Below are 144,179 nucleotides of genomic sequence, written 5' to 3' on the forward strand. Positions count from 1 at the left end.
CAGATTTTAAATCACACGTGAACTGAAAGCTGCCAGCTTTGTAAAGCTTTGCCAGAGGCCCTGCAGAGCTTATAGTGAGCAAAGGTATATGAAAGGTTGCACAGCTCCTTTTAAAAACACATCTGCAATGTATTACCAAGATGTCATATTATGAAACATCAAATTCATTAAGAGCAATCCCACTGTAAAACATGACACAGCCATGGTCAGTACATAGGCAATGTTTTCAGCTTCTCATTTACAAAGCTGTTTTCTCAGTCTTGCCTCACAGACCGTCCTCTCCTTCGCAGTGCTTCCAATGGCAAGTTAACAACACAAACCACATAATTAAAATGGAAATCAATTTATTCAGCACTTGCATGTGGTAGGACATGGAATCCATTTTGGAAGTCTCATTGAGTTCATACAACTTTGCCAAATATTCCCAAGTAAATTAAAAGGCCTTCATCAAAGGTTGTCTATGAATCTGGCACTGATGATTTGTGGCAATGGCGAAACTTGAATGTGCCCCAGGTACAAACTTGGAGACTGCAATTGTCTCCAGCAAATCCATGACACAGGCTTTTTAATACCTATCCCGTACTATTTAGAAGCTACCTTTACGGGATGGATTCCTTTCTGATTTTTGTTTCCCTGAATGGGCCATTGAAGTGCTGACTGCTAACACAGTCACACAAGATTTGTATGCAGAAACAATGTGTGGAATAAGAGCCACGCAGCGGGACCCACATGAAGTGGTTCTTTTTTAAAAACTGTTGGTTGCTGTCATATAATCTGTGTATATGGGGAGGTAGAAAAGTTCTATTCTGCTTTGTAGGAAAGCTTCAGCAGTTGCTGATCATTGTTTGAAATGTCAGGTTGTTTCTGTCTCAGATTCTTCACTGTTTATCTTTTTTCTCCTTCTTCCTAGCTCCCCTACAAACTGCTACCCCTCACATATTGTTGTTTGCAATCAGTATGTATTTAGAACAGATGACTATGAGGACTATTTGGTCTACCCCTTGCTGCTATTATTTTTTTGAAAGACAATGGCAATATATTTAGTATGACTATAGCAGCTCTGAGAGGGCAGGAAGTAAATGGACTGGCAAATGCACACTGAAGTGAACAAGTCAGTACTACAAGCTCAGTCATAATTTTAGTGCAGTATTTTTATTTTCTATCATAAAGAGCAAATTCTGTGTCATTGTGCCAGTGCAAAACTGATGCAGCACTGACAAAGTTGACCTCGAGACTCTCTTCTACTTTGGAGGATTTTGCTTTTGGGAAACATCACAGAAGACCCATAACTACACTGCCTACCAAAAGTAAGTTGTAGTGGCACTGTGACCTCTCGAGAGATGGGCACCATTTTGGCCACAGCTATATACCTATATAATGATATCTGAGACCTCTTTCTGAGTAGCTATAGCTTATTGAAATCTGGTAGGGATAGCTATATTTTATTTTATATTTTTCTTCCCAGTGTTCATTACATAATATTTACTAACAAGGAACTAGAGTTTCCCTTGTACTCTCCCCCTCTCTCAACTTGTTAGGATCCCACTGATGTTTTTCAAAGGTTTCTAAGGACTTGTATATGTGCATGCTCTGCAGATTTTGTTACTTCTCTAGGATATGAACAAATGTATGAAATAAGACCCAATGCAGAGTCTTGAATAATTTTAGTATTCTCTGATTTTGATGGAAATTGGTCATTTTTCAATCTTTATTTTTTCAGGGTCTGTTAGAGAAGATTTGGGCTCTGTTAATTTTGTACAGTAGCCAAAAAGTTTAAGATAGTCACAGAGAGTTATACAGAAAATTACTTAAAGCCAGATTCCATAAATGTTAAAACCTTTTAGACACCTCTAATAATATTAAAAAAAATAATATAGGTCAAAATATATGCCATCATTAAAGGCATTTTATAGAAACGAAGATCTTACAAGTATTGAATACTCACGTCCACAGTGTTTCCAATTCCATCTTGGAAATTATCCCATATTTTCTAATGCTGCTTTTATCACATCACACAGTTACTATTAGAAAGAAGCTAACTTCTGCTGATAGAAAAAAGTTACCTCCATAAAAAAATCAGAGTCAACTTTGGCTCTGGAGATCACTGAAACAGACTGTAGAAAGTTTTAAGTAATACTATCAACAGTGAGGAAATAATTCATAATAGCTGAAAATAGAGGACAAAAGCCGAATTCCCTATTTATTTCAAAAGGAGGGTTTTCCATGCAGGAAAGTTGTCTTCAGAAGTCAGCCATTACTAAGGAATCTCTGCACTGCAGGAAACTAACACAAGCAGGGTGACACTAGCCATTTACTTTGTATTCAGATGACCAGTTTAGGAGGATTATAGAAAGGCATATGAGAAAGACAGCAGGAGCAGGTCAAGTTACACACCAGCTCTTCATGTACTTTGGGCCTAGCAAGTTCCACGCTGGAGAAGAGAGGAGGTGACAGGGATCATGCCTGGAATACAGATTTGGACCAGCCTGAGCCCAGGCTTGTTCACTGACTTGTTTGCTGAACAATGGCAAACTGAAACTTCTGCATTTCACAAGCTCTTTTTCTAGAAAAATCAGAGCTCCCTTTGCTATCAGTGTGAACTCAGGCAGCTTAGAAAGTTATTCCCTACTATCCCTTAGCATTAATTACCACTTCCCAGCTGAGCCTGAGCTGGACTGATCTTCCTTTGCTGCCCTGGAAAGTAGCAGCTGTTAACTCCATCTCCCAGCTGAGACCAATATCTCTCCATGTGGCCACCTGGAGACAAGGAGAGGAAGACTAATCTCAGGATTTGTCTTTACTCTTAGCTGAGAAGATGCAATTAAGGGTACTTTTCTCAAAGTAGAGCAGAGGCTCACCATGTGAGTTCTCTCTTCAGTGCTTAGCTTGCAATAGCTAACAGCCTAGAGCTTTTCTCCCCCTTAAAACCAAAGGAAAGAGCTGAACTTTTCTTCACTTTTATCCAGGAAGAGGTGCTGTTAGTTTTCTGCTTACTCTAGTGAGAGCAACAGCATGATTTCTGTGCTCTGCTCTGCTTCGCCAGTGCCTGAACTGAAATAGTTGAGCATAACAGTAGTAAGCTGCTCAGGTATGAAGTTGCCTCTAAGCATATACGTATTAGTTCCTTCCACATTTTGCCCCAAACAGTAGCTAAAAAAAAAAAAAAGTTAATCTGAGTTCAGGAACTAGTCTGAGCAATGACTACCAGTACTGCTGCAAAAGACAAATCTAGTGCTTGCTTTTATACTGATGAGATGCGTGCCTAAGTATACTCTAATTTGGATGAAGTAGCACGTGACCCAATCCCAAGGCCCTATTTATCATACGGATGTGGGCAGAGAAACAATTTTAGGATTATTTGGGATGAAGTCTGTTAAACGCTTTGCTGTTTCTTCAATTATTTTTTACTTCTTGGTTGCTTTTCTGTACATTCAGTACATAGTAAGGCAGTGTGTGGTGGTGTGCAACTTTTCAGAGGGTTAACATACTGTCACTTTTGGGGTAAATTACTGAATTTGCATATCATTGGTAAATGAGTAAAGTGTATTGCTCAAGCTGAATTTCTGCTTGATCTCTGAAGGCAGTCCAACTCCTAGCAGCAGCTGAACTTTTCTTCCCGACAGAAGCTAGACAACATGGTCACTGATGAAAAATGATGAAAAGACCCAACGGCTGCCTGAACTCAATAAATCCTGAAACATATTGGCAGTCACCAATCAGGTGTGAATCTGCAAGCTCTAGCTCACTGAATGCAAAACTCATAGAGATGCAGATGTCCTCACCTCTCACAAGTGAAACATCTTCTCTGGAGCTCAGGAGAAGCTTCAAAACCAGCAAGAGCTGGAATCCCCTTCCTGCCACAGGCAATGGCTTCTAGCTTCCACTTTGTTCTAGCTCAGCAGGAGCTGGGATAAAAGCAAAATACTTCCAATCAGGCTAAGTGAACGAGTTTCAGCTCCTGCTGAGCTGAGTACCTTATAAACACGATTTTTTCCCTACCATCCAAGTAACATTAGATTTCTGCAGTATGCTGTCAACTTAAGCAAACTCTTGCTGAAATCAAAAGAGATCTTTTGAACTGCTTCAGAAGTCAGTGTATCGGGTCATACACCTGGGTTAAATCAGATTGTGCTTTAAAAAAATCCTAGAAGACAAAGATTTTTTTTTCTTTCTTTCTTTTCCATCTAAGGGTATCACCTTATAAGAGAAAGTGACAAGACTGGAAGTTACAAACCTCAAAAGCACCTTCAACTAGGTAAAAAATTCATACAAAAAGGAGTTGTCTTTCTAATGTTCCATCTGATGTCCTTAAAAAAATTCAAAGTTGAAGGATTGTTCTACATTCAATACAGTTTAAATCAAGACTAAAGGGCATCAGTTAGGCTAGTGTGACATGAGAATAAGACAATAAACCATTCAATACATAATAGAACAGAGAACTTATTTTGTGCCATATAAAATGATTTTGTTTCTGTTCTTTCTAGCAGTCAATATTTTAACTCTACCTCTTACTCTTTATCATACAATTTAATTGCTTTTCTGGAAATGGTTTCCAGGGTATTTTTTTGTTTGTTTGTTTTAATTTCTGCATTCATTAACTGGCTGTGAATGTTGTTTTTGGCTTGCTGCCTCTTTCCTGCCTTAGGGAGTATTTCTTGGTGGCTAACAGTAGGTGCTGAATCCTGAAGTGTCGATTCAGAGCAATGGAGACAGGTGGGCCGTCAGCAGGAGTAGTAAAGTGATATGCCACCGTAAATATGAAACCATGACAGCCCACAAAAACAATGTATTTTTCCTTTCAAACTTCAGGCATGACAGCTCCTAAACTCTAAAAGCCAGATTCACATAGAAAAAAAAAACCACTACAGTTTAGAAATCAATTTCTTATTTTAAGAATTTTTCCTCTGTTGCAATATGTTGGTATATATGTAGGAACAGTTTAAAAGCAAGAGAACATGGTAAGTCTCAACACATGGGTATTCAAATGGTTGCATTTGGAGAACAGCTTTTCCCCTCCTCTCCCCTTCCCCCCCTTGGAGACAATTGCAAATGAGGTAATGTTTCTCCTTGAGTAAACAGACAAAAGATTTAACATATTGTAGGTGATATCCTAGATAAGAAGAAAAACCAAACACATTATTTGTGGTGGTGGTAGTAGTAGTACTAATATTATACTATCATTTGGGCTTGTCAGTTTTGAAGTCTGGAATTATTCTAAATGAGCTCTCTCTTCTCCGCCCCCCCCCCCCCTTTCTCCTAATACTCACATTAACATGCATACATTACCTGATTATCGCCAATGCTGAAGGAGAGAAAAAAGAAATATCTCCAGCCTGCTGGAGAAGAGAGTTTTGTTTTCTTTTTTCTTTAATGGAATAATTAAAGCCATCTTCAATATTTCTGATATCTTCAATATCAAACTGACTGCACATTTTAAATAATAGAACATGTCTATATTTGGGACCATATGATTTTAATGAATGAATGGAATTTTTTTGGCTTGCGAAATGTTAATAAACCATTGGAATGCTGGTGAGAGGAAGATGGAGGGCTCGCAATAGGTTCTGTTACTAAAAGCAGGAAAAGGTTGTTTCACCCACGAAAATGCACTCCCTTACTTGAAGTATTCTGGTTTGCTTTTAAGGCAATAGAGTGACAGCTTTTGCTGTTCACCAAGTGCCCCTCTTTTACGTTCAAAGTGCACAATGGAAAAGAAAAAGACTTGTACTTTAACATTTTTATAGAGCTCCTAATGTCCTAGTCTTGGCTGGCATATATAAGTGATTACAAGCTACCCTTAAATGAAGCAACAGCAAACAGGTAGCACTGTCTAAACAGGCAGCACCGTTCACAGGTGAAAAAGAGAAGCAATAAGAGAATCTGAGCCACATGCATGAAAGACCATGGGTGAGATATTTGCCTTTTCTCAACCTTTTTTTGCTTTGAGCTTGTTACAGAGGTTTCTATTTCTTGGAAACGCTGGAAAGAAACAGTACACTGTCTTTTTTTTCACAGAAAGAAATAGGAAACTCTCTCTGAAAAAGGCTGTTCTGTCAAGTGAAATTAAGAGCATGGGATGTATCAGTAGTTTTATTTCATAAACACGATATGAAAAACTTCATCAAAAAGAGTAGTAAAATGTGACACTAAAAATCTATTACCTTTGAATATTTATGGCAGCTTGTATCTGCAGATCTTTGTCAGTTATGATGCTGCCTTCCCAAATAGTAAATCAGGAAGTTCTTCTTCCATATCTTATCTCCTTGAACCTATTTATCACATGAAGTCAAAATTCACTGTTAGAATGCAACAATAATTCTCACAACGAACCATTACATATCAAGGTAGTTTCATTACTTAACAGGACCCAAAGTAAGAAAAAGATAATTTATAACAGTGACACCTCCCTTGTAAATTCAGAGTGATGCACATAAAAATAAGTAGATATTCAGTATAGCATGTTAGAATGCTTTCGGTTCAGTGCGAATAGAATGCTAAGGAGAGATTGTACTTTATTAATTGAAGCCTGACTTCTGCTAACCATGTTCCTTTTTTTTTAATTTCCCTTGCATTTTTCTTGTTTTTAATTAATACTTATTCCCCAATTTAAATATTTTAAGAAAGGCAAAAAACTGATTCTTGTGCCTAGTGCCTGAAATGTTAAAACTTTGGGATATGTAAATACAAGAGCTTAACTGTTTCCTGCTCTGGTTGATACTGAGCTCAGCATCATTGCATATGAGCACTTAGTTCCATGATAAAATATTTCATCCATTTTTAGAAAATAACTGTAAATGCAAGAAGAGCTATTATAAAAAAATGCTGTGTTCTCCTAAACCACTATTCCATCCCATTCCAGAGGTGGCATTTCAATGGTGGGTTAAGTGATTCTGAAATACTGATTGAGTAGATACAGTTCTTACACCTTTAGAGTACTTCGTGAGTTAATACATATAAATATAAGCTCATCTGCTGCTAACAGTCTCAGAGAAAATGCTGTTATGCATAACTTTTCTAGTAGAATACATACACTTTCAATTTTTATGTTTCTTAGACAATTTTGCTGTATGAAGGATAGAGAAAATTCACAATAGTAATCAATTAATATCCAAAGTGCAGCAGAATATCTCGTGTATTGAGTCTTGATCAGAAAGCATAAGCTTCAAATTTAGCAAATCTTTCATTAAAGGTAGTCAGACATCTTAGTACAAACAATAAAACCAGTCTCGTTAGCAGATGACCAATGCCATAGCGAAGTCAAGGGGAATTTTGTCATGTAAGATTTACGCAAATGTTAAATTGGTCTGTATGCTACAAATATGGCTCTACTTCTTATTTGCATATTCTTGTATTTTGAATGCATTGATTATTGTGGCAAGTTTTTAAACTATAAGCTATTTATAAACTGATTACAATTGATTATTTGCATTTTTTTTCCTTTAGCTAAAAGGTATGATCTTATAAAAAATGCAAAATAGATTTGTTTGGCTTCTGAAAACTATTAGCTGCCTTTTAAAATTCACATTATTGAAAACCTTTTTTAATCTCACATCAAAGCTACTTTAAATAAACTTTATTGGGATACATGCAAAGTTTATGCCAATTTACCTGTACTGCTTTCTTCTGAAATAAATGTGTAAAAGACATAGTCATGAACACATTTTTCCTTTGCATTTATTAGAGCTGCTATATATCTCAAACTAGTTCCAAGATAATCACTTCTCTGCATTGCAAAAATGCCTAAGAATTTAGTGGGGTGGGACAGGAAAAAGGTTTTTACGAAAGGATTTCATATGGTGGCTAAAAGAATTAAGATCGATAGTTAGTGATTCTGATTAGCCATACTAATTTGTACAACACTTTGAAAGATCCGAATGTAAATATATGCTGTAAGGCTCTAAAGAACAAAAGTTATTGGGTGTGCACACATGGAGAGATCGCTTCTGCTAAAACTCGGCTATGCTTTGTGTTCCAGAAAGAACTGGATGAATCTATTAGCTCTCTGTAAACAATTCACAAATATCAACATGAAATAAGAAAAAACATTCTTTTTATACTTTATTATTGCAAATATAACTTGCTTGTAACAGACCATTTTATATTCATAGAAATATAACAATTAGATTCCTATAACCAGCAACTATAATTTAACGTAGGAAAATTTCAGCATATGAAAGTTTTTTTGACATTATTTTAAGATCCATCCAAAATTATAATATGACTTTTTTAAACATGGAAATCTAACAGTAGCCCAAGACCACCAGACAGCAAATGAATGGTGAAAACATCTTAAGTAGCACAAATACGCTTCTATGTTATTCAAAAACAAAATAATACATATATAAATGTATCTGTTTTCCTTAATATACAATAGTGTGATTCTTTATTGATTGTGAGTATTATTAGAACACTGAGGAGGTGTGTGAGATGGAAATGCATGAGAAGAGCAGACAGATTTGAAATCTAATAGACAATTAAAATTTGAAATATTTAAGCTGCATTCCGTACTAACCATATGGCAAACTGAGTTTATTGAGTCAGGAGCATATTTGTAGGCTGAGGGAAGTTAATGTTATAACACATATAAACTTGTATAACAAATTATGCATTTAAACGTATTTATACAAATACATGTATTTATATGCATATGTTTTATAAAAATGTATTCTAACAAATATATATGTATACTTATCAGAACCAAAAGTGGAGCTGGAAAATGTATATCCATACATAAAAGTTCAGGTTTCCCCTATTTCTCCCACAGCAAACAGAACAAGTAGCAAAATTATATGATTTTTTTCCCCACAAAAGGACTTCTTTAAAAAAACAAAACCAAAACCACAAAGGCACCTCCGTTTAATGAATGCTCACCCAGATTTTTTTGCCTGTCAGCAGTCTGCCTGGAGGGCTTTTTGTCCCTGTAACCAAAAGATTTACAAGAGCCAAAAGCCTCTGACATGGTGGTAAGGTGGATTGGAAACTGCTGCCTGCATAGTAATAAAAAGATGAAAGCTGACATTGTCCTTTTCTGCAATGAAAAAATATTTGTTTATTTTGATTTTAAAATCTTCTGGAGGAAATTTTGGGTTTGTAAGGTAGGCCATTTTCCATCTGAAAGATAGAAAGTATCTGTCCAATTCTATTATGTAAATCTCTGGTAAGTAAGCATATTTTGACTGTTTCAGAGAATTACTGACCTATGGAACTATTTGTAAAAAAGGCAATAAAATTAGGCCTGAAGTTAGTTACAAATATTCAGAGAATCCTCCTAGGTTTTTTTGGTCCTCAGATTCCCAAATGCTGGTAATTCTATACCCAGACACTTAAGCAGTCAAAAGGACTACTCTAAAAAGAAAACTTTTCTTTTCTTAACATATTATTATGAAACTATGCAAAGAATAGCCTAGGAATATGATCATTCACCTTACATGACAAAGAACGTGAAAAATCTTTCATGTTCTCTAGTGGGAAAACTTTCCTTCTAAAAGGAAATTTCTATACTGGAAATTGTCTCTTGAATCTGTAATTTTTTTCTAAGTATCTTCTATTTTGTTTTTTGTGGGGGTTTTGTTCTGTTTTCTTTGGGGTTTCTTTTAGGGAGAGAACTGAGTGCTCCCAAATAGAAAATCTAGTGTTATATTAACAATCTAATGTATCGTCTGAAATAATTTGGTTTACTTGTGTGACCATACCATTCCGTGGCTGCAGGTGGCTAGCTGGAAAAAAAAACAATGCATCGTGTGTGCTCCGTGTAGACTCAAGATACATCTTGGGAGGTCTTTGTGTCTTGCCATGAAATCCAGCCTGTAAAAATGACTGAAGCATGAGATCCTAGGGTTCCCTGGAGGTCAGATAATGGCATTTCTGAATGTTCATAGTTTGGCTGAAAATTAATAGTTTTCATCAAGAAAATGTTTAGTGCTTTCATTTCCTGCCAGAAACTTACATATTCTTCAGGACAGCAGGAAACAAATGGACAAGATTTGTTTTATTTAAAAGATAAAAAGAATGAGATGCTGTAATTTTATGTCATTCAAGTGTTACTGTCCCCTGAAGAAATCTTTTGCTACCTGCCTAATGAATCTCTCTGTGTACTTTATACCAAATATATGGCAAAGCATTGTACCTAAGAACTTCACACGAAAGAAAACAGAAGGGTGTTCACAGGGTTTAATAGAGGGTGAAGCAGAAGAAGGGTGAAACAGTTGTTCTACAGAGCTGAAACAGAGCAATTTCTATTGCTGCATTGCCGGAGCTTCGTAAAGGCCAATGTTTGGAAAGGAGATTTTGTGGTAGGCACTCTACAAACACACATTCCTTTCCCAAAGAGCTTACAGTCAAACTAGAAAACAATTTGCCATGACCTTAATGAGGAGTACCTGCTGCCAAACACAGCAGTCATTTCTGAAATTTTGACAATTGATGGCAAGGTGTTGGTCCCTGAAATGAAAAGAGATAGAAATGAACTAGGCTTCATTTAAAAAACAAGTACTATTAAGTTACACAACATTAAACATAAGACACATGCTCTGTGCTAAATGCAAATCCCTGTTTGTTTCAGATAATAAAGACAAATATAACTGCTGGAGAGGGTGTCCTGCAACTAGCACCCATAAGAAAACGTGATGAACTGTAAATTTAACAAGACCTTTGGGATTTTATTTATTTATTTATTTATTTTACTGAATGCAATGTCCTTAAATAGGTGTTGCAAAACAGTTTTTGACTTGGAGAGACACCTGAAACAATTTATGACTTGTCTTTTTTTAACCGTTACAGGAAAAAACATTGCCATCTTTTTTCAGGCACCCTGGATGCCCTGCAGGTTGACAGTAGTGTTACTGTTCTTTCACTCTCCATTTTTACAACACTAAGGAAAACATCTGGGTTAAAATTATGACATGGTATTTCCAAGTTTTCTCAGTATTTTGATTTATTATCTCATTTACTAAAAAGAAATGAGTGTTCCCATTATTTTACTGGATTTTTTCAGCCTTTCATCTTAGATTCATTCAACTGTTCTTTCCTTCAATTTGTTACATGTGGCTGGAGATAAACCTTCATCAATACCTACTCTCTCATCTGGGTACAAAAATTTTCTCTCTTTGCAAAGTTAGTATTGCTGTAGAAGTCAGTCCTACAAGATTCTGGTCACTACATTTCTCATTGGGAGAACCTATATTGAATTTTTAGCATGGGCCTTATTAAAACTTGATTTGTGTAGACATCACCACAAATTGCACTCATCAGAAAACCTAAGCCTAGACATATCACAGAAGCACAGGCTGGCTGAGGTATTCAGGGTCCTCTGGAGGTCATGAGATCCAACCCCACTGCTCAGGCAAGGCCACCTGGACACAGCTGCCCAGGCCTGTGTCCAGACAGCTTTTGAATATCTCCTCCCCAGGTGCAGGACTTTTCAATTCTCCTTTTTGAACTTCAGGAGGTTCCTGTCTGCCTTATTCTCCCACAGACAGCACCTCAGAGTGCTGCTTTTTGCTCAAGCAAGCCGTAATCATGGCAGCTCTACAGACTGGACTCCTCTTATTATTCACAGGTTGTGAAAAGAATGTGGTCAAATTTACCCTACCCTGAAATAATTCCGCAAGGAGCCAGGGGCTTTTGAAAAGAAGGCAGAGAGCTCCACGGGACTACATACTGATACCTATTGTGATTCTGAGTACATGGGAATGAAAAGCCCATGAAATCAATTATTCTTCAGGTCTGTCAAGTTTTATCTCCCTATATAACCAATGTAAAGAAAAAAACTTAAATACTGCAATAAATATTGTGACTATAATACCTTCACATCTATGACATCTCAGTATAGAAGCTAGTATAGGTATATGGCTTGACAACATTTCAGTGTTCCCAGCATAAGCCAATATACAAAATTACATTATTGTTAATTTTTCATCTTTACTCAGTCCTGTGTTTTTGCTGGAGAAAATTACAAATTCCTGCTGGTTTATGACCCTATGAAAGCTGGAAATTTTTTTCTTCTTGTTTTTCTTGAGGGCTTTTTGTTGGTTGTTGTGGGTTTTTTTAATAGATAGGAATTTATTAGAAGTCTACTTTAACCTGTTTTACATATAAGTCCCCTAATGACCACTGGATGCTTGACATATAAGAAGATCTTAGAAGAATGTTTCTGAAAATTTTCTAAAGTTATTTGTTTCATTGTAAATGAAAATTAACTTCAGAGTTTTTAATTAATTTGATTAGTTCATTAATATTTTTATATGTCCAAATTAATATATTTTAATGTCCACTAAGAAATTATATCTGAAACTTAGTATAATACTGGAGACAAACTCCTGTGGCCCTTTCCCGGTTTTGGGCATAGACTTTAATGAGGGGTTTAGAAAGTAAATTTTGCATATAAACTGTTAAGATATGGTCCAAGGGTCTTAAAATTCCTTTGCTGGGCTGAAAATTTCCTGCTATGAGGGTGGAATCTATTAAGTAAAAATATTCTTTCTCACTAAGAGCACTTAGAAGTTCCAGGGAAATGCATTACATACCACTCCATGCAGTTAAATAGTACACATATACATACATCCCCAAAAGCACAGAGTTACAGAAGACTTTGTTGAAATATGTTAAAATAAAATAAAAAACCACCCCAAAATATCAAAGTATCTATTGTGCAGCCTGAAGTAGACTCCCTTGAGTGCAAAGATGATGATGATCTCATCTTTAATTACATAACTACATGTAATGTTGTTCCTCTTTTTACCCATTTTTAAAAACAGTTGCAAAACTGTTATTTAATTCCTTTATCTGACTCTCAAACCAGCCGAATAGCTGTTGTTGGAGAAGACCCTTAATAATGCAGCCTGAGACAGAATCAGATGTTGTTCCAATCAGTAAACACTTCATAAAGTTACAAACCACTGAAGCCATAATAAATATTGGACATCTTTTGGTAACAACGTAGGACAGGATTTTGACATCTGGTCCTTTCTGTGGAACTGTGTGTGATGTCCTGACCTTAGACTGCCCTCCTTCCTGGTGCAGTCAGGTAAAGAGCAGAGGTAAGAGGATGTGTCCGTGCTTTGGCCCAGCTACTCTGCTAAGAAACACAGCTGGTGCAGAGCAGTGGTGTAATTTGCTGGGGATATGGGCAAAAAGAGACTCACAGGAGGAATCTGCTCCTGGAATGCTGTAGCTTATGTGTGTTACTTCATTTTCTGAGCTGTGCCTAAAAGTACAAATTGGTACACTGAGTATAGCACAGCTGAAGAAAATGTTTGCCAAGAGGTCTGAAGTGATGGACAGTTCTATTGCATATATCAGAACTGTCTTGAGATCCAGCGACAAAAATTTGAATTCAGCTCTTGGGGGATGGAACTGTATATTTTAAAATTTAATTTGCACATCCTAGAAATATGTAGGGCCTATATATTACTGTGTTTGATCTTAGAAAATCTGTTTCTTTTGTGACAGAAGCATACTGCTGCACTCAGTCATACTTGAACCTGAAGATCTAGGACAGCTTTAACAGAAAAAAGCAAAAGAGAAACATGACACGGGGTCAGTTTTGACAGCTTAAAAACGTGGTATCTGAAAAACCAATGGGATCATATGATTTCTCAGAACATACAATGGATTATAGGAGAATAGAGCCTGCAGGCACTCTGTTTGGATATATGCCCAAGACAGAGAACAGCATATGCTCAAGCACAGGGACATCAGGGTAATGGAATATAAAATAGCTGTGTGCTTATCATGAGATGTGGGAAGGCAGCCAGGGGGCTGTAATCCCTAGAGGTATTTCTAGGGGCTGATGTTCAATACTAGATGTTTGGTAGTAGGTGATACTGGTGCTTGGTAGGAGGCACGCCCGTATGTCATTTTCATATGGAATGGAATACACAATACTAGCAACCAGAGGAGTGTCAGATCACCTTCAAGTACAAAGCACTTCTGTCACCAGTAAACAATGAGAAATGTTAAGGACTAATAAATCTTCATGAGGGACCAGCACAAAAAGACTTAGGACTGGAGATGGTGTAATTGTGATTCATTCAAGGAAATGCTTAGTGCCTAATGGCCCTCAAACATCTACATCCGCCCGTGCATTGCAGTTGTTGATGTTAGTTGTCTAGTTACATAGGATGGAAAAAGTATTTTTTAAGACATGCTGAGGGATCTTCCTTTTACTTTCTATTTTAATTTCTTCTTCTAGGTATAATTAGTAGCTCACCAGAAACATGAGAATGTCCATAAGGCAGAAATATTAAGGGATTTTCTTTTCATTTCTAAACTCTTAAGGAACAGTATTTTAGCTAAACAGCATATCTGATCTCTTCCTCTTGCACTCAAACACATTAAAAAAAAGCTAGGGTTGATAAAGCAATGCATTTGTATGCTCAAAAAGGATAGAATTACAAAAGGAGTTAGAAAACACCTACAGCAAAATCCAGAGCTGAAGTTCTGCATCTGGTACAAGGGTAAAGCTGTGTGTCTGAAAGAGGGTTTCTTGATGATCAGTAACCTGAAAAGGGAATAATCTTCAGGACTCGGCTACAAATTCTCATGTAAGGACTATTTCTTATATTTCTCTAAAACTAAATATCTGCATTATGGGAAAATGCCACCTCCCGTTTGAAGGTTGGAAAGAACAATTAGTTGCCTGTCTATGCTTCATTGCACTACTCCATGAACGTCCTGCAGATTTCACAGTTCAGAGAAGGAAGCAGTCAGGCATAGATTTGAAGATTTTAGCTATTCAAATGGGATGTGGACTTGGTCTTGAATCTAGGATTCTGAACCAAGTTTACAATATACTGTCAATGTACCTGCTGTCCACAAGCCACTGATTGTGCAAAGTGCTTAAAATCTCCCCAGTAGAGACTGAAACCTTCTTTTGGGGATGACAGCCCACACGTATGCTTTAAGTAATCCAAATTCAATTACTCAGTGGTGTGATACAAATTTACATTTCCAACCTCACCTAAAAAGATCTTCAGCTACAGGAACTACTGAGAAGCTCTGCAGGATGTACTCTTAACCCAATCTGTGAAAGTGCTTTACCTGTGTGGCATAATTAAAAAGACTTGTGTGTCTGCCTCTCAAGCCAAACAAAAGCTTGGAGTGCTTATCTGGAATTCTCTTCACAGTGGAGAAGTACTGGTCTCTGAGCTAGAGGGGTAAAAATATACATCAGTAACTGTCCTTGCTCTTTATATTTTCCTTTAATATTTCCTATAAAATATTGTGCTATACTTAACTAAAAATAAATGGTCTTTTTATTACTATCATAGATGAATATATTGTTTGCTATGTGCATTCAAGGTGTTCAGCAATACAGCAAGCTGAACAGATTCAGACTCATTTTGAGGTAACTTATGAAACTCAAGATGATGGAAGAGAAAAGGTAATATAAAAGTTATCAATTGTCAGAGTGAAAGGAATGGAATACACTAACAAAAAGAGAAGTTTTGCTTCCCCTGCCACACCGGACCCCTTTCCTGCTGCTTAGCAACGGATAAGATGCCACTTATTTTCAGACAGGAAACAGAAACAGCAAGAAAGCGGCACACAAAGCTGGTATCACTGCAAGTGTCCTGTACAGCCCATTGGTGCTCGGAGACTTGGCCTGTAATGAAGTCATTTGCATTCATATGCAGGCCTGGTTGTGTGGACATCAGTCCGGACTCTGGGAGCTGTTGTTTCACTGAGTCAAAAGAAATTTGCACATGAAAGCCACATCCGCATTACTTAACTCTGCAGCTCATTCAGGATTGCCGTCTTTTTAGACCAAAGCAAATCTAAACCTAGGATTAAATCTTCAGAGGATTTGTTTTATTTCTTGTAGATATCTGCTAGACTTGACAAGTGGTGAACATATTCTGCGCAAATATAATTTGAGGTGTTCCTTGCCCACTCCCCGTTTCTGAATCCTGTCTTCCTTAGTATAGAGCCACATAGCTGCAGAATTTATTCAAACCTCCCCAGCCAGCTTTTCTGCCAGTTGCCAATGTGAAGGCATTCATCCTTTCAATATATCCATGCCTTTCCAATTTAATTGCAAACTTTATTCTCATGTGTAACGAGAATGAAAGAACAGGCATGCCTGGTGTTAAATATTGATTGCATTAGATTGAAAAAGACTGCAAGTTGTATCACTATCGGATAGGTAATCCAAAATAAAAAGTTATAGTAGAAGTTAACACCGGACCATAACATACCTAAGGCTTATTATCCATATGGTCAATTCTTTGGCCATCAACATATATGTACAGAGCACCTTTTATGACTTCTCATTTACAAAAATACATTAGCAATTCTCAGCATATCCTGACACTGATAGAATAATTTGCACCTCCTTGGTTCTTGCCACCATTGTATTTCTGATGTAAATTTATTTTCTCTTTCTCTCAAGTAAGTAAGTAAATAAATAAATAAAGTAGAAGAAACGCCCTCACTGTTTTTAATGTCTGGGGAATGCATCATATTACTGAATTTAGTCACAAAGTCGTTGGCTTATTCACCTAACGGCTCCACTCCAGCACTGAGTGGAAATTCCTCTATAGTATCCTGTTAATGCACTTCAATCCTGACCTGAAAGAACCTTTATGGCTGACAGGATAGTTTAATTTTCACGCCCATTCAATCTTTGGCCTCTGTGCTAAGACTGCCAACAGGGGTGCAAATTAACACCAATTATTCTGATGTTTTATGTACTGGGCTGAGAGTAGCAACTCATTTTACACAGGCCATCACCCAGCTGTCAGATGTTAATGACTTTTGGTTACTTCTGACCTGTTTCAGATTCATCTGACTAGCTCAGATTTGAAAGGGTCTCTATTTCATTAATAAGAAACTGACCTGTACAACCCTCTTATCATTCCCTTTCACAAATTCAAGTGTGAATGTTTATTTACCCATTAATTAAAAACAAAGGGCCAAAGCCCAGCCTGTTGCAAACTCAGTGGATTTATGCCTGTATAGAATTTAGCCTATTCATGTCGGTTGCACTGGGCATGGACAGCAACAAAAGTCCCTCAGAGCTGATCAAATAAAGAAATATTTATGTATATGTATTCATAAATATTTAATTCTGAGCATTTGTCATTTAAGTAGTGTTAACAGCTGAATATTATACCAATATATCTGAGCACAGAGGAATAGTAAAGGCATTTGTTAACAAATAATGTATTTATTTCATGTTCACTGCAGAAATTATTTGTTTACTATATTATTTGCTAACACTACTCAATCAGCCCTATATTGTCTGTATATACCTTTCCTATAACTTAGAGCACGGGTGGCTTCAAGATGCTCTTTCCTTATAACTACTACTAGCAAGGATTATCTGTTTCCAGAATAGACTTTGAAGATGCTGATAGAAGTGCAATTTCAAAGGCCATAATTTCTGAGTTTTGCTTCCTTCAGTTATGCAACAGAGGCTGAATTTTGCAGTCTGCAAATTTATTCATCTGCTAAGGTTATGATACCTGTTGAGCATAGCGTCAAAGTATGGGAATGGCCACTGACAGTACAGAAGTGCTGGACAGCATTCTGCCATTTAAGATTCAAGGTAAGATGAGATGATGAATGAGGTTCCTAAAGCTACTGTACATTCAGTTGGAACTCCTTATCTTCAAAATATTCTACTGTTTTAGGATTTTAGCTAGTTAAGCAATGTGTGCTGTAATAATTATGACTTAGGACCTAGTTAAAGACAGTTAAGAGAAAACGTCCAAGCTCAGTGACTAGTTGTAATGAGCTTCTTTTTTTCAGAGAAGTCCAGAGAGACACGTGTGCTGGTTTTGGCTAAGGTAGAGTTAATTTTCTTTGTAGTACCTAGCATGGGGCTATGTTTTGGATTTGTGCTGGAAACAGTGTTGATAACACAGGGATGCTTCCATTATTGCTGAGCAGCGCTCACACAGAGCCAGGGGCTCTTCTGCTGCTCACCCCACCCCTCCAGCGAGGGGCTGGGGGGGCACAAGGAGCTGTGAGGGGGCACAGCTGGCCCCAACTGACCAGAGGAATATTCCATGATTTATGATGTCATATACTCAGCATATAAAGCTGGTGCAAGAAGAAGGAAAGGGGGATGTTCAGAATGATGGCGTTTGTCTTCCCAAGTAACCATTATGTGTGATGGAGCCCAGCTCTCCTGGGAATGGCTGAGCACCTGCCCGACGGTGGGAAGTGGTGAATGAATTCCTTGTTTTGCTTTGCTTGCACACGCAGCTTTTGCTTTCCCTGTTAAAATGCCTTTATCTTGACCCGCAAGTTGTCTCACTTTTCTGATTCTCTCCCCCATCCCACGTGGGCAGTGAGTGAGCGGCTGCGTGGGCCTTAGCTGATGGCTGGGGTTGAACCACTTTAACATGATGACAGTCTGAAAAGGAAATTCATCTGTTTGTCATGTCTGTGGTTGAGAAGATGAGAAATAGGAGCTTAAATTGAAAAGAAGGTTAAGTTAGACTTCAGAAACCCCTCTCAGGAGGCATTTTTAAAAACACATAAGAAAGGCTGTATCAGGAAGGATCCAAATATAGGTAGTTACCTGTCCTAAAACTTTGAGATTTAACTAGATAATCTATTGAGTTGTTCAAATTCCATTATTTTGTCAGCTGACTACAAGAAACAAGGTAAGATCACATTGCTTACAATATTACCTGTCTACAGAGAACGTTTTGCATCAGGTTAGGTAACATAGCTCTTTAAGCTCGTGTTCTAACTTAATCTTAGGCCTTAGCAAAGAAAACCCCATGGAACAAACAAGAATTGTCTCCAGATTTGAGGTCGTGCCTGTAGCTTTCAGGAACTTAGTGAACTGACTGTGTGTCAGTCTGTCACAAGTTGTCTATTGCCTCTTTCAAAACACCCCAGAAACTCACAGGGGTCGGTGTCTTAGGGGCATATGTTACTGCATAGATCTGGGCTGCGATGCCAAAACAGCACAGGGTAACTGCTCAGAGACCAATTTTGTCTTTAAGCAGGAAAGGTATTTATTTTGTGCAACGTTGGGGAGCTAGCCAATTCGCACCGGACAAACTAGCTCCCAAGTTTTCAGTGAACAGTTAGGTATTTTATACAGTTTTTGTGAGAGGTTACACAATATCTTTACATACATAATAATTTTATTTTGACACCCAATCTTTCCATTCACAATAGGTGGGATCTAGGTGGAGTAGACCTTTCAAATTTCTTTGTTCAAGGATTTCCTGACTTGATGGTCTCCTTATCTTTTCTAATTATTCAGAGTACATTCCTTTCTCAACACAAACAGAGCACTGTACCAAACTCATCCTGACTAATCTTTTTATTTTAAGACCTTGTTCTGTTTCAGCTGAAGGGACACCCACCGGGATGAAAATTTTTAAAACTTTTTGGCACTTCACTTTACATACATCTCTGGGGAGAAAGCCTTAGGGTGGTGATGATGGTCGCTAACCTTGGTTTATCATATTAAATCTCAAGAACTGACAGAGCTCTGTTCATATCCCACCTCACAGGGAAGACAGTACAAAACACTGAAGTGTGACACTAGAAATGGATTAATGTGCTTCAAATTCCATGTGGTAGATTTGCTTAGCACTAATGCAGTATCTGCATTAACTACAGGACATGCTTGAAAGCAATTAAATGTTTAAATGTTTTAACTTTTTCCCAGCTTAACTTAGGTTTTCTTAAATCAGGTATGGTAAGCAAAATAATTACCATTGGATTATTGAAACCTTATTTATTGGAGATTAACTATTCAATAGATGTCAACTACAGTTTCGTAAAACAAGGAATAATAATATTATAACAGGTTTTATATGTACAAAACCACTCTGCACTGGTTAAAAGCACTTATGGGTGCACAAGAAGAGAGCATACAATTTGGGAGTGCATGGAAATCAAGAAAGAAAAACTGAAATAAAAATTAACCATTTTCAGACATTAAACTGTGCTTTGTTCTTTCCACTCCTCCTTATTTTGTTCTACAGCTTTTTAAAGTTTTGAGGAAAGTATTATAAGAAAAACATGATTGATATCTTTAGTGGTGCTGTCAGGTGAGGCACTAGAATATATTTGTAGAATATGTGGTATCACTGGTAGTATTCTTGCCAACAACTCAACAGCTGTGACTCAAGCCTCCTGGCTTGCTTTCCAGCTATAGAATAAGAAGAGATAATAGAAGCCTTTTCTACTGTCTCCAGCTTTCCAGACTCTTCAAAGTCTAAGGTATGGGGCAGTCTTAAGTGGGTACAATGCAAAAATATATTATATTGTGACACAATGTAGTTGTTTACAGAAATGTAATTAATATTCAGCCTGATAGTTTTCACTGTCTTCTTCATAACCTCAAGTACCTTTTCATATGTGGGTGTAGTCATTTTTTATGCTGCTGTTCCTCACAAGTACAATAATGCACATCACAGCAAAAAATAACTCAGTACTCCTTGAAATACTTCTGAAGAAAATGGGAACACTAGTAATCATTACTTTTTTAGCACACAAAATCTCTAGTGTGTCAAAGGGCTGCTTATTTGATTTAGAAACATAGCACTGTGGGCATTGAATTTTTATATGGGTGGTCGTACACATATTGCAAACTCTTTTTAACATAAGAGATCCAGTTTACAAACAGTAATTGTTCGTATTGCAAGAGATCTAAGTCAAGGAGCTAAACTGTTTTCTTTTAGCTACTGTGTGTGGTTAGAATACAAGAAAGCTGTTGCCCAGGGAAGATGGGAAAACAAAGTACATAAACCAATAAACATTAAACAAGTTATCCAGCAAAATAGCAGAAAGTGGCTGTAAAAATTTAATTCCAGTTTTCTTATTTCTTCCCTTCAGCCACAACTATGGTTTGTCCCTTAATAAATTTACTCCTTTCTATCCTGAATCCATGTCAACCAAGAAATCCATTTTTATGATTTTGTACCTTTAATGATGCGTGCTTTTGCATGCTTTTTACAGCCAGATATAAATATCATCTGGATTTTTCCATTTAGAAAATTTGTTCTGAATCCTTAAGCATCCTGATTATTTTCTAAGCTTACAGAGTCTTGTTTGGATCTCTAAAGCCTGAAACATGGATGGAAATGTTCCTTCATTTGTTTTTTAGTTTTCAGCAATAAATCATGAGACAATTTGCTAGGTCTTTTCTTCCGATGTTTTTTTTTTTAGTGAAATAAAGTTTAGATCAAGGTTAACTGGCAAATTTCATGTAGCTGTATGATTATGAAGCTTTTGTCAAAGCTTTAGAAAGTAAATCATAGTCTGTACTTTCTCTAGAGACTGGGAAATACTTTTACAAGTTGGATAAAGTATGGCAGACAGCTGAGAGAGCTGGAGTTAAAGCATATCTGTTGGAGGGTAACAGGGTGCTCTACCAAAATGGGGACTGTTCAGCATTTAGAAACGTAAGGAAAGCAATCACACAGTGAACCATCACCTTTTCACAGGGTTAAAAGATATTGGAATAGACAGTGTTTAGGATAGTCAATAAACCAGTGAAAATTACCACCACCTACCAGAAAATGGTATTTTTTTCTTCTTCAGGCTTGCTATAATAAATACATGTGATGTACAAGAACCCACTGTATAGCAACAATTAGGAAATATTTACCCATCATAGCAACAACTGGAAAACTGTTAGAAGAGGGTTATATGAATGATTTGGAAAGAATTTGTAAGAGTAACACCCAGTAAATTTAATAGCCCGTCCAGAACTTGCCCATAGAAATTTCAGATTTTTCATTGAGATCTGACTCCATCCAGTGACCATGAAGAAATTATTTTCCCATTTGCAATTAGGTAAGAGATTGTCTGGTATGGAGATAATGATACTGATGCAGTACTCTATTTATTATTGTATTGCATCTGGCTGAGATGGAGTTAATTTTCCCCACAGCAGCTCTCATAATGCTGTGCTTGTATTAGTAGCTAGAAGGGTGGTGATAACACACCAGTGTTTTGGTTGCTGCTGGGCAGCGCTCGCACAGCATCCAGGCTGGCTCTCCGACATCCCCCCTGCTCCCCTGCCCCCCAAAGGCCAGTAGGCTGGGAGTGCGCAAGACCTTGGGAGGGGACATAGCCAGGACAGCTGACCCAAATGGACCAAAGGGGTGTTCCAAAGCATATGATGGCTGCTCAGTAATAAAAGCTAAGAGAAAGAAGGAAGAGGTGGGGGCATTTGTTGTTATGACATTTGTCTTCTGGAGCAACCACTACGTGTACTGAAGCCTGGCTTCCCAGAAGGTGGCTGGACATCGCCTGCTGATGGGAAGTAGAGAATAAATCTTTTCTTTTCCTTTGCTTCTACATGAGACCTTCGTTTTTGTTTTATTAAACTGTCTTTATCTTGACCCACGAGGAATTTTTTTTCCTTTTTCCATCTTATTCTCAGCCCCTTTTTCCTGCTGAAAAGAGAAGTGATAGAACGGCATGGTGGGCATCTGGCATCCAGCCAAGGTCAACTATTAAGCTAGAAAAAATAGATTATTTATATTACTTTGGATATTAGAGAAAATGAATTAAGGTATGTTCTGTAGTCCAGATTCCTAAGACTTTAACTATACTGAAGTCAAGAAATGTATCTTGCCAAAATAAAATATATCACAATCTTTTTTCTGTTTCTGATCTCTTTTTAAGCAATGACAATAAAATGATATCATTATGCATGTCAGCTGAGCTCTAGGTAGACTATTCAAGTTCTATTTCATTTCAGAAACCTTGTGTCTAAGATGTCAACATGAAAACTTGCTGCAAAGAAGACTGACACTGAAGAGACAGAAATCTGTTTTACTGCCTTTCAGTAAGAGAGAAGATTCTGTAGCTTTGTTAGTTTGTTTTGTTTGAATCTATTACTTCCTCACACTTTAGGAACACCTGACAAAATGGCAGGGGAAATTAAAACCGATAGGATAGACTCTGGCTCAGAAACTAGGAGCCTTGTGCTTGTTTTAATGTCCTTAGTTTAAGAATTCAAAGAGAAACATCTGAAAAGATGTTTCCCTTTTACACAACTGTGAAGTGTTTGACTGAGTGTATGAATATGCTGTAGCACAGTGTCCAAAAACTGAGTAATGGCACCACCTGGACACTTGAGGCTGCCTCATGTGTATGGCATTTCTTGCTTCCATTGGAAGGAACTCATTTCTCATAAGTACAGAAAGTACTGTTTCTAACTCAGGAAGGGAATGACGTTGCCTTGACCTATTCTCCAGCTGCCCAGAGAGTAGTTCACACACAGGTCTGAGACTGTTCTCTCAACCAAAAGGAAGCTTTGGATGAATTGCTCATTCATCATTCCAACATCATTAAATCAAGCTCTTCCTCTGTGTTGTTGCTTTGTTACTCCTCAGTGCTAGCAAAGAAGCCAAGCTTAGCTACGGCTAAGACAAACAAGATAACTTTGTATTCCAACCTGTTGTTCAGTTAGCTTTCAATACTGATCTGTCTTATGGTAAGATCCTGCGTGGAGGAAAGATGAATAGAGTATGTGTTATATTTTAAGGCTCATGTGTCTCCCTCGCAATGAAAGGGATCTGTACTACATTTTCCCCTTCTGCTCTGTATTATATAGTACATTTTTCTCATGCACAAGAACTCAGGACATAATCAATCCACATACTAAAAAAAAAGTACATAGAAAAAAGAGATGTTAAAAAAAACCCTAAACGCAACCACACAAAAAAGTGTGCTCTTCTATATTCTATGCAGAAAAGTGATCAACAGAACATCTATATGTATAGCAGCAGGTCTTGACATTCATGCCAGAGAGATGACTCGATCTTGTAATTTTTTTTTCAAATGTAAGCATGACTCAATTCATGAAGAAGAGGTTTTAGGAGCTGAGCTGAAGATCTCATGAACTGCATAATAAAAGTACAGTTTCATACACGTGCACATTTAAATGGAATTTAAATTAAATTAACTTAAAAATGAGGTTGCATACCTTTTTTTTTTTTTTTTTTTTTAATAATTTGTCAGTATTTACTGGTCTATCTGGCTCAAAAACATCTCAAACACTTCAATTGCTTATGTGGGCTTTGTTTTCCACTCCTGGCTAATGTCAAGACTCACTCAAACAAGAAAAAATATTTGTAACTTTTTCAAGATATAAAAAGTTTTCTTCAAGTACTGAAGTAAAGGTTGAAACAGTTTTCTTTGGAAATTATTGCTTTCTTCTTTATTCTCTTCTTTAAACCATTGCTTGCCTCAACTGCTGTGTCAATATGTTTCCTTTCTGTAAACTGACCTAATTTAATTTTCTGTTTTGATAGAAAAAACATACAGAAGTCCATCAACTCACCTCAGTCATTACTTAGATTAGCAGTGGAGGTTGAAGACTTCATCTGTAGCACTACAGCAGGTCTGAACTTATTTCCACTGTAACCAAGAAAATCATTGTGACTTTAATGATGCTGTGAAAATTGCTGTATTGCTTGAGAAAAAAAAAAATCCCAATAGAAAACTTTCTCCTTCTGTATAATATTAAAACTCTAGAATCTCCTATCTGCCTCCAAACTGAGACTTCTAAATTAATTTCTGGGTCATCCTAATGACAAAAACTTTGGTTTTTTAATAGTATTTGCTCTAAACATTGCTGTTGTTTGTGTTCTTTCTATTTAATAATACAAATCAAACTAGCTTTAGTCTTATGCTCTTAGACACTTATAAGCTAGGAATGAAACAGATATTTTTCCTGATACAGACAGAAGTTTTTCAACAGATACTGTAACAGAAGAAGGTTATTCCCTTTATAGGCATTTGACTACCTGTGACTCATGTGAATAGATTTCTAATGGTTCCTAGATTAGATTGGGAAGAAATTTTTCTGAATGTATAATTAGCTGGAATAGATGTTTCCACATTGGAGCATAGGTGACCTGCTGGAATCATCTTAGTTTTCCCTCATAGAAACAATTTTATGTCAGTGAAAGCTCTTTAGAGGTTCACAGCATCTCCCTCTTTGTGGTTTTGCCATCCTGGGACACAGTGGTTATACCTGTAAATCTGAATACTGTAGCTGCTGCTTTCAAAGCAAAGAAAGCTGATTGAAATACCTCTAATCTAATGTCTTAAATTAGATGATATAGCGGTCCTTTTTTAACTTAAAATCTATGAAACTTACAAACCTCTGAGTTTGCCCATCTCTTTTTCTTGTTCCTTTTTTTCTTTAAAAACATTAATTTATTTTTCTGACTTATCCTACTCACTTTTCATGGTCTGGATTTTCTTTACATCACCACAGCCCTCTTCCATATATCTCCATTCAATTTCTTGTCAAAATGATCCCTAAATGTTTTTCCTCTTCCCCTACAAATGTACGATCTTAGCACGTCCCTCCATTTCTTTTTGATTCTAATAGTTCCCTACAATCTTTTTATACCTGATTTACTTATCTTACACCCCCCAAAATAATCTTATTTTTCTTGTATCTTTGCATTCATCTCACATCTACAACTCCCAAACTAATTTTCAGTTACGTTTCAAAACCTGGTATTCCAATATTATTGTTATTTGTCTACCCAAATTATCTTTCCTCCTTTGTGCTGGTCAACTATAGTTTCAGCCATAATAACGTCAGAAATTAATCCTTTAGTCTTTAGCGTTTGAATGTTTTATGGTAGCCTTAAATTCTTTGTCTCTTCACAGTATTTTTTTTCCTTACCTTCTGTTCAACATCCCCAAACTTACGAAACCTCTGTTTCAAACTGTTATCCTCCTCTTTCTTCTCAGTTTCCTTTCTCTCATCCAGATCATCTAGTAAAAATTGTCTTTGGAGATTTGTGCATAAACAATTACTTCATCTATTTTCTGCCAGTTAATCCTCTAATTAAATCTTCCTTCACATCCTTTCTGTTCAGTTTATTACATCTGTCATCTACACAACTCTCTGTCTCCAACAGTTTTCCTACAAGCCATCCTTTGAGAATTTTGCTAACGGCTTTGAAGTCCTTGCCTCTGCCTCTTTCGGTGTATGCAGGGAGAAAGAAGTCCATTAGTATGGCAGGAACAAAAGTCAGGCTTAGAGAAGGGAAGTATTCTAATTCCTGCTCCTTCCCTTCCTGGGTATTGGCAGACTGGGATTGTTACAACAGTGTTGAGCAGGACAGAAGGGAAGCCACAGCTCAAAACAGTATCTCCCGGGGCTCATTAGGAGGATGCAAGATTTCTCCTCCAGCAAACTCAAGAGTTTAGCCAGACTTTGGGATTATGAAGCTTCCATCTCTCACAGAGGAATATGGTATGTAGTTTATGGAAGACTGTATCTTGCAGTTGTGAGAGGCAGAAGCTCTAAAAAGTGGACTGCTTCACTAAGTGTTTTTTTGTCATCATCTTGCAGAAATTCCAAAATAAGCCTTTTTTAGCCAGAAGGAAGGTACATCTAACTTTAAAAAAAAACAACAAAAACAAAACAACCAATACCCGCCCCCCCCCCCCCCCAAACCTAAAGAATACTATATTACCCTTTTATCCATTTCAAGCATTAAAGCTGAGCTTCTGGATTTATTTGTGTGTGGATATATTTATGTTTATTTTATTTTATCCATTTTTTTTAGTTGTTTGTGGGGAAACACATTTTTTGGATAAAATTTAGTTGAGATTACTAACCCAGACTGACCTCATCTCAGAAAAAAAGATTTTGGATGTTGTTGCGAGGTCCACATAATAACGAACAGATATTTAAGCAAGAAGCACAGAGTATGCTATTTTGACGGTGTTGCCTCTGGTTACAGTAATTGCAGTCAGCTGAAGTATGTCAGTTCATGCCCAACATGCATTCTCAGTGAGAATGTAGCAGTTTGCAAAATGGGAAAGCCTCTCAGTAAAAGGAAAGGCTCTCAAGGCTTTCAGCTGGCGATAGTGCATCACCACAGCATCTCCGTGTCAGGCTGATCACGTCACTGACAGCTAGGCTACATGTCAGAAACACTGCAGTCCTCGTGTGCTAGTAGAAGCTATTCCCTTCCACTTTTATTCTCTGACTCTTGCAGCCTTAACTGTTCAAATGGAGGCTAATTCTTTCAATCTGAAGCTGTAGAAGCATGCTACGGTTATTTATTAAACAGGGAATCAGTCCATGTTTTGACTACTGTAGGTGGAAAAATATTCTGTGCATGGATGAGTGCAACCCATTCATCAGTTAGCAGTCCCCTGAGTCTGCAGAGAGAATTGCACATCCACCTGGTGGCCCAGCTGCTGGAGTTCACATGTGAATCCTTGGGTTAGCTGACAGATGTGTAAAAACCCATGTAGGCAGAGAGACAACTCCGTGATAAAATTACTCCGCAGCAGAGGAGGCTTGTGTGAATTTTTAATTCTCGTGCACAGGTCCTGCTGTGCTTATGAGTGATTAGCTTCAGGCAGGGGTATGGAGGGCAGGCATGCCTGACATGGATCTCTCCCTGTCCACCTATTCTGGCACAGGGTTTGAGCAGGATGATGTTGGCCTCTCAGACAAGTACGTTAATCTACTTGTGTTATAATAAATGTATGTATTTGAGCCCACTGAGGAATCTGACTTTTCCTGTAGGCAGTTAGACTGGCACACTTTTGGAAACGCTTCCCCGCGCCCCAGCCGAACTGTGATGGTATGCAAGCCGTCTAGCTCATCTTTGCTGCCAGAAGCATCCAGGTTGTGAGTGAACACCCGTGCTCAGCTTTTCCTTCTATAAAAGTAATGAAACAAACTCTCAGCATAGCTTACTTGCCATAATGCTGAGTGGCTCAAAGCAGCTCAGGAACAACAGTTCAGACCACTAAACGCTGTCAGTGCCGTTTCTGTTAAACACGCCCTGCTGCAAGCAGCTGGCACTAAACATCATTATACCCCGACTGACAGTTTAACTAGAAAATGTAGCATAGAGCCACGTTACAAAGATAAACTCTTTCGTATAAAGGAAACCTTAATCATGAGAACAGAATCTGGCCTGTGAATGTGTTAATTTTTTCATACTAGTACTATAAGGCAATTGTCACATAAATTTTTACATTTGGTAATATAAACTATGATTTGTTTCAAAATAAAGAAATGTGAAAGCAATAGAGATAAGAGGCAATGTGTTCTAAATGGAAGACCCACAGACTTAGATTCATGCAGGGTTCTGCTACTGACATAGCCTATGACTTTATACAAGGCATTTCACTCAAATATCGAAATGTAAAGTATGGTTAAGGGTATTTTCCCTTCTCCTATAAATTAAAAGATCAATATGATAGTGAAGCGTTGTTATACATGCATGGTCTTTTTTGGTATCTATAGTAATAACTACATAAGCTCTATTCCACTTTGATATGTCAGTGAAAAATTGAAGGAAAATGTTTGGAAATCAAGGTTTAAGGAGGAAATGCAATTCCAGGAAAAGCAAGCAAGAAGTTTGTATCTAAGTCTAAATTAAGCCTAATATATAAGCTTCTAGTTTTGATAAAACAGGATTTATTAAGGGGAAGTTATGATAAATAAAGGGAATATACATATTCCTTACAGAACTTTTTTTATATTTTGAATAACATAGCCTCTACTCCAATGAGCAAAAATACACAATTATTTTCACTCATGCTTCATTAATCCACAAATATAGACACACGCAGAAATTCACAAACACAAATCTAGTCTTTCAAATAATTTCTTATGGCCTTAAGAAAATATTCTGTTCAGTCTAATTTTTTTTTGAAAGAACACTGAATAATCTTGCCAGTGGAAAATCAGACTTAGCTGCTCGCAAAGAAAACACTATAACCAATATCTTTGTCAAGTTCTCTCGGCTGCTGCTTCAGCTGTCAAAGTCAGTGGTGCACTGCAGCATTGAAGGTAATTTCCATTTAGTGGTAAAGCTGTTTTCCTCAATTTTTGGGCTTCTTTGTCTTTTGCCTTTGTCTTTCTGCTTGCCCCCTATCCGTCTAATACCACTCAGATGTCATTGACACACTTACATTTACCACACCCCAGTGATTTCTATCCACCTATATGACATGTCTATAGCACAAATGCTGATGATGCATTATATGTCCAGCACTTTTTGTCGCAGTGACATTCCTCAACAAAGTACTGCCTAGGGGCAGCTGCTGGTTCACAGCCACTCTCATACAGCAATTATTCAGTTCGATTACATGTTGATGACGAGCTATTAAAAAGCACTCACGCAGGACTTTTTATTTACCAACAATCATTACATTCTTTTTTTTCCTTCTGCCGTCTACAAATCTAATTGGAGACCAAAAAAGAAAAAAAATATCTGACAGGTTCTCAAAATGCTTGGATTAATTAAGGAATGTAAATATCTGTATTAGCCATAGCATTTCTGAAACAAATGCTCAGAGAAAGTGAGAGAAAGAGGGAAAGAAAGAAAATAATTGTATTTTAGAAGTTGTGTTTTCTAAATAGCATGCTCCTTGTGTTTTCAAATTAATTTAGAAATAGAAGAATGATAAAATGCATGCATAAATCTCAGGGGTTTAGGTCTTATATTGATGAATTAGCCAAATACCAAAGAATCTGAATAGGATTCTGGTGGGCAAGATAAAGCTAAAAAATCCAAACAAAGCACCTCAGTTACTTAACTGGTACCAGTCAGTATGTGGGAGACTCACGGAGAACCTCAAATAACCCGTCTATATAATATAGAGACAGCATTCAGAACTAGATGTCTTGATTTATTGCTGTATGAACTAGAAAAATGACAAATTCCTATTTCTTCAAGACTCCTGTGTCTTTAAAACAGGAGTGAGAAAAAGAGAAAGGAAAATGGTGCAGATCTATAAAATGATCTCTTATTTAAAGCTGTTTATATTAGAGAGATAACAGAAAGGGACGACCATAATACAGTCCATATCTTGGTTGTATGCCAAATATAAACTGTTAAAATGTGTGAAAAAGAGAAAAAAACCCACCAAAACAACCCAAAGCTAGTAAAGCCTGTAAGTGGTTCAGAATGTACAGCAGAGTAACTTTCTTAAAACTGCCAGACCTGGCAAAAAGATGTAAGACCCATAAGTCTATTACAGAGTTTCAGGTGTTTTATTTAACAACAACAAAAAACCCTAACAGTTTTATTTTAAGGGCTTAGTAGCTGTTCAATATATGGTCAGACATGGAACTAATGGAAAGAAATAGTTGTTCTTGAGTCAAGTAAATTGGTAAGACCTTAAAAGCAACTTCTTTATTACAGGTAACTTCAAGCTAGAATTTTCAATAACTAACTAGCCTTTTAAATCAATGAGCATATAATATTAGGACTGGAGATAAGTAAAGTTCTTCTGGACACAGCAAAATACTCTGCTTGTGTAACCTCTAATCCATTGGCTTGATCTAATTATGTGTCTTAGATAAGAACTGTAAGTCTAAGTCCTCTCTTTAGGTTAAAAGTTTCATGTCTTCTGTGTTGAGTAATACATGAGGTAAAATGCATCACTTTGTGCTGAGCTGATTCTTTTATGGTGGAATTCCATGGCTTATAAAAGTAAAAGGTGGAAAAACTATACCACACAGTCAATAGTCTTCATGGAACAGCAAAGTAAAGCACTAATAATTGCAGGAATGCCATTGGACTTAGTTGACATTTTCAGAAATCTGTCTATTATGTTAAAGCTACTTAGCTTGGTAAAGGTGGAAGCTGGTTCTTCTGTAATTGCAATTTTACGCATATAGATCTCCTTGCACAATATATAAGCGGGCAATGCAGAAAATTTGAAGATGAAGATCACACAAATAAGAAAAATATGTTAGACACTGCAAAGCTATTTCCAAGAGTCCTCTGTAGAATTATACTTGAGTCCCAAACCTACAAAACAAACAGATCCTGATAGTTACCACGTCTTCTATGGATATTTACAGAAGGCATTCATAAGATACCCAAGCAGCTTTCAGGTGAGCCATTTTGCTATCTAAAAGTCAGTAGCTGCTGCTTTGATACTTACTGTCTTTTTCGTAGCTTGATTACAAGATACTCTAGCTGTTCTGCCAAGTAGAAGAAAGGAAAACCATTACTGAAATGTCACTCTGACCGCATTCCAAGAATCAAAGACATTGCAAAGAATCCGACCTTGAAGTAAACCCAAAGATTTGTTCATTTCCTCCTCTTGAAAGAGCTGGAACCCTAACGAAGGTAATGAACTGCGCCTGGTATCATGCATCAGCAACATCCAGTAGCTTTGAGCTGAATATTGTCAGTGCAAATGAATTGACATAAAGGCTCTATCAGCCAATTCCATATTCTTTTTATATATATGACTGATATTAACAGACAACAGGGAGAAGGCAGCTGGACCACACAAAGTCATACAGTGTCACAGTTGGAATATATGGAAGGGAATTACTTGATGTATTTATAGAATTCAGCATAGAACCATAAGGACAGAGCACTTTGCCAACAGATTATAACTTCATGGTTTTTATAGATTCAGCTGTAGATATAATTTTATCCCACAGGAAAAATATGGATGAAAATGTATTTAAATCTAAAATTAATTAAAGAATTTAAACAAGACAGATATCTCTTCTAGTGTTCTAGAAACTGTGAAGAATTAAAATCAGAAAGTCTAAGTTTGGAATTATATTACTAAACTTGTTCTTTTACTTTACACTGGAGAAAGTTAGCAAAGGTTTTCTTAGCTATCTTTTGTTCACCTCCTCTGATTTACGATTTAATAATGCACATAGTCAGATTAATTAGAGCTTATAATTATTTTTTAAATTAATTCCTTAGTTTTATTTTTTAAGTGAAGGTTGCTTAAAAGTATGATTACATGTTTATTTAATAAACTTGTGTGCTTATTTGTTTCATATGACCATTTTCAGACTAGGGAATGCAAAAGATTCCTATTGATTTTGATTTATACGGTAGAGTGCACAGTACATAATGTCCAGTACTCTTCAGTTCTTTCCACCATCAACTGTGTATAGTGGCACTTAAATAAACTGTAATCTTCAATTTTCTAAGGTTTATGTGGGAAATAAACCCCAGCAAGGAATATGAGAGGAAATTAATTGAGTGTTGGTCCATAAAACTTAAATAAAATTAAAAAAACCCAACACATAAACATTTTGGATACTGCAATTATGCAAAAAAAAAGTTAAGACTGAGCTAAGTAATAACAAAATGCTAATTTCTGGTGCATGTCTTTTAGTTCAAGTTATTGTAAATTATAAAAAATGGCTTTGGAGTATCTTTTGGATGCTTTTGGAGGAGTATAAGGAGATAACTAAGTAGTTAAATAACCAACAGACCCTTTACAAACCCTGCACCTTCAATAAAACTTGGTATTAAAGTTTTGAAACAGAACTAGCAAAATACAAAATTTCTAAAAGCAAAAAAAAGAGCAGTTTACACTGTAGTTTGTACCTGCAACATTTCTATGTCTGAAATATATAGAACAGCAATGTAGAAATTTCTGTATATAGCTCCGCTGGGTAAAATGTTTCCTTAAAACTTAAATACATATCTTTAGCTCTATCTCATGCTAGATCAACAGTGAATATCAATCTTTAGGGTAATAAAAATCAAATGCAGCCCATCCTCAGGACCCTAGTCAGCTGTCTTGATGCCAGTAACTACAATTTACAGCAATAAACACTTCTTTTGCAAGTTTTGTGTGCAGCAACAATTTTTTTTTACATTTATTGCTTCTAATATATTAAAAAACCTACTCAGAAGCACAGAATTTGCATGCAGTGCGATATATCTAAAGTTTGATCCTTGTACTCTGCGTTTCAGCTTTCTTAAAAATGTACTTTTTGTGTGTGTTTGTATAAACTTCAGCATTTTGGAGAGGAGGAAGACTGTGAAATATCAAGACTCCAGTTGATAGTGTATGATACAGTTTGTTGGCTTGGACTTAAAACACAGGTTTAAATGTCTGACAAATGTGGAAGCAGGAAAATTAGAACTAGAAAGAATGTGGTTTTGTTAAGATTCTAAGGATGAGAGAGAGAGTGTTTCTTATGCCTAGAACATAGTTTAGGGGAACAGCTCATCTGGAAGGGAAGCTGTAAGCCTTTCTGGGTAAAAAGCAGGAAAATTATTTGTATTCCCACAGGATAACACTAAATCTAGAGAAGATGCTTAAGGCAGCTGAAGTACAGCTTTGTGTAAAGCTGCAAATGATCTGAGTGGTCTGTTAAAGACAGTGAAGAAAGAAATTGGGAAGAAATTTACAGCTCATCACAAGCAAATTGAATATTCGAAATTTGAGGAAAAGTTAAGGAGCAGCACCAGCAGTAGGAGGTTCAGCAGTGTGCCCTTGCAGATACTCTGCATTCAGCATCTGTGGTGCACAAATCCAGGCAGGAACTACCAAGCGATGTATAAAAGCAAGTGCAGCAACATTTGAGCAGAGGAGTTTAGAAGGGCAGGGAAAGGCAGCTCAGGGAAGGCTGATGACAGGAAAAAACCCCACCAACCAAACCCAAATACAGCCTCTTGAGTAAGAAGATTTGACTTGTCCAAAGCACTGTCTTTAAAGGAAAATATTTCAGGAAAGCCAAGTGTACTTACTGAGATCTTTTTCAGCTGTTAGCAAGATATGTAGAGATAGAGGCAGTGGCCTTAGGGTTGTTATGATCCCTGGTGCACCCAGCAGCCCACATCTGGCACCACCTGTGTTCTCACCTCTTCCCGCCTGCTCCCTGTAGAGAAGAGCTATATCAGCCTTGATGACCCTGAATGTAAACAGAACAGCCACAAAGAATGCCTAATTGTGACAGTTCAGAATTTGTGATTGAACGACTAATTCAGCTCCCCTTATGCTGGTCTGACTGCCTCAGGGAAACATTCAAACTCTTTGAATGGACCCCAGGAGAAACATTTACACCACCAGCTGACTCACTCAGCTGTTGATAGCTGTATAAAATGCAGGCCACCTTTCTGTCCCCTTTGTGGTGTGACAAAGTCAACTTCCTTGTTACAGCTGTGGTCAGTCACACTCTGCGTTACTCCCCGAGCTTCACAGCCACATCATCCTTGCCCACCTCCGCTGAGATTTCCTCCATTTTAGGGGTTTATTTGTCATTTGTCAGTCACACACTAGAGCAAACTGTAATACCCCTACAAGTGATAGTGAATAAAACAGTATTATGGCCATATCCCAGTCATCAATAAGACATCATCATCTGAATCTAGTCATTAGCAGAGAGCAGATATTTCTAGATATGTAAACTTTGATGGTCAGTTCTTGTGCCATCTGTTGTCATCACAAACTGCTGATGTTTTTATAGATCCTGACAGTGATGCCTACCAAATATGCTTCACACAGATGGATAAATGAGTCTGTAATTACTGAAGTCAAGTATGTATGTATTAGGACATCACATATAAATGCAAATGTTGCTGCTAATGAAGAGCACAGATTCAACATTAAAGCACCCTACTTATGTTTACATTCCTTAATGTTTCAATGTGACAATAAAGCAAAACTTTGTAACACAATTTATGTACAATAAATTTGCATAGACTTGTTAGCTCCTGACTTCCTTCATATAGTACTTCAGTACTCACATTTAACGTCTCAAACTCACAGTTGCAAAAAAAAAAATTTGAATGTTATACAACTTACCCAAATAAAGATAGTTAAGTGAAATGCAAGGAACTGGTTTTGTGTCTGCAACAGTTAACATGATTTCCAATACAATGCTCAGCATTTTAGTAGTTCTTCAAAAGTTACAATTCGTTCTGGCTAGCAACTTTAATAAGGTTTAATTGCTAGGACAACAGAGAATATTCAAGTTCAGGACACATAATGCCCAGCAGATTTACCTCCTTAAAGTGCAGATGGGGAAGCTAACTGTTCCACGTAAAATACTTGAGTTTTTCACAGTATTTCATGGTCTTTCACACTCTTGGCATGGGAACTGCAAAGGTAGCCTACCTTTAAAAGGCAGAGGCAATAGCTTAACAGGGAAAGTTTGTTGATGCTACTGAACAATTTCTGTAACCACAATTTCTGACACATGGAATATCTAAGGTGTAACTAAGTTAAGCATCAACCAGTGAAATAACTGAAGCGGCAGTTCTTGCATGAGCAAAGGTGAAGCATCTCTGTTCTGTCAGTTAGCAAAAAGAAAAGAACTTTGAAATAAAGCTTTGAGGTCTCCTTTAGTGGTTATAATTCCCAGAAACACTGAAACTATAGATATGGGATTCTGAGAGTTCTGATCCTGTTCTAAATACACTTCATAGAGGAGCTGAAAGACATAAGAACCAGACTTGCAGCTACACTCCCAACAAAGTCTTGCTAGTTCTTCACAAGACACTACCAGAAAAGGTTTATCAGGTTGATGAAGCCATTTCTCTGCTTGCTGACTGGGAAGATTTGAATTGTTGCAAAGCACAGAACCAAGTCATAGAAAACAAGAAAAGGTATTTCTTTGATTCATTGTTCCTTTCTGATAAGGCGTAATGTAAAGCATACAGGAGTACCTTCAGAATATGCTTCATCTGTCAAGAATTATGGAGACCTTGAGAGCTAAGGCACTTAGTTCACCTTTCTTTATGAAAGGCAGTTATAGCCTTAGGTGATTGATCAGAATATTTCTAGACTGAGCCATCAAGCATGAATGCATTTAGGTATTCATGTCCATTTCTTAATTAAGGGCTTAATTGGAAAAATACAGATTGCTGGTCTCTGAAAGCAGATTCCTAGGGTGGAATCCACAGTCTTCACATAATATTAGATCTCAGTGTTTGGGACGTGGTATGTACTTCAGAATAGTCTTAATCTAAATGGGTTTAAAAATCTGGCAGCTGGATTTGTCCAGTAAGAAATGGTACATTTCCCTTCCCAGGGCTTGTGTATCTCAGTAAGAAATAATTCTGTATTAATTTCTTTTTCTATATGCGATACCTTCTATGGTTCAGAAAGTCAAGATTCATAGCTCTCTGAGCCTAGAAATGAAGGTATTAGGAAAGGCATTGTACTTGTTTCTCCAAGGAAGATTAATCTGTTTAGCAGAGACCACAATCAAACTTGCAGTGCATACTCCTCTCCCACATTCAGCATTTCTGTTCCTAAGAGAGTCTGTGAAGAACCAGCTTGTATGTCTCTGCACCTGCCAACCCCTCCATTCTGAAGCAAGGCAAATACACCAGTTTTGTAGAGATTTGAATATTTTGATTCAGATCTACAATATTCTTTCAAGTAGAATAGTTACACTGTCAGAACTCATATGCATGTGTTTCTTTTATGGTGACTTCCACATTGATATTTTCTATCCAGATGTAAGAATATTTTTAACACTACATCTAGGATGGTGAAAAATAACTGAAGTAGTGTTGTTATGCTGATATTATTTTGGTACATAATCAAAGATTATATCAGGATTTTAAAAATAGTGTTTGGGTTCCTAAGTCAGGGGAGGTGCTTTTAAACCATTTTCTAATATATTTTTTTCTTCACAGTTTATGTAATTTTTCTCAAATCTATGCAATTCTGCTTCATCTTGGTTTTGTAGTCTTATTCCATGATTCTGCCCCTCTCCCCCCACCAAAAAAAAAAAGAAAAAAGAAAAAAAAAAAAAAGAAAGCAGCTGCTTGGGACTCAGTGCCTTGCAGTTGTCAATGACAGTAAATATGGCAAGTACTCTAGTGTCTGGCACCTGGTACATTTCTGGGTGATTCAGCCCAGCATACTCTAAGAGAACATTCGCTTCCATGATTGCTTCACTCTCAGCTTCTACAGCTGTGCCCTCATCATCTGCAGTTAGACACACTGAAATTCTTTCCCATCAAACCAATTTTTAGTCTTTTTATTAGTTCTACATTTTTATTCAGCTTGATGTTCCATGTATTTTAGGAAAACTGCACCAGAACCCTAACATTTACCCTCAACAGATGTCCATCAATATACACTGTGAAAACCTCTATATTAGAAACTACGGTTTTGCAGACTTTCAAGACAAGAATCAGGTTAATTCTTGTAGTATAATTACTCTGCACAGAAAGGACAGAGGTTTTCCATGCTTTCTTAAGCTATGCATCCTTGCTTCATACCCAGATTAGAAACTCAACTGTTAGGTAAAAGATTACTCTATTTTCTGTTCCTCAGTCATGAAAATATTGGATGAGTTTGATTGAAACTGACTTCATGGGTCAGGTTCTCTTTTATGAAAATTGAATTAACAGTACTTTAGAAAACAGTAACAGCAACATCCCTACATTTACTTCAATCTGCTTATGATGAACAGTTCATAATTTTATGTGTCATATGTAATAATAGAACTAATAAAAAGTTGTTTTGGGGACAAACTCTATAACTAGTCGTAAACAGAAATCAGGTCCAGTCTTATCAGACCTAATACTCAGGAACTCCATATTGTATTTTGTAATTTAGATCTATCTTGGTATTTATGGTTCAAATTAACCCTACCATTAAAATAGCCAGTTTAACCTAGCTCAACATCAAAGTGTTAATTTCCTTTTCCGAAAGCCAATTATTATTGAGTAGTTTAAAATAAGAATATAACTTTACAAGACTGAACTCCATATGACCTTACTGTAGACATATGGTCACAATAATAAAAAAAATTAAATATTAAAAAGGAAGTATTTTTAACATGCAGCTGTTTCTCTTCAGTCTTTTACATTCAGTACCTCCTCCTCCCCCCCCCTCGCCCCGATGTGCAGTATGTTAAATCTCATTAATAAACCATAAGTATAATGTTAACTTGGCATCCTTATCTCCCGTAGAAAGCTTGAAAATTAGGGGGAAAAAATGCTACAGACTAAAGCAAAAGCTTTTCAGCTGGTACAATATGAAAATATGCCAAGTTCTGTGGCAAGATCCCAATAGACAGATCTTTTGGGAATATTTTTGGTATGTTACTCCAGCTTAAAACCGTAATGAAAAGATTGTTGGAATTCATTTTTTTATTATATTCTTGAATACAATGTTTTAAGCAAGGATATGATTTTTACACGTTTTTTTTTTTTTTTCCTGCTGATATTTTCTTTCTAGTTATTGCAGGGCACTATTGAGAGTGTGCACTACAAACAGACATACATCAACAAGTTAAATATCACAGAGAGTAAATAAGTTGCCTGCCTAGAAGGGGTGCTAAGATGTTATTCATAGCCTATCTATTGATAAGCTATACATATGTAAGTTATAAGAACTCTGTCAAGGGTACCAAAAAAATTTATAATTGTATCTTTAACTTAAAAGTTGCAATAACTGTCTATTGCATAACAATTTTTAGAGCCGTAGCTTCAATTACAGGGATAAAGACATTGATTTGCCTTCAAAACAATACCCTCAATCAATAATGCCATTGTATAGAAATGTAGCTTCACAACTTAGCAAGCTATTCATGATATATGATTCCTTATCTGTATAACTGTGCTACAGTTTCACCATTCCTCAAGAAGATAAAGAAAATAAAACATCAATATTGTCAACTTTTCAGAAAGTACAACGCTGAGGGGTGCAGAGAGAAAAAAAAGGGTGGCTCTGTTATTGCTAAGGTTATATGTTAAGATAGCACCTAGATATGAATTGAAAAAGACCTAGGGTGGGATTTAAGCTCAGGGAGTAGATTTCCTTTAAAATCTGTCAAGAAGAATATGAATTTATGGAATATAGTTCATCTTGCCCTAAGGTATGCAATAAAGTATTTCCAAAAGTATTTATCTCTCTCTGTTGATTATAAATGGGAACTCTGTAGACTAATTTACATGCAGATGACTATTAGAAATCAAAAGTTAGGTGAACTTAATTCCAGACCTCCCATGTTGATCCATTATAAAACATATGGAAAATAGAATTATTAAAGCCTATGTTTAACAATTTAGCATACAGAAGATGCACTCTATGCCTGAGTGATTCCTTGCTAGGTGGCTATAGGAAGTAGAGCTGTCAGTCAGTAATGAATTTCTTGTTCAACCTTATAATGAAAACCATCAGGCCAACTATACATGTACACACATATATATACACACACATATGTAAGTTTCCTCTTCTGCAGCATGATGAAGGCACATGCAGTGAGTTCCTCAGAAAGTATTCTGGAACGTGTACAGTATGAATAGCTAGCAAGCACTTAAAGCTGATATGTGTGTAGGGACAGTGGAGAACAATCATCAGTAGGCTGAACTGAGTATTCAGAAGAGCTCAGTAAGATTGAGATAGGTTTAGGATCTACAGTACGAAGAGTGAGGACTGGGATTTATATTTCAGCAGAAGAAAGAGGTTTAGGCTTCAGACTTGGGCCAGTAATAAAAGAGAGATCATTTTTTTCCTTGTATTGCCTGTGAGGATAAACCAAAATCATCAAATCCCTGGTGGAATCCAGCCCTCCACAGATGTCGCAGGAATCCAAGAAAACTAACTTCAATGAAATAATGGTAGCCTTTTTGAATAACCCCTATCTGTTCTATAAAGCATGCTGTTAACCAGCATCTATACCTGGTAAATTCTGCTCATTAATCTTTCCAGCTACGATGAACTAAATTCAAGCCTAAGAGTTAATGTCAGGATCTACAAAAACTTTCTTTGGGGAAGAGATTTTTCTCCAAATCCTTTAACTTGTTTTATCTATACCACACAATTTTCTGTTAGAAACATGGTTTTAAGTGGAGGTCACAAATTCACCCTAGAAATAAATTTCTGATTTTCATTAGGGTGATATACTACAGAAAAACGTACCACTAGGGTATAGAACTCAAAATCTTAGATCAGAATATTTTTTTTTCCTTATGCGTGTGTTGCTCAAACAGAAAGTGTGAGGCCGATGCAAGTTTTACTAGGCAATGTTCCATGGCACATATTGTATGTGAGATAAGACTAGAAGATTTGCTCACTTGCTCTGAAACCACTTGAATCCGGCTCTTATCAGTGAACCTTTCATGGATAGTCAGAAAAGATGATGTACTTCTGATAAAGTTCATTAGCATTTGCACTGGTTTTTTCATTTTTTAATGTATTCTGATTCCTTTGTGGACATGAATGCATATATGAAGCGTTATAAAACACTCTCTTAACATTTATATCATGATGAGATGACTCATTATGGTTTATACATTTAATTTACACATAATAGTATTGTGGTTATATTATTATAACTGCATCTGTGGAACTGTAATGTGTTCATTCATACAAATGTGTGTCATTTTATCACAACTATACGCAAAGGAGTAAGCATGACATTAGGTAACATTTTGCTAAAATGAGGTTAATACGTTTATTTTCAAAGTGCTGTAAAACTTGTGTATCTATTTCTGGCTTTGTTTAGAACATATGGACAAATGGCAGCTAGACCTCAGTTTCAGATCTAGGATTGCTGGCCTGTAGCAAACAGAGTGTAACCCTGGTACTGTGTGAGCTGTACACTAATGCTGAAATGCAGACTTTCCATGACATCATGCAGTATATGCATTACAGCGTGCAGCCTCTGTTCCTCAGGTTGAAACAGAACACTACATAGAATTTGATACACAACCAGTCGATAAAATAAAATTACTTTTTCTCTCTTTCCTAGTTGTCACCTCCCTGAGTTGTGCATAGTTTATTTAACACAGAGAGTAAGCACACGTTCAAATTCTTTTAGTTTCCTCATTCAGTAATCAATGAAGTAATGAAAATGTAAGAAGAAATCTTCACATTTCTTACCTTTACCTTCTGCTTTTTTCTTCAGATTTTCAACTGCTTAGCTTATTTATGTGTTACTTTACTATTCATTATTCTTAAAAATACACTTGTTGTAGTTCAAAAGGAGAACACTTAGGTGCAACGCTATCATCACGGTATGTGATTGAGAGATTCTGTGTCAATTCAGAACATTAATAACTTTGATAACTTGTATATGATTACCAAGGTGATCCTTTGGAATCTGTTTTGCAGTCTTTGGAAGTGGGAAAAGGAGCTAGGTAGAATCATAGAAGGCTTTGGGTGGGAAGGGACCTTAAAGACCATCTAGATCCAACCCCACTGCCATGGGCAGGGACACCTTCCACTAAACCAGGTTGCTCAAAGCCCTGTCCAGCCCGGCCTTGAGCACTTCCAGGAATGGAGCATCCACAGCTCCTCTGGGCAACTTGTGCCGGTGTCTCACCACTCTCACAGTAAAGAATTTCTTCCTTATATCTAATTTCAATCTACCATATTTTACTTTAAAACCATTTCACCTTGTCTTATTGCTACAGGCCCAACTAAAATGTCTGTTCCCATCCTTCCTGTAAGCCTCCTCTAGGTACTGGCAGGCTGCTATAAGGTCTCCCCAGAGCCCTCTCTTCTCCAGACTCGAAGAACCCCAGCTCTCTTAGCCCACCTTCATAGCAGAGGTGCTCCAGCCCTCTGATTATCTTCATGGCCCTCCTCTGGACTTGTCCCAACATGTCTATGTCTTTATGTTGGGCGCTCCAGAGCTGGATGCAGTACCCCAGGTATGTTCCTAAAACGTAGAATGTCTGTCTTACTTGACCACTACAGAGAAAAATACACTAAAAGTACTTCAATATGAACTTTTTTGTTGCCACTTTTGTGAGAATGAGATTTGCATTTTTCTCACTTATTATGTATTACCTAATTTATATTTCTACTCCAAATAATATTAAAACATGTCTAATATGGTCACTGATGAAGCCTGATCCTGCACAACTCTGTTATTTAGCATATTGAAGAAAACCCAACTGTATATACCAGTTAAAAGTATAAAATAATGTTATGGTTCTTCTCTAGCCTAAACCTAGTTGTTTCCCAAAGATTAAATGAAGCTTAAAATTATCTTTACTATTATATCAAACGGGTTTTGAATGTGTGAATGATAAATAAAAAGTTCTGTCTCATTAATTTCTAAGGAAGTTCATTCTAATGGAAATAAATTCAGGGTGGAAAAGAAATCTCCTTTACAAGGGAAGAAAAACATACATTAGAAGTAAAAGCATCTGATAAACATTTGTCACAGTAAAGTAGCACATCATTCTAGATCTTCCCAAATGTTTTCTGCAATTGTTTGTACAGACTGATGGTCACTGAAAAATCCTGCATATGACATATCTCTTAACTTTTAAAAAATAATAAAAATATTTGTATATAAACTTGTATATCAGTGTGCATTGTGTTGGAAAGTATAAATAAAATTTATAATTTCTTCATGTATGGTCCCAAAGTTTTCTTTTCTTGCTTTGTTTTTATTTTATCTCTCAGTATTACTCCTCAACATTTATGGCAACAAATATGTCCTCATCATTGATTCCTTACTTTATTACTGCACAATGTTACAAAAATTTCTACAAAGACCAGTAGCCTACTCTAGCAATGTTAATGTTTGAAAGGTCTCAAGGGTTTGAGTTTCCAATCAGGTGAACCGACAGGCTCTGAAAGTAATACAAACATGAAGAATCCAGATACAAAAGAGTACATTAACATTTTTCAAGCATTTACCTCGGGATTTTCAATTAGGTTAGACAGTCAACCTCTACCCTTTACAATGGGATATCATATTATTGAATGTCTAAATTTCCAAACTTATACAATTTAGAAAATATTTTTCTATAGAAAATTTTATTTGCACTCCAAAATTTTCAGATCTATTTCTTGTACAGAAAACAGGAACAGTCTGGTAAACTCCACTGATACATGTTCAAAGTGCATTTTCATGTTTTCTACTGTAGATTCAAATCTTGACGCCCATTAAGTCTCTTGCTTGTTAAGATTATTCATGTAAAGGACCAGAATTAAAAAAAAAAACTCTTGAATGAAAGCACACAGTCCAGTTAACGAGCTTTTGATTTAAGTATGAATTTAAATGCGTAGTTTTATAAACACTGGTTTTGCATAGTTTTTACACGTTATGAGAAGTATAGCAATCATGAAATACTTAGGGACAGTTTGCAAGCCCAGTAAAATTGCTGTGATAGACATGGATACATTATTTAAAAGAGAGAAACATTAAGGAGTTGTTGCAGACACAGTCATGCACTTCACTCTTAAGAAAGAAGCAGTAATATACTTTATTAATGTAAAGTAGTGAGTTATCAAAGTTCTATGGTAAGTGTGACAGTGGTTTAACAAGATAGGCTGGCAAGATGCAATTGATTATTTACTACGTAGAGGACAGGGTCATACAAAACTGTCAGGGAGGCCCTCCTGTTATGGGGTTCAGAAAGGACCCCTTTGTATTCTAAACTCCTCCTCAGAGAGGAGTCTAAGTGCAGTTGGATCCAGACTTAACCCCAGGCTTGGTCAATGGTTCCTGTCTAAAAGATTATATATGTGCAATGAAACCTTTACATCACTTAAGTAAGATTTCATAGTTTATCATGCTGTTAATCACTTACTGAGAATCTGTTGCAGCAAGGAATCTCACAACCTCAATGAGTAACCTTGAGAGGGGTCCCTACTCAAGGGGAGATCCTGGCATGCAGGCCACTGCCATGCAGGAGAGCTCAGTGGGCCCTGGGCTGTCCGCTATAGATAAAGATGATTGACTTACACTCCCATTTGCATACCAGAAAGATGTCTGGGTCACTCTTCCAGGCAGCTTTTCACTACAATGTTGCCATCTAACCCCCAAAGTCTGGAGTAAGATGGATATAGCCATTACAGCCCCTACTGGTGGTTATGGCTTAAGCGGGGGTGGTGGTGGTGCGGTGTAGGGCAGGGGCAAGGGATGCATGCTACCACATGAGAGAATTGCCATATGCTGTTAACATGCCAGTTATGGAACTTCTGTCACTGGATGCTCAATATAGGGCCAAAGACATCTGGAATGTCATAAGCACAGTTGACTTTAAGGCAGGAGAGTGAGATAAGTGACATCTTAAAGTCACTTTTGTATCTATAATTCTACCTTAGTCTGACTAAAAATAAAATTCTCACATGGTTTCAGATGACAATTTTTTAAAGTAAGTGACTTAGCTTTTAGGCACCACTGACTTCAGAATGATATTTCAGCTCCTTTTTCATTTTGCCCTCTCAGAAAATTTGACCTTGATGCTAATCACATTGTCACTATTCAATAGTACCTGATGTTGTGCTCTCCCCTGTTGAATAGATACAAGCAGCAGACAGACCATATACAGATTATTCTTAGTTCAAGCAGATTAATATTTAAGCTATTGTCCCCGTGGGTTGTTAGACACACCTGTGTCTACAACCACATGTATTTAGTGCTGGATGAACTGTGAGCTGTTTTGAGTGTCAGTTTGCTACATTTTCAGAAAATACATTTATTTCTAAGCAAGTAATAGTTTGGGGGGTTGTTATATGGAATCTCCATGGATCACTATTGGGTATGGACAGCAGCCACCTGTCAGAAATGTGAGGCTTTTGTTGTGTTGGTATTCACATTGTTTTCTTTGTAAAGTTAGCTTTGGCTGGTCTAGAGCTTCTTCAAATGCATGACATGAAGCACAGCAGGCTAAAACTTTAAGAAAAATATGATAGAATCATGGAATTTATGGGGATTTGTTCATAAATATAACATCATATGCCTTAAGGTTTCCTTGGGGTGATTTTCTTTCTTTTTTTTTTTTTTTTAGATCAAAGAAAACATTTTCACTGTAGAACATACCATATTAAAGAAATTCCAAAGTTGAAGAGATCCTTACATAACACGGAATTAAATGGAATTAAATGCTGAATTTTAGCGATGAGTATTAGTAGCAATTGGACAGTGATATTCTGCTAAAAATTGGCCTTCCTTATAATGTTTGCCAAAAAGAAAAAAGTTTACAGTCTCCAAGGAAATTCTATCTTGGAGCTCTCATATCATAAAGTTCCTCATAAATGTATGACCAAATGAAGTTATATACTAATTAATGCAATGCACTGTAGCTGGACAGCAGAGGACAAGTGAAGATAGAAGGATGTCTGAACTGACACTTCATTTCTAACCAGCTTAAATAACTAGTGTAATAAACTGAAATAGCTTATTTTAATGCATTTAGTTTGTGTCCTGACTTTGGCAAATTGTTTTAGATATTCATGAAAGGTCAGAGTCTAGCCCATAAAATGTTGTGTTAAAATACTCTCCATTCAGCACAATGTTCAGTTCTTGAGTAGAAGGGATGTAGAGCAGATAAGGAATGCTTTTGTCAAAACTTTAGTTAAATGTAATTGTAGATACCATTCATATCACTAAATTACCTTGGCTGGCTGTGGGAGCAGGTGTCATTTGCCTAAATAAGTGTGTATAGATAGACACAAGGTCATTAACAAAAAAATTTGCCTTTAGTTCAATGGCCTGTATAATTTTCCCAGTATTACATAATACTATGTGATGTAGTAAGATTACTGATCCATTTCCCTCAGAAATTAGTTTTATAAACCTGTGATTTTCCTTTGAATATGAAAATCATTATATGATTTTATGCACAATCACTTTAAATTTTTAGTAAGCCTTTCATGTTACTGAATGCGTTTTGTACAGATTCCCTGTCTACCTTGCGTATCTCTACCACGACTTCAGCTGTTCATATTTTCTTTATTTAGTTGAGGGTAAGTGAACATATTTGTTATATGTTCAGAGGAGTAACTTTCCATTGTAACAGTAAATATATACCTTTAACAAAGCAGTAAGGTAATGATCATTGCAGTCCTTAATGATAAATATGAAAGAATTCATACAGACCTTTAACCTGTATCTAGATAACATTTCCACAGAGATGGCTTCACAGATTTTTCCAGAAAATTTTCTTTGGTCTTTTTTTCCAAAATTTAGAGTACTCTATGAAAAAAAAACCACCATGAAAACATCTTGGTTTCACCTAGTAAACAGATCTATTCTGTGAAATGTGTCTACTCTATCACCTGTCCCAAAGGCATAATGTTAGAGCAATTCCTTTAGTATGAAAAACTTAGGAAGCAAAGACTTGCCACTGTGGGAAAAAGAAATATTTTTCTTCTTACTTCACTTACATATCCAAAAACCTGTATATTCTATGAAAAAAAAAATCTTTTATTATATTTTTTTTCCAGATAAATTGTACATCCAAACAATATCACCTATAACCTCTGAGTATCATCTGCCTACTCTTGGTCAAACCACACAGCTGATAAAACAGTGAGAAAGATAAGAATCCCAATTGGATGGAATAAACAGAGAGATCTGAATTCCAGCTACAGCTTGATCCAGTGCAGTGTACTGCGTTCTTTCCCTTAGTAATTTCTTGACTAGGACATTATTTTAGACTATTAATTGTTTCAATTAACAATAGAGTATCTGAGGATTAGAATTAATGGTTTATCATTAAGATACAAAATATATGATGGCAAAATAAATTGTGGAATAGGAAATATGGATTTTTTGAAAGATAATGTTTTTAATTCTCTTAGGCCTTAGTCCAAAGCCTTCTTTAATGGATTGAATCAGGCTCTTATCATTCAGGTGTCATCTTTTATCTGTCTTCCCCAAGGCCTCGTATATTCTTACATACTGTCTTGCTTTCTGCAGCTATATCATGGCTATTCAGCTCTGAATTACAAACAACTATTTGTCTTATATGTAAGATTTGTGGTCTTTGTTTTATGGCTAGTTATTTAAACAATGATAATATACAGCTTTGGACACTTCAGTGTTCTTATCCCCTTTTTCTTGCGCCACCTATCTTAGATCATTCCAGAAGTCAAGACTTACCTGCACTAATGATCTTAGAAGAATTTTTTAGGATTGCACACTCAGATACTTTAGATGGCAAATTTTATACACGTGGGAAGTTCTTCATATTATATGTGGCATAGAACCTTAATTATTAAGGCAGGAAACAGACAGTATTCCCACAGTCCTTCACTGCAACTTTGGCACAGAGGCAATTACATCAGTCAGACAGGGCTCTGTCTGTACTCTTTACAGTTTGGGCCAACCATGCATACATACTTTTTTTCCTGTGACTGAAGGTAAAACCCAAAAAAGTTTTTACTCAGTAAATCCTAGATATTTTTTTCCTCAGTCCACTGTACAAGGACTTGTAGTATGAATAAGATTCAAAATGTTCCAGAATTCTCATGTTATGTTTACTTGATGCTCTGTCATAAATAAATTTTACCTCCTGCGAAACTTAGATCTCACTAGTATCACCAGTTCCACCTAACTGTAGCAGTTTTGTCAAGATATCCTAGAATAAAGCCAGGTGAATAGTGTAAATAACAATAACTACTAAGCACAAATGTTAAAAACAAGCCTGAAACATAATTCTTAATTTGAAATATGAGTGTACAACCTTTTGTGTGTGAACTAAATAAGAGAAAAATTATGAGTCTGCTGAGTTTATATGAATTATATGAGAAATACCTATTTGCTACCTCAGATATTTTTTAGAATTAAGAGTCTAAGTCTATCTGAAATTCCTTTGATTGGTTTTATATTTAAAATTTAATGTTCATTCAGTACATATCCAGCTCACAAAGCTGATCAAATAAGACAGACATATATAGGTAAAACAGAGAAATATATTTAAAATAAGTACGGGAAACTTATTCCATTTCACAAAATATTTAACATTGTCTCACTTTTTAACTTATTCAGCTAGCTGAACAATGTTCTTTAAAACAAATTTTCCTAGCTGATTTTTTTTTTCATTTGGTATTTGTTATAGTTCAGGAAGGATTTATTTTCCCTGTAGATAGAAAAGGAAAAGGTGCTTCTCTGTATAGCAGTGTGAACATGTTAGCACATGTCTAACACCCACGAAAGGCTAAAGAAATAGAAAATGTCTGGCAAGTATTCTAGCAGAACAGAAATATTATTTAAACACAGATTTCCCATTAGGAATCTTGTTTTGCTCTATTCCATATTTTTTATCACTTAAGTAGTGGCCTGAAAACCAGAAGTTGAAAATATGCTTGATATATATTCTTTAAATTCTCACTTGTTAGTGCCTGTGGGACAAGTAATGTTCCCAGAAGGAAATATAACTCTTTCTTTATTATGACTATAATTATTTCATTAAGTCCCCTTTAGGGCTGCAATGGCTGGAACTGTCATAAAATACAACGTGGAATTTGTCGTAGAGGTTGGAATTAGAATTTTATTTCAGCAGTATTCTGAGGAAACTGAAGAGTTTTCACACAAAATTAGCACAGCCAAATTCAGAAGGAAGTAACTTCTGAAAAAAGGCACATACGTTTAAGCATGTCTTGTATTTATTAAACCACTAATTGCATGCAGTGTTTGATATTATGTCTCTTAAAGGCAATTTTGTAATGTTTAGCACTGTAAAAGAGCCAATGACCTTTGGAAAGGGTTATTTTCTTGAAGTGCTGTCCTATCCCTGTTGAAGTTACCAGCTTTGACTTGTTCAGGATTGGACTCCTTCAGCTGAAATGAGGATCACACGGAGCCGGGTCAACAACCCTGAGGATGACTGACTTCTATTAATAGCAAGATCTTTTGTGCCAATCCAGCTGGTAAGGGAACAAGGTGCTGACATTCAGGAAATGTAGCAATGAATGGCAAAATAAAATTGTTTGGATGATATACACCCTGGAGGTATTGTGCTTGTATTATAAGTAAGGCAGTTCATATTACCCCTTCTGTGTTTATGCAGCACTGTAAAGCTAATAATGTAGAACTGATAGAATTTCTAATAAAGCATTATTAAAAATATCTGTTCTGTGGTCCTTTCACCCCTTAGTTTTGACTTCTTGTGGCTGATGGTGTTGCACTTAAAATTTCTGACCAGTTTATGGTGTTCCCTCTATTTTGTTTTGTAACATCTTAATTGATTCTTTGTTCCTGTTCGTTAGCAACTTGACTTAATGAATTGAATGGAAAGGGTGTGATATTATGTGCTGAATATTTTATACCCTAATTTAACACGTCTTAAAACTGAAGAAGCACAAAATGATCATCCTGTGGCAAAGGGTACAAAATCCCACTTCTCTCTCTCACACTTAGTTCACTTGGACTAGAGGTTGTCGTAGCTTGAAGTGGTTTTCTGTGTCTCCATAGACACAACGAACAATGGCTTCGATTTCTGCTCAGATTCAGAAATTGCTTTCAAGAAATCTGCAAAGCATTATTTTAGCACTTGCCATGGTGGAGTTTGCTTTTCAGGCATTCCTGAGGGCACCGCTCTTTAGCTGAAGAGACTACACCACAAGAAGGCAGGGCTGAGGAAGACAAGGCCACTGCATTAAGTACACTCTCCTGAGGGAAGTACGTAGCAGTCTCAAATCATATCCATTAGAACTCAACAGGAGATTTCTTGCCCATAATCTCACTGACATTCAGCTTAAGTTGAAAGCAATGACAGTTGTGAGAAAACTGTTACCACATTATGAAAGAAATGTCAGTGGACTTTCAAGTGCCGCTTTCTGAAATAGAAATAAGATATGTGCAAGTAGGATAAATTTTTATTTTCCTTTGAATGAGATCATGAGTTATGTTGCTGAAACTTGCTTTAAAATATTTTAAATATGGAAATATGTTACAGCAATGTACAACAATGTTACAAAATAATTGCTCTGCTGTTGGGATTCCTTGTGTAGTTGCAATCCTAAGCTTGGATAAATGTGAGTGTAAATGTGAAGCAAAGGCTTCACTTGTCATAATTTTGCTAGTTAAATGAGGAATAAATTACCATTCTAGTCATATGGCTGCTCACAAAGCCCTAATCAATTCCTACCCTATACTTAAGCTCCAGAAGTAAACCAAAACAAAACAAATCAAAAGCAAAACAAATAAACAAACAAAGCTCTAAAAAGCAAATCCCTCAAAATATTGATGGTATCAGTAGGAAAGTGCATTGAGCAACTACAGATAGGAATCCAGGCCATCAGTAATAATGAATGAGTGGTGTAGACAGAATATATGTAAGGTTATCTATCTCCATTTTATTTATATATGCTTCAGTGACAAAAAGATCTTCAAGACAACTGCATTCACAGTGCCATTTGGCCAGCCTCTCATTAGGTTTTTTTCAATCAACACAATATATACTCCAAACTCAACGAAGGGTTGTGAAGGATGTCAATTGAGCCATGCTATTCCCTGAAACAGAAACATAACCAGAAGAAACAAGGGTGTGTTCCACATTTTCCCCCATTGCTTGCCTAAAAGAATACCAAAACATGATTTACCTCCTGTAAATGCCAGTTTAGGATGCTACAACAAAGAAGGGGATAGAACAGTAGGAAGGAATCACAATTATGAGAAACTCATTGATTTGTGTTTAGTGAACAGCCTAGTTCTTTCCAACTTCATGTTACCTAACAAACACAAACTCACCAGATGGTGAATCAGAAAATCAAATAGATTATATTCAAACAAATGTAAAAGCACATTGAACAGTCGTATCAAAAACAGCCACAATTTTAAGTTTGCCAAACTGAAAATAAATCCAAGAAAGAAATCTCATGATGGACTGAGTATCTATGAGAGACAGAGGCAAAGACTAGAATGGAAGAAAAATGAGCTGCACAATGGAATTCAGGCTTCAGTACTTCAAGCCAAAACCAAGGAAGCCAGCCAAAGAAAAGCACTAGAAAAAAAATACTAAGAAAAATAAAGAACAGGGAGAGGAAAAGAAGAAGCAAGCAGATAAAACACAGAAAAGCAAGTGTGCCTTATAGTGTGAAAGCACAGTGTGAGAAAGTGAAATTTAGAAATGTGGAATAATACAGAAATTTCTCATTGATTTCAAAAGCTCAAAAGAATTCATACTACTCTAATACAATGTATATATAACTTAAAGAGAACAAGCTGGATTTAGGACCATTAGATTCTACACAGAAGACTTATGCTGAAGTCTTCAATTTAATTAATTCTCAAATTCAGATTAATTCTCAGTCAATAGCAGGGCTAAATTTCAAAGGCAAATGATATACCACAGATATTTGGTAGAAGTTTGATTTGATAGACCAGGGTATAGTAGATAAAGTAGACTCACATTTTGGAGTACCTTTCTGTCATGTGAAATGTCAACAGTTGTTAATGTTCTCAGGACAAGAACACAGCTGAACATGAAGACTAGCATCAAATGTATGTCTTCTCTTTCATCACTGCTAACATCTAGAATATGAAAAGGTAGATAGAGATCCAAGTACTGTTGATACTATGGACACAACTGAGACAAAAATCTGAAAAAAATATTTGTAAAGTAGAGGGCTCAAAATTATGACAAAGCTTTCAGATACTAAAAGAGAAAAAAATGTTTAATATGGTAGAACCATTCACCAATTTCAATAGAACTTTAATGATGCACAGAAACCCCATAAATGCAGTAATATCAAGGTGAGGAAAAGTACAGACTGTATTCACTTAGTGTAACAGTGGAGGGACTCGAAGGTTCTCAGTAGAAATTCTTGCCAACACTGAGACATTTCAACTCAAATATGTTAATAGGTGACTGAGAGTTTAAAAGTGTTTTGTAGAAGAAAGACTCCTTCAGAAAAGATATCTGAGATACACCTTGCCTGCCTGGTTTAAGACATCTATAGACTATGCATGAGCTATGACAGCTCCCATGGGCTGCCTGACAGGTGCATTACTATTGTCTGCTGTTACTACACAAAGCAACACCTAAAACAACCTTGTACATCTTTAGGGCAGATATCTAAAGTTAGGTTAGATGAATATATAAAGTTCTGATTTATGGGTTTTTTTTCACTGAAGGTAAGTTGTTTTTAACAAAACCTGGATCTGAAATGTAACTTCCAGCAGCTGGTTTTCACCAAAATCAATTAAAAGTTCATGCAGCTTGCAACTGGGTGTGTACTTTTGACTCCCCTGTGACAGTGTGAAGTAGAAACAAAATGGTTTGGAGAAATGACTGCAGGCAACAGCAAACAAGGGCAGAAAAGACATTATTTGAAAGCAGGTAGTAGATGATATTGGTATCAGTCACTGTGTACATAACACAGCTTAATGAAACTGAAGATGCACTAGGAAGTACAGATTTATTCACCTACTGTGAGAGTTTTGCACAGTGTCCTGGTATACAATCACCTACATATATTAAAGGAATGATTAAGTAAAAGATCTAAAAATTATTGCCTACATCAGTCCCCAGATTTTGAGCTTTTTTTACATCATTCACACATTTAGCCAATGTTCCTCATTCTGAAAACAGTGGATTCAAATATCTATGTGAAGCTTTCCCATTGAGGATAAAGAAATGGACAAATAAAACCTGAATAAACTAACTATCATCAAAAATTAATAAAAATAATTAGGTCAATATGAAGAAAGATAAATTATTCTAAAAATTAACATGATTTCCTGGGAAAAGGCTTTTTCTCAGTCTTTGAAATAATCAAATTCTGATCTTCATAAAGACTTTTCAAAGCTTTTAATAGACTCTGTGACATGATGTTGGACTGTTATTTTTGGATACTGTTTTTTAAGCACCGCTTGCTGAAGCTCATGAAAATATTTGAACCACTGCCTCAAAATTAATAATTAAACATGAACATACAACCAATTATATTTTATCAATAATTTCATTCTGGTTATTATTGGGCCTTGTCTTTTCATTGCTAACTCAATGTCATAGTGGTACTAATCCGAGAACTATGAAGCACTGAAATCCCAAACATCTATTACTCCTAATCAAGTCAGAAGATGACAGTTACATGTTTCTACTTTACTTTGTATTGCCCAGAATGTATAGCCAAAAAAAGATGCAGGGTCCATTAAGGGATGCCATAAAAAACATTTTAAAAATCAAATTCTGACTCTGGTGAATCTACAATAAACTACACTGGGTGTTTTTTGTCATTCTGCAATCATTGTAGTCCAGGAAACCAAGTAACTAGCAAGACACTGTTAAGTTAGAGTCTCTCAGATCTCAGAAACAAACTGTCCACTCTGCTGTTTGCAAAATAGAGATGTACAAATGAGTAAAGAATAAAATGACTCTGGCAAAAGTGTTCCATTTTAGGCATAGAAAATTGAAGAGCACATTCTTTATTATAAACTTTTTTTTTCTATATCATAAGCTTCAACCTGCTTTTCTTTGATAATCTGTTCTATATTTCCAAAGATCAAAAACCTTATTATCCCAGCAAACCCCATGCTGAGCTTTCCTCTTATCCTTTCCTGATTGTTGGTATTGTTGCAACCTGTTCACAGTAAATACATCAGATTATGTTTCACAGTTTGCTCAAGCTTTTCCACCTCAACAAAACTGTCAAAGCATTATTTGAAACAAAAACACACATACAAGCAGAAAAATACTATCTTGACAGAAAGTTTTCATTCTTCATTTACACATAGAGTTGATACTTTACTTCTTACAAACATCAGGCTCATCTTATAAATTGGATTTTTAAGGTAGTTTCAAATAAATTAGTTTTTAATGCCCAGGCAATCTATACTTCCCAGAAGGTGAGGCAGGGTTGAAACACAGGCAGCAGCTGAAGAATTTTATGCATGTTAAAGCACAAGCAGAAAATTAAACTCAGATTTTGCAAAAAATAACATTTTTTCAGAGTAAAATGAGGATAAATTCATTAAATATGTTGACTCCAATTACAGTTGACACAGAATATCTCAATAAACTTGAAAAAGAGAAGGGAGATGGCAGGTTCTGAAGGACAGTTAATGTGAGAGAGTAAGTCAATATGGATGAAATTAGAGGACTAAAAGGAGAAGAGAAATGTAAAGCAAATTCATGCAAAATCTACATTTTTGTCATATATCAACCCAATTAATATTTTCTTAATGCATGTCCTTTAAGAGTGTGTTAACTACTTTTCAGATATGGGTGAAAAAAGATTAGACTTCAGGTCTAGTTTGTTTTTTTCTTTTTCTCCAGTTCAGGACAGAAAATGCGAATAGGTAGTTTGGAAGATGTCTAAATACTATCTGTGAAATCAGGTTTCATACTTCAGCTCTTAATGTATGCTTAAACTTTAGACTTGGAAACTTTCCAGTTGTTTCTTGGTTTACGCTGTTATCCTTCATTTCTAGTTCTAACAACTTTGCTTTAAAAAGAATCCTGATGATGGCTCTTGAGTTCAGTCATTGCTGAGCAGGCGCTTAAGCTTTCATGGTGAACTGCGCTCCCTTTGACTGAAGTCCCCTGCAGTTCCAACTGGCTGTACCGTTTCTGTCTCTAGCTGTACATTACAGAAGAGTTAATGGGATTTACTGTAACGACTGCATTTCAGTAGGTGATAAGTTGATCCCCGTTCGTACATCTTAAAAAGCACTCGGATGGCAACTTATTAATAACCATTCTCAAAAGTTTTATTAATAATTCCCCATGTATAGAGCACAGAGCAGCCATCATTTCACATTACCAGCACACAGGAGTGGTGCTTGGACAGTAGTATATGCTGTGTGTTTAACACTTCAATTGTTGTGCCTCCTATCTAATCGCCTAGATTTTAAAGGGCTCACACACAGTTGCTACAAAGAGAGAGAGTTTTATCTTCCAGCTGGCTTATCCTCCCAGTACTTATCCTCTAGTTAGCTCTTGCTCTTTTTTCAGTCTCTATCCCTTTGAAAGGTTTAGAGAAAACACTTCAAAGTGTTGTTTTTCAAAGATGTGATACTTAAGATAAACTCCCCTCCAGTCTGACCCTCTTCTCATATTTCCCATGTCATGAACATTCACATTCAGCTTTCTCTTTTCCAATTTGCTGCTGTTACATCCAGTGGCCAAGCCTTGCACTCACTTCCAATAGGCAATCAAAATATATATAAGTATAAAAAATAATTAAAAAAAAGAAAGACAATAGTTTTTCATTTAAGGGATTCTGTTAAACAGTTTCCCATGAGTTTGGTTTTACCAGCCTGCCTGTGAGTAAGCAGATTGAACAAGAGGATTCAACATTAAAAATGCACTGATAGTGTACCTAATCCATAAAAAAATTGACACATTTTTAAAAAAAACATTAAAATAGTTTAATGTCCAATTCTAACTGAGTTTCAGAAGGAACTAGGAGGAACTAAAGGAAGATAAATACCAAGAAATATTCTGGTTGTAGGAAATGTTGGTTATCTCTGTAGCTAGCTATGCTGGTTGTCTGTCTGATCTGTAATTTGCTATTAGGTGTAAATACCGTGCAATACAGATTGTCTTGCCCTTTCCCTAGGTTAAAAGGGTTCTTTGTGATAACTATGTGAGGTGGCCCAGCTACAAAGGCAACAAGTAATGTAAGAATAGTCCACTAACAGTCATGTAGTGTATCTATATCAAAGTATAATACTCATTATGTGAAGCCTCATATCAAATGCAAACTCCACCAGCTCAGATTAAGTGCCTTACAGTTCTACACTCAACACTATCTTCAGGACTCATGTCTTTGTTTTATTTAAAACAAAACAATACAAAACAAAACAAAACAAAAAAAAACCACCACCAAAACCACCACCGACAGAAACAGTCTTCCTCACAAATACAGTTACTAAGCATTCTGGCTAACACATGATGCAATGACAAAGAATTGCTCTTCACCCTCGGCCTATTTAATTTCCTCTTGGTTTTCTAACCAATTCAAGTGCATTGCCACTTAGATGACACTTGATGCAGGACTTGTGTCAGCCAGGGAAGATGACTGAGACTGATAAGGTGTTCTGCAAAGTGCCTGATTAGGTGTGCTAGCTTTTGTAATGACTTGGTGGTATGCAAAACAAATAGGTCATGTTGCCCTTAGCCTGCTCCTTAGCAAGCACTTGGAATTGGCACCATGTCATCCCTGCCACCTGCTCATTGACAGGTAGGACAGAACAAAATGATGTGTTCTGGCGAATGGATGTCCAGCAGCTCAATCACTGATGCAGTAAATAAGGCAAAAGGGAACAAATACTCATGAGAGAGCATCCCAGGGGAGAGATCCCCTGCAACTGCCAGCACTACCAGCCAGTCATTCTGTCCCCCATCCCCTTACTACTCTTATCTATGGAATCATTATACTCAGTAACTCTGGTTGGCTTTGTGTACTCTTGTAGGTGATATATTTGAAAACTTGTCTAGACTCAGAATGGTAGTGCTGGAAAGTGTTAATTTCAATGGCTCACTGGCTAACTTCCAGGCCACACTTCCAAAGACTGTGATATCTTGACTTAATAGTGGCATGGGACATATAAAGAAGGTTATGCTGCAATGACAGCAAAAACATTGCCATTTTAATAGAATTTACAACCTAGTTTCATTTATGTTGTGTACTTTTATATATACTTACTCATGCCAGAATATTAAAAAAGAGCAGAAGTAAACCCGATCATAAAGACAAGATACTAAGAAAGAAATGTTGCTTTTTAAAATGTCATTCCTTCTGGGATGTGCGTTTCTTTAGGGAGCCACATTATGATCTAAATAAATTGCTGCAATTATGGCTCTGATTCAGAAAAGCACTTCAGCACATATTTAACTTAAGCATGAACTTGGCATGCATGCTCCTGAGGCTGGCTTGTGGTGATATCACTGTAACTGAAGATAGAAACCCTTGAAACCTTTACCTGAAAGTAAAACTTTCAGACAATAACTCAACAAAATAAGTCACCTTTTGGCAAGTATATGCTCAGTATCATAAAATCTACTATGCAGCTGAGTTACAAACATTGCTTTCCCCAGCTTCTGACTTATCTTGGAATAGCTCTGTTGCATTGATGAGTGCTAACTAGTTTTATCAAATTAACACTAGCTATTATGGGTGTCCTTGAAGGAGAAAAAAAAATAAATTCATTTATTTCATGAAATAAGGCAATTCAAACTTCAGCCACCACCCTTACTCAATACCGAAAATATTTTTTTATAAAGAAATTGACCAAGAGCAATATATAATTATAATATAATAACATGTAAGAAAATAATATGGCCAGGATAGATAATTTTGAGAAAGATGAAATTTTAATCATACATGATTTTTCAACATTTAAACCCTCCTCGCCAGCTAAGCAACTAGGAAATAAATATTTATTTAAAGTCCAGCAGACCTATGAATATTTTCAGAAAAACCAAATAAATCCCTACAGCAACATCTTAAATCAGGACCCTTTTAATATTTCCCACCTTTGAACTTAAGACACAGATATCCAGCTTCATCATGACCCATTCTAGGCCACCATTATCTTAAAGAACTGATTGCCTTTGCTTTCTTCCCATTGCCAGTCCTGCAAGAAGTGCCATACGGAGAAAGAACTGGAGAAAGCTCAAGGATTTTACCCTCCTTCTTCTTATTCCTTCTTTAAGAAATAAGTACTTTTTTCTTACACCAAAGCACCAGCTGTTTTTAAATGAGGAAGTCAGTGAGTTCTTTTTGGTAACTGAGGTGAAAATAAACTGTCTTGCTTCACCTGCCTTTAGGGAATCTTGAGGAACATAAGGGACTTCCCAGTGCAGAACCAACAAACTAAACATCTCTAAACTCTTCTCTGCGGGTCTAACTATTGTTCATGTATAGTCTTCATGTTTTGTAAATTTGAACAGGCAACAGTGAGCAAGGCAGTATGCTTTAGCAGGGCAGGACCCTGCAAAAAAAAAAAAAAAAAAAAAGCAAAAGAGGGATAAAGCAGCAAGACGTAATTTGGTAGAGACTTTGAAGGCTCAGTAAATATTCATAAAGGAAATATTAAAAAAAAAAAAAATTAGAGGCAAGGATCTGAAGTCTGTGTGACTGCTTTAGGCTGAATCCCTTAAACTCCTTCTCAGGGATAGCTTTCTTCTTTTTGCAGAATGCTGTTTCCCAACATGATTTTTAAACCTTTGGGTCTGGACAGCTCTATGAAGTAAAGGTCTTCTCTGACTCGTTAACTTCCCATGTTCCACTTTCTGCTCCTATGTTTAAAGTTTAAGAATGAATGTGGCAGCAAAGTTCTAATAACAGTAGGATGATTTACGGCCAAAGACTATAGAATAACTTCATATTTGAGTACACATTGGGATTTGAGAGAATCCTTATAAATAATATTGAAGAACAGTGAGAGTCCATAAATAAAAACCATAGAGGCCAAGAACATAAATACTGTGCAATGCCTTGTATGTGAGGTTGTACCAGAAACAAGTCTTTAAGCAGAATTCTAGATCAGAGTCTCCTTTTAGCTGCAATGATATAATTAATCCTAATTAATCCCATTACCTTTTTAAAACTACAATAAATTGTGTGTGTGTGAGAGAAATAAATTTGATGTAAATAGTGTGTGGTATAATATCACTTCCTGTTCCTGAGCCAAAAATAGAAATTGTTGTAACTAATAAACCATGAATACTGTAACTGCTTGCTGTAAATGTCTAACTGGACCTATCATCTGTCACTTCTTTACCCTTTTTATGAGACAATCAATAAAACTTGTCATGTTGTTCCTTTTTATGGCTCATTGAGCTCTTATCAAATACTCAGTGAACTATTGATTAATGGGCAAACTGAGGAATATCAGCTTTTATTCACCTTGACACAGGGTTTCTGTGAACAATAACATTTTAAAATGCAACTTTGCAGAGGTTTAATTCTTGATTGTGAATCATACATGGAATTTTAGATGTTTCTCAGCATCATCGGTTATTCATCTCAGAGTGTTCTGGTCCATGAAATCTGCAATTAAAATCAAATGCTAAACAGAATTCTAGTCCTTTTATATGGTAAGTCAGGATTTTTCGTTCCACTTAGATCAGTGCAGAAATACAACTGGGATCCATCAAAGCATAAATTTTATTTGGCTAAAAAGATTACATGTTGCCAATTAAATGATAAAATGATAATTTTTTTGCATCTGGTTGCAAATGAGACAAAGTTACTTTGGTCTGCCCCAAGCCAAGACAAACTAGAATTCCTATTCATAACCATAATTTTCTTTTACTACTTGTGCTTTTCTCCCCTCAACTCTTCAAGACCCCTGCAGTCTTCATTAACCTCCTCATTTATGTTCCCAGGAAAGGTTGCAACATTTTCTTTGGGAGACCAATATTTTCACTCTAGCTGCTGATTAAGATAAATTCCAGTAGTTGCTATGTATTTATATATATGTGGAAATAGGAGAGGTTACTGTTCTTCCCAGAACTTAAAAAAAGCTCAGGCTTTAGTTTTTGTATCATTGCTTTTTCAATGCACCATTTTTAGCATCACTTCTTTGTTGGAATCAATAGTTAATAAGCCTATTTTGGTTCTGCATACATGTGTGTATGATAGTACCCAAAAGCTCGTAAGATGGCTCTTTACAGGCTTTTCAGTCTTTACCCCCCCTTTTGGTGTGGTGTGATATGATAGTAAGGTTTAATCTGTCTATTTTTTTAGTGGTTTTTTTGTGGGTTTTTTTTAACATTTTTATGCAATTAGTCTGCTTCCTTATTCTTTTTCAGTAAAGCTGCAGTATAGAGACACCTGCTGGGAAATGAATGAACAGAAAAAATTGCAAATATCTATAATCATAATAAATTATAATATTTATAATCATAATGTTAATAATAACAATAACAGCAATAATTTTTACAGCTTTCAAGATGGAAAGTATTGGCTCACCTTATTTTTATTTGGTATTTTTCATTTCTGCGGAAACCTTATTAACTTGATCCAGAAACATTCTAGACAAGGTTGTTCAATTTGAATATTCAATCTAACTCATTAAAACAGAGCTTAACCTATGCACAGGTTTTAACCTCTTTCCACATATCTTGCCTGTTCAGTATCAATCACAGAGAATCTTTCTGACTAGACCCAGGAGTAAGCAATGCCTTATGCTAAATTCTATACATTCATTTTGGAAGTTTGATTATTTGGGAAAATCAAATGCTATATCTAATGATTCTATATAGCAAAAAAGGAGAAGAGAATATGACAAAATAGAAGCTAGGGAACATATTACTGGAACCCATACTGTGTCCAATATGTTCACACAAATGGATAGTTAAAGTTAATGCTTCATTTCAATCTTATGTTGAAACTTTCTTCTCACATTAGATTATAATCCCCCTATTAGTCATATTATTCAATAAAGTCTTCATTAGTCAGAAAAGCCAGGATAATATACTTGGTTAATAAGTATTTTATTATTTTATAATGGCTTTGTTTGTAAAACTTATATTATACATTGAATATCTTATTTATTTAGGCATCTAATGGTAAACAGTAGGGTTTTTGTTGTTTACTCTTTTCTGTAGTTTCTGTCATAAATCATAAGAAAACAGCTTCCTACTCTGCTTCAGAAGTCTCCTAAGAATAAATGCTGTAGCACATGCTCCAAAACATTTGCAATGATAGCTCCATGTGCTTATGAGTTAATACATTCCTGGAAAAAATCATTCTAGCAGTTAATATTTTATGAAGTTTCCTAAAAAAATAAATCATATAAACAAGTTAATATAAAAACTGTTAAACTTTTCTTTTTTTTTTTTTTTAATTTTGCCACCAGTGGGAACTAATAACATTTTCCAAATGATCACACTAAGGAATAAATTCACAAAAGTACTTTTATGCTGCAGTGTTTTGTATTACAGTTCTTGGCTTGAGGCATCTTGCTACCAGTGGAAATGACAGCACTGAATCAGGCATTTTCTTAGGCATGACAGCTGAGGGAGATTCACTGTTTACTTGAAGGAATACAATCAAGTTTCATCCTACATCTTATCTAAGAAGGCTGATCCCCAGACTGCAGGACAGTCTGGTACACCGGCCTTGGTGCACCCTCTGCTTTCTAAGGAGCCTAAGCTGGGCTGGGGAGGGTCAGGCAAGAACACGGTATTGAGGCTTAGTAACAAGGGCGCGGTGGAAGGGAAAGCTCCAGTTAGTATGCTATGTTTAGGTATGTGGGAATCTATTACGATGTGTGGAGCAACTTCAACAGGAAAGAGTGTTTTGTAAACTTGAGACAGCAACACATTTCTGTATGGGCAATTTGGTCATATAACTCTATTATACTCCTTTCATATTAATAAAAGGAAATTTTCAAGTGCAGATAAACAAAACAAATTCTTACTGCAGCTACATAAAATACTGTTCTTTTATATGAGGAACACAGTAACCAAGGTGAATAATCACTTCTCTAATACTTAAATTCCTGAATGAAACCCAGCTCTGTACCTTCTGCTTTTTATTAGCCATAAAGCTCCCGAAACTACTTCCCACATGTTTTGCTACCAGTCACTTAAGAGTTCAGATATTTTCTAAAACAATTAATCATGTCCTTTGCAACTTCCATCTAAACTTGTAAATATACCTTGTTATGTTCTATATGAGATTCTATTGCTTAATTTCTTCATTTTTTCTATTAGTGGATCTTCTGACACCATTAATTCTTGATACCTAATAGGTACCTATAGAAAGGGTGATATTGTTACTCCTCCAGCAATCTCTGTGGTAAACTTGAGTCAGGACAAGAATAAAGAAATCATTTCTTGCCCAACCCAGCATTTATTAAAAAAATACTTCCTCCTGTAAAGTAAGATGCTGTATTGCTACCTTTGAGGGTAATTTTCATCCAGTACTATCCAGTCTATATGTAACTATTATGTGAGTTAGATGTTCAACTTCACCTGGTTTTTATTTAAGCTTTTCATATTTGGTATATTTTATCAATATTTTTTGGTGGGGGGGCGAAGAATTGTTTGTCTGCAACTTAATTCCTTTTCATGACACTCCAGTATTTTTCTAGGCTGTATCTCTTTGATATCAATCTACCTACTACCAATTCATGTATAATTTTTGTCCCAGGTCGTGTTGACAGCTACAATGTTACATGTGTCTTAGTGACATCCTAACTAGAAATCTGAATTCAAAATATATTTTCTTGTCAACTTTACTTCTGTGTCTAGTTTAAATAGAACCTTAGATAACAACGAATGAAGAGCACCAAGCAACCTTCCTAAAGACTTTGAAATTATATTTTTTTCTAACAATCTGAAATTAGACTCATGAAAATGTTGTCTTCCTTGATATTGATTGTGTTCATTCTGAGAAGATACTCAGATTTTACGTACAAGTGGAAAAATAAATGCTTTACATATGCATATGTAAATATGCAAACATATACAAAAATATATGTTTGCACAGACACATATACATATAGACAAGCATATATATATGCTATAAATAGATAACCTATCATATAAAGTGCAATAATGAAGCTCTTTGAAGTGTATCTTTGAGATAACTTATTCTGTTATTTTAATTTTACATGTACACACTTCTATTTCAAGTTCTTTCTGCATGTTTCTCATGACCATCAACTTCATCGTACAGCACACAAAAATAGTATATATTGCTATTAACATTCTTACAATAATAATGATTATTCTTTGTGTAGTGTACAACACGACTACCCTTCATTGTGCAGGGCTTATTAGCATTGCTTTCTTCATTGAAGTTTCTTATTACTTCTTTTTTTCAGCATATAGATTAATATATAGTCACAGATCATTAATAAATTTAACATGTTCTAACCATTCTGTGTAAAAAGGAAGCTCCTTGTATGTCAGTGTCATGAATCTAGTAGTATAAATTGAAGAGATAGTTCTAAAAGTAGTTAGATTTCTGTATCTTAAAAACTATGAAAAACAACTATAGCTCAGCTTAATGCAAGCTAGCATTTGTAAGTTAACCAGCTAACTTTAGTCAGGAGTAATGTCTTAGCACAACCACATAGTTAAAAGAAATATACCATTGTTCCATGTAGTATATCAAGCTCACCTCATCAACATAGGACTTTCTGCCAGGCTTTGACATAAATTTTAAAAATTATGTAACATGAAGCAAAAGACAATGGCTAACTTGATTGTAAATGAAAATTGAGACAGAACAGGTATTATTAATTATTTTTAAAGCATGTGTGATTAAAAAAATTAATATTTACAACACTTAGAGTCACCTAAGGGACCAATGTAATAAACATCTTGTATCAGCCACTGGATCATTTATCAGTCCAGAAGAATACAAACCAGTTCATGTGTTACCTACTTTTTTAAAACAGCTGCCATAGTGAAACCTACATATTAACAAACATAGAATCTATTTTCATTTAATAGCAACAAGTCTGCAGAAAGACCCGCTGAACTCTGAAATATATGCATCTTGCTCCATAAAAAACACTATGAATTCACCTTTTGTTTGTGATTCCAGGATACTTTTATTTTCTTCTGTACCAGATGCTACTTCAGGAAGTCTGGCTATAGCTACCGCTATAGCGTTAGTATTATTGTTCATCTCCTTTTCTCTCTCATAAGAGAGCAGGGGTCCTGTTGTTTTTGTTCTTTTCCAATAAACGTTACCATATATGTAAAATAAAACATGAAAATAGGACAGTTCCGTGAAATTGCTTCTTGTGCCAATGTGATTAAGGAGAGCACAGAAAACTATCTGAACGAGAAAAACTAATTGTTTTTAAAGTGATCTTAAATGTACCCTTACTTCTTTTAACTAAGATGAAATTTAATCTGCCTATTTTATCTTCTCTGACAGTACTTGGGAGTTCAGCTGCTACTCAGCTTGCCACAATGGGGCTAAAGACCAGGTAATAATGTCTTAGAGCTGAGGAGGCAACAGTTAACCCTGATACTAGTGCTAGCTGAACAGGACTACTGCTCTAGTTCCAGCACAACATTTCAAGTCTATTTTGAAGGCTTTCATCTGAAATTAGTTTGATAATAATGATTCGAGCACCCAAAAATAATTGGACATTACTCCTTCTGATTCATCTTCCCTGATGGCAGGTGTTAATGAGTAACCTGAATAAATTAGTGGAATAGATCCCGGAGCAGGTGGTCATGCAACATGAAGAATACCACTATCAAAGTCGATATTTCTTAATCCTGTGTTAATGTGTTCTCATAGGTTTTTCTTCTTTATGTATGAAATATTCTAGCAATCAGATGAATATTCTCCTTAATCAAATAGTTCCTGGACTGCATTCATGTAACCACAATGTTAGGTGAAATTCCTATCCTTCTTGACAGCAACATAAATGGTGGAATTGTGTTCTCAAAAGGCAGTAAGAGGACCAAATTCCAGATGAGACATCTAAGTCTATATAGCCATGTAAGACACAAACAAAACTCTTCACTAAACTATATTCTTGATCTTGTTTGAGGTCAAAGTCTCTGTATTACTTAGAAATAGATTGCATTGTCCACTACAAAGTTGAGAAAGGGAAGTAATTTCCTGTGAGTAACCACATACTGTTTTTTTATTATACCTCTCCAAGAAGGTGAGAAATGTACTTGTCTCTAACATCAGCTAGAGGGATCTGAAGTGTCTTATTGTTGCACTAACACATTAAATAAAGCCCAGTTTTAACCATAATGGCTAGTTTATTTAGGATTAAAATACTTAATAGTCTTCACAAAATCCATGTGCCTTTTTAGAAAAAACATTTTTCCATATTCACCGTGGCCTTTACTGAACAACTCAAATGGTATTTAGTAAAGCTTAAGGGTTCCTTCCACAATATAATATCTCCTCTTCACTACAGTCTTTAAAATAGCACAGTACAGACAAACTTGTGATTTACGAATGAAAGATCTGAGACGATTGGCAATTTCACATATTATGAGAAACCTTGTGCTAATTACTAAAGTATAACTTTTAAATGTATTATTTAGTGAAATGTTAGCATTAGTTAATGTCTTAGATTAATGAAATGGTTTTTGGTTTTTGTTTTTTAATTTACCAGAAAAAAGCTAAAAGAAATTGTAACCAACCTTACTAAAGAGAGGGTTGGACATTCTTTTCAGCAGAATTAAGCTTGCGGGTTTTATGAGCTACCCACAAAATTAAATATGTTTGATTTGTTATCACAGCTCTGTGAGAATCCTTCCAACCGAATGTTTGTGTGTGTGTGTGTCTGTGTGTCTGTGTGCATGCACGCAGGTGTCCATACATACACCAGTTCTTTGATGGTGCAAGTACAAAATGAGTGTTTCTGGGCTGTAAAAGGAGCACAAAGTATAATATTCTCAACATTTTCAGGAGAGTGATAATCAAACAACGTGTATTTTGATCCTGCAAACAGCCATATGTCATTTTATTTGAGCTAATATTGCTTTCCTAATGTAAGTGACCCATCTACATTAAGTGTTTCTATGACTTTATGCACATAACTGCAGAAGTTGAACCAATTTCTTATCTGACTTTAGCTTACCTGTTTTATTTACTAGTAGAATGGATTCAATGCTTACATATTCATCTAAAATATAATAAACCCAGAATATTTGTTGATCACATATCACTAGATTTCCATTTGCAATGGCATTATTGCTTGTGAATAATTCTTACTTTGAAGTAAAAGGGATCAAGGCATTAAGTTTTCAGCAAAAGGAACCAGTAGGAAATGAAGTACAAGGGAGATTAAATGAAAAAAGCAATTATTTTATCTTTTCATTTCTTGCAGAAAGTGATGCTGCACTGCACAATTTTAACCATGAATTTATACCTGTCCTGGATCATGCTGGTGAAGTAGACTAGCTTTACTTTATGTGTAAATACATACACATATATTTTTAAGTTCTTTCTTTAGAATACTTTTCCAGGATCATCCCCCATTCATCTCTGTAATGTTTTCCATCCCTACTAAATTTAGCAGCAAGAAGCAAACTTACTGGCACAAAACAAGCTCGTTTCCTAAATCTAACACATTAGAAAATAACAATCTATGGTTTTGTGTTTGATTGGCCTTGGGTTAACATGTTGATTATAACACATTACCACATACGCACATAACACATAAAATATGTAAAAATATGTGAAAATATGTAACAACAGAAATGCTTTGCACGTATCTCAGATGTTGTGACTCTGATCACTCCTCTTACAAGATGCTTGCAAGCTAAGAATTAATGTGGTGCTTGGGGTTTTGTTTTGCTTTTGACCTGAAGGAAGAAAGCTTCCGTTCATGGAGTCTTTGCCCAGCAAAGTGCACTTAAAGAAAAGGATGTGCTTTAAAAATCAGAACTCAGCATTCTGTTCCTTTATTTTTATGTTGTTTTCTTTTAACTACAACTATTATCAAGACTACACTTGCAATGATTGTTTTTAAGCAAATAAGTAGATGTATCATATGCTGTCTTAAAAAAATTATGAATATATGTTGGCCTATATATCTGTGGTTGGGTTGATAACAGTATGTACTATAGCTTAGAAAGGAACTGTGAAAGAAATATTCATTCTGATAGAAGAGTGTCAGTCATCAGATTCAGAATATCTTACTGAAATGTACCTCTCTGGGCTTTCCATTTCTTGAGGAAAAATCCAGAGAAATAAATGCAAGTCTAACTTTCTGATACATTTCACAGAATCAAGTCAGAGGGGACTGGGAGAGATACTGAGAAATTTTCATATACAATTAATGATATTTTCTATTAAAACAAAACTGTTGGATACATTTGAAATGAAAATTTTCTGTGTTTCAAAAAAAAGTCGAACTAGAAGTGTTTTGTAGAAGAAATTCCTTTTTCTGACAGGTTTTATTAAACAGGTTTGCTTGTACCAACATAAACTATGTTTACATTGCAATTTCAGTTGGGATGGTAGGACATGTTGACATACTTAGTTAACAATCCTAGCTCAGACAGCGATATCCCTAGCTGCAGATTTATTTAAATGGATATTCAAATCCTGTTTATAAGTAGAATATATGTCCTGGAGTCACATCTACTTATTTCAGCTGACAGAGCTGTTACTCAACCAATATGTTTGTGTCTGTGTGAAATTATATAGATATATAATTATCAAGCACAAATTAATTTATAAATTATATAGCAAAAATATAAACATATTTGTTATATTGGTATAAAATATGTATTAATAGTCATTAAGTTTCTGTGTGTCAAGGCTACACACAGTTAAAAGAATAACTACAAAGTAAATATCTATCACATTATGGAATAGAAACATTGTCACCCTCACACCAGTTATATCATATGCTAGAGCTGGCTCTCCACTGAAGAAAGACATTTTATCATTATTTGCACATATTAATCCTACACATATTAGACTTTTTGAAGCTTCTACATGTCCGTGTAAGGAAATATGTTTAGGATAGTCATGGACTGATGTTTTTAAGTAGTATTTATTGTATCTAACTTGACTTGTAACAGTCACGTATAATAGCAATTGATTTTGCCATGGTTTAGATTGCAGAGACTCATTAACACCATAACGGTGCAATGGGCATCTTTTTTCTATCTGCAGATATGTAGTATGGCATTCTTTACACAAAACAAAATCTCACAAAACTGAATAATGGAAAAATGATTCAATCATCTTCTAGTTAACTGTGAAGATCTTTAGCTTTTCATGAGAAACATAAGAAAGCAGTTGAAATTGTCAATAGTACACAAGACGGAAGAAATAGATGAATTTATGGATGATACAGCTGACTTTCTAAGTCAACTACCTGAATCTGTAGGTGCAAAACCGCAAAGCAATTTTAGAAGCATGAACCTTCAAAGCACCTGTAGTACACAATAGTCGACTGCATAGATAAAGAACTGATATTCTTTAATGATTTTCTCTCCCATCAGCACTTCGCAGGCAGACAGTCTAAAGCGATTTACCCAGAAGCACAGTGAGGTCCAATGCAGAGGTATTTAAGTTAGCATTCAGTGCTAAATTAGCTACCAAATAAAAGCTTGTCTTAGCGTAATCCTTTATCTTGTACCAGTGCTTCCCAACAGAACAAACTAATTCCTTTGAGGCACATGGCTAACATACCTTTACTGGATTGATACCTGAAATTTGGGGTCAGTTGGCTCTATTGTACCACATTAGAATATACTGTGACTAAAGGAGCACTAACTGAAAAAACTGCCAGGATTAGACATTGTAGAAGTAAATGTAAGAGTGACAAAATGCCCTGTCTATAGTGAGGCTGTGATTAAGCTTGACAGGACTTCAGAATTTAAGATTGTCAGAAGTAGATGGAAAAATCTACAGAAATTGTGATCCTTTTGGGTGAAACCAGCTTCTTTTCAACACTTTTGATCCACCCTAGTTGTGAGTCTAACATTTCAAGGTCCCACAGTGCAAGTTAGCCATAGTCAAACAAATTTAATGAAAAAGACGACTAATTGTAAAAAAATGTGTCTATGAGGAATGCTGTCAGGCAGCCTCTGAGGTCCTGCTCTTTACAATTCTGCTGGCTTGACTGTGTTAGGAATTTCATGGTCAATTACAAAAGTCTATCAGTCATAGGGCACTTTTGACTCCAGAAAGAATATAAATGTTTGAAGAAATCAAGTTCTTTAGCAACTGTGCAATCAGTGATTCATGTTTTCTGATCCAAGTAAGCCCTTTTTGCAAATTTAATTTTGTCTTAGTCTGAAAAGACATTTGTGTTGCTTGCCTTAATTGCTTGCAGTGAGGAAGGACAGGAGAGTTGGAACACTTTCCTTTGGTTCTATTATTAAATAGTATACTGTGAGAAAAAGGAATGTGCAGAAAATCATTCTCAAGCTCCATAATATGGGTGTAGCTTATAATGACAGATGAGATGCAAAAGAACTAAGATTCTTTATGTAAATAGATCTGGGATGAATTATGTAACAAATTGTCACTAGATGGAATTTTACAGCAATGTAATGTAGTCTTCATATTTGTGCATCTTTTTTTTTTTAATGATGAGAAATTTGTGGTGCAAACCAAGGCAAAGAAAATATGTGGGTTGGATAATTAATTATTGCTTTTCTAGAAATAAGCAAATAGATCACGATTTCTAACACTGTCCAAAATTATGTCACATTTTAGAGCAGGCTGAATAATGTGAAAAAGCTAACCCTCAAAATAAAAAAAATCCAAACCGTCAAACACTTCATTTCTAATGAACCTATTTTAAAAATGTAACTAACAATATTTAGATAACAGTTTTCAATCTTGTTTTATAACTGTTTGAATACCATACAAAATGAAAACTCTGTTTTCCACTCTTGATTTGACTGGTCTACTTAGGCATTCTTGATCTATTTTTTGAAAATATGGTGGAAGAAGATTGTTCTTCTTTGTTCTTCTAAGGAGCTTCTCTGTGGCCAAAGGCCAAATGCTATTTACATGGCCAAGAATTAAGGACAGCTATGTCAGAGTACTAAGTCTTTGAGGCAGCCAGTTTTTTTGTAACTGAGAGGACGCTGTCCAGCGACAGCGTTCTACATATAATTTCTGCCTTAGTTACATATCTCCTGTTTGACCTCAGTTCATCAGGAAGGCTAAGACGCATTTCATTTATTTTTACCATCTTCAAATGCTTGGTAGGAACAATGATAAGGGATGCCAAAGTAGTTTCATATAAAAAAGTATTTAGTCCCAATTCATTAATGAAGCTGCCTCTGTGGTCTGTGGAGAGGTAGGCACTTCCAGAGGGCAGTTCCTGCCATCCTAAAAATATGTGTCAAATTTGCTGAGATGAATCACATATTGGAACATCTTATTTTTTTCCTTTGGCTTAAGGAGTGCTCATATGACTAGCTTAGAATCCATGACTAATTTATAAAATGGCTAAAGACAAATGAGATAAATCATATTTTGAATCCACTTTTCTGTATATAGGACCCTTCTATAAAATAAGAATATGAGTTTTAGAGCTGTAAGAAGAGGAGCTTGGAGACTACAGTCCAAGTAGGTATTACTGTCTAAGGCAGATAGAAATCTAAATATAACATTTGACACATACTGTCCTGAGCCTCCTCAGAACTGGTGGAAAGTACTGTAATACAAATAAAAGTATCAAATACCAGTACCTAAAAAGAAAGGAAATTACTTAAATCTATTTCTACACTTAATGGAGAATGACGTTATTTAGATGAGATTTCTTTGGCAAACATTTAGGTACTAGAGACTGATTGGGGATCCAGGCAGTTAAAAAGCTGACATCATTCAGGAACACCAGTTTGCCAAGAATACAGCTGAAGGTTTGTTGATGAAAGTACTCAGGCAATTCAAATGGGAATTTCAAGACATGAGAGATGGCTAGAGCACTAAAAGGGATAGCCAAGTTCTAGAGCTTGAACAAAAGTAGCAAAAGCAGTAGGACATTAATTTATTTGGTTATACATGACAATAACATGAAAATCTGACAATTCAAACAGCTGTCCAAATTACTTTGCGTACATGCTACTCTGATTTTTACAAAATCACAGACATACATTCAGGTTATAAATATGCAGAGGATTCTGTGGGCATGAGAAAATATCAGGGCAAACAGAAGAAAAATTTCAGGATAGTGAAAAATTAGTGTCATACCCCTGGGGAAAAATATACACGCAAACTACTGAATACCAGAGCAGAAGCAGAGTGGTTTGATGACTGAATATAAGCTATAAAATCTATAAAGAGATCAGGAGGACTACAGAAAGTCACTGGAGCTTTCAGAAACTATCAGCACTAGAATAAAAGCTTGATTTGTTTCTTCTTTCCTTCCTCTTTGTAAAACCTCTTACAGTGCACTATTTAGTCCATTCAGAATGTCACTGAATCTAACACTAGATTCTGTGCCAAACCAAGTAAGAACATTTCATTAAGGTTTGTTTGGGGGTTTGTATATTATTTCTAAAAAATTGGGGTGAAAGGTATAAGTAATGTATTATGCATTTAGTAATGCATTACCTTTTAATCTAAAAATTCATTAGCTAACAGCCAGTGTTTGGGCAAACTTTTATAACGTTGCAGCAGCCAAACCCGTACAAACAAAAAAAAAAAAAAAAAAAAAAAAAAGAGATTGGCTAAGCAAAACCAAGGATAATAAAAAACAAAAGGTTTTCTAAATTACTGTTGCTTGTGCCATTAAATTTCATATTGTGCATGGAATCTAAATACATCACTTTGTTCTGCATGACAAGCAGAAGTGAGCATTCATACATTACTCAGCCACTTAATTAAGAGCCTGGAATATTTGCAGTTAGCAGAAACTAATAAGGGAATCACATTTAAATTCAAATCACTCCTCAGGGTAGCTGTCTGCAACATAAGCAAAGCTTACTGGGTAGATGTTCCACTAAATGCTCAGCTAAAAGCTGTTTTACTGTATTTGTAACTACAGAATAATTCTGGTTTTGATTAAAGGTAAGAGTAAAATAAACAAACCTGTTTTGGATTTTCAAGTTATATTTTATCTCAGATATTTTTAAATTCCAGTATGTCTATTACTTTGAATAATAATTTAAGAGTATGATTTAGGGGTTTACTAGCACAGAACAAAAAGCTGGGCTTACCCTACACATGGTATTTCAAGACATTTTGCAGAAATAAGACCCACTGCAGACAGCAAGCAGCCACCCTGGCAGCCTCAGGGAAACATCAAAATCCATGTATTAGTACATTATGAGCCATGTCACAGTTCCAAAAACTTGTTAAATAAATTAAATTTACTGTACTACAGGCTTTCCTCTTTGTTGCTCACTACTGAGCACCTCATTTTGCATTTTATTTAGAAACTCCAATGGCATTTCAGATTTTTTCCTATAATGGACCAAAAGTAAAGTAGTAAAGATAATAGTACTAAGTATACTTAAAATGTCACTACCCAGGAATACTGTCATTGATAATGTGCAGGTTACCCTGCGCCATCTTCAGACCATTGCCAGGGTCCTCACACCTGTTCTAATCCTTTCTTTCACTTTTCTCTAGAGGACACCTGTTTGAAGGATCTGAAGCCTTTAAAATTCCAGCCAATTTTCTGTCATTTTAATGGAAAATATGCCTCTGAAATAGGCCAAAAATGTCCTTTGAATATAACGCTTGCTTATGGCATTTCAAAAATATAAGTAATAATTTTTATATCAGCCATAATAATGTTATTTAAAAAATATTAAGATAATGACTGTTTCTTAAAAATCTCCCTCAATTCTAAAATATTTGGATAGGAAAATCAGACATTAATATCTGAAAATTCACAGAAGAAATGTTTTATTAATTGTTTTTCTGCTTTGAAAGTTTCAAACAGGGCAAAGCAAACACCAATAACTTGTTCATTAGAAGCAAAGCAATTTAAACTAGAAAAATACAATGCATCAATCAAAAAAAATAATCCCAATGCTCAAAATCTTTCATAAAAATTTTCAGTATGAGAAAAATTGTCATGTCATAGATGTAAACAACAGTGAATATTTAATGTTAACCACAACTGTAGGGTGTGTCGATATCACAACAGATGCGTTCTTGCACAGAATGACAGTATGTTTAAGCTAGCTCTGAACGAGTTCAGTGAAAAATTTCAAACAGTTCAGCAACAGAAAAGTAGTGCTTCTAGCCTAGCAATGAATCATTGCTGTAAGCCATTACTATTTCACTCCTTGCTGCCAATCCACAACATACATATTCCCTGTTGGCCACCTTATCCATACTTCAAGTATGTAAAACTGACAACATAAAATATACTTTCTTCTATGACCTTTCCACATTTCCACTAGGTATAAGGTGGGTTTTTTTCTTTTCTTCTGAAGTTATTTTCCCAAGGCTCTTTCTGCTGGTTTGGGAGTTCAGCAGTTCTGAGACTCTCAGCTTCTATATTTGAAGTATTAAATTTAAAGTACTTAAATTCTGGGGGATTTTTAAATGCTTTGGAACTTCAATGTTGATAATTTACAATTTTTAATACATTTATGAGGGAATATATAACATATTTGTTGTTTTGAAACTTTTGCCTTACTATACCATGAGCTGTCCTTAAAAATCATATTATCGTACTTTACTGTTGTATATGGTATTTTTTTAAATATAATTTCTTTATGGCTACAATGGCCAAAGAAGACTCTTGACTCACAGTTTCTGGGAATGCTCTGGTGCCATACAGGGATTTTATGACTTTTTCAAGCTTTAAATCTTTAATTCTCACATACCTGGGGATGCCTGTGCTAGGGTATTCATCTATGCACTGAAATGGAACAATGCAGAGAACTTAGAATTCAGTGTTAACCAAGCCTGCTCCAAAATTAGTAGTTTGATTGCACCAGCATGATTATGTGCACTCAGCATTTATGAGTGGCCTGACATATTTGTGCAAATGTAACATCACTCCAGCACTGAGCTGTTGCTTTCAGATCTGAGCTTTTATCACCATGTGAGATTTCCCTTGTGTGCTCCTCTATACAGTATTGGTTGGAATTAGAAATTTCTGTATCCTATTAAAATGAGCAGAGTAAACAAGACTTCAAAGGATAGGCACGTATTCTTACTCTTCCTTTGCTCATAAAGAAGCAGAGGAACAGAGAACTAAAAGTTTAAAGTGCCTTAGAAATCATTCTTTTTCATTCTTACACTTCTACCACCTGCAAAAATTGTGTTTGTCCAATGGTGTTTGATGACAGTGAAATCAGCAATAGAACAGTGATCCAGTGTGAATTTGACTCAGGGCAAACCTTAGAAGAGCTACTTCAAATGCCAACATTTCTTAAACAGCTGTTCTCCTACATCATAACTGGAAGAGATTAACAAGTTTGAAGTCAACTGAGGAAAAACTGTTTTAGCACAAGTATCGTGTCAGTAAATTAGGTGGCACCCCTTAATCTGCCAACATTAGCAAAACTGTAAGTAGACTAAGAGTTTAGCTCTGTGAATTTTGTAAATCAGGTTTGGTTTTCACCAATTAGTTTTTCTGTGACAATACACAAAACATGCCATAATACATCTTGAAAAGTCTTGAAGCTCACAGTCTTGAAGTAGATTTTCACGTATAATAGCAAATATAACCAAAACCACAAAAAGATCCCCACTGCTTGAACTTCTTTGCTTGCTTTCTTTGCCTCTCCTACTACAAAAGAAGTTAAGAAACTGCATCACCTTGTAGCCCAGTGAAGCAATTAACCCTTGAGCGATGAATAGACATTGGCCTGATGTTTCACTTTCTTAATGTTAAGCATTTTCAACCCTATATGACACTTGACTTTTCCTTTTGTCTAGTGCAATATAAAAAAAAAAAAAGCAAGAGGGGTACTCGAGTTGACTGAGGTAGGAAATGTATCACTTGGCAAAGGAAATAGAAGTAAGAAAAAAAAGCAGAAGGAATAAGCCTTCTCATTTTCAGCATTAAAGGAACGATATCAGGAGCAATACAGGATGTACAACTGAGAGGAGAAAAAGTGCTTTTCTACTTTTTAGTTGTATGATTTTATTTGGAAGATCATGAAAGCATTTGATGTGGAAGAAGTATGAAGATTTCAGAAATAATTGGGAGAAGGTAGGTAATGCTTGCCACTAGCTGTGAGGTGCAGCCTTGCCTGTGATCCTTTCACAGGCAAACTTGTATACACATGGACATTGTATTTTCACTGGTGTATAAAAATAGCTGCTCTTTGTATGGAGACACGTATTTTCTTCCATAGCAGTGTATTGCTATGAAAAGAAGAGTTCTTGGAAAGAATACTATTTGATGTAGAAAGTAGTCAAAGGACACAAAATGAAATATGCAACCTGAGCAACTAGTAACAGATTTTTTCTCTATCCAGAACTTCTCAGATCCTACAGAATAGTTCATCAGACTTACAGCTCTCCTGAATGCCTTCATTGAGGCAGGAGGAGTAGGAAGAGGGAGTCCCCACAACTCTTCCCATGTATGTTGTTTACTGTAATTTAGCTTATTTTCCACTGCTATCCTCCCCTGGGAGCAGAAACAGTCTTACCTGTACTTACCTGGAAACACCAGGGTAGGAAATATGTGAGATACACACTGGCTCTGTAGCCCAGGAGGGACATCAGCATTCCTTTTCCCCTAGCACTAGCATAAGCCTTATGACCTGCCTAGCCACACAGGCAGAGCACAACTACTTAAAAACACAGCTCATAAGTATTCCCAGGTTAAAAATATTTAAACTTTAGATAGATACTCCTAAATAACACACTTGCACAGATCAAGACTGATTAATACAACATTAAATAATTTATTTGCATTCAAATTTGGGTCTATACACCAATTTACCTCACAAAGGAAAAAAATTAATATCCACTATGGTTAAATCTGGCACTTCGTATTCTGAGATTTTACATGTTCCTGCTAGTTTTGTTATGTAGCCAAGTTAATGGCAATACATTTCTCTAGAAATTATTTTCTCCTACACATGGGTTGGGGCAATCCCAAGCATAAACAGAGACTAATGTAAGAATGGATTAAGAGCAGCCCTGAGGCTAAGGACTTGGGAGTGCTGGTTGATAAGAAGTTCAACATGGTTTAGCAGTATGCTTGTAGCCCCAAACCCCAACTGTATCCTGGGCTGCATCAAAAGAAGCACGACCAGCAGGTTGAGGGAGGTGATTCTCCCCCTATACTCTGCTCTTGTATACTCCAACCTGGAGTGCCACATTCAGCTATGGGGCCCCTGTCATAAGAAGGACATGGACCTGTTGGAATGAGTCCAGAAGACGCCCATGAAGATGATCAGAGGGCTGGAACACCTCTGCTGTGAAGGCAGGCTGAGAGAATTGGAGAGAGAGGCAGGCTGAGAGAAATGTTCAGCCTGAAGGGTAAAAGGCCTCAGGGACATCTTACAGCAGCATCCCGGTACCTAAAGGGGGCCTACAGGAAAGCTGGAGAGAGGCTTTTGACAAGGGCATGTAGTGATAGGACAAGGGGGAATATGTTTAAACTGAAAGAGGGTAGATACAGGTTTAGATCTAAGGAAGAAATTCTATAATATAACGGTGATGAGGCACTGGAATAGGTAACCCAGAGCAGCTGGGGGTGCCCCATCCCTGGCAGTGCTCAAGGCCAGGCTGGATGGGGCTCTGAGCAACCTGGTATAGTGGAAGATGTCCCTGCCTGTGGCAGGGGGTTTGGAACTAGATGATCTTTAAGGTCCTTTCCAACCAAAACTATTCTGTGATTCTATCATATTTTTAAAAATGACAGCAAGTAGGTTGAGGATATCTATCATGATTTTTAACTTGTGCAAAATTACCTGATCACAATAAGTGGAATTCTCCATGTGTTTGTGCAGCAGAAACACAGTCCATGGTCTTGTCCAACCACATGACTATTGCAAAGGGATAATACAGGCTTCACAGTAATTTGCATATTTTTGGCAAGGTCTAAACTACCTGAAGAAGAATATCTGCCAGAAATAATAGATCACAGTTTCAAAAGAATAGTCATTGCTCAGTGAGGGAAAATAAAAGTAATAAAATGTGAAATTTATACCATATTCTTAATCTTCACTTTGGTTCCTGTGGTAAGGAAGGCCTTTATAGACCAGCTATTTAAAAACTGTGACAGAATACATCGATACATCTATTAAAAGTACTCTTTATCCATATTTTTTCAAAAGAAACCTCTATGCATTGCTCTGGTAAAAAATTAGTCCTTCTCAATTAAACTGGGCAGCTAGTAAATCACTGACATTTAACAGTTTCAAGAAGCTAAAGTTGTGGACTGCATTTGCACTTTGCTGTTTGTTGGCATGTAGCTAAATCCAAGGCTTAGTTTGTGGCAGTCTCATTACTGCTCTAATTTTAGAGATGGAGGTCAGCAGTTCTCTGAGCTTTCATCCCTTTTCTTTTCTGTTACTCTTGCAGAATCCTTGAGTATCTGAATAAACAGGCCTGAAAGTTGATTTTCCATGTCACTTACACAAAATATCATTCATGGGAAGTCAACGCAGTATAAATTATTGTATATCTTATTCAGAAACATTACATAGAATCATAGAATCATTTAGATTGGAAAAGACACTTTAAGATAATTGAGTCCAACCTTTAACCTAGCACTCCCAAGTCCACCATTATGATATCATGTCCCTAAACACCACATCTACCTGTCTTTTAAATACCTGCAGGAATAATGACTCAAACACTTCCCTGGGCAGCCTGTTCCAATGCTTGATAACACTTCCAGTGAAAAAATTGTCCTAATACCTGATCTCAGCCTCCCCCTAGTGCAACTTGAATCTGTTTCCTCTTGTTCTATCACTTGTTGCTTGGGAAAAGAGACCAACACCCACCTCTCTACAACCTCCTTTCAGGTAGTTGGAGAGAGTGATAAAGTGTCTCCTCAGCCTCCTTTTCTCCAGGCTAAACACCCCTAGTTCCCTCAGCGGCTCCTCATAAGACTTGTGCTCCAGACCCTACAGCAGCTCCATTCCCCTTCTTTGGCCACACTCCAGCAACTCGGTATCTGTTTTGTACTGAGGGGCCCTAAGGTGCAGCCTCACCAGTGCCCAGTACAGGGGGACAATCACTCCCCTTGTCCTGCTGGCCACATTTTTTATGATACAGGCTAGGATGCCGGTGGCCTTCTTGGCCACCTGGGCACACTGTTGGCTCATGTTCAGCAGCTGTCAACCAGCACCCCCAGATCGTTTTCTGCCAGGCAGCTTTTTAGCCACTCTGTAGCGTTGTGTAGAGCTGTTGTGATGCAAGTGCAGGATCCAGCACTTCTTATTGAACCTCATATAATTGGCCTTGGCCCATGAGTCCAGCCTGTCCAGATCCCTCTGCAGAGCCTTCCTGCCCTCGAGCAGATCAACACTCCATCCCATCTTGGTGTCATCTGCAAACTTATTGAGGGTGTGCTCAATACGCTCGTCCATATTATTTGTAGAGTTCTTAAACAGGACTGACCCTGATGCTGAGCCCTGGGGAACACCACTTGTGCCCAGTTGCCAGCTGGATGTAACTCCGTTCCCCACCATTCCCTGGGCTCAGCTGTCCAGACAGTTTTTTACCCAGTAAAGAGCACACCCTTCCAAGCCACCAGCAACTAGTTTCACCAGGAGAACGCTGTGGGAAATGGTATCAAAGGCTTTGCTAGTCTAGGTAGAAAAATGCACAGCCTTTCCCTCATCCACTAGGTCATCTTGTAAAAGGAGATCAGGTTCATCAGGCAGGACCTGCCTTTCATAAATCCCATGCTGGCTGGGCCTGACACCCTGGTTGTCCTGCGCATGCCACATGATGGCACTCAGGGTGATCTGCTCCATAACCTTCCCCGGCACCGAGGTCAGGCTGACAGGGCTGAAGCTCCCTGGATCCTCTTTCCTGCCCTTCCTGTAGATGGGTGTCACATTGGCTAACCTCCAGTCTGCTGGGACTATCATGCCTTCTTATTCTTATGATACTACCTAGAATAATCTCCTGAGGCTTTCTTTGCAACTGAAAACATACTTTTAAACATTTTTAATTGTGTTTTTTATTATACCCATTGGGAAAAAAAGTATCTCTCTGGGAATATGTATTTTACTTGATCAATCTCTTTTAATAACACTTGCAATATTTTATTTCCAATTAGTTAATCTTCTGCAGTTACATGTACTCTCCATGCTGTATTGTGTCAAAAAGAGATAAAATTAATTCCAAAATAAGATTAATTAAAATATCTGAAAACCTGTGTTACATATTAATCTACAAAACGGCATAATTCCTAACAACTAGTGTTATGACCTGAAAAAAAAGAGAATAAATGGATTATTATTAAACTAGTGGCACCCTTAATTGTTCTATCACACTTTTCTGTCCACATATTTCAAAGGATATGAATGGAACTTCCTTTATTTGCAGATGGGAGAACTAAACCATAGAAACTGGTGGGTGTCTAGCAGGTTAACCTGAAGATTCAGTACTTCTAATTTTTCTGTGGTTGCCCACATTGGCTTACAGTGACTTATGGTAGCGCGATGATTCTGTTTATCTAATGGAATGCCACCTGTAAAGTATTGAGCATAAATCACTTACAGGTAAAGGATGTAATTATGGCCATGAATTCCACCAAGACAACTCTCATGCATAAATTTAAGCCCAAACTGAAATGTGTGTAGACCCAGGCCTTGATGAGATGCATTTTATTTTATTCAGAGGACCAGACAAATATCAATGTACTTCTAAGATGCCATGTAAGTTCTTGGAACAGATTTTAATGGTGTATTGATTCCCTGCCTGGGATGAAATTCAGTTGGTACAGTCCTTAGCCCCAGATAAATGCCCTTAGTATTAATATATGGTATTATTGAATAAATATCAGTTTATTACTCAGTTTCTTCATTGTTATTTCAGATTTTAATGTTTTATTATTTCTGACTAATAATAAAACTACTTTAGAAACCAGAGACATTTTAAATCAGCTTCATTATTATTAAATCAAAAGTCATAAGCACATGCATGTATTATATCTGTATTTTTACCTGCCCTAAAGTTTCATTTAATGGAATTCATTAATGCAATTCATGTTTTCATGTACCACCATGTCTTTCTGTCGCATCACTTTGATTTTATAAACTATTTCACAGTCATAATTTCTAATACCAGGCACTGTATGAAGAGTCGTGTTAAAGATAGATACGTTAAAGCACTGTAGTCAAACTCACTGCTATAGTATCTTTAGGATTAATTTCTGTTGATTTAAGCCTTACTAGATGGGGAAAGTTTCCTTAGGAAGAGTTTTCTTCCTTTTTAAATAATTAGTAGTAGTCATAAAAACAAGTGATTTTCCAAAGTCCAGACAAGCATGAGCAATATTATCCTCCTAAAGCTGAATTACCAGCTCTCACAGAACTTAATAGGATTTTTTATCATGTACATTCAAGGACAGTATTCGGTCCTTGCTGAGAATAAGCATGTGATGTAAGTTCTGCCAGTGTAATATACACCTGACCCGCAATATCCCAGCTATTTCAGATGTGTGCCTGTCTCAGACAAAGCCTTTCAGTTGTGGCAAATTATATGGTGGTTTTGCAAAGGGGATAAAACACCCACAAGGAATTAGACTATGATGAGAACTAGATCTGAAATAGCTGATGCCTCACCTTTTCTTAGCTGTGCTTTGCTTTTTTTATCTGTGTTAAAATTAATTAAATTCTCTGCAGCATTACCATTACAAAACAGAAAAGCTTTTGCACAAAAATAAAAGAGGCAGTTGTGGTTTTATTTCTGGAAATGGTCCTTTTAGGCTGGGAGGTCAGAGAAATCTCTCATGCTTTAAAGCAATACAAATAAATGAGATGGGAGATCTGGTGACAAATGACATGGAGAAAGTTGAGGAACTCAATATTTTTGCCTCAGTTTTCACTGGCAATTGTTCTTCACACATCTCTCTAGTCCCTGAATCTCAAGGCAGGGACTGCGTGAATGAAGCCCAAACCATCATAGCAGAAGATCAGATTCAAGACCACCTGAGGAACCTGAACATACACAAGTCTATAAGACCTGATGAGATGCATTCCGGGGTCCTGAAGGAACTGGAAGATGTAGCTGCTAAGCTACTCTCCATCATATCTGAAAAGTTATGGTAGTTGGGCAAAGTCCCCAGTAGCTGGAAAAAAAGGAAACATCACATCCATTTTTTTTAAAAAAAAGTAAAAAGGAGGACATTGAGAACCACTAATATGTTTGGTTTGTGTGGCAAGGGTTTTGTACTGGGGGGTTGCAGGGGTGGCTTCTGTAAGAAGCTGCTAGAAGCTTCCCCTGTGTCTGATAGCACCAATGCCAGCCGGCTCTAAGGCAAACTGCTGCTGGCCAAAGCAGCGCCAATCAGCAGCAGTGGTGGGACCTCTGTGTTAACGTAATTTAAAAAGGGGGGGAAAGTGCTGTGTGATAGCTGCCAGAAGACACAAGTGGCAATATGGGGATGAAACAGCCCTGCTGGCACCCAGGGCAGGAGGAGGCCGGGGGGCTCCAGGCGCCAGAGCAGAGACCCCCCCCGGCAGCCCGAGGTGCAGCCCCCAGTGCAGCAGGCTGTGCCCCCAGCCCACGGAGCCCACGGGGGAGCAGACACCCCCCCGAAGCCCGGGGAGGGATCCATGCTGGAGCAGGTGGATGCATCCAAAGAAGGCTGTGGACCCCATGGTAAGCCTGTGCTGGAGCAGGCTTCTGGCAGAACCCGTGAACCCATGGAGAAGACCTAACACTGGAGCAGGTTTGCTGGCAGGACTTGTGACCCCATGGTGAACCCACGCTGGAGCAGTCTGTTCCTGAAGGACGGCACCATGCGGAAAGGACCAATGCTGGAGACCTTCATGGAAGATTGTCTCCCGTGGGAAAAACCCCATACTGGAGCAGGGGAAGAATGGGAGTAGGAAGGATCAGCAAACACAACATGTGATGAACTGACTGTGGCAACTATTCCCTGTCCCTTTGTGCCACTTTGAGGGAGGAGGTAGAGAACTCAGGAGTGAAGTTGAGCCTGGGAAAAAGGGAGGAGTGGGGAGAAGGTGTTTTAACATGTGATTTTTTTTTTCTTCATTATCCAACTCTGACTTAATTGACAATATGTTACATTAATTTCACCAAGTTGAGTTTGTTTTGCCCATGATGAATGACCTCCCTGTCCTTATCTCAGCCCACAAGTATTTCATCATAGTTTTCTCCCACTGTCCAGTTGACGAGGAGGAATGATAGAATAGCTTGATTGGCACCTGGCATCCAGCCAAGGCCAGCCCACCACAACTGACCAGTCAGCCTCACCTCTGTGCCCAGTAAGGTAATGGAACACATCCTCCTGGAAGCTATGCCAAGGTATATGGATGACAGGGTGATGAGACACAGCCAGCATGACCTCAAAAAGGGTAAATCAGCCTGACTAATCTGGTGGCCTTCTACAATGGAGTGACTGTGTTGATGGATAAGGGAAGAGCAGTTGTTGTCTGTCTTGACTTCTGTAAGGTCTTTGACACAGTCCCACACAACATCTTTGTCACTGAATTGTAGAGATAGGCATTTGGATTGACTTTTTGATGGATAAGAAACTGGCTGGATGACTGCATCCAAAGAGTTGCCGTCAACAGACAAATGGAGATCAGTAACAAGTGGTAACAAGGTGTTTGTATTGGGATGGGTACAGTTCAATATCTTTATTAATGGCATTGACCTGAAATTGAAGTGCACCCTCAGCAAGTTTACAGAAGACACGAAACTGAGTAGTGCAGCTGATATGCTCAAGGGGACGGATGCCAACTAAATGGACCTTGAAAGACTTGAGAAGTGGGCCAACTTGAACTCATGAAGTTCAACAAGGCCAAGTGCAAGGTCCCACACCTGGGTCAAGCAAATCCCAATATCAACACAGACTGGGGGATGAATAGATTGAGAGCAGCCTTGCAGAGAAGGACTTGAAGATATCGGTAGATGAAAAATTAGATATGAGTTAGTAATGTGTGCTTGCAGATCAGATACCCAGTCTTATACTGGGCTGCATAAATAGAAGCGTGGCCAGCTGGTCGAGGGAGGTGATCCTCTGCCTCTGCTCTGCTCTTATGAAACCCCACCTGGAATTTTGCATCCAGCTCCAAAGTCCCCAACACAAGAACAACATGGACCTCTTAGAGTAAGTCTAGAGAAGGGCCATGAAAATGATCCAAGGGCTGGAACATCTCTCCTATCAAAAAAGGCTAAGAGAGCTGGGGCTGTTCAGTGTGGAGGGGAGAAGGCTCTGGGGAGACCTTGCTGGAGAGAGTTTTTACCAAAGCCTGTAGTCTTAGGTCAAGGGGAAATGGTTTTAAGCTAGAAAAGAGTAGATTGAAATTAGATATAAGGAAGGAATTATTTGCTATGAGGTTGGTGAGATGCTGGAACAGGTTGCCCAGAGAAGTTATGGGTGTCACCTCCCTAGAAGTGTTCAAGGCAAGGCTGGACTGGGCTTTGAGCAACCTGGTCTAGTGAAATAATAGAATAGAATAGAATAGAATAGAATAGAATAGAATAGAATAGAATAGAATAGAATAGAATAGAATAGAATAGAATAGAAATTTCAGTTGGAAGGGACCTACAGCGATAACTTATTTCAATTTCCTGACCACTTCAGGACTGACCAAAAGTTGAATTGTATTATTAGGTGCATTGTCCAAATGCCTCTTAAACACTGACAAATTTCACTGCCTGTGACAGAGAGTTGGACTAGATGATCTTTAAAGTTCCCTTCCAACCCAAACCATTCTTATAAGTCTATGATTCAATAACATTATCAATTTATAAATTAACTGAGTTAAAGAAACTAGCAAGAAACTCTTCAGTGGTGGGTTGCTCTGGGATTTTGTTGAAAAAAATGTCTTAAGACAATCTTTCTTTTAAAATTATAGTTGGGGCAATTTTAGTTCATGGAAATGAAGCTTTTCACAATAAAATTATCAAATTGAATACTGCTCATGTTGCTAGTATGTGAATGTTCACCACAGCTCGCTGCCATCTGAGTTGTGTTATGGTTGGAATTAGCAGTGTATCAAGCACATATCACAGCAACAGAATAGGTACACTTCTACATTTCCAGAATATCCAAGGAAATGTGATGTAAATATTGGCTGAGCATTTGTATAGCTTAAATGGGGAAAAGGACAGATTCTCTCTTCTTTAGAGCAGATGTCCAAATTCTAAGACAAGGCTGAGTGAATGTCTTTACTATTTCAATGCTGTCTCACACTGGTCTTATTTCAGGCCAACAAGAGCACACTGACACCAATGACACTAACGGTGTCCTCTGTTAGGAAATGAGCCTCAAGATTAAAAGTATGCAGATCCTATTTTACTTTCATGATGGGTTTGAGGCACACATGGAGAGAAGTTTGGACTTGTGTATCTTTTTAAAATCTGTACTCTCAATAAATGAAAGGACTTCAACCTTCAGGGCTTTCTGGCCAGACAGACCCTATCACCACCAAATTAACTCACTTACAGGATGTTTACCAAAACCCTTGACTACCTTTTGATAGTTACAGTCCCTGATTTATTATAGATGAACTGGTTACAGAGGATTTTCATGCAGTTATAATCTATATGAACACAGATAAGCAAGGCCTTTTTAAAACAGGTCAGAGCTGCCTGATAAAATTAGTCCACCATGGACAAAGGAACAGTTTGCACATAAAATTTTTCAGCCATTACAGAGGCTATAACAGACATTACCAAGATTTCCAGATATATAGGTATTTTCTTCAAGTAGCATCTTTATAGAAATAATGGTTTTTACATGGGTGAATCAGTTATGTATTGTAAAGGTAGGTCCATCTAGTGAATCCATATATGCATATTTACATTCAATTGCTTTTTAAGAACTTTTACAACCTCTACACTGTATCTCTGAATGTAGCGCAGAATGACCACTTTTTATTTTATTTTATTTTTTTAATGGAGGACATTAACACTGTATTTATTGCATTAGAGTACTTCTGAAAACACTTCTGGAGTCTGTTCATGACTGCAGGATATGTCCTCTGTTACTTTTCCAAATGAAAGTGATACACCAATTTACAGGTAATTAAAACTCCACAGCAGAAGGCTATAGTACCACACACAGACATTCTTTGTTAACGTTAGTCTGTGTCATCAGAATAATTTGACATACTGTGAAGCAAAATACATCTCAACAGAACTCTACTCTTCTTATGCCATAGGCATTTTTTCTGTTTCGGATGACTGATAGACTCTTCACTGTTGCAACAGCTGAAACAAATCTTTCTATATAGCGTCCCATTTCATATCACGTATAGTAAATGCATGCAGGCATTTTATTGCAGAGATTTTTCCGTTTTAACATAACTAAACCTTAATTAGCTTGCTTGCATGAGAAGCTGCACTCTGTTCGTTCCACCAGCTAGTTCAAGCAAACAACACCCTTAGGTTTTCAGCCACTTGCTCGATAAGCTTCTTTTGTCTAGCAAACCTGAATTAATCCTCTAGATTTGCTATTAAATATGAGAACAGAAAAAAAGGAATATTTGAGCCTTGAGGAGAAAAGGAAAGTGGAACACTGCATCCAAAAGAGTGGCTGAAATTAAACACATGTCAGATCACTACAGCCCTTTCAGGAAACAAAAAGTGTGTTATGGCCCCAAAACTAAGATGTTAGGAAATAAATCCTGATTTTTAAATACCAGAAACACATCCAGACTCTGTGCTAACATTTTTCTCTGTATTATAGTGTTACCTTATAAGATAGGTTAATCCTGCTGTTTCTACTTCTGCAGAGAAAGAGTGTGACAACCTGTGTTTGTCTTGAGACAGCACGTGAGCTGCTTCTCCCCTGTCATGTACTTGCCACATGGACAAAGTCAAAGAGAGCTGGAAAAGCTGCTGCCTTAAACACAGTGCCTTGGGATGCTGCATATCAGTATCTGTTCTGTACTCCAGAAGGTACCATGAGTACAGTAGTTCTTTTAAAGCCATATCATTTGGAGGTACAAACTTGTCTAATCTCCTCTGTTATGTGGTTTCTTAGAAAGCCTTCACTGCTGTGCTACCTGAATTCTCTTCAATGGAGCCCATCTTAAACATTCAGTTGTTCCATGGGAGAAATTAATTTAATCCATTGTGAAACTGTATGAGAGGATGAATATTTTTCTTTTTCTTTTTCTTTTTTTTTTTTAAAATCATTGACAGCACTGTGAGGTAACTCAAATTCCTAATTTTGGTGTCTCAGTGAAGTGCTTCCAGCTCACTGGAAGCTTGGTGTTTGTAACAGCTTCAAATTTAGTCATATGTTTTGTTCTTTCTCCTTTTTCTGTAATGGGGAAAAGAACTGTATGTGTATTAATGTTCCATGGAAGTACTTGGTTTTCAGTTTAAGCTGTAAATTGTTTACCTTACAGGGAAAAAAATCAGAGAAGTGCCACTGGTATTTGAAGCAGAAAACACCATAAGTTTACCATGAGTTTTAGTCTCTGTGAGAATTAGTCTCTGTGAGAACTTAATTTCTGTGAGAACTTCGACCAACAGGTAAAACACTATTGTCTGAACAAGCAAGTCCTACTCTTCTGAATCAGCATCACATAACCCTATCTTTTAAAAAGTCAGCTGTCTCATGCCCCTTAAAACTGAATTTGCCTTATTATTAAGCTGAAGAGGATGTACCTTTGGGTGTTTTCATAGTTGCTTTTGCAGCTAGGGAGGTCTCCAGAAGCAATCTTGTCCGTTACATTATCAAACTGCTTAGAAGTTTTAGTCTAAACAAGATGCACAATCTGATAAAAAAAAAAAAGGTAACATGAAATACTAAAGATCCTTGACTGATTTAAAAATGTAAAATCCTAACTTGTTTTTCTCAGCTATGCACTACTACAAAATACATGATAAAATGGTCTTTTACTTGCTAAAAGCAAAATGTGTACCCCACTTTGTCCTTTACCTAAGGAACCCAATAAGAATTGTGGAGATTGATTTATAACAATGCTTCCTACCTGTGAGTTGGGTTTCGTAAGTGCAGAACCAGCAAATCACGGGACATAGAATAATAAACCCCTCTGAATATGTACTTGTGCTAGGGGTACTGGTGAACAGGCAGTAGCAGTAATCCCCAAGGACAAGTGGTAAAGCTGAACAGCTACATATTCAGCATTGACAACTTTCTTAGTGAGACTTTACTATGAAAAGGTTGGAATTACTGTCTATGACTCACAGCTTTACAGTAACTCTTTTTGGAAGTCTGTAAAGAGCTGAAAATGTGATCTCCATTTCAGTGGTCAGGAACTGCTTCAATAAAGCATTATTTAGACCTTCAGAGAAGTCTAGGATTTTGCAGGCGTAAACTTACTTTACAAAGCTGTACTTTCTGGGCTGTGTCCTGTGGAATCACAGTGCAGAATCAGACTTTGAATCATGACCTTAGCCTGCAACTGATGTAGAAGTGTTTGATTAGTATTTGGGCATCAGCCATCCATGTTCATTTGATACAAAAGCCTTGTTAAGTCACAAAGAAAGGCTTTTGGCAGTCTACAGTGAGGAAGTGATGTTTTTACAGATAGCATGTATTATTTCCTCAGAGCTACAGGTACTCATGGCACTTTCACAAACAGGAAAAGTAGCTTCCTGTTCTACATCAGGAATAAGAAGAAAAGAATAAGAATAGATGATTATGGAGACTTCAGAGTAAGGAGGAGAAATCATGAAATCAGCTACTGTGCAATCACAATCTATTAATGCCATATTCTCAGCAGTGTAGAGGGGTTTCTAATTTTCCACTAGGTTCTAAATTAATGTATTATATTATTTGCTTAAAAAGTAAATGAGTAGAAAAAGTACAGTGAAGAGGAGAAATAGGAATTAACTGGAAATTACTTTTGAAAAAAGATTCTAAAAAAACAAGTAACGAAATCACAGAATCATCTAGATCAGAAAAGACCTCTTAAGACCGTCTAGTCCAAGACCCCTGCTGAAATAGGCTAAGCTAGGGCAGGTTGTCCAGGGTATTTTATGTGCTCTAGAAATAAATATATGGAGATCCTATGGTAGTAGTTTAGTCCATATCACACTGTTGCTGTACAGAATAGGTTATTCCTGCCCTTTCTGCTGTCACACAGAGAGTAACAACCTGCCTTTTTTGCTTGAGAGAACACAGAAGCTGCTTCTCCCTGTCACGCTTGCACCATGGAGAAACAAAGAGACCTGGCAAAGCTGCTGCCTTAAACACTGTGCATCGGGACACTTCAGTTACCTGTGTGTCTGCACTCCAGAAGACCCAAGCTGCATGGCCAATGCCCAAGTTGCATGATGTAAAAAGGAGATCAGCATGACAGAAGAAGTCAAGTTGCTAACAGTATAGAAATGATTCATGCTATGTTGACAGAAAACAGAGCACAACCAGGAAAACTGTAACTAGAATTTAGGAAGGTTCCTAGATTCAAAAGCAAAACAGAGTTGAAATTAATGATAAAAAAGCTCAGTATAAGACAAGGATGTAAGGAAAGGGACGGGAAACAGTCAGAAAGGTCATGGTGGCAGAGACATAGTGGATGAATTTGTTGTGTGCAACACAAGTGCTAAAGAGGCTATGGAAGAAAACAATGACATAAATGAAAAGACTCCTGCAATGACTGAGATATGAATAGAGTACTATCAGTAGGACTTTTTTCAATGAAAGCAGTGAATACCGGGAAGGTCATAGAAGATGTGGGAGGTAGATTTAATGAATTAATATAGCCTTGGAAAGAGCTGAAACAAGTGAAGCTGAAAGCCTGCCCACCTTCAATGAAAATGGAAGTATTAGTGATCAGGGAGTGAAATGAAAGATAGAGAAAATACTTTATTAGAAGGGGGTTTATTTGTTTTCTTTTGGGTAAGTTTTATTTGAGAAGACATACGAATTAGTCATCAATATCCAAAACACTCAGAAGATCAGCAGAAAGGGTGAGTGGTACAGACAAAGGACTGGCTTAGGAGAGTTTGATCATCAGAATGGGTGAAATTATTTAGATCAGGGAACTCTTATGGAGGATAAGAGAGGTGAATACTTCAGATGAAAGGAGACTGTTATGGTACATTAACCATCAAAGTCAGTATGTATCACACTGTGTTTTGAGATCTTCTGTTGCCTCCATGTCTTCAGCATAAAACAGTATCATGCACTCTGCTTTGGTGTAGTAATTTCTAGTAGAGTCCAACTTTTAGCAGTTCTGTGCCATCATTCAGAAACCTGGAAAAGAAAGGAATAGCACAGAAAAGGAAGTTGGTATGAGTAGATATTAGTGGCTTCAGGAAGAAGGTGTTTTAGCAGTGAAGACCTAGGTCACAAAGATTCATGAGAGATCTAAGAGAAAAAAAACTTTAAAAGAAGGAGCAAACAAATTTTTTTTTTTTTTTTTTTCAGTAAGAGCTTCAGACAAGACTAAAAAACTTTAGGGAACTTACAGATCCTGGTCAGTTCACAAGTTAAAAGTGGCAGCTCCCAGTACTCTGTACAAGGACTGTACAACTGCTGACTGCTGTGGAATATTTGCTAACGATCTGGAACAAGATCTGCAGGTGATACAAATGATTCAAATTAGTCTCTACCAATATGACTGTGATGATTTCAAGTAAAACTTGAAGAGTTTATGAAAACTAAAGGAAGGGTTTGTAAAAACTAAACTTCCCTGTTCACAAGTACAAGGTAGCATAGCTTAGAAAGTATATTTTAAACTACTAACTGTAATTTAACTGTAGAATTCAAAGAAGGATGTCATGGAAATAGAAAACTGCATGATTTCAGAGATCAACTAAGAACAAAATGATTGAAAATAATACTAGAGATATCATAGTAATATTATGTGTATTGAGTCTGCCTAAGATGAAGTTAATTTTCCCCGTAGTAGCCCTTAGAGTGCTGTGCTTTGTACTGGTTGCTAGAAAGGTGGTGATAACACACTGTTGTTTTGGCTATGCTGAGCAGTGCTCACACAGCATCCAGGCTGGCTCTCCAACATTCTCCCCTCCAGTAGGCTGGTGGTGGGCAAGATCCTGGGAGGAGACACAACCAGGACAGCTGACCCAACCTGACCAAAGGGATATTCCATACCATATGGTGTCTGCTCAGCAACACAAGCTAAGAGAAAGGAGGAGGAAAGAGGGGCATTTGGGCCTTTTATGATGTTTGTCTTCTGGAACAACCGCTATGCGTACTGAAGCCTTGCTTCCTGGGAACTGGCTGGACATCGCTGCTGATGGAAAGTAAAGAATAACATATTTTGTTTTCTTTTGCTTCCACATACAAACTTTGCTTTTGCTTTATTAAACTGCCTTTATTTTGATCCATGAGTTTTTTTCATATTATTTTCTCCCTTACTCCCATCCTGCTGAGGAGGGAAGTGATAGAGCAGTTTGGTGGGCATTTGGCATTCAAGCAAGGTCAAAACATCACATGTAAGCCAAAAGTACAGCTTCACCCTGAATGCTGATAATTTCTGATCACCCTGCCCATAAATTATATAAAAACTGAAATGTTCAGAGGAAAGTGATGAAAGGGATAAGCACAAAGAGGGTCCATGAAAAGTGCATTGAAAAGATGGGTAGTAGGTATTGTGACAAAAGCACAGAAAAAAGCATGCTTATATTCATATGCTCTCAGATAATAATAAGATTTGTTCTAAAATGAAATGGTTTTTTAAGCTGAAGTTTCCATAAGATGAGATATTTTTCTACTTTTAAACCCAAGGCTTCTAAAGGCTCCTCGTTACGCAGGTTATGACATTTTTTTCTGGCATGGATTTTTTCACAAGTTTTTCTAAAACAGCTGACACAGGCCACCATCACAGGCAAGTTCCAGAGTAGTGGAAGCCAGAAAGATAGTACAGGAAAAAGAAAAAATATGGTCTTAATTTTACTTTCACTTTTACTTAGGTTTATTAGAGTATAATTTGATATGTTTACTTGATATATTTTTCTTGGCACATTAAGATTTCACAGATTTCTAGTCCATCTCACTTTGATAAATTTCCTTCAAATTACTCTTTATTTTCAGATTCTGTTCATATTTTCCTGCCTTTTGATATCTGTATTTTCTTGGATCCTTCTGAGAATTTCTTTAGAATAATCACAACTTCCAAATCAGCTTGATATATGTGGTTACTTTCTAGTAGAAATCACCATATATTTGTGTTTCTGTATGTATTTTAATTTCCACAGAGTGACCATTCATGAAGAAATGTATTTCCGTAAGAGACAAAGAGAGAGGCAGGGAGAATAGAAGTAAAAGGAGAAAGGAAAGAGAGGAAGAAAGAAAAGGAAGGGAAAGAGGATGGGAGGGAGGGAAGGAGGAAAGTTATTCTAGAGAACTTCTGAATGATGTTTTTTTTCTAGAATAAAATCTATCAAACTGCAGATTTAATGATTTTTACACAGTAATTCTCTAAACTACTGTCTTTGTCCCTTTTAATATGATAGGTTTTATTATATTAGAAAATATCCCTTATTTCATTGTTTTATATTCCAGTGATTCTACACTGAGACTCATTTGCAGACATAACACCTATTTTTTTTCCCCCATTGAGACGGCTAATCAGAGTTCTCCTCAAATACAAAGGAATCTTCCCTTCCCAGAACATACCAAAATAGACTTTCTAGATGGGAACTTACAATGTTGTATGTTGTTATGCTGTCACAGTTTTCCATTTCTTTGTACAAATTTACAGAATGCAGCTGCCAAACAGTAGTGGCATTCTTAATTATATTTATACTTTTATCACTGCTGTGTTCTTTGTATTATTTTGCTTTATAAAGTCAAATTTTGAATATATAAAATATATGATGAGTTCTTCCTGTTCCCTTCCCAAAGGTTTTTATTGTTCTAAGAAATGTCAGGTTATTTCAAAGATGGTGACATACACAGAATTCTTGGTGTGACTAAGAGCACTGTGGAGATAAAAATTCAGAAGTAGAGAGAATTACAGTATTTCATAGGTCCAATTCATGTTTTTCTGTGCCACTCAACAGTCAGCATGGGATTGCAGTAATCAGAACATGTGGAGTTATTACTCTGAAAGAAATATTACTTGGAATTATTTCTCCAGTTCTTGAAGTCTATACAAAACAATTTAAATATATTACTTCAGGGCTGGACACAGCTGATTAGTATACGTAGACAGTGATGCTTTATTTTTCAGAAATGATTTTCAGACAAGATACACAGTGTTTGTGTCTCCAATAATGTTTGAACTTCAGTGTTGAGTCCAGTCTAGCATATTGTCGCTACCAGTAGCTGGTGGGCAAGTTCTCCTCCAAAATGTCTTTTTTTATTGTTATAACAGAATTAGAAATTTCTTTCTGCTGTTAGTCAGTTTATTCAGTATGCCCCTTTCCCAAAGTGTAATCCTTGAAGCACTGATATCAAATTAGTATTGATCATCACAGCAACTCATCACTGAGTTAGTGGAGATTTTCCCACAGACTTCAAGAAAACTTGCATCAAACCTTTAAGGAACTATCTTAATTATTACCAGAAGCAGCTTTCATGATTACTTATCAAACTTTGTTACACTAGTCTCCATTTTGACCTCTTTTTTAAAAAAAATAAATGAAACTGCTTTCCTCTGTTTCTTTGAAGCAAAGAGTCATCAAGAAGATTGCATAGTTACTGCTTTTCACTGTATAATTATCTACAGTAATTAAATAAAAATGTTAAAAAAAGGAAAACAGAGAAGGAATGTTTGTCTCTTGCTGCTGTGCTCTTTTCTGTCCTCGCTTCTTTCTGCAAGAGCTGTAATTCCTTTTAATGAAATGGAGGGAACACAGTAAATCATTTCAAGGGTTCAAAATTTCTGAAGGAGCATATTGAGCAATTAAGTGCTAAAAAAGTGTTTATAAAAATATTATCACTTTTTTAATATTATGCAACTTATTACCTGTAATAAAATTGCTTGCAATAAGGAACATTAGGGAGTAGTTTACTTGGCATACCTTATACCTTTTAATAAGGAAAACAATAATTACACAGGTGAAAATACATGGCATTGGATCATTTTGTTATGACTCAGTACATCCATAGGTAAAGGCAAAGTCCAGTGAGGTCAGTGCATTGATTTCCAGAGAGCCTCACAAAAATAACTTGGTACAAAAGTGTTAAAGCAAGGGATTAGATAGTTGTAAGGGTTTTGTTACTGTTGGGTTTTGGTGATCTTTTTCAAAACAAATCTCAGCACCAAAGATCAAGCTTAGAGAATTTATCAATATTTATCAGAATATTTTCAATCTCAGATAAAAGGATGGTTAATTTCTACTAATTTCCAACTTCTTCAGTCTTTAAAAATATCTTATTAGTAAAATAATGTCTTTCAATTTGTCTCCTGTCAAAGAAGATTTTTAAATTCCCTGATCAATTTCACTTTTTTTCCCACTAAGATATTTATTTAGTATGAAGAATACATCAGTTCTTCAGTATAAATAATTACTCTTCAAAGCTGAATAAAAAATTTTAAAACCCAATGGTTTTGGCTAGCTATATATGAATGCTATACTAATTCCATTTTCTGATCAAATAAATGGGTTCTTTTGCACAGGCCTCCACGATTTACTTAATAGTTTTTTGTAACATGATACTTTTTCTGAAAACAGTAAGACTACTCATATATATGTATATAGTACTTTAAGAGTGATTGACAGTATCTGTTTCTTTCAGTCTCCTTAAATTTAATATTAGAGTGTTGTAGGGGTTTCTTCATATCATCTTCACTATTATTGACACAATTTCAGAATTAGAAAACTTGGGAGAAAATAGAAATTATTAAAAAGTATGCAAAATACTCACAAATAGATGATGGTTTTTATTAAAATATTCAGATGTTTTCCTTTGCTTTTAACTTTACAGTTACAGCATTTCAGATTTTACTGATTTTGTCATCAGAGCACGCATCCATCAGGGCTTATACATGCCTAAAGAATATAGGACTGGGCAAAAAAGGATTTAGGATTTTATTTACTTAAGGATTTTCTAGCACCTACTCCTGCAAACGCCACTCACTGTAGAAGTTAAAGTGCTTTAACCCTATCTCAGGAAATAAAGAAATGGCAATCTCTTTGCTGATATCTGAAACACAATCTCATTCAGCTGGGTCTACTGTATAAATAGAAAACTGAAATATTTCCAGTCATTTAAAGTGGTTTCAGCCCCACGTACCTGCTTTCCTTTTTTTCACCTTGCATTCTGAAATAACCAAACTCACTAGATAAATATCAGTGCTCTTCAAAACAAGCCTGCAGTGTCATCATATGAGCTTTGATTTGTGATGTTGACTTACACCAGCTGAGCTGGCCCCTTATAATTCTTATATTTTGTCTCACCACTACAGTCAATAAAGCTATTATGTAAAAAGGGCAAAATGCCACTCTTATTTGTTACATATGCTCCTAGCATTTCTTCCTGTGTGCCATATTTGTCTACTTCACTGTCAAAACATGTTTTTACTGTTAGCAGTAAAAGCTAAAGGAATGTCAGCCAGATTCCAGTCTCGCATGTTAGCAGCAAAATTGTCAGATTTTAGTGTCAATGACTGCATGAGTCATTGAAGGTTTTGATTTTCAGAAAAGTGTTTAATAAAAGGTTAACCAACAGTGTTTTGAATTAATGTAGAGAGAGCAATTGTAAGATCCCCTTATATAATTATAAAAACATTTCAAACTTTTGTCCAGCTGGCCCAGTGCAAAGCCCATTGGAAGCCATTTGGACAGATTTTCCATTCTGAGTTCCTGATTCAGTACTATGAGAATGCTGGTACGAGTACTGGGCTAACCTTTTCTTTTTCACTTCAGCAATTAAACCATAATGATCAGCTTGAAGTACTGAAGTTGTACCAATTCTTGGTGTAAATCAATCAGTGTTTAATTGAGACCAATGCGCTGTTTTTCAGTGTTTTCATGTACAATAGTCATATGCACTTATAGAAAATTCAGAAATATTAATTAATAAATAGTACCTGATGCAAACCTATTCTCTTGTAATGAAAGCAGTTTGCTCTTAACCTGAATTCAGTCAAGAATTAATGTATACCAAAAAGACTGTTGTGTTTCTAGATATTTCCAGATTTTTATGTCTTAATTATATGACTCTGAAAAGACAAAAATACTTTCTGTTTGAGATGTAATGGCATAGCTGTTCCTAAGATGACTTGCTAGTTATGTTTTTACAGTCTATCACTAGAAATATGGCTGGTACAATAGAAATAATCAAGAAGGTCATTTCTTTTTTAGTATGACCTAAATAAGAAAGAATATTACTTCGAAAATTAATCAGTATTTTATTTAATTAGTTCCAAGTATTTAAACTTTTGCATAGTGCAAAATGTTCCAATTATTTAAACTTTTGCATAGGAAGTGTTTCTTGTCTGTTTCCCCTTGCACTTCAGAGCTGCATTTGGGATTTGGCTGCTAGAGCTGCAAGTTTTAACCAATATTCTCATTGCTGTAGTAGTCCTGAAACAGATTTGGGATTTAGGAGCTGAAAGTTCTGTGACAAAAGTGAATGTTATTTCTGAGGAGATTCCAACTAGACACACAAGGAAAAGTTTTCACAATAAAAACAATCAGCTAGTGGAATAATCTCACCAGGGAAGCGGTGGACTCTCCAACTTTGGACACTTTCAAGGTTTGGCTGGACATGGTGCTGGGCTGTCTTATCTACAGTGTTTTTGCTAAGGTTGGACTAGGTGATCCTTGAGGTCCCTTCCAACCTGGGATTGTATGACTGTGACTCAATTAAGCAAAAATTCAATAGCAGGCATAAAATTCATTTGACATACTTTCTAGCTTGCAAACTTTTTAAATTTAATTGTTCTTTAATCTACAATTTTTAGGTTGATTTATACTGGCTTATGTATGAATCATCTAGTAGTATTTTGTAGGATTGTATGAGTACTGATTACAATTTAATATTTCCAAGCATTTGCTTCCTATTACACTGGACTTCCTCCTGTTTAGGATGTTCTTGGCATTTCTGTGCTTTTACTCATTAAATAGAAAACAGGAAAAAAATAAAATCTTTTTTCCTTTAAAAGTGTTATAATCTTTAAATATGGAACGTACCACTAAAATGAACAATTGTATTCTTTACCGATAGAGAATTGCTATAATTGAGAATAGAAGGTTGACACATAGATCACAAATTTCAACCTTGTGGGAACCTAAAAAGAGTGGACAGTAGCATGTTGCTGTCTCCTGCTGTGCAAAGGAGGCATAGATTCAGAAATCTATTAAATTTATCTTCCAAAACCTAATCCCTTTGGTCTTTCAGGTTACCGATATAGGGCTTTTCATTCATTAACGTTTCAACATATCTCTGAAACAGTCTTAATCACACATTACCTGAAGTCTGTCTGTGTTACTGGACCTTTTGCCAATTGGGTTATTTTTTTTTCCCTTCCAGATAGCGAATAATTAAATGTCAATAGATTCGGATCATCTTCTCTAGCAATGGGAATCTTTCAAGAGTCATGGGACAGCAGGTCTGTGGAAATTATTCAGCTTACGATACTGAACCTGATTTTTTTTTCAGAATTCTATTTCAAGGAACATTGAAAGAAGAAGGAATGAGAGAAGCTTTAACATGTGTGTCTCCTTTAGTATAAGTACACAACTTCTTTTCATTGAAAGACATTTCACTTAGAAGAGTGATTTCAAAATTGTAAAATGAGACTATTTCCTTCTAGTCTTTCCTGTTATCTTCCAAGTCTCGACTAGCCATAGGACTCTTGGGCCAGAAAGACAATTTATAGCAAGTTCTCACAACATTTGCCTTGCACTATGCTAACCATCTAATTCAGGTGTACTTATCAACACTAAAAATAGGAGTATAGTAGGGGTATTGTAAGTACTTCCAGAGGAAGATTCACAACAGTGGTACAAGTTATAACCTTGATGGAAACACAATAAACAAAATTAGAAGGAAGCATACTCATTTTTAAACCCTTAACTCCTCCAGGCTCTTTTCTCCACTCTGACATAATTCAATTTCCCTGTGCTGAAGAAGATACTGCAGTGTGATTTTGAACTTGTATATTTCTTATTAGTATAGTAATTATATTTAATATTCCCTTCTCCCATTAGCTGCTGAAATCAAACAAAAATAATGATCTACTCACAAATCTGACCTTAAAAACCATCTTGGGTCAGCCAACATGTGAAAAGAGACTTCTGTAGTCTTTTTTATCATTAGATCAAAAATCATAACTCTAATAATCTGAAATCATAATATTGGCCTAAAAATCCACTTTTAGTAGCACTTCTACAGATCAGCTGTGTTTCACGATATGTTGAAAATTTAACATTAAATGTGTGACAATGTGTATTTCCTATCATTTTCCTGTTCTGCTCAGAACTCTCTAGTTGTCTTGCTATAACCTCTCATATATACTTAACCTTTCCTACTGTATCACCTCCAGCAGGTTTTTACAGTCCCCTGCTTTTTTGATCTTCTTACACTGCTCTCTCCTTACATATTTTCCTTCTTCTTTTTCAACTATCTTAAAAATTTCAGCAGGAGTGTACAAAAAAGCAGTAATTTATATAAGTAAAATTATCATATCAATCTATTCTGAATACAGCTGACCACTAACATTGTTCTGAAGAGCTTTAAGAAATTGCAGTAAACAAATATATTTGTTTAAATAAGCAGAACAAGTTCAGCTTTGCAGAAAGATTTTTGTTCTCTGCAAATCAGTATGACAGTGAGGAATAAAACAAGGCAATGACTACCAGAGTGCTGTATGAAATACCTAGCATATTAACTTTGATCTCATTCATAATAAGCTTACATTAATATAACTAAGATAAGAACCAAGCCTAAAATACTGTTGACCTTGAAACAATTGGGTCCTGTCTTTAACAGAGTATTTAAAAATGTGTGTAGAATACATCACTTCCAACTCTTATGTTTTATTGTGAGCTTGCAATACTGAGCTTTTATTGAACAAAAGGACCTAGATTTTACTGAATAAAAGGCAGAGTTTCAGTCTTTATGGCAATAACGGGGGGTGTGGGGGTGTGGGGGTGTGGGCGTGGGACCAAACATTCCTTGTGTACTACCATAGAAAAGAAGTCATGGATAAAAACCCATAGCGGTAACCATTTTCAGCAACAACTTTCAAATTATTTCAAGATGCACGGATTCTTAAATATCAGAGCATTGACAATGAACACTGCAAAAGTTCTACAAAAATGCATCTAAGTCAAAAGAATTGGTAATAGACTACAATACAAAGCTTAAAAACAGATGGATTAATACAAAAATCTGTCATTTCAGTATTCATCCATCATTAAGTGCACATGGATGCTACTCCTACCCAGGCTTTAATGGCATGATTTCATTTTAACCAATCAACAACTATCTCTTTCCAGCTTCTTCTGCCTCTGGAATAAATCCCTAAATTTAACATAGAAAATTGCTGCTTATAACCCATACTTTATTGCTAAAGTAATTTATCTGTCTTTCCATCCTTCTGTACAGCTGGGGAAGTTTGCACATGAGTTGTTCCAAAAACCTTAGCATACTTTGAATATTTACCAGGCGACTGTGTTTCAAAAGACTTCATGATGCTCCCAGATTCTTTCAATGTAAGAAAGGGGGCATACAGCCATGTATCTTCTAACTGATTATTAGGTCTATGACATAACAATATTAGGTTAAAATGATACTGAGCATTAATCTTAATATTCAGTATTCATAAACTGAGGTGAATGTAGTTAACCTGGGTTTGACACTACTACTTGATGCTTGCAAATGTCTTGGTATGGTTTCCAGTCTGTTGAGGCCACCTCCACAGTGAATATTGGCTCTAAAATCAGGTGGTGATTGTTTACAAAGGTCATCTAATAGTAACCAATGGCTGGAGTTTGCAGTCAAACAAATTCAAATGAAAAATAAAACATTTTGCTAAAAGAACATATTATTAGATCCTCCATTTGCTGTTGCCTCGTAATCAATCTTTGAACTTTTCGAGTGTATCTCTTAGTTAAGCATAAGACATTTTGCTTAGGACAGAAGCAATCGTTTGAAAATGGTAAAAAGTGCTTATATAAATCCAGCAAATGTTTGATCTTCAGACCTTAGGCAATATCAACAAATCTCACAGTCTTCATGGAAACATAGCTCTGTAAACTTCAGAAAGTCCCCCTTCCCAGTATGAACTAAATTTTGCTCACCTACATCACATGGGTAATACAGCTATTTCCCTTTGAAGTTCTTTTTTGTGCACAGTGGACTCACACTTCATTTTTCTACAGCACAGCACAGCGAGTGCTGTAATGTCAACATCCACGCTACTACTTTTTCAACAATCATTTTTCCACATTATTTTTTTAATGTACTGTCCTTGTAAGCACAGTATATTTCAGTGAATGTTTATCTCCCCAGTTCATAGCTGTATGCTGGAAGTCTACAATTAAGCTAATCCTCAGGCACTGAAGAAACAAGAATGGGGAGTAAATGAACAGTTTGTGAAGAAATATTTGGCTATAATCTCTCCAATCATGCATTTTGCACGTTCCTCAACTGATCTTACCTTATGAATTCATGCTTGCTGCCAACTCTGATGTTAATTTTCATGAATACCACATTTATCAGAAGCTCAGGGGGAAAAAAAAAGAAAAAAAAGGTAAAAAAAGGTAAAGCAATGGCTTACAAATAACCTGACAAAAGCTTTTGACACATTGCTTGTAGCAATATTTAGTAGTCATTTTTCCTACATATTATATTAAGAATCTTATGGTAAGAATAGTGTTGATCTTAACACAGCCAGCTGAGTAACTGTCATATAAAAAAATACATGCATTTTTAAAAATCCATGCTTTTCCATATTTCCAAGGTAAATAAACTCTGCTATATAGGCATATTAAATTTAAACCCATAAACAGCTTAAGCAAACTAAAAAAGAAGTTTCTTTAGTACCATTATTGATAAACATATTTTAAAAAAACACCAACAACCACCTATCACAACCAATGCACACATAAAGAGCATAGAGAAGAAATATTGTTTATTCTGTTTATTCATTCAGTTTAGGTTGCCGTCTAGCAGTTGCTCACATTAAATCAGAGGAACATTTTCTTTATCTATAAGTATGCAAAACAGCAGGGAAATAATTGTCACATAAAACCAAAATTACTGAGACATTTTGTCTTGCCAACATTAAATGTACTTTATTTTTTTCATTTAGTATTGCGAGTCAAGGAAGTTATTCAAATTTTGTCTTAGTTAAACACAATTCCCCCTGCACTGACTTTACATCACCTGAGAATCCCTGTGTATTAGAAAAGATATTTTTAAAAATTTTTCTACATCTATCTATCTAATTCTATATCTGTTTGTGTTATCTGTTTCTTTTTCCAGAGGTATTAAAACATTTCAGGTTTAGTCCTGCTAATGTTCAAAGACAGCAGACACTGGGGTTCCTCACTCAAGTAGTCACATTCCTGCAAGTCATCATCAGAATCTTAGTCCAGAAGCTTTCACAAAGACCAGAGAGAACTTTGACTTCTTACACATACAACTAGTTGGTTGTCAAGAAAGAAAAGAAATCTTGTTTTCATCTTCATCCATTTTTAATCTAATATGAAGATTTTACTTTAATGGTAGTAAGAGACTTGGGGCCCAGGTTTTCATTCATAGTTTTCATTAATCTGGCTAATACATGCTTTGGTCCTGACTTCTAAATTATTGGGTTTTTAACTTGAAAAAGATAAAATATTTGAATTACATAGTGAATAAAAAACATTTGTATGTTGCATGCGTAGGATTTTGTCCAGCTTATTCATCAATTCTTTGCTTCATTTTATATCTTCAGTTCTACTCCTTTCAATTTTAGCTTTCTGTTCTTCTGGATCATACTGAATTTCATGTCATTTTTCTTCAAGCCCCTGCTTCTATAGCCATCCAATTAGGTAGGAATCTTTCCTCTTTTTCTTTGCAACATAGTGTTGTGTAAATGATACTATCCAACAGAGTAATGTGTAAATTTCTAAGGTATGTTTATATATTAAAGTTTAAAATATGATCCATAAAATAAGAATCCCAAAAGTCAGATCCAGGAATATGTATTATAGATTTATTATAATCTCAAGCATTTTAAGAAAATAGACTATTCTGTAAGGTATTTTAATGCCTGGAGTTAACGATGTTGCTTTAATCTCAGTTCTGAAATTTGTACAGTACAATAAAGTACTTTTTAATCTAAAAAAATGTGGTTATTTCACATTTAGGGTGATATCCTAAATGCATGAGTAAATGCCACTCATAGTGGACACCATTCATTTTGAGATGTATGGGATGGTTTAAAATATAGAGGGAAGACAGAGAAGTACATTCTTGACCTTCTCTAGATTGTGATCCCTTTTTAACTGTTTTAGAATAGAAACTAAAGATGCAAAAAGCGACTATAAAAAACTCAGGTAGCAGAAATCTGATGTCATCATAGAAGACAGTTAAGACATGGTGTGAAGGAGGTCCAAAAGATCTCATCCATGTCCTGGAATGGAGTCATAAGCAAGCTCTTGGTGGAAGAGAATATTAGAAATTAATCCAGTGCTTCTGGGCAGTGTATTAGTTAACATAGATATAAGTGTTCCTGATATAATTGAGGTCTGAATCAGGAGGAAATATGATACAAACCTCTAAACAGAATAGACCCCTCTGCCTCCCAGACCACATGTAGCCCATATCAGGATAGATCATTGCTGTAACTACAGCAGGATAAATTAAAGTCTTGGATTTTTCTTACAGTCGCTCACAAAATAATTCTTTACTTCAGCCTTCATTCTTTTATGTATATTCTCTTAAAATTGTATGTATATTACTCTAAAATTTAGCAGCCTCTTATTCTCTTTGGAAAAAAAGATGGCTAGAACAAGATTTTATGTCAAACTTTACCATATGAAAAAGTCTGCAGCTTAATTACAAACTGTTGAGGCTGTTGAAATTAAAGTTAAGAAATGCTAGTCCAGCTCTAAGTTAGACTGCTCTATTTAATATTAGTCTATCAGTGGGGAAAAGTACACAGAACACAAAATATTTGCCTTTTTTTAGACTCACTAGGAGACATTATGCATGCATAAGACAGCTGGCATATTGATTTCAAAATTGCATAGATTTGTTTTAGATGTATTTCATTAAATGTTTAACTTGCAGCTAAAGGCAACCATTCCATAATCACTGATAGAGGAAAACAGCATTAAAAAAATCCTTTTAAATCAACAATTCATGCAAGCATTTTTTCAAGTGAAAGTCAAGCTATTACAAAATTTAGTTCCATATTTATCTGTGTCCAAATAGCTGTACCTTATGGGAGCTATATTTCAAGGGATTCCTGTAGAGATTCATTTCTAAGGACTGATTTCCAACCTGGGCCATGTTTCTAATGATCATGTAATGTTAGCTGGATTGTTTCTGTATAAAAGACAAGCATTTTGTCTATAAGACATAATACCTTTGAAAAAAGAAACATAAAATAAATTAATCGGAAGGATTGTGTCATTAATTGTGGTTATACTGGGAGGAAAATTATTCAATATTGTACTTAAATTGTTCTTTCACTGAATATTTCTGATTTAATTAAATATGATTTGTTTTGGTTCTTTCACAGGGTTACTAAGCAGCTGATCCTTCTAACTAGTTGTTCACCTAAAGAACCATATCTGTCAGAAATATTTCTTCACTTAAAGATGAATGAATTGTGAAACAATGAAATGATATAGAAAAAGCTGATGAGACATTCCAAATTTCCAATTCCAAATTAAAAGCATTAATTCAAGGAGTACAAAGATTAGCTTGGGAAGCTTTAATTAAATAGACTAGTTACATGTTTTGGGATTTAGTGGAGAAAAACTAGAGAAAATTAATTTGTTTTAGTAACACATAATTACATATGGCAAAACTGCCTGTTATAAATTTACACAGGTAACATAAACCTACAACTTAGCATTACAGATTTGTGTATTTACACACTTAGGGCCAACATACAAATTCATAGTGATGACTACTGATCTATTGATTTTGGGGGGTCAGCTGTGCAAGTGTTTTAATTGCTAGTTCTTCCACTGCTCACTGAAGAACCTGAAAGAAATGAAAAGAAAGTCAATTTAAAGACTATGATTTTTGTAGAACAGAAATATGAATGATCTTTTTATAATTTTCTCTGTATCAAAAATGGACCACATGCAATAACACCTCTCTGTAAATTTTGATCCATGATAATAGAATGGCATGATAGCAAAATGAGTGCTTGAAATTGGAGAAAAAAAATTCCAAGTAATTCACTGCTTCAGCATAATAACACTTTCAGGGAGAAATCTAAAAGTGGTTTGTTGAAGCTGTCCCTGATTTCTTAAAGCAATAAGTTACTGAACAGTGTTTAAAATGCAGTTTTGTGCTGTGTAATTCTTTGTTAAAGAAAAGGGTGACTGAAACAAAATAGATGGTGTGTGCCAACTGCATATGTGTCATCTTTTAGTAGATGATCTGGAGTTGGCTAACTTCAGAAAACCAGTTACCATAGAAAGTAGATCAGATAACTTCTGAGTGCAGATTGGTTTTGGATTATCTTAAAGCAGGAAAAATTCATGTAAGTATTCATCATAAATATTTATCTGTCTTTTGTGAGTTTATATGCAGAGGCCTGGGATTTTCTGTTCAACTAATATTGGGCATTAATGTTATCTGTAATATGATGATTTGCTTCTTCTCAAATGATCAGCAAAGCAGCACACTGGAAGCCTCCTAGATCAGCTGTAAAATACAAAATTTAATGGAAATTCTAGTTCTTCACTAGTCAAAATATTAAAAAGAAATTATCAGTGACTGATAATACTTCTATTTATGCTCTCCAATAAGGCCAACACATTGCTTTGCCCCTAGCAGTGAAGTGCAAGATATTATACTAATCCCATGATCAAATATTTGTCTCTTCTATGCTTTTCAATTTACAGGTATATTTTTAATGAATTTTGGAAAAATACACTGGCAGAATAAGACTACACTGCCTAAGGTTGCAATTGTATGTCAGGTCTCTAAAATATGCCTACTGAAGCCAAAAAAGATGAGTGAAACCTGTGCAGAAATGCCTGAGATAGCTTTAAACTAGCAAAAGGAAGTTAATAACAATAAACACGCAAGAGGCTGAAGCTCAGCATGTGCTATAAAATAGACCTGGGAAAAGGCATCACTAGTTAGGAAATTATTCTGCCATAAAATTGGAGGTATTAAACCCACACTTTTACTGGTAACTGACTTTCCATATTTTTGACTAAAATATTGTTGTGGTTTAACTCTGGCCAGCAACTAAGCTCAACACAAGCACTTACTCATTCCCCCCACAGTGGGATAGGGTATAGAATCAGAAGGGTAAAAGTAAGACAACTCATGAGTGGAGATAAAGACAGTTTAATAAGTAAAGCAAAATCCATGCACACAAGCAAAGCAAGACAAGCAGTTAATCCACCACTCCCCACTAGGTAGTGGGCAGGTAGGTGTTCAGCCATCTCCACAAAAGCAGAGTTCCATCATGCATAATAATGTGTAGCGTTGTACCAGTAACTAAGAAAACTAACTCTATCCCAGCTGAAACTGGGACAAATATAAACACAAAAACAATAGTATATTTTCCACATTCTTGTACATCTATTTAGAAGTAGATTTATAGAGTTGATCAAAGTTGCCTCATTGATTTTTTCTCTCTCTTTTGTTGACGAATTACAAATACCGAGATATTTGTAAGATCTCAATGCTTAACATTATTGCTGTAATATGAAATTGTACAAGAAAGCTAACAATTACTGTTACTTTGTACTGTTGTGATATGGGATTTCTTATGGATATGTGGCTTGTGGATAGGGGCTTCTAGAGAGTCTTTGTCTGTTAGAGCTAAGATAATATATATCCCTATACAAGACAAGCTGAAAAAAGCAAAAAGATATTCTACGATTTGTACCTTTTCCTTTCACAGTAGATAATGATTTGGTTTATTTCGTAATTTTTTTAAATTGCATGTTTTATATTGAGGGATTACATGTTTTAAGGAGATCTCCAGCTTTGAGAGTCACTCCAGTAGAAAGTAAGCCAATGAATAGAAGATAACCTAAAACAGTTCAGTTCAGTCTAAAATGTTCTTTTGTTATTTTTCGGATGTGATGAAACATTGTCACTGTACCTGAGAAAGAATGAGCAGATTTTTTTACAGCAATGCAGCGACAGTGAAATCTTAGTTGTATGAGATCTCACTGTACTGTCCTTTTATATAAACTGAGATGGTTGGTTTTATTATCACTGGAGTGAGGTTTAGTCAAGGTTTTTGCTATTAGAATTGAACTAATTTATACCTCTAAATAGATTCTAAAAAGAGACTCATTTACAACACAAAAACAACGGCCCACATTGGGCACCCCTGAGAACAAGCCAGGGGGACAAAATCACTACTGCTCCATCAGAAAAGTGGTGTTCTGAACAAAAGAATAAGCTTAACCGCTCCTACCGGCGGAGGTTGAAGCCTTTGCATTGTATTCTCTGCCCTCACAGTAACTTTGCTGCAGAAACACAGTTGCCAGCGGAAGAAAATGGCAGTAATGTATATGCCATTTTGCAAATGGCAAAACAATAGCTTAAACTGTGAAATACTAGCAGGAGGTACACAACTTCAGAGGGAGTGGTGGGGTGGGAATTTCCAAAATTGGACTTTTGTACTACCTACTCCCTGCTACATGAAACTGGTTCATGCAGGCTGTAGATTTTTATAACAACCAGACTAAGCAAAAGCATCATGCCTTGAATCCTCCTATTGATAATGAGACGTGAGACTGCATCAACAATTGCAAGGCTGATCATATGCTGTGCTTTAGCACATAAACTATTTTGACTGGGAAAATTGAGGATACGGGGCCCAGAAAGAAGAGGGGATGGAAAATAAAGGCACTCAAAAAGTAGTCTCAGAAAGAAGGGAGCTGGAAAGAAAAATATGAAGTTCCTGCCTGGAGGAAGGATGCTGGAAGTGGGGGACAACCCTGGACACCAGAGACATGCATGGAGACAGATGCCAGGGGACAGCCAGGCACTCTGGCCAGTGATGCCCAAAACTGGTACTGCAAACATTGGCACAGTGGGAAGCAATATGACTTTTCTGCCTGACTTCCAAAGGAAGCCATTGAACCAGCTCCCAGTCCTCATAAACTGCAGGCGCAGCTGAATACCAGAATAACTTGTGTAGAGACCACGCGCAGCCTACTGCACTTGAATCGTGCTACAGAGTTGACTGCCTTGGTGTACCTGCAGTGGACTATCTATCTGACATTGTAGATGATACTGAAGCATTTGCCTTTCCTATAAATGCAGTCAAACTTGATTGAAGAATGTCTCTTTTTATGTCCTTGTACATTATGGAACATAGTTTATCCCATCTGAGTCTGCATTTTAAGGGTAAATGCAAAAGGGAGATAACTCACTATCATACCCACAGCAGAACATTTCCTCTACATATCCCTGATAGGATTTAAATTCAGTTAATTTACTTTTGTGTAAGCTTTGCCCTTCATTTCATATTCTTTGTGGTATGAATTATTACTGACATTTAAGAACCCCATTTTATAGCTGTGATCAAAATGGAATGCAGGTAAATAAAAAGTGACATTATACATAACACAATATAGAAGGCTATAAAAAAATGCAAATTGTAGTAGCTCATCCATGCTCATATTTAAGGCCATTGAAAGTATTAGAACATCCCATGAAATGAGAACTAATGCCTACTTGCCTGTGGTAAAAAAGAATAGGAAAGAGAAAATAATTAAGTTATAAATCTTTGGCCTGCTCCTGAATAGTGGTCTCTAATCTTGAGCGTGGTTCTCAGTATCAAACCATGTATTAATAAAAAAATCCGGAAAAAATAAAACAGATGAACATTTATCACAGGAAGTTATTTATAGAATTTATAATATGCTGTAAAAATTATGTAAAACTTTTAAAATATTTTGTCAACCCAAATCCATGTAAAATGGAACAGAACTTGTATTTTTGTGAGGTTTCTTGGTCTTTTATATCTAACTAGAGCACAACACAAAATCTTAGAGGCTTAGCTGGGACATTGCATGCAGATTTGAACACTATGCTTTCTCTTTTACACACACACACAAATACAAAGCACAATTAGTTTCTCAGAGCAGCACTGTTTTCATTTGCTGTTCACGCTTTCTTTTTCTTTTAAAAATATTTTAATAACAATTTACCTTATATGATATTTTTTCTGTGCTTGCATATGTGCATTCATCATGCTATCTGGTCTTCCTCTTAAATCCAAGATTTTGTCCACACATGTTATGAAACCAGACTAGTATAGCTTTTTGTCCAATACTACCTGGGCTGAATTCCTACTGATTCTTTTACTGCACAGGATGTCTTACTGATTCTCAAATAAAGGATTTAACAGGCCTGTCATGGTTTCACCCCAGCTGGCAACTCAGTACCATGCAGCCACTCACGCACTCCCTCACGCACTCTCCCCGAGGGATGGGGAGGAGAATAAGGAAAAAGGTAAAACTCTAGGGTTCAGATAAGAACAATATAATAATTGGGAAAAAATATAATAGTGATGAAAAGGAGAGAGAAGAGAGGGATAAAATCCAAAGGGAATGGGCGAAAAAAACCCAAGTGATGCACAGTACAGTTACTCACATCTGCTGACTGATGCCCAGCCAGTCCGCAAGCAGCAATCAGCAGGTCCCGGCCAACTGCCCCCGGTTTATGCCCTCAGTATGGCTTCCCATGGTATGGAATAACCCTTTGGACAGTTTGGATCAGCTTTCCTGGCTGTGTCCCCTCCCAGTTTTCTGTACCACTCCAGCCTTCTTGCTGGCAGGCCCTAAAAAACTGAAAAGGCCTTGATTTAGTATAAACATTACTTAGCAACAACTAAAACATCAGTGTAACTGTAACATCTCATAGTAAATCTGAAACACAGCATTGACCAGCTACTGAGAAGAAAATTTCCCTGTCCCAGCCAAAACCAGGACAAGGTCTAGGGACATAAACTCCATGGTGAATCCTGAACAAAGACGACTTTTTTCTGTGAGTGCATTATTGGAAAATTCAAAAAAGGGAAGTGCAAGAAAGGCACTATGTACAAATTTATATTTGTACATAGGCAGGTAGACATAGATGCATATGTACTTAAAAAAGAAAAGACAAGCTTAAAGAAGCAGGCTGAGGTTCACCCATACATTCTTCAAACACTGAACTTTGTCTTTGTCAAAAGACACTATTGAAGGGGTTATCCTTCATGGCTCTTGATGTTGCTGTCCTCCCTTGTTACTGAAATTGATTACATCGGACAGAGGGCTGTTGTGAAAATCAAAGCATGATAGTTGACTCTGATCCCTGATCTGTAGTTGTCCTGAGTTTCATGTGCTGGCATGCAGGTAAACTGAGATTTCCAACTGAAATATGTCATCATCCTATACATTCTGCCAGCCTCAGTATATGGATTTGGATGGGAGTGAGAATTTTTCATATATCTGCTTAGAAGAAGCTCTGCTGCCTCTAGAAGCAGCCTTCATTGCTTTCCCTAACTAGAGCTCTGCATACATTGTTCTGATGAGTAGATTGCCCAGGGACCTTACAGTATATCCGTTATTTGGTTGTTTCAAGATCCTTTTAGACAAACATGTATTCCACATCATGTAACTGCAGCTGAGACTACCTTCAAGACTAGATGGTCACTTAAGGTTTCTTTCACTTTGACTCCTATTTTTCTGTGATTTCATGGTCTTTTTTATATGATTTTATATTAATTCTCATGAACTCTAGTGAGAAAATGGGAAAATGTTTGCCTACAGGGAAAACTGGCATATACAGAGATTAAGTGATTCAAAGGTCAAGTTGCTACTGAAAGAGAGGTGGAACTCAAAGCAGTGAGTTTTGTGCCCAGCCTGCCAAACAACAGCCCCCCTCAGAAATCCCAAATAAAGAAGGCAAAAAGATCTTTATACCTTCTGTTCTGGTTCTTCAGTCACTGCAGCATTGTACAGAGATATGAAAGCATCACTTCCATTAGGTTTAGACATATCCCACCAGGAACCGTTTGACCTGCAGTCTTTTCTCTACTTTTCCTCATCTATTTATTGATTCCATTGATTAAGGCATCTGTTTTATGTGAAGCCATCATTTGTTCTTCTGGAACACTGTTTAGCAGATGTTATAATTCAGACAAAGGATGGCAGGATAAGAATTAAACTAATACAGAGTAATATTTTAACACCTGGCCTGACAACAGCAATATCAATGAATCTCACTTTTAGAAAATCAGTTATTTTTGAGTATTTTGAATCTGATGGCAGTGTGGATTGTTCTGCATTTTGAAAAAAAAGTCTTGAAACTGTAAAATAATTTTTGCACAGATAGTGAGAGTTGTTTATAAAGATTTTTTCTTCCATCTTAAGTTTTTCAATTAAAAAACCTGTTACCTATCAAAGTTATGGGTCAATCTTCCAGATAAATTATTCTAGATCACTGAGAATCAACAAATTTCTGTATTGTTGATGTAGCCAAGAAATGTGGAGTTTGTTTCACATGTTAGTTTAAATTGCTCTTCATGAATAAAGGCAGGATACAAATTTTCATTGAGATGAGAAAGTTTTAAGGCAAACAATTCCAGGGCATTCACTTACTAAAATTACGAAGTGTCAAGGTCAGATTCTTTTGCTTGCATACAAAATGTTTTGGATCTATCTATACAGTTGAATGTACTTAAGAAATTTTGTACATGAAACCATGTCATTTAAAATAATATGTGCAATAGCAAGTAAAAGATCTGTTAAAATGTTTTGATTGTGCTGTGCTGCAGCAACTCAGTACTCTGCTCAGAAGCTTTTCTGCCAATGTGTTAGGTGAAGGAACAGACTTTTTTTGTCTGTGATCATTTAGGACTCTTAGAAATTGCTGCTGTACTGAAGAATTACATTGTTTAAGATGAAGAAAAATACGGAGTGCTGCATACCATTTGTGTTTTGCAGTGGGAAAATACTGCAGTAAAACCGCAGGAAAAGTACTGCATCCTTCTCTATGCTACTTCACTGAAGAGATTACAAACCTTCAGTTTCTCCAAAGACTTGTGTAATCTAAACCTCTTAGTTTTCATATCTTCAGGAAAGATAAAAAGGGAAATAAAGCAGTTTGGACAATTTCCACTAGCTCCAAGCAGGTGCAGATTTGCTGTACCTGCCAGCTGACCCTCATTTTGCATGTCAAACATTGTATTGAATTTGAGACAGAAGAACTGGCAGCAGTCTGAATTTCATTTACTTTAGCTGCTTCTTTCTTACTTTCCACTGCTTTGTGGTCTTTACCACTGTTGAGGATGTCAAGAGGATGTACAAAAAGAAGGGGCCGTTTTCAAATATTAATGACCATTTCAAACAGATGGCAGATTTGCTTGTAACTGGAAGAAAAGTCCTCAAAATTTTTTTTTCTTTTTTTCTTCTTAAGACGTAGGAATGAAATCTTTAGGCAGAATTTATTATATCTAAGAAATTTCTTAAAGGACCAAGTTTTACCAGTTTTCTGTTTGTGCAGTAACATTTGCTCCATGTAGCTGCACAGGCTTACAATACCAGGAAATAAACAGTATTTTATGTGAGAATAAAAGGTATTTATACCTCCTAAAGCCATAGAAACACACTTCAGTGTATCACATTAACTTTGGGTCTTCTTGATTCCTACAGCAGCTGTCCCTTGTAGTGGTGATATGGGTAAGAGACAAAGTTTCTCAGCTTCCACTCACATTTGAACTCAGCTGGAATTATAAACCAGAAGTCACTCTCTCACATGTTTGCTGCACTCAGCACTGTACTCCATCTCCCCTCCCTGCTTTTCCCACTCTGGTCTTTGTTATGACCCTATTAGCTCTTTTATAACCTTCAGGTCTTAAGCAAATAACACGTGCATTGTAGACTCAAACCTATGCAATTAGATTCCCCAGAAAACTTAGTCAATGCCAGATTGTAAGCTTGGAATGAATACAAATATGACTACATTTGCAAGTTTTTAGACCTCAGGTAAATATTTCTGGGGTTTTTCCACTATCAAGCTATCAAAGTTCCATGAAAAGAACAGATTTTATGTTATTTTTAAACAGAAAAATACCACTTCCAGCTCAGAAAGGCCCAAGGCCACAGACTGTTGAAGGCTTAGAGGCAATGTTGTTGTATGCTGGCCACATGCAGTCTTGCCCAGCTAAACACCACTGATGATTAGGACTCAGATACCAGGGTGGGTGGATGAATATGGTTTTTCTTATTAACAAACTGCAATGAAGAAAACATATAGATTCAATAATTTTAAATTAGAGATATCTATAATTAGCATTATAGATGCCTTCACACATCTACAAGATGAGCTGAAGTACACAGTAGTTTTCTAAAGTGGTAAGAGGTCAGTCATAATATCAATTCCTGGGAAAGGTGTAGCACGTTCCCCTCCTACTGCTACGTGCAGAAAGTGTTTGCTTCATCTGCATGAGGTGCCCGAAGATTTTTCTTATTCTGGTAGCGTTTCTTACATCCTGTTACTCTGGAGGCCTTAGAAGTGTAGCAGGGACCACAGACAAAAAAGTATATTTTAAAATTACAATGGAAAAGAGGAAGGCAGAGAAAAAGTTGTTATCCCAGATGACCAGCCAAGGAAGGTAATTATGTACTGATAAAGTCTTTTGGGCAGAGGAGGAAAAGAATGGTTTTCACATATTTGTCTTCCTTTTGAGGTTGTCAGTTTGGGAACACTGAAAGATATTTTGAGATTTTGGCTAAGGATTAGTGTCCAGTTTGTGCCAGCTTCTAAACACCACTTACTTTCCAAAAAGCCCCAGTGGCCACATATTTGTCTTGATCTTTTATTTGCTGACTGGACATTTAAAAGTTGTTTGCTCACTGACCAAAGGCAATGTCTCAGAAACTGTGTATGGCTAGTCCCGTCCGTGTGTCGTCCCCCCCCCCCCCCCCCCCCCAAGAAGCTTATGGAGCAAATACAAAATTGTCCCTACTTAAGTAAAACCTCAGTGGAATAGCAGAAATGGAAATACCACATAGCTGCCTGCTGAGGGCCCAGACAGTTACATTTTATACTTCATTACACTACCTGTGAACAAATGAATTTTCAAAATTTTCTTCTACCACCTTTTTATACCCCATGATAGTTTTTGCAACATCTAGTGAGCTATTAATCCTTTTTGATAAGCTAAAATATTTAAAAGTTAAAAAAAAAAAAGCCCTCATTAAAAACTACTTCAATAAGGTACACAAATTCATGATTCAGCACAACCTGGCCATACTATGCCAGAGTCCCCATCTCCAAACACAAAAAATATCCTAAGGACTCTCAGACCATTTAGTTAAAAGCAGGTAGCCACCCAGTGAAGCCTGTACACCTCAACTGAATATGAAAATTTAATAAATTTGAATTTATTCAAAATATTATAACAGATGAAGGCAGAAGGAGAAATAGGTACCTATGAATGGCCCGCACAAAAATTACACAGACAAAAAATCATGGAGTAAAATCTGGTTAAGGTAGTCTGTAGATGGACAGGGTAAGAGATGTCTCAAGCAATATTCTTTCATGAAGCTATAGTCTGGCTTCAGGAAGGGGCCTACCTCCAGCTAGGGTTAATAGACTGAAACATCTATAGAAGTTAGGCTGATATTCTAGTTCTTTCCCAAAGAAGGCTTGGATCTTCTCTTACACAGCTCACACAGAAGTATATACAGTGCAACAGCAGGATCCTTGGAGTAAAAAGATGACCTTGAAGACAGGTCTCAGAATGCTTTTATTATAAACAAGAGTATAATCTCCTCCTACTAATATCACTGCTGCATGTTCATGCATGAAGAATGGCTGTTGTTCCTCTGAATCTCCAGCCTCTGAGTTAAACAGATATTATATGAGAAACCTCGATTGTTCAGCAACACTTTCTTTGATAAGCAGCTCTGAAGAGATAAAGGATTTTTTTTTTCTTTTACATGTTTTAATTTCAATATACTGACAGGTTTTGTTTATTCACTAGCTTCTTATAAGTATACATAATTTGTATTGACAATAAAGTTCAGTATTATCTCCAAAGGAGCCAGAACACATCCCTATGCAATATAGTTCTGCAATGTAACTATATTTTATTTCCCTGACCACTAGACTGAAACTTACTGATGTGTGATTTCTGATGGAAAACACTGACTACAAACAATGTGGTGTGTTCCTATGCATGCATGCATGCACAAGTGAAGTGAACATATCTGTTAGTATTGCAAGTCTTTAACATTATCTTAGAAAACATTATAATCTAAAAGACTATTTACAGTACTGAATCTGTAACAGTAAGCACATAATGATTTTTTTATACTGCTGATTATTTATTTGTGAGATAAAATTTTCTTTCCCTTCCTTTGTCTCTTTTTTAAATCTCTTGTTCACTTTATATTAATCCTGAGGGTTCTTCATGCACAATTTTTTTTGTGTGGTTTTTTTGTTTGTTTGTTTGTTTTTTACAATACGGTCAAGGAGGTATGGATGATTTCCAGCCCCTGCTACTCCTGTTATCTTGGAGCTCATTCACACTCTTCAATTCAGACAGCAGTGAGCTCTGAGATATATTGCAGTTTACTGGAAAAAGGTGTTGATTTGGCCACCTGGAACTCCCAAAATACTGAGAACTGCAAACTCTCAGCTGGTAGTTCTCATCCAGCAGCTGAGTTCTAGGTAAGGAGAGCTTGAAGATTTGGAACTAGTGGATAGTGACAGGTAAAAGTCTTGGGGAGGTTCTCCTTGATAAAGCAGCCCCAACCTGCAATGGGAGCTCTGGAAACTGTGTATCAAGGTGAGCATCAGTTATTACAACTTAATAAAAGGTAAGTAAAATAAGACACTATGCAAATTAGACTATCTGGATGAAGGTATCTTCAGCAGAATCTGCACTTTCTGCTGTACCATGGTCTGGCTTCCTTAGATCAGAAATTAAAACGCTGTTGTTTAAATGCTGAAAAAGGGGAGAAGGTCAGAATATTCCATGTGTTATTTGATAAACACATGCATTTTCTACGCTTTCAGCTTTCCCTCTCTCAGGAGGCATAACTGGGTTGTGAAAGTTTGCAACGACAAAATTGAACACGGGTGCTGTAGCAAGTCTGTTACACTATGAGAAACCATAGTTTAATTTCCATATGTGTTGATCACCTGGAGAATCAACCTGGGTTGCTAACAATAGGTTTCTAAAGCCACAACTCCTGCTTCAATCTTAAGTAATGCTACATAAGTGATATGACTTGAGATGAACATAACTGAATGTCCTGGTTTTGGTTGGTATGGAGTTAACTTCTTAGTAGCTGGTGCAGTGCTGTGTTTTGGCTCTGATGTGAGAACAATGTTGATAACACACTGATGTCTTTAGTTGTTGCTGGGTGATGTTTCTACTAAGTCAAGGACTTCTCAGTTTCTTGGGCCCTGCCAGCGAGAGGGTTGGAGGGGTACAAGAGACTGGGAGGGGACACAGTCAGGGCAGCTGACCTAAACCAGCCAAATAGGTATTCCATACCATGGGACATCATGCTTGGTATATAAACTTAGAGGACCAACTGGCGGGGGGGGATCATTGCTCGGGGACTGGCTGGGCATCGGTCAGCAGGTGGTGAGCAGTTGTACTGTGCATCACTTGTTTTCCTTTCTCCCTTTTCCTTTGGATTTTATCCTTTTCCCCAACTTTCCATTATAACTGTTACTACTATTTTTGTTGTTGTTGTTCTTAGCTTTTTATTCTGTTTAAACTATGAAATTGTTCTTATCTCAACCCTTGAGTTTTACATTCCTTTCCGATTCTCCTCCCCACCCCTCTGGGTAGGGGGGGAGCGAGCAAGCGGCTGTGTGGTGCTTGGTTGCCAGCTGGGGTTAAGCCACAACACTGAAATAAGTTCTAAGGTTACCAGTATTGAAAAGGTTGGTAGAACAAAGATGTGTTATATAGAATGATCTGTTTAAAGTCTTGCCTATTTGCTTGAAAAAAATGCCATCTGTTGCAAAGAAAAATCCTTCAGCTTTATTAAAAAATAAATTAAGTCTTTTGTAAAAAAAAGTATAATAGCATGCAAAATAATTGTACATCCCTTATACAGAAATACCAAGAGAATGAATATACAAATAAGTATTTGTGGCTGGGTGGCCAGGTGGGTATGCTTAGTAAGGAGAAAAAAGTACAAGAAAGTTTGTAACCGAAAAATTTGCTTGGTTACATAACAACAGCCAGAAGCTGCCAGTTTTCAGGGCATTAGTTGTAACAGGAGTGTAGAAGATTTCTAATTTAATTTTCTCATATAATAATGAAATCCATTGTAAACAGCTTTAGTAAAATAATTCATTATAAATAAATATAATACTCCAAATTAAGGGGATAATATTCCTTTGTAGTACAATAGCTTAATGCAGTCAAACATTAGTTTTTCACATTATTGATCTCTATTTTAATAAGATTAAGATTTTATGAGTTCTTTCTTTCACAAAACACTGCATAAGCGTGTTCTACAGTGGACAGATCAGTATCCATCAGTTGTTTGTAGCAGATGTTAAGGGTTTTTGAGTAAGATAGGATGTCTTTTCACTTCTAAAGTCAAAAGCAGAGTGTAATTTGAAAATGTACCTAAATTTTAGCTGTCACTCATTACCATGCCCACTAATCTTGGCAGCAAAAGATACGGGAGAAAACAGAACAATCTAAAATGTCTCTGTCTTTGAAGCCAATCTCCCGTATATTTTACTTTGTTCTGTAATATAAAATGCAATGTTACATAGCATTAAGAAAGTAGAAGTACAGGAAAAGCTGAAAAAGAATAACAATGCTTTATGACTATCTCCTTGTGTGTTCTTCTCCGTGTCTCATGATATGTTCTTAGCAGCTATCAGCATGGTGTGAACACAATGGTCACTAATTTAGAAGGTTTTAAGCTAAGGGAAAGCACATGAAAACAAATATGATGATAGGGATGGAACCTGCTTTTCTTCATCAGTTTTGCCTTGATGAATAAGCAGCAAGAGCTGCTAGAGGAAAGAGTAGGAGTGTCATAGGCATGTCTATAAAAAGACTTTTTTGCCTTTTATTGAAAAATGCAAAACCAGTCTATCTCTTTCTCCTCATTTCTTTGTTTCTCACCTACATTTTATCAATGCAGCCACATAGAAAGACAAATCCACCAATTTAAAACACAACAGACGTTGTTATCTATGCCACAGTGTTGAAAGTGTTGGTGGGCATTGATCACTGTGTTGAACTTTGTCAGTCACTTGTATACTGTGACTACCTTGGAATGGCTTCTGTGAAAAGATTTCTAAGCACCATTTGGGTTTGGTTTTTTTTTCCTAGTCTCTGTCAGGCTCCCTTCTCATATTTATAGCAAGCTCTAGCTCTGCTTTTACTAATATACATGATAAAAAAATTTCATAACTCTAAGGAATTGTTTTAAAGTTGTTTTTTTTTTCCTGAGTTTAACTTCCTCAATCTGTTCTTAATCCCTTACTAAATGTTGTTGGCAAGTATTAGCCAGTAAGATTAACTGTAATGTGTAGGCTTTTTTTAGTATCTGTAAATAGCTGTGAGTAATCCTCATTTAGGCATGGATCTACTTCACATGTACTTTCAGAACTGAAGAATAGCATTAGAATGAAAATGAGAATATTTGAGAATTTATTTAAATAAAAATTGAACATTACTATTACTATAATTAAACGATAATATTACTATGTAACATTGTTTTTATACATATTTTAAATTTTCACTTGAAGGAATGAAGTCAATTATAGTTCACAGAAGTAACTAAACTAAGGTAGTCGGAAAATATATCTGACCCTACACATTTAAGGTTGTATCATTTTTATATATATATAATATGCATGTGGAAGGAAGCTATTTCCTATTTCATAGTTTAAGTAATAAGCAGACAAAATTTTCAATCTTAATGATACAACAGTACAACCTTTTAGATTACCTCAGTGTTACCAGAAATAATAATTATTATTTTTGCATTCTCTGCTAACTGGAATAAAATAAAAACATTTAAAGTTTAATTATTAATAACAATACATGATAAAACAAATATTTAAACCATAAAAGTTTATAGTTTATAGTTAAATTGGCCTATTCCTTCTTTAGGAGTTTGATTATCTGGACTCATATCACTGCAGCTCGCTGTTACTTGTTCATACAAGTACTAACTACTGATAGCCTGTGGATCTGAAACATACTGGAGTCATAACAAAAAATAATCCACAGTGACCTATTAACTCTATTTCTTCACTGTGTTTGGTTATGGCCCAAGAGAACACAAAATCTAATACATTTTCAATGTTTCCATTATTTGGTGTCTACATTTTTCAAGAATAATTTGAAAGTTTTTAAGCACCTGGACTAATGATCCCTACTTTGTTCTTAAATTTAAATGAGACTTACATCTAATCAAGATTCAAAATCTTGATTCTCTCTGTTACAGAAAGAATTTGTAATGACACGGTCATTCAATTTCTTTTCCCGAGGATATCAGTTAAGCACCTTTTACCAGATTCAGAACTCATGTAATACTGTATGGGAATTTGAGACTGTGAAATGAATGCCAGACAGCAGAGCAGCATGACTGTCTGAGGCGTGATCTTTGCTGACTTAAACTTTGTGTAGTCATTTACTGTCGTGCAAAGTGGATACAGATTGCTACCAAACCGGATTTTTCCAGCAATGTTTCTGTGAACTAAGTACACAAGGTAAAAGTGACTATATCAGGCAATAGGGAATGTTGCTAAGTGACCAGCTAGAACATTTGCTTAAGCATTGTACAGAGATACAAGAGTTGAACTGCACATGCAGTTCTGTTGTTCAGGCTTTACTGGCTGCAGTTTGTTACTTTACTTTATAGTGAAGGATTCAAGCCAAACCTTGGAATTCCTTAGAGACACATTGATTCAGTGAGATTCAGCCCACCGCTTGGAGCAAATCTGTACCTGAGTTAATTAGAAGGGTTTAAAAAGGGGTCACTCGCAGGTTGTTTTCTACTGCATAAACTAGATTGTGTGCATACATACTTCGAAATCACCATGTAGTTGTGCTAGAATACATTAGGACAGGTATATGAATATTATTTTATCCAGAATTTAACATTTTGAGACAGTGATGTGTTTAATAAGCAAATAATAAGAAAGATTCCCCAACTCCCTTTTTCTTCCCTTGATGGAGATGAAGTCCTAAGCTTTTAGGCACAAAATGAAGAAAGGAAAATGTCCTATCATCAGCTCTGTATGATAAAATAGCTAACCCTGCTACACAGAAGAATCAGATCCATTGTATGCTTTTGAAAATTCAATATTCTCTCCTTCGTATAAATCTGAACTATGAAAATGAGACTGTTTGTAGATACTGACATATATTAATAAAAGATGTGATCAAACATTTAAATGACTCCAGTGTGGGAGAAAAGCAGCAAATTCTCTGATTCTGAATGATGTTTACAGTACTTGTGGATCCAATTGTAGATTTATATCACATCTTTGTACAGTGCAGTATATGAAACCATTTTCAAAGCAGTAATAGAAATCCAGATCAAGATATAAATCAGAAGAAAATATAATCTACACAGATGGGATGTTCACAAGTATTAAAAATTATCTTCAGTAAAAAAATCTCGAGTATTTTAAAATACTGTGTAGAATAGCTTTTTCTACAGTTTAGTAATGTTAGTAGCACTGCTACTTTTTTAACAAAACTGCTGCTGTTTGCAGGAACACTAACAGAAACCTATTTCACTTTTATCCACTAGGTGGTCATTTTATACCTATGTAGTGAGTAGATTTAACACAACCAGCATATTTCTCAATCATTTTTTTTTTCCAAGTCACATTACATTAACTGAATACTTTTGTCAAGAAAAAAACTAAGAAGAATATAATTTTTAAAAAATATTGGAAAACGCACTAATAACACAGAAAAATTATCAGATTCAAAATACAGAGTTGTTTCCACTCTGTGCTGGTTTTAGCTAGGGTAGAGTTAATTTTCTTTGTAATACCTAGCATGGGGCTATGTTTTGGATTTTTACTGAAAACAGTGTTGATAACAAGGGATGTTTTCGTTATTGCTGAGCAGCGCTCACGCAGAGCCAGGGGCTCTTCTGCTCCTCACCCCACCCCACCAGCCAGGGGCTGGAGGGGCACAAGGAGCTGGGAGGGGGCACAGCCGGGACAGCTGGCCCCAACTGACCAGAGGGACATTCCATACCACATCACAACATGCTCAGCATAGAAAAAGCTGGGGGAAGAAGAAGGAATGGGGGGACCTTCAGAGTGATGGCATTTGTCTTCCAAGTAGGATTTACATGTGCTGGAGCCCGGCTTTCCTGGAGATGGCCAAACACCTGCCTGCTGATGGGGAGTGGTGCAAACGGGAATTCCTTGCTTCGCTTTGCACACTTTACCCTTCCAACTCTCTCCCCAGTCCCAGCACAGGGGGGAGTGAGTGAGCAGCTGTGCGGAGCTTAGTTACTGGCTGGGGTTAAACCATGACACAGTTTTAGAAATTCAACCGTTCCCATGGTATTTTTGATACTCTTAATAGGCAGAAATCACAGTTTAAATTACAATTACTAGTTAAATTACAGTTACTGTATGCTTATATGTTAATGTCAGCTCCTTGTACCTGAGTTGCTTTGTACATAGGAACAAACCTTTTGAACTAATATGAGTCATTTCTATTCCACTACTGCCAGTTTTCAGAGACAGACAAGAAAACAAGTTATATTTTTGAACAAGCAAAATAAAAATACATTGAATAAAAATTATTTTGAATAAGCAAAATAAAGTAAGATCTTATTTTAAGATCTAGTCACCTTCAAGCATTTTTATTAATTTGGTGAGACATTTTTATTTTGAGTTCAGACCAGTATGCTTACCATGTGCCAGAACAGGACCGCTAATTTGAGTGTGACTAGAAACAGTAAATATTGATGGTATTCTGATATGTAGAATAAACTGAGTATGGCTATTAGAGGTTACTGTAGAAGCTTTGAAATGATAGCTCTGGAGATCCAGTCCCATATCTTTTATTCAGTCACCTGCAAATTTGAGCATATCGTTTTACAGAGTATGGTCCCAGCTAAGTCTCTGATAGTACAGTATAATCTTAGCAATCTGAAAATTTCTGTAATATAACAAATCCTTATAAAGGAGACTGGAATGATGTAAGTTTCCTTAGAAGGACATAACAAGTCATTCTTGAATGAACATTCATTGGTTCCTTTGTCCCTGAGGGATTTTAACAGATGCCATGCTTAAGGTTTCCTCCTCTGTAATACACTCCTCCATATAGCACTACAGCATTACTGCATGAGAATTAGCCTTTTCTAAAGGAGTTTTACATACAAATTTTATTGCCATCCTCTGATTAGTTGTGCTAATAACCAAACAGTAGATGCCAGTGTTCTGTCCCAATCCAAATATAAACCTGCCTGTCAAAACAGTGCTATGAGTCTGTGTGGATGTTTAAAGAGTGCGTGTAATATTTGTGTAAAAGGTAAAGTTAAAATACTATTCGCAATCTCCACCACTAATAACAAGTGACATAGTATCTGCCACTACATGACATGTACCATTATCATTATGAAAAAATACCCTGGTTCTTAAAAAATCAAATACCTTTTTCTGGCAGAAAGTGTGGTAAATCAGCAAAGTCATTTTAAGTATAGTTTTGTCATTTTAATTTTATTTTCACATGTGTTTATGTAGCACTATTGTTTTCACTTCACCGATGTGCAGAGTAAGAAGGATCAGAAGGCAGCATCATCAGTGGCTGGGAAAGAAAGAGTCCCCACAGGCCACCCACAGGAATTTGCAGGTTCCAAGTGCAGGAGGTAACAGTAACGGCAGTAACATAGACCCATTTAATATTCTGGTTGACTTATGTACCGAGCATTCCTACAGTTATTACTAAATCCAAACCTATCATCTAATTAAATTCCATGAAACTATTTCAGCAAGCAGTGAACAACTCCTGTTTATTAAGCTTGTCTTCCCTGTGTTCTGTCATTTACAGAACTGTCTTAGCAAGTCAATTGGTAGACATCAGTCATAACACTTCCCAGGTCAGTCCTGATCCAGTTTTCCCTTTTCAAGGGAGAATATATTCAGCAGCTCAAATTCTCCAGTTCAAACCCATCAGTTCCTTTTTCTCATTTCCAAAAAGACTTCAAAGTCTGGCCCATACTGTGGATTTCTCTGCTCTCTGGGCCAAAATAAACACCTTCCTTTCCACCTTAACTTTCTTTGCATACATATTATTCTAAGTAAAAGAAGAGAAACTTTTTCTCACCAAGCTAGAAAGTATAACATTTCAGTACTTAAAATTCTCTGAAAATTCCAAAATTTTCCTTCCTCAGAAAAACTCTATGGTCTGAAAAAAATATTTATTTTGATGGTTACAGACCAAAAATAGTCAGCAACGTTCACAGTACATTCTCTCTTATTTTTGAAGCAATTTTCCTAAAACCATTGGCCACATTTTACAAGCTTGCCTTGGATTCCTGCCATTAAAAAAGGTGACTACCTAGGAGATGAATACCTGCAGGTTCATACAGTCTCATTACAGATATGTTTGATGTGTCTGTACACTTGAATTAAGAATGCTCTGCATATCACAGCTAATTAAAAAATTGTTCTTCATTATAAAATAGTGGCTAACTACTGTTACTGCATTTTCTTAAAAAGCCTGGTAGTACTTCTTTCTGCTAGCCCCTTTTTGCTTTGATCATAACATTTGTTCCTACCGCTGCACCTTAGTCCAAAAGTATTTGCATACATCTCCTAAGGAGATATGTCCCTGTGATTGACAGTTGAATGGCTGAGAGCTGAAGAATGAACCCTTCAGTCACCAAGGCTAGGTTACAGAGATGGTTAAAAACCATTCTCTTCTTTTGCAACTTTGTATTCTATGTGCTTATATAATGACACATATTCGTCTGAAAGCTCTTCACTTCTCTCAGTTTTTATTTATGCATCTTTATATAACAGCAGATGAATAGCAGCTAATCAGAAATATCCATGTCTGGTTGTGTTTACATCTAACGCCATGTTCATTTTCACTTGTTAAGAAAAGATGAAACTTGTTGCAATCAACAGCTCCATATAAAAAAGAAAGAAAGAAAGAAAAAATACGGAAAAAACTTCCATCATCTGACCTAACAAGAGATACAATTTGAAAAATTAAAGGAAAGATAAATGGATGAATTCAATTATGTATGTTCAAAGATGAAATCTAGAAACCTTTGTAATCCATATCTGCGTGTTCCTATCTTCCTTTCCAGGCAAATATTGAACATTCTGAGCTGATTTATAAATCACAGCCAATTTTATTAACTAATTTCTTTAGTGGGAGACTGAAGAGTGTGGGAAACTATATTAGAGAAGATCCTATAATAGTCTTCATTTTCTCTCTTCATTGAGAAGTGTATTTTATTTTGTTATATTCTGTCCTTACTTCAATTGAGAAGTTCCTTACTCCACAGGCATTCCTGAAATCAATAGTTATGAACATGTTGTAGGTTAAAAGTCCATTTAGTTAAAGTAAGATTTGGTCCTAAATGTCTGCTCTTTTAAGATATTGAAGCTATTTGGTAAGTATTTAAAATTGGAAAAATTACTTTACAAATAACAAAGCTAGAAACTGAAGTCAAATTTTTCATGTATTACTTGAAAAACTCTGTCCTGCAAAAAAAGTCCTGGAACTGCAATGAGAAGTTACATGTAAAAAGAGCATCTGAAACACTTATATTTCTGATCATTGTAATTTTAGGAGTAGGATGCTCTGACAGAGAGAGACTCCTGATTGAGCTGCCCCCATGCCTGCTACTAGTTCTAGCCTGTAGCACTGAGAATCTGCATAGTCACCAGTCACAAACATGGGATTTGGGCTTATGTATTATGGGGTGTCTCTGATAAGGTTTTGGTAGCAGGGGGACTGCAAGGGTGGCCTCTGTGAGAAGGCATCAGGGGCTGCCCCATACCAGACCAGACCTGGTTCCAATGGACTCATCACAGAGCACCACTGAGTGTGTGGTGCCTCTGTTTAAACATATTTAAGAAAGGGCAAAAATGCTGGAGAGGCAGAGAAATTAAGGGAAAAAAGTGGGAAACCAGTACAAACAGCCAGGCCAGAGAAAAGTGAGTGGGAGGGGGTACTCAAGGCAATGGTAGCAGAGATTCCTCTGTAGCCCATGGAGAGGACCATGCTGGAGTAGATATCCACAGTGCAGCCCATGGAGAACCCCCAGCTGGAGCAGCTGGATATTTCCTGAAGGAACTTCAGCCCATGGAAAGCCCACACTGGATCAGGTGTTTTTCCTGAAGGATGGAGTAGACACAGTGGAACAGGACAAGAGTGAGAGGAGGAAAGACCACCAGAGAGGAACTGTTATGTACTAACCATAACCCCTACTCCCCATTCACCTCTGCACTGCTCAGAGAGTGCTGGTAGAGGAATTGGGAATGGAGTGAATTGGAGCCTGGAAAAAAAATAAAAGCAGGGGTGCAGTGAGGTGGGGGCAGGGGGGAGAGGGGAAGGTTTTGTTGTAATTTCTGTTTTTGTTTCTCACCATCCAAATTTATTTTAATTGGCACTCAAATAATACTCTCCAAATCAGGTCTGTTTTGCTTGTGATGACAAATGGTAAGTGATCTTCCTGTCTTCATTTCATCATCAAGCTTTTTCATCTTATTTCCATCCCCACTTGTTGAGGATGGGTAGTAAGTGAGCAGCTGGGTAGGTGTTGGTGTTAACCCACAAAAAAATCACCATTCACTTGGCACAATTAAAAAACATCATTTGACAGAATCCCCTTGTTTGTTCTGCTTGTAGGGCCTCCTAAAAATGCTGAAAAAAATTAAAGCACGTAAATAATGTCATTTGAAGTAGATTGCCGTATTTGTCTAAAGTAAATCACAGAGCTTTTGCAGCACTTTTTGCAAGCTAGGCTTTAACTAAAAATCAGATCATTGTCAGAAAGTCAAACAACTTGTTCAGGCCAGATATTTGTTTTCAGCTTCAATCCACGAATGAAAGGAGATTTCAGGTGAATATAAAGCATTTAAAAATTACCTGAGTTTATTTTAAGAGACGGTTGAAAAGGACTCCAGCATAAATTCAGAAATACAGCCTAAGCAGAGGTTTAAAATTGGCACTTTTTCTTTTAAGACTGAATCCTGTCTGGAACAAAACTTGTTTATATAAAGACATTGCAGAAGAATATCTATGGGTCTTTATATATTTGACGTAGCAGATATAGCAGATATTTAGATACTGAGATGTTTTCCTCATGTTTGAATTTATACTTTCATTTAATATTTTTAAAATGTGTGCTTATTTAAAAAAAGGTACTACACAGCAATGTAGTATACATCACTAAGATCAAACAGCATAAAAGAAGAAATATAAGGAAATGATTTAGTGTGGATCATATCAGAGGTAAAGCAGACTTCCTTAGATAAAAAGTCCATATAGTTATCTGAGTTCTAAAGACTGACAGTACTATTTCAGTAAAGTTTATTGTTCATGCTAGACCATTGCAAAATGTAGTAAGAGATAGAACAAATTTGATTTTGAAGTTGACTTTTTCTGCTTAGAGCATGTGATGAGGGACAATGTTCTGACAGCTCAAGCTTACTCAAGCTTAATGACTGATCTAAATTGGAGCTTGGAGATAAAAGAAATTCTTTAGTGATGCCTCAGTTGTCATTGATTGCTATGAGCAATTTTAAAGCTATTCAAGATGAGAATTGCCAGCTTGGTTCTGAAGGAGGAGAAAGTGGTACGTAAGATTGGAAGCTGGTGCAAATGCTATTGCATTAAAAAAGAAAAAAAGAAAAAAAAAGAAAAAAGCAAAAAGAAAAAAAGAAAAAAAAAGAAAAGGTTTAAATTACTTGTATATGTAGGTGATAATAACAATGACATATAGCATTATACATCATCAGGGAAAGATAGTGAATCTACAGAGTACGATGTAAACAGTAGCTATGACAGGAAAGACAAAAATTAAAGGCTGGGAACATTATAAATATCAGCAGCAAGATGACTGAAAAGAAAATGTTCTAAGCTAAAGAAAATAAGGAAGTTAAGTACAGAGCAGAAGTTCTTTTTCTGAGTGTTGATCTCAGAGAGCATCTGTAACAAAATTATCCCTGTTCTTGCACATAGCTTAACATGTTTTCCATCTAAACTACTATGATCCGTACAGCAAGTATTTAAGCCATAATAGTGATAGGACAAGATAAAATCACACATTACCTAGGTGTGGAGAGGAACTTTTATACCATCAGTTTGCCTGGTAAAGTGTCAGATCATGATAAGGACAGAGGCTTGTATTTGAGTGAGAAAGGGCTGTAACTGCTCTGTTCTTTCAGAAGTTTTGGGAACAGCTGTGTGTCTTCAGTATTGCTGTGTTTTCTGAAACACTCACTTCAAATCAGAAAAAGCTTAAGCAGTGTATTCAGAACTAACAGGTATACTTAAGAACATGGATTTCACACAGCAAGGGACATCCTCCAGCAAAGTTTGGGTCTCACTGAGGCTTACTGTTCAGAGAAAAAATTTGGTCTTCAGACCATCTTCAGAACAGCCTTCAAAAGGCAATTAAGTTGTTTTTTGTGCTAATATAAATGTTCTACCTACTTATGGTGGCAAAATTTTATTGCAGAAAATGGTTTGCTGATTAGGAGTCCTGTCTCATAACCAAGAAAAGGACTGGGTAGCATGGGCTTGTTTCTAATAAGTTTATTAGATGTGAGATCAAATGTGGTAATGTAGACTTTGTTACAATTTTCGGGCTTGATAGATACCACATCACAGTTTTAAGGAACCTTATTGACTGCAATTTATTTCAGTGTTTATATGTATTCTATTTTATATTCTTTTGATTAATACAGGTAAGTAATACTCTATGTTAGGTATATTAGTCTACAACTGAAAATACCACTGCCATATGTTTTAGAATGGTAGAATCATTCAGATTGGAAAAGACCTTTGAGATCATCAAGTTCAAAGGTTAACCCAGGACTGCCAAGTCCATCACTAAACCATGTCCCTGAGCACCACATCTGCATGTTTTTTAAGTATTTCCAGGGATGGTGATTCCACCGCCTCCCTGGGCAGCCTGTTTCAATGCTTCAGCACCCTTTCAGTAAAGAAATTTTTCCAGATAGTCAATCTAAACTTCCCCTGAGACAACTTGAGGCCATTTAGCTCTTGTCCTATCACTTGTTACTTGGGAGAACAGACTGACACCCCCCTCACTACAGCCACCTTCCAGGTAGTTCTAGAGAGCAGTAAGGTTCCTCCCTGACCCTCCTCCTTTCCAGGCTAAACACCCCAGGTCCCTCAGCCTCACCTCGTAACACTTGTTCTCCAGACCCTTCTTCGCCAGCTCCATTGCCCTTCTCTGGACACACCTCAGCACCTCTACGGCCCTCCTGAAGCAAGGAGCCCAAAACTGAACACAGGATTTGAGGGGCAGCCTCATCAGTGCTGAGTACGGGGGGACAATCACTGTCCTTGTCCTGCTGGCCATGCTGTCTCAGATACAAGCCAGGATGCTGGTGGTCTTCTTGACCACCTGGGCACACTGCTGGCTCATGTTCAGCCAGCTGTCAACCATCACCCCCAGGTCCTTTTCCACCAGGCAGCTTTCCAGCTTTTTATCTTTGCTGAAAATAAATTCATCTATTTATATAATTTGGACATCTCTGCAGAAAGCTTTTTTGCATTTGTTGAGCATTTTCTGAGCAAGCATCACGTATACCTATCCTATTCCTGACTGTAAAGACTTGTGCAGCTATGCTTTATTTCAGATGTGAATATAATGCCACAGAAAGGAAGTAGTTTCCAAAATGCCCCCAAATTTCACAAATGTTCTAGTTAAAATATTCAGAAGATAGTGAAATTTATTGGGCTGATTTCTTTAGAAAATCAGTATTGCCAAAAGAAAAGCCCATGATCGCTGTATATTCAGCATTTATCCTGAAATTTTAACATTGCTTTAAGATGCTGTATTTTCTTGCTGTGCACTTTCCTGTTCACTAAAGGATTAGCTACACTGGTAAGATTTTGTCCCCTGATTTATTTCCCTAAAAAAAGATAAAAATAAAAAAGTAGACAAGGTCAATAGTGTGGCTATATAAAAAAAATAGTATGTCCTAATGAATACGTAGCTTGTTTGCAAATCCTGTGGAGTCCTATGGACTCCTCCTTATCTCTTGGTTCACTTGTTCACTTACTGTGTGAACTTGGACAATTCCAACTTCAAATCTTTGTTTTCTTTTTGTTTTCTTATTTTGTTTATTCTTTACATAACTGTGAGAAATTGAATCTTTGAGGAGGATGATCATAAGTGTTCTGTTAGACAGAGCAGCACTGATTATCTTGATCAGTTTTGCTATAAATTTAGACTTTGGCATCTTGGAAATGAAATTAAAAAATTACTTAGAAAACTTTAATAAAGCAGTTCTGCAAATATGTGGATTCCCCAGCTAAGGAACTGTTCAAAGAACTGAATTCTTTTACAAGAGATCCAGAGGGGTATAAGACCAATATTTAGAAACATACTTAAACCCAAAGGAAATAGTTGAAACATTGATTTCTGAGCTCTCAGATATTTATCAGCAAACAAATTACCATTTTACATATGTTATTCAACAGATACGTAGATGTTTAAAGGCATTGCATTTTTGAAACAAAGGAATTCATCTTGAAACCATCCCATTATCTTTCTAAATACCCAGAAAAAAGTAGAAAAAAGCCCAAACAACAGAAAAAAAACCCACCTCAGCTTTCTTCTTGTTATCCCAGCTGGACCCCTGCTGTTTGTTGACACCCACTTTTTTCCTTCTAATTACAGTTGAATAACTGTAATAGCAGTTTTTTTATGTCTAGAGGATATAGCTATTCCTTTTATTTATTAATTCACTTGGCTACTATGTTTCTCTCTGGTTTTCTGTTTCTTTTGCGTATTGTGCCTGAAGATACTAATTTTTCCCATGTTGTCCCATGCTAGACAAATGGCAAGCATGCACAGGTTTCATGCAATAGTTGCTTCCCAGCAACTTTTTACTAAATACATGCAACTTTGATGGATATCTTCAGGTTTCAAGGAAAGCAGTTGCTCTGGGCTTCCAGAATGGCCAAAACATTTTTGCCTAATTCACGTTCGTATCTGGCATAGTACAGGCAACCCTTACCTGACTGTTCTATAGTGTCAAAGATGTGGGTTTTTCTTTTTAAGAACTGGACTGCTAAGTGGCTTCTTTTATTTATTAGGAGTCACTTCATCTTACTCAGGCTCCTAACATTTGCCTAAATTTTAGGCAGCAGCTGAATTAGCTCTTCTGGAGTAAACATCTGTATTCTCTGTGTAGCCAGTGGGGGAAAGAAAGGTATCTAAAACCTCTGTAAAGAGTCCTTCTAACTTAGCATCCAAGCCAGTGAAAGCACCCACTTCTTGGTCTTCTCTCTAGAAATATAAAGGCATTTGAAGAAATTCAGACATATGTTATAACTAGTGAATGCAAATCAACTTGTACAACATATAATATTATACAATACATTTATCGATTTTAGGCATGGCTTTGTACTCCATATAATTCACATTGCCCTAAAAAGTCAAATTTTAATCCAAACCAAATATTTTTCTGTCATACTCACTATCAAATAATCACTCTTTTCTCTTTTAAAAACTCTGATGATTTTATTTTTCCTCTATCCAATTGACTTTTCTCTGATACATTAAAATACATAATTCTATTATTTCTTTTTTCCTCCTAAGCTAGTGTATTCATTTTTCATATAGCAAATTTCAACAAAATGCCTTAAAAAGGGAAATAATATTTTTTTGTTACTATAGTTAGGAAATACTGATTTGGGATGTCAGAGTTGAAAAGCAAGTCATCTCTATTGAGGTTACCTTACATTCTATATCTGATGAGTTTGTTTGTTGTTTTTTTTTAAGCAGGTGCACTTTACTTTCATAAGTATACTAAGAAATTCTGATATTCATCTACTGGGTCTGAAACCAGTGTAAGAAAAAAAACCCCTGCAGTTATGAGAATAGTTTATAATTACTTTGCACAAGCATGTCCTACATTTATACATAAAAATCTGATTTGTAATCCAGATAAATTTCTTCTATAATAACAAGTGGATGGTTTTCTTCCTTTGTTCTTACAATGAATATAGACTACACTTTCCCAGAATCAGAAGATATAGACATATTATAATTGTGACCAGTCAAAATATGCAAAACCTCTCAAAAATTATAAATTTTACAATGCCTTGCATATATGCACTTCACAAAAAACAGCATAGCAAAATAAGGTTATCAAGACAGTATAGCTTAATATGTTTATCGAAATGTTCTCTTTTATCCATAAATGATTTAAATAGCAATAAGGTATGTTCCTTTCCTAATATGAAGAACAAGAGCAATATTCACAAAACAGAATAAATCCACTGGAAAAAGTGTTGGAAATAGTAATATATGTTCTTATCATATCATGAGGCTAATATAATTGGTTATGCTAAATTTAACTTGAATGTTTCTCATTTATTTTAATTAAGTAACACTTGAAAAAGTGTATGCCAAATGACAAGTAATTTATGTAGTTTGAAGGGAAAAAGAAGATGTTTCCTGTATAATTGCCTACCACCCTTGTCTTAATCTCACCCTTGCCCTCTCTCGCTTTCTCTCTCTCTCTTTTTAAAAATGTTTGTAAGGAAACTGAGGTTTACAGTTGTGGAGATTTGACATGTCTTAGGACAAATCCAAACTTCAGGTTTGATCCTGGGCCATGTGAATGCTATTTTGGAATATCTCACTGACTTCAGGAATATTTGTCATTGATATATTGGTTCTTACGAGCAAATAGTGGTTTTTAGAAAAAAAGTCCAAAGTATTATTCAAGCTGTGTGATTTTCTATGAACTTTTTATTTATCAAAGAGCACAGTATGATACGACAATTCTATTTTACACAGGCATTTGCATATCAAAGTAATCACTCCAAGCTATCTCCAGTAGGGTAGTAAGGAACAGTACTAGACACTTTTCCTGTTTGTTTTCTGATTCTCTTGTCTATGGGAAGAGTAGCTTGTTTCCTTTTTTATTTTCTTTATATAAGTTACTTTAACTGAGTTGGAAAATACTGACTGCAGTGCACCTTGCAGTTGATCTGGATATGCTGATAGTCCTTAACTTGCTGAGGAAATAATACCTTAATCCAGACCTGTCCCACAAAGATACATTTTATCCTTACCACAGAGTAAGTATGTCACAGGGTGATGTAGATGTTGAAAACTCCAAGCACTCTTTTTGATGCATTGGTCCTTAATTTTGAAATCTATGTAAAGTCAGTACAGGGAAAGAAGGTGGGCTTTATGTTGCCTTTGTGGATCACCCGCAGGAAAAGAAACTGTGGCCCTCCAGCCATGCTGAAAGGACTGTTTGTCTTCATCCTGCTTTCACCACTGTAGCCAGCTGTAGCCAACTGTACATGGCAGTTGGCTTTGATCTCCTCTGGACCTCAAATTGTGCCCTGTGATCTAAATATTTTTGTGTGGAGAAGGAAGGAGACCCAGGGACAAACCAATGTGTGCAGTGTGGAAATTCAGGATGGTCAGGCCCTGAAATAAAGCAGGAAGTAAAATTACAGGTATAGAAAATTATATCACTTGGGGCACTCACTGAAGTTAAAATTTTCCAAATACACTGTATCTCTCTAGGCCAGCCAAGGGGTGGCGAAGACATGAATGAAAAAGGCCAAATTATTGTCTTCCAGAATGAAGCATTGTGGATTTGTGGATGCTTACAAGGAAGTCTCTACAATACTCCTAAACTACTAAAAGTCTCTTGGGAATCTTATCTTTATTCAGGCCATATTACCATTACCCAGGCCTGGACTGACTAATTTAAGTAGCACTGATCATGGTGGCAGATGCAGAAGAAATATGTGGTAGGCCCCAGATGCATATTTATACATTTTTTTGTCTCTCTGATAGCAAACATAAATAACCAAATGAGCCTATAAGCCTATATTTCAGATCACAAATTTACATACCTGACATCTTTAAAATCTATAAATCATTAGGAGATTGTAAAATCCTCCTTCAAAGTGTTCTGTCCTTTATAAGATGCAGTTATTTCTGAGGGCTACTGTAACCATGAAATAATGCAAATTTCTGCAAAATCTCAAGCAAGAGCTAATACAAATTTCCAGGGCTGTACAGCCTCAGAAAAGACTATATAAAAGCAGAAAAGTATTTTTTTGGCTTTTCCAAGTGGTCTAACAGTTGTTCATTTGTTTTTAAGATGCAAAATTCATATAAAGAAAGCATAATACTTTTATGTCTGGACTTTATCTAAATGCCATTTCACTCTAAGCTCTTTTTAAGTATACATATCACTTGAGAACATTTTACAGTACCAAACGTTGAGCTATTCATTAAATTAAAAATAAGAATCTGCCTACCCTTGCATTTTCTAAAATGAGTTAAGCTGTAATATATCTTAGTCTAGTACAATAGGTACATAAAACACTGAATAATCTAAGTACCACCAATGTAAAAGGGTACTAATTTTTTCCTTTTATTTTAAATCACACTCTAAAAGGAAAGAAAATTCAAACATAGAGAAAATTATTTATTATGTTGACAACAAGGCTGGCAAAATTCTAAAGTAAGTAAAACTAAAATGTGTTAGTTTTATAATACCTCTGCTTGCATTATCTAGTCTACATTATATCTACCCCTTGCAGCAGCTGCTGTGATACAAGTTTTAGTATGAGAAGGAAAAGTAGATCCCACAGAGCTGTTATATTTCCCCTGCAAACTTGGTTAAGGAAGTGGACTGGCAATAACTGGACTCTCAACCTTTGAATGTGCTAATCTCTAACTGACTCATCAAGAAACACTTGCTGTGCCATGAAAAATAAGGGTGTATCACACTTTCTCCCAGCTGCAGTGAGGGAAGAAAGAAAAGAACTGAACCTCTGAGGGGGAAGTGAGGTACAAGGTTTGCCAAAAAAATTGTATCTTTTGTTTCCTTTTCCATATTTTTCTTACAAGTTAAAGCTTGTCTCCCTAGGCTCCTTATTTAGTCAGTGGAGGAATATATGGTCCTTCAGAGGGCTATTGAGAGCATCTAAGTCAGAACTAGAGTATCTCACTAAGCCAGAGCTGTGAGTATCCTGTTGAGCAATCTTCCTGCCAGCAACAATATATTGTGTTGATTTTTGTCCAGACTAGATTGTGTGCTCATAACTGAGTCCCCCCCAGATATCATTCCAGTCCTTTTTTTTCTCAAGAAAAGCATCATATGTCATTGCTTAAGTTAAGAAAATGTGAGTGAAGTCATATTTCAAGGCCTCATCAGCTGGCGTGTTCTTGTCCTTCCACATTCTGCATACTCGCTTACTGTGTCTCCCATCTCCTACATCTCTTAGCTGTCTCATTTCTAGTGAATGTTTTGCTCCCCAGACCTTCAACCAGTCAGTTATATTAGTTTACCTATGCACTCCATTTTGCCTTACAGGGGAAAAACGAAGGGAAGATGGGGCTTCCAATCCTGATTTCTTTCCTTTTCTGTACTTTCTTAAAAAGCAATACTAAAAAACCCCATGGGTCTCTTAGTTTAACTTACTCCAGGCCTTTTCAATGAACTTACAGCAATGCCCATAACAATTTGTTCTGTGTCTTAACTTAAGGTACACAGCTGTTTTATTTCTGGTTTTGAGTGACAAATACTGGGTCAGCCACTCTGTAAGGAATACAGTTAACCCTCATATTCTGTAGTTTAAATAACGGTGTACATCAGGCCTTGTCCTGCAGTTTTCACAGATCAAAACTTTCCATGCATGTTAAAGCACATTTTGGATATGAGAGAAGTGAAGGATTTAGTTTCTCAGGTAAATGGAATAGGCACCACTTTTCCTGCTATTTTCTGAGGCTTTCAAGGTCATAAGAAAACTCCCATTTTGGTTTCCATTGAGGCAAAATAGGTAACTGGTAACCTGTAGGTTTCAAAATGGGAAGTAAGTTTTTTAAAAGTACCTTTTTTTTAAAGCACTGTGATTGGACTGAATGCTATTCTTAATTTGGTTCTTAATTTAATGGGCAGTTGGTAATGGAGGGTTTAAAAGAAGAAAAAGATCAGTTAGTAGCTGAAAAACAGAACTCAGAAATTCAAAGAAATAGGAACTGAAGAAGCACATAAAGACGTGGACTTATGATTGTGCTATACACGGACTTTCTTATTTCTAGGTTTGATTTAAAGCTATAAAGATAACTTTTTTTTCAGGTACAGTTAAAGAAAAGGAATAGAATTGGGATAGGTCGTAATGGAGTCAGAAGGGTTTTAATACAGACAAAGCTACAACTGCAAAAAACAATGTAATCCTGGATATACAGCAATTCAGGAATTAACATATATAAGAAATTAAAAGAAACCCTTAGTTCAACATAGTACAATACATAGGGTGCAAAATAAATTTTGCAAGTCCCACAACAAATATTGGTTTGGAAAAACTAAAAGCATGGATAAGGTAAACTATAAGAGAAAGAAGGATTCAGCTAAGTAGATTAGCAGGCATTATAAGGAAGGCTTAGCCTTTAAACCTCTTTCTTCTTAACCATAACCTATTGCAAACACCTTCAATTTTGCGTTAAAAGTCGAAAATATGATGTGAAGTCAAATAGAATAGTTATTGAAATAAATTCTGAATAATTAAGCTGCTGGTTGAAATAAAATCTGCACTCAGTAAAGTACAAATGTAAAATAATAGATGCTCAGAAACTTTTATCTTTTTGTAAAGAAAAGTGGTATATAAGACACATTTACAACAAAAATGAGTCTGTGTGCAATAGATTTCAAGCTAGCTTGAACTTTAGTTAGTCCCATACTTCATCCCTGCTCCAGTGAAGTCAATTGGAGCTTTGCCCTTGAGTTTGACAGCAGCAAGCCAAGACTCTAAGTTTATAACTTTATATTGAAGACGGCATTATTGCTTGTTTACTCGCTCTCAACTGGCATAATCAACACTGATGCCTGTAAGCATCCTTAAATTAAATAATTGCTTTCCATGGGGGGGAAATTTGTGTTGTTTCGTTAAATCTGACAAGTACTTGGATATTTTGCCACTTTGTCTTTATTTATATGTTCCTAAGATGCCCTGAATAAAATGGAACAGCTTGACAAACTGGAGTATCTCAGAATATCTATTTTACTTTGTTTTCCTCTAAAAAACATCTACCAACACACTTTTCAGGGAAATAAGCATAAAAATCTTGCTGGAATTTCATCTAATACTCTAGACACTCAAAAAATGCAAAATTCCTGTTTATACAGCAACATACCTCTTTTATGTGTGTTTGTGTGTGTGTGCATGTGCATGTGCATCCCTAAAAATATACATGCCTGCAAATATGTATATGTTTTTGCTATATGAAATGTAGAATTTTGAAAACACTTAGAAAATGTGTAGCATAGCAGTGTTTCTCCACCTTTTTCAATCACACCTTACTGTCACTAGCTTCTGCTCCAGCCCCAGGGTTCATTATTGCCTCCTTATTTTGTCCCTTTATTTCTTTGCCTCATACTGTTGCCAGTAGCTCCAGCAATGTTGGCCAAATGCGCAAACAAATAATCTAAGTTGAACTCTGCTGCCAAGTCTGAAGCTATAGAGATGTCGCAGCACCATGCTCTGTAGGGTCCATAGTTCCCTATAAACATCGTCCAGAGTGAGTCAAGATGGCCTATCACAGAGCCAGGAATGATCAAGGAGTGATTATTACCTGGGCTCCAAACCATACTGTGTCTTGTCTGGAACATAATTTTACTTCAGTACTGACACAGATCTCACTGTCTGAGGACTGCTTAAAAAGATGCTGTAAAAACACAAATGTTTTCTTTTCTTGTATTCTTGAATAACTCAGCCACAGTAATGTTACCATAAATTTTAACTATATGCCAACATGTTGCAAGCATCTTACTCCCTACATTAAATACAAAACTTTTAAATAAGTAAACTACATTCATTTTAGTGTCAGGCTTTTTCATAATTTCCTTAGTATTCCTATGTTCTGAAAAACTTGAAGAACTCATTTAAAGAATGTAAATGTGATGTTCAATGCAGTGTCATTTGGATTATTTAACAGATCCAGAATACTGCTGTTGTAATAAAAGCATCTGACCTCTTGTACTCTGAATTTGCTTCTGTCTCAGTAAGGATGAAGCATTATTTTTGCTTAGTCTTTATTGTATTCCTCAGACGTAACTAAAAAACAACACTAGCCCTAAAAATACTGTATGTACTGCTTTCCTTCGCTTCCAAGAACTTCTTTTATAAATCCTCCAAGCACTGTCTTAGTGTTCCATGGGGGAACACTCTAAAAGATACAGAATACAGAACATGAACAGCATCTCAAACAATGTGTATTGTGTCAAGGCCTTTCACTCTGAAATTTTTTATTGTAACAGTGACTACACTGTAAGTCATCCAGTCTGCTCATTCAGAGAAGGTACTGCAGAACTATGCAGTAAAGACAGAGCCAATGATATGCAGGGTTTTGTCTTTTTTTTTTTTTTTTTTTAACAAATCAAATCTTTCTGTACATGAAAGCTAACTCAAAATATATTCTATATTCTAAATTTCAAATAATGCAAGATCAAAATAAATCATGAAGATTCTGGCATTGATTCTTTATTTCCAGTTGCAATAAAGAAGAGGGAGGAAGTTACAGTGGAATTGAAGAGCTGGAGCAGAAAAGCCCTTGATACAGTTGTACAAATATTTTATCAGAGGGCAAGAGATTTGAATTCTGATTGGTGAACACTTGCAGAACTCTTTCTGAAGAACCAGACTTCCATTGTGTTTTGGATCTCCTGGTGATGGTTGCAATGGATGGTGAGGAAATATATTTCCACATAGGTTGGTAGATGGAGGGGGTCTCCCTTTGTCCACTTTCAAACATCCACTAGTGTTTGATTGGCCTACAGAACCATGATCAGTAAGAAAAACTCTCCCCTTCTTAAATAGAGATATATTCCCAAGCTTCAGTCTATGTACATATAATCCAAGAGTTCATTGCCCAGGAATCACCTTCTAGTAACACATTAGGACAACAATTGTACTTACCAAAACCAAATTGTAATGGAAGGACAGCTGTTGGTATCAGTCCGTGAAATAGACTGACGTTCCTGGGTCATTCTTCCTGTCCCTCCATCTCTCTCCTCAACCCATTCAATAAATAGCCTCCTGCTTTAAAACAATCAACTAGTATGAAATCTAAGTGTTATACTAATGATTTAGGGTTCTTAGTGACTTTGCTTTCTTATGCTGAACTCTGTCAAACACTAAAAGGCAGGTGTCTTTTAATACTAGGTCTCAAATGATGAAAGGTTTGTGAAAAGTGATCCCTCATGCCTGGCTTATATGTAACACTGTAGAAGACAGCTAGGGCTCAGCCTCAGCCTGCTCTTTCTTGAGAAGTCTCCTCAGCGACCATATTACTTTCTGGGTCTCCAGATGTATAGGGTTAAGAAGCTGCAGAACAGCTATACCCAAGGCCCAACTGCAGCAGGGAATTGTGGCAGGGATGATGAATGAATGAACCATTGTGCAAAAACAGAGAAAAAGCAGCGTGAGAGTGGTGATGGGCATAAAAGGAGACTAGCCTAAAAGGGCAATGCATCACCAAACAAAAGGGCTCAACTAAAGTGTGTCCGAAGTGCTGCCTTCTGAGTATAAAGGTGTTAGCTGTGTGGCCACGTGACAGCATGACTAGAATACGGGGGGCATATGAAGAATGCATCAAATACATTTTTCCTCAGTAAATGAGAGGAGAATAACCTAGAATACTACTCACACTGATAACAGTAAATTGCTTGAATAGTAAATGAATTCTTTTCCATAACTACTTTAGGGTAAAGTAGTTATAATTAGGGGACAGAAGAACTCATATTATCCAATAAATATTCAGAACATGAAACATGCATTTTATGCATTTTCCACCATCATGACATCCCTGCTCCATTTTCAGTTGCTGTGCATCAGTGTAGGTCCATTGATGTTTAAGGAGGCATGCAGAAGTACTCCAGGTAAAGAGCTTTCCCTATAGCTTGTAACATTAAAATGCAGTTTCATTCTCTGAAATATAATTACTTAGATGCCAGGAAGAAATAGAACATAAATCAAATAATGAATTAATGTTTTGAAATATAAATTCTCATATAAACTTTATTATGCCTTCCCTATAAGGTATTTTTGGGAACAGTTTAATAGTGGAGCTGTGTAACTCGACTCACTTTGAGTGCAGCGGGTTCAGGAGTGACTGCATGAACAGCTCAGCTGACAGGCCTGAGAGGGCAGTTATTCTCAGAAGAGAGATGCTGACAAATGCATGAGGGAGAGAAACCGCTGAAGTAAATATAGATGAAAAAGACATGTGTGTACATCCTTATACTGGTACATAGCCTGAGTTTAGGCTAATTGAAACCCCACTAAGATGATTTAAACTAACCTGTCTTGCTTCATCCTAAAATGGATTAGGAGTGTTCACACAGTCTGCTAATGACGTCCAGCTATTAATCCACTTGAACTGACAGGTTAGTATCAACCTATTTTGAACTACACTGTATTAGTAGAGAAGTCCAAATCCTTGTGATTATTGACTTAATTGGATAAAAACACGTATCAGATATTCTGGGAGAAATTTCTTAGACCTCGATGAATCACAAGGCACAGGCAACATGGGCAAAAGCAGCTATCAAATTGAAGAACTGTATGTACCTATTAAAAATAATTTGTTTACTCTGCACAGACAAATCCTATTGCCCAAAGATACTTCTATTTGTGTCTGGTACTGAAATAAAGGTTATATTTTGATTTTTTAGTGATCAGGCCTAACAATTATTTATTATGAGAGATTCCTTTAGTAAATAATTAAGGATAAAACAACATCTACCTAACAAACTAATTCTTGACTAATAAATTATCTAAAGGGAGTAAAATCATATGAAGAATTCTGTCTCCATAAGGACTACATAAGACTTGCATTTCATCCACAGATCAAAAAAGGGAACAGGAGTTTGTCTTACCATCTGTGACATGAAATTTGTAAACTCATTAATTCAAAGCTAATCATGAGCATACATATATGCAAAAAAATAATCAATCAATACATAGCATTTATTATAAATTGTCCTAAAAATTTTCTGCGGGTAATGTCTTAATTTTAAATATGAATCTGCAACAGCAGCAACAAATATGTGTACTAATTCATACACTGTATATAGATTCACTTACTCATCCAAAGTATCATAGACAGGCTTAGATGATGTTTTCAATTAAGAATATATTTATGCAATTACTGTAGATACTACTTCACTTGAAGGAATAAAAACTGAATATGGAGCATATCACTTCTACTGACATGGCCCTGAGGGCCCTCACAACCATCTCTGTCCCTGACCATCCCCCAGGACCCATGGGGGGATCCAGGGTGGGGGTCCCCCAACCTGCCCATGGCCCAGGGCCCCATGTCAGCCCCCAGGGCCATCAGCCCCCTCCCCAGCCCACCCCCAAGGACGTGCTCGATGGCCGGGTCTGGGGCTACCCCAATGTCCCTCACCACCCTACGCTTGGCTGGGGGTGGGATGGGCACTGGCTGCCAGGCTTTGTCCTGACAAACCCCCACCGGCAGCCCCAGGGAGCAACAGCCTGCACAGCACTTTGACACTGACTCAAAAATCTCCTAATTTATTGCTACCAATTAAAATGCATCTTTATGAGAGAAAAAAAAAGGCTTAGGTGGTAAAGAAAAATCTTGGGACACAAAAAGATATTAAACTGTGCTAAGTGTCTGAAAGAAACAAATCAATAGCTTGGGCAAGCAGTAATTTTATTATGTATTTTTATGCTGGGATATTGCATACATTGCTGGAATGGTAGAACACTGGCAGGGCTCTGCCTTCTATGAAGCATAAAAGAGGGAAAAAAACAGCGAAAAAGACTGGGTAGAAAAATGAAATGAATGTTTATTACCTGAAGCCTCTGGTACAGATAATACATGTTACCAAAACTCAACTATAATCAAAAACCGATTCTTTGTTCCTACAGCTACTTTGTCAGCAGCTCTCCACATTTAGTGATTTGCAAATAATGATGAGGACTGGGAAAAACAGTTTAAGTACTGCAGTGCTACACTGGCATGGATTAAGTCTTAAATGCAAGTAGTGATTTTATCGGTGACATTTACACTTGATTTAGTTCCTTAAACTAACTGAAAAGGAATCAGGTTTTCCATTATTTGAAAAGCTGTCATGTAAAAAAGAAAGATGAATATTATTTGCTCAAAAAAATGTAACAGTCTTGTTGTTCAACTGTAATATTATTAAGGAGAGGCAGTAAATGCAATCTTAGTATGTTCACAATAAATAATTTAAAAGAAACTTTTCCATAGGAGCTTTCCAGTTCTGCACTTCCAATGAACCTGTATAAGTCATATGTCTCTGCTAACTTTGGTTTATAACCAGATAGCTCTAAGACCATTGCCACACACTCCTTTTCAAAGCTTTTGAAGCTCAAATATGCTAGAAGAATAATATTCTGAGGGGACATTATTTAAAAGTTTCTCCATGATACAGAAACTTCAAGCCCTAATGCTAGATATCATGTATCCCAAAAAGGATAAAACAATTTCTTCCTCCAATTTTGAGAGACATCAAGCCATAAATATAAACTCAGCAAAAGTTTTACAAAATATTGTAGAACCTTCCCAAACTGTTTCACAGGGAGACAAAAATTTTATAACTGAGTCTCATCAAGATGCTCGTCTTATACACTTCTTCAACTCCCATCTGTTTTTTTCAGCTAGAGGAAAAATTTACTTCCAAGAGCAAGCCACTCTTTACAGTACCTGAGTCCTGTCTTTGAATCATGGACAAGACCACTCCACTATGGATTGCAAAGATTACCAAAGCTATCTGACATTGGCACCAAACGATTTGTGTTTCAGTTTCTTGTTAATCTGTTCTCCTCTTAGGACATCAGCAATATCCCAGAGGGAGAGTTTCATTATTTTTAGTGGGTGCTGGGGAGGGCCAGCTTTTAAAAAGTCTTGTAAGGAGATGTGCTGTTTTGGCTGGAATAAAGTTAATTTTTTGCATAGTAGCTAGTATGGGGCTATGTTTTCAATTTGCGCTGAAAACAGTGTTGATAACACAGGGACGTTTTCATTATTGCTGAACAGCACTCACACAGAGCCAAGGCTTCTGCTCCTCACCCCACCAGGAGGGGCTGGCAGGCACACAAGAAGTGGGAGGGGACACAGCAGGGACAGCTGGCTCCAACTGAACAGAGGGACATTCCATACCATATCACATTGTGCTCAGCATATAAATCTGAGGGAAGAAGAAGAAGGGGGGGACATTTGGAGTGGTGGTGTTTTTCTTCCCAAGTAACCATTACACGTGATGGAGCACTGCTTTCCTGGAGATGGCCAAACACTTGCCCGCCAATGAGAAGTGATGAATGAAATTCTTGTTTTGCTTTGCTTGCATGCGTGGCTTTTGCTTTCCCTATTAAACTGTCTTTATCTCAACCCACAAGTTGTCTCATTTCTACTTTTCTGATTCTCTCCCCCATTCTATTGCAGGGCAGCAAGTGAGTGGCTGTGTGGGGCTTAGTTGTCAGCTGGGGTTAAACCATGGCAGAAGACAAACACAACTCATCTAAAAGTATGGTCTTTGTGAAAAACTAGATTTCCATTAAGAGTTATCAAAATAAATTGGTAAAAGCATGCACTGCTGTAGAGAAAAATCGAAGTGAAAAAGTTGGCTAAAAGGAGATTAAAAATAGAAATGAAAATTACTGTGTCATCAAAGATAATGAAGTTTAAAAGAAATGATAAAAAAGTCATTTCGTAGAACACTTTATAAAAAAATGCAGTTACTCAAGCCAATAAAAATAAAGTAAGCTTTTTAATAGGAACAGTTACTAATTAGATATTTTTAAAGGCAACATTAGCATCTCACTTTTATAGTCTTACAAATAAAAGCCAAAAACCCAGCTTTCTTAGCATTGCCTGATATTATCAGCAATAAGGACACAATGGTATAGCAATATTACACGTTATTTTTCAACCAACAACCCAGAAGCGGTACAGTAGTAAATCATGCATGGACATGCATATAAAAAAAAGGAATTTAGAATCCTTGATGTATATGCCACAAATGTGTTTGTATGCATTTGGGGAGATAACAGGCTTGCAGGTAATGCCCTTGGTACCCTGGAACCCATGCAATATGATTTGATGTTGACATACACAAGGGCAGCTACATATCCAGCAGTTCCTCTTCTTGTGGTTCAAGAACTGTCATTGTCAGATGACCTGAGTCCACAAAATCTTGTTCACATCAGTAATCTCCTTAATGTCAGTGAAGGTATTTGTCTGATTAAGCAATGGGAATGACAGATTTCCTTCATCCCTTTTGGCAGTTATTATGCAATGTCTAGAAGAACAGGATGGAAAGCCATAACAGATGCCTCCCTGTTACTTTTTCATGACTCACAAATTCTCACTTAGTTGCGAGCAACATCTTTACCAACTTTACCATAAAAATTTCAGATAACAGCATTTAAAAACTAGAGTATGTGATAATAAAACCCCTTTCTGTTATCAAGCACTATCAGTGCTCTCAATACTATATACATATTTCCCTCAAGGAGTTTACACTCCTCATCATAGATGACGGATAATGGTATGGAAGACATTCTGATGTGCCCACTGATACTAATGGGGAGAATGCCATTTGAAACCTGTGAGATAAGTTTTCCAGCCCAGATGTTGTCACAAGTAGTTTATTTTCTCTCTCTTACCCCCTCACCCCAGCCCCCCCACCCCTGAACCTTACCCCTTCTTTTGGTGAATTATTAGAAAGATTTTGCAGGAAAATTCTCTATTGTAGGGAGGAGGTAAAATAAAAGTGATATATTTTTTGAATTATATCACTTCTCTTGCAATTTGTCATTGGGCATGGCTCACTCGCACAACTGGGACATACTTGAAGAATATACATACCATAAAATGTGCATATCCGGTGGAAGAAATAGCTATAAAAAAACAGCAATTAAAGCAACTCCAGTTCAGAAACACCATATTACAATAGCTATTATTAAACATAAGAACAAATGCACAGTGAAAAATTAGGCAAGGGGAAAGGCAATAAGAAATAAAGATGGTGACAAAGTTTGGGGTGTTACAGGGCATGGAAGACACAAAGACAATGTTGTGTGTTATACCTCACTGAAAGTATAGCCTTCAGCACTGGCAAGTAGCAGAACAACTATTAAGCTGACAAAAACTGCCAAAGAAACTTCCCAAACAAAGAACAAACAACTACCATTAGGAATTTTATTGTCAATCTGAAACAGCTGACTGCCAGAAAATGTAGTCATAAAAAATAAAATATAGCTTAAATTCCTCATTTGCCTAAGCTTGTAGGAAATGAGAAACTTTCACAATTGAAATGTCAAATAATGATGACATTTCTGAAGTCTGTTTATGACTAAGTGCAAACAGAGGGTCTCCATGTTGTTTCCTTATTTCAGTTTACTAATCTGTGCTGATAACAATACTACAGCTCACAATGAAAATGTAATCTATTTGCAGAGTATTTTTTTTTGTTTGAACAATCTATTGAAATATTGTGCTTTAACTTCACAGTAAAATAGAATATTATTCCTTTTTTTCTCCATAACAATGCAAAACATACCTTGGGGTGATATTTCCCATTCATAATTCCCTCTCTGAAGGAATATTTAAGAAACATTTTAAACATACTAGGTGAACTCCTCCTGACTTTTATGGTAGTTATACACATCTAGGCTTTTTGTTTGATGCAAGCCAAAAACGTTCTTGTCTTCTTACCGTCAGATCTTTCATGTACCTAAGGTGCATGCTGTAATGTGAGAGAGTTTGTGCCTACTGTCCATGCAGGATGAAAGCTGGACAGTCATGCTATGCTGCTCTGGGAATTTCATACAGCAGAGTCAAACCGTGCATAATGAAGGTAAAAGGATGCGGTTCATACAGAGGGCATATGTGAGGTCACTCAGTCTGGCACTCTCAGGGAATCCTCTTGTGGGCTGAGGTTGTTTTTTGCAGGCACCCAGAGGGGACCACTAAACTGTGTATAGTCTGAATGGTCAGGAGATGCTGTCCTAAGGGAACTTCTGAGAATGCTGTAATTGGGCAGAGTAAATGCAGTCATTAGATCTCTGCATAATAACCAGCAGCATTACGTCATGCCGACTTGCTATTCACAGCCTGATTCACAGGCCTAGTGACAGATGAGAGGACAAGCCTGTGACCACCCTCCTTCATGTTATTTTATATACCAGCTTGCTATTTTGGTCTGCTGTTGTGACCAGACAGCACTCATCACTTCATTCTTTCACATGCTCTCTGACCATGAAATAACAAACATGATGTACCTAGGAAAAAAAAAAAAAAAAAAAAAATGTACTCTTGAAGATTACATTCTGGCTCTCTGAAATACTTCTCTTTTCTAGAGAAAAGTGGCTTCCACTGAAATTTTCATAAAGTAATTTTCTTCATCAGCTGTTTTTTTTGTGTCTAACAATCTCAGCTACTTCTTGTCATAAATTTGTACACAGAACTGTGTGTAACGCTGTTATTTTTATATCCATATGTAGACTGGTGAAGGAAACACTGCATTAATAATTTCTATTTGTCTAGAAAAATGAATCTTTAAATCCCTTTTTGAGGGCTGGTCCATAAGCTACTGTGTTAAGGAAACCTTTAGCTCTTCCACTTTATTCTGGCTGTTTCTTTGGTGCTATTCAAGGTCTCAATGAAAAGCCCCTCTTGCAGTTCTGCAGTTAAAACAACAAAGCACTGCCTATGTTTCTTCTTTAACACAGCTCTAAGGATTTATTCTTTGCTCCTTTATTCTTCCTTTTTCTGAAGTTTGCTTGTCCTTTTCCCCTTTAAAATCTCTTTATCTAAAGCTGAATTAGTTTTTGCAGCTGGTTGGCAAACTGCCATCGTTTTCTGCTCTGACACTTATTTGTCAATTTCCAGTTGCCTTCAAACTTTTTATTTTTCTTAGCTTCTACTTCTTTTTCCTCTTTCACAGTTTCACTGATTCAAGTTTTGGTTGTTTTAATAGAAAAGGATAGAAAAATCCCTCCTGGGAGAGAGAAAGGGGGAGCCATTCTCTACAGTGACAAAGAGAAAGCAAAAATACTATGAGATTTAACCACTGAAGGCTTTGAAATAACAAACTTTGTGCTCCCTACAGATGCTTATTATCTGATCCAACTTTCAGGAAGGTAGCAGTTAAGTCTGCTACAGTATTTGTGTTCTGCCCTAGGAGAAATTTGTAGATCCATTTTTGTATAATTTTTAGACGTTTCACAGGCTACTATTTTGCTTATCTTAGAGTGTTCACTGTAGTTTTAAAACACTAGGGATTAAAGATTTATTTATTTATTTTTAACACTGCTGCAGCTCAATTTCTCAACTTAGGGTGTATATAAAAATCACTAACCTCCATTTTAGGCTTCTACTCATAAACCTATTAAAGCAATTTTTCAACCTTCACTTACTATAAATACTGTAGGGTAATGTATTTTAATGAGAATTAGAAAACAAGACAAATTTGATTCGTTTTATTCTTTGAAACTTAACAGAACTTCTCCTCTGTATAATTTACTATAGATGTTGTATTTGAAGCACCTCATAGCCTGTTTTACCAGCCAAGGTAGAGGGAGATAGAAAGATCCTATGAAAAAAACCTCCTTAACTAGGCTTTGAATATCAGTATGATGGCTTATGTAGGCACTGCACAGCCATTATTCTGCCCGTTAAAATAAAAATAATAGCATATTTAGCAAACCTGTCAAGGAGTAAGTGCCCAAATACCACATCTTTATTTTCTCTTCCTTAGAATGTAGTTTTTAATCTCTTGAGCGCAACAAAAAGGCAACATAAAGCTTTCCTATCAGACTGAGCCCTTTCTTTCTGCCATGACTACTATAGAATTATTATTACAATTACTGTTACTAATAATTGCTATGCTAATTACAAATCACAATTATATGGGCACTGTACCTTCACTTTCTTTGGAAGTGGAATAAAGTGTTTCTTATACTGCCAGAATGCAAATAGTAGGTTGGGGGTTTTTTTTCAGCCCTATAGCCACA

Source organism: Falco peregrinus, chromosome 1, assembly GCF_023634155.1.
Source record: "Falco peregrinus isolate bFalPer1 chromosome 1, bFalPer1.pri, whole genome shotgun sequence".
NCBI lineage: Eukaryota > Metazoa > Chordata > Aves > Falconiformes > Falconidae > Falco > Falco peregrinus.